Source organism: Heterocephalus glaber, unplaced genomic scaffold (genome assembly GCF_053883595.1).
Source record: "Heterocephalus glaber isolate CG9 unplaced genomic scaffold, H.glaber_assembly_v1.0 deba00001497, whole genome shotgun sequence".
Classification (NCBI taxonomy): Eukaryota; Metazoa; Chordata; class Mammalia; order Rodentia; family Bathyergidae; genus Heterocephalus; species Heterocephalus glaber.
The window spans coordinates 9,533,602-9,655,497 of record NW_028258320.1 but is presented as its reverse complement, the minus strand read 5'-3'; the positions used below and the strand labels follow the sequence as shown (position 1 = coordinate 9,655,497).

At 51.7% G+C, this 121,896-nt stretch overlaps 2 protein-coding genes and 2 long non-coding RNA genes across 8 annotated transcripts; 2 read left to right on the top strand and 2 right to left on the bottom strand.

The window, feature by feature from the left end:
* Nucleotides 1-14,946: 14,946 nt before the first annotated feature.
* LOC147825551 (uncharacterized) lies at nt 14,947-17,688 on the bottom strand. Its single transcript, XR_015440276.1, has 2 exons — nt 15,306-17,688; nt 14,947-15,232 (listed from the first exon to the last, which is right to left on the bottom strand). It is a non-coding gene; the product is annotated as an uncharacterized LOC147825551 (long non-coding RNA).
* A 25-nt stretch (nt 17,689-17,713) lies between these two features.
* Nucleotides 17,714-23,904, top strand: Ppif (peptidylprolyl isomerase F). Its single transcript, XM_004846389.2, has 6 exons — nt 17,714-17,985; nt 19,076-19,106; nt 19,586-19,674; nt 21,212-21,308; nt 21,801-21,876; nt 23,131-23,904. Exons 1-6 carry the CDS (start codon nt 17,794-17,796, stop codon nt 23,264-23,266), a joined length of 621 nt encoding a protein of 206 aa, XP_004846446.1. The 5' UTR covers nt 17,714-17,793; the 3' UTR covers nt 23,267-23,904.
* A 1,500-nt stretch (nt 23,905-25,404) lies between these two features.
* Nucleotides 25,405-78,941, bottom strand: Zcchc24 (zinc finger CCHC-type containing 24). Of its 4 annotated transcripts, none has more exons than XM_087184663.1 (4): nt 68,641-74,464; nt 67,661-67,861; nt 38,740-38,904; nt 25,405-25,582 (listed from the first exon to the last, which is right to left on the bottom strand). In XM_087184663.1, exons 1-4 carry the CDS (start codon nt 68,914-68,916, stop codon nt 25,571-25,573), a joined length of 654 nt encoding a protein of 217 aa, XP_087040789.1. In that variant the 5' UTR covers nt 68,917-74,464; the 3' UTR covers nt 25,405-25,570. The 4 variants fall into 4 exon arrangements, with proteins under 4 accessions (XP_087040789.1, XP_004846447.1, XP_087040788.1 ...); XM_004846390.4 differs by lacking the exons at nt 25,405-25,582; nt 68,641-74,464 and adding exons at nt 31,790-35,448; nt 78,559-78,941; XM_087184662.1 differs by lacking the exon at nt 25,405-25,582 and adding an exon at nt 31,790-35,448 and having other exon boundaries at nt 68,641-71,800.
* LOC147825550 (uncharacterized) lies at nt 77,555-86,636 on the top strand. 2 transcript variants are annotated; one of them, XR_015440275.1, is made up of 5 exons: nt 77,555-77,987; nt 80,034-80,227; nt 81,953-82,068; nt 83,656-83,847; nt 84,737-86,636. It is a non-coding gene; the product is annotated as an uncharacterized LOC147825550 (long non-coding RNA). The 2 variants fall into 2 exon arrangements; XR_015440274.1 differs by lacking the exon at nt 81,953-82,068 and having other exon boundaries at nt 77,559-77,987; nt 84,737-86,635.
* Nucleotides 86,637-121,896: the final 35,260 nt, after the last annotated feature.

The window sequence follows — 121,896 nt, the reverse complement described above, 5'->3', positions numbered from 1 at the left end:
GCTGTCATAACTGATGACGAAGAGGAGCCAGGTGTGTGGCAGACCTTGGAAGAAAGTGTCATCACATTAGCATTCATCACAGCCTGAGGAAGTGTCCCTGCAGGTCCCTGTCCCCTGGCTTCCTCACCACCTGCATACCTACTGCCAGACAAAGCCTGAGGATGACTTCATGCTCAGGTGTCAGTGACTTAACCTGAGAGGGCTGAGGTGGGGAGGAGGTCCAGAGGACTCTCTGCTGCTCCTTGAAAATCCTGCCACCTGCTGTCCCAGCCTGAGTGACGGAAACCCAGATGGTACCATGACTCCCAGGGCCAGCCTATGGCCAGGATCCCAGCTGGGCCTGGAATAGCTTCCTGGTGTGGGGACACCAATCCTCAGCATTCAGAGATGGCCTGGCCATAAAGAGCTGCACAGGGCAGAGAATTTGAGAAGCCAGCTTCCTGTCAGGGTCCTGCAGCTCTGCAGCCCCGTGCAGTCCAGCATTCTCTTCCCGGGGCCTCTGTGAGCACCCTGACCCCTGGTCTCCTCTCCCCAATCCCCCCTTGCTGAGCAGGGGAGGCAAGCAAGCAGATGAGACTGGAACTGCGAAAGGGCTCTATAAACTATAGAGGGTGCTGTGCATGGAGCCAAGCGCCATGCTTGCTCCGACACCCGAGAGAGCTGGGCAGGCTCCTTACCCCATGGAATCCCCAACCCACTGCTGAATTGTGCAAGACCAGAGGAATTAGAGTTGAACCAGAAGTGCATCAGAAGCTCCTGAAGGACATAGAGCAGACTGCAGGGCAGGGCCTGGAGCCCGAGGCTGCACGCTTACGCACCGGTCACCATCTGTTCATGTGAGGACACGTCAGCTCCTGAACGGACTTAGCCTGTTTGGTTGGCTGCTGTTTCCCCTATGCCTAAAATAGACCCTGGCCTGTGACTGGTATCTAATAATTGTACCTTGTCTGAATGAGTGGGTGAGTGAACAGAAAAGAGGGAAGAAGGGAAGATTGTCAGGTGTACCGGACCAGAGACGAGGCAGGACTGCAGGGAGGGGGAATGGATATGCCAGTGAGTGCCCAGAGGCATGGTGGTACAGAGCACATCAGGAAAAGCAGAATAACCCCTGTGTGTTGGGAAGACAGAGATAATGTTGGGAATCTGCCTTTATCCTGAGAATGCTGGTTGGAGGGACAATTAGATGTGGTAGGTTTGGTCTTTTTTTTGGAGGCATACCGAGGATCAAATTCAGGACCTTGCGCTTGCGAGGCAGATGGCAGAATCACTGAGCTAAATCCCTGGCCCGGATTTGGTCTTCTTGAAAACTCTTTTCAGACAATTCACAGACCACAGAGCTCACCCATTTAAAGTGTCTAGCCCAGTGGTTTTTAGTGCATTCATATTTGTAGAACATTTTCATTGCCCTGAAAAGAAATCCACATTCATTAGATATTATCCTCCAGCCTTGAGTTCCCCCAGTCCTCTACAATCACCAACCTGATTTCTGTCCCTACAGACTTGCTGGTTCTGGACATTTCATATAAGTGTAGTCACAAAACATGTGGTCTTTTATGACTGGCTTCTCTCACTGAGGATCATGTTTTCAAGGTTCATCCATGCCGTGGTGTGTGTCAGTACTTCATTCCTATTGCTGACTCATATTCCATTGTATGACGCATCACATTTTATTTGCCACTTGTCCCTTTGCCAGTTGGTGGACATTTGGGTTGTCTACATATGGTTTTTAAAAAATATCCTTTAAGGGTTGGGAGTATAGCTCAGTGGTAAGCATCTTATCTAGCATTCTTGAGGCCCTACACCACAAAAAAAGAGAAAGAAAGGAGGAAAGCAAAAAAAGGAGAAAGAAAGAAAAGGAATAAAATATACTCTGATGGGTCTGATAATAATGATGACCAAACCAAATGTAGGCACAGATGTGGAATGTATTAGTCACTGCGACATTAGTCCTGTCACTGGACAGAAATACTCAACATCTGAAACTTAAAGGAAGAGAGCTTTATTTTGGCTCATGGTTTTAGAGAGTTCAGTCTATGGTAGGCTGACTTCTAGGTAGAAATGACATGGTAGAAGTTCTGGCAGAAGAAAGCTCCTCACTTCATGGCAGACAGGAAGCAGAGAGAGAATGGATAAGCCAGGGACAAGAATACACTCTTTCAGGTCACACCCCGGGAACTCACCCCTTCCAACCACGCCCCACCTCCTAAGAAAAGATTCAGCATGAACTCACCAAGGGGTTGATTCACTGATGAATAAAGCACCTCCATGATCCAATCACCTTCTAAAAGCCCCATCTCTGAACACATGAGACTTTTGGGGTGACACTTTAGACCTAAACCCTAACATAGAGCAATCAGAACCTCCCAAATGACTGATGGGAGTTTATAATGGTACAACCACTTGGGAAAAGGTTGGCAGTTCCTTGTCAAGATAAACATCTATCTAATACACATCCCAGAAATTCAACTTACAGGTATTTACCAAAGAGAAGTAAATATTCTGTCCACACCAACTCTTATCTATAATAAGTCATAGGCTATGCATGGTGGTGCACGCCTGTAGTCCTAGCACTTGGGAGGCTGAGGCAGGAAGATTGTCATGAGTTCAAGGCCAGCCTGGACTACTTAGTGATACTCTCAATCAATCAATCAATCAATCACACAATAGAAGTCAGCAGCATCCTGATCAACCCACACTGGAGGCAGCCTGGTTGTCTACCAGTAGAATGGATAGACAAATAGAGGGAAATTCATAAAAAGGAGAGGCACACCATGAAAGTCATAGAAGACAGAAGGGCCAGAAGACGAGTGAAAGAAGCCAGACATAAAGGAATGTGTACTGTATAATCACCCTGAAATCTGTGTGCGTGCGAAACTCAGGACCTGTGATGCTCATCAATGTGGGCAGAAGTGGAAGTCACCACAGAGGTTGTTTTGGGTTCGAGCTGGACCATTGGAAAGGGGCTCAGGGGAGCTCCCTTAGCGATGGCAATGTCTGTGCCTTGACGAAGGTGTTGGCTGCATGGGGTGGAGATTTGTCAAAACCCTTCAAACTTGACCCTTAAGATCTGGGCACTGTCGGATGTCAGTTATTCTCAGATAAAGGAGGGACACTCTTTCTGCAGTCTCTAGGCTCAGGGCAGCAACCAGGACCCAGGGCAGGGGCTGCAGAGTGGGAGGATGCACAGATGGAGGGGTGCCAAGGGGTGCGGAGGGCAGCACAGGCTGCCTGACTAGCAGGAGAGGGAGGAGGAGGTGACGGTGGCTCATTGGTTCCTCCCTGGCACCTGGAATCACCCCTCAGCCCAGTCCTGCTGCATCTGTGAGCTTTCTGCCCCAGGTGGGCCAGGTCCTGGCTACCCACAGCCTGTCCCCTGTGCCAGCATCTTGTGACACTTCCCGACTCATGGGGAAGAAGCCCCGTGACTTCAGCACCATGAGGTAAGAGGACAAAGCCCTCAAGCTTTCCAGATGTGCTTGGTGCTGGGACAGGGCAGGGGCTGGGTAGCCCCTAGATCCATGGTGGTCTGTGGTGCCCAAGGAACCTCCAGACCTCCAGGAGACCCACCTTGCTTGCAGCTCCGCCTCCCACCTTCAGAGGCTGCGGGCAGCAGGACAGGGGAGTCGCTCCTGGCCTCCCTTTCCCTACCTGGAAACATAGCCTAGACCACAGTGGTGGGAAGCAGGAGGCGTGGTGACCTCAGGTCCAGGCCTAGTGAGTAGGGTGCCCAGCCAGCCCCTCTGCATGCCTCGGAAGTGAGTGTGTAGCCCGGGGCACTGCTGGCAAGAAAGTCCCAGGTGTGTCCCTGATACCATCTACGTGTCCCATGGACTCTCCTGACTTCCTTTCCTTGTGATCCGCCCCAACCCCTTCCTGGACAACACCCCACTCTTTCTCAAAGTTTCCTCTGGGATGTCTAAGGACTACGTGTCTTTGAAGGGCCAAGATGACCTCCCTCGGGCTCCGGCCTCATCCTTACTTCCATACCACACACCAAAATCTTCCAGAATAAAGGCCAGGTGTCTGTGCTTCTAGCTAGGCATGGTGACACCCACCTGTAATCCCAGCACTCGGGACACTGAGGCAGGAGGATGGCTGCAAGTTCAAGGCCAGCAGGGACTACGGTGAGACCCTGTCTCAACAAGAATTAAAAGTGTTTCTTGAGGTTTAACCTAAACATACAAGTGCATAGGTCACTAGTGCTAAACTGATGCACTTTACCCAGATCAAGGCGGGGGCATTCCCAGGACTCTAGAAAGTTCCCTGGTCTCTCTTTTAGATAGCCCCTTCCCCAGAGGAGCCACTGTTCTGACCTCCATCACCATAGATTAGCTGTTCCCCACCCTTGTACTTCCTACAGATGGAATCATACAGTTATACACACAGGCTGTTTTTCTTCTTGTCAGTGTCACACTGTGAGTATCACCCATACATGTACAGTCTCTGCAGGTTGCTTCTCTTCATGGCTGAATAGTATACCTTTGTATCCAGAACCACAACACATTTTACTGTTAATGGGCATTTGGGTTGTTTCCAGTTTGGAACTCTGGTGAACATTCATTAAAGCATTTGTGTGGACACAGTGCTCATTTCTCTTGGATGGATGCCTAGGACTGGAATATCTGGGTCATAGGTAGGTATATATTTAGCTTTACTAGATAACTGCTATACAGTTTTCCATAGTGATTGTGCTGATTTATGTTCCCACTGCAATGTAGAAAAGTTCCAGGTACACCAATGCTTTTTAACTTGGCTCTGCTAGAGGATACATAGTGGTACCTCAGTGGGGCTTTAATTTGCTTTCCCCTAGTGGTGAAAGATACTATCTGGCTTCTCATGCACTTGTGAGTCATGTGGATTGTGGTGCACGTGCACATGTGCACATATGAGTGTGTGTGTATGTGTGTGTGTGTGTGTGTGATGCTTACTCAAACTTTGACACCATTTGCCAACCTTTTCATATTGATTTATGGGATTGCTTTATACACATTAGATAATGAGCTTTGGTTAGTTGTATGTGATGGAAATATTTTTTCCCACTCTGTGGCTTTACTTGTCAATTTCATTTTTTAAATGATGTCTTGTTTGTTTTTTGTTTGTTTGTTTGAGATACGATCTCACTATGTATCCCAGGTTGGCATCAAACTCACAGTGATCTTCCTGCCTCAGCCCCCTTGGTATTGGGATTACAAGAGTGCCACCGTGCCTGGGTCACATGATGTCTATAGATGGACAGAAGTTACTAGAGTTATTAGTGGAAATTACCCATGTTTTCTCTTTAATTTTAATGGTTTGTGTGTCCTCGGTAAGAAATCTTTTAGAAACTGAGGTTCTGTGCTGGCCAGGGTCATGCCAGCTTCCATTCTCTCCCTCTGGTGTTAGAGTTGCTTATTCACCCAGCCTTTTCCAGGCAACATCTGTCCATCTATTTACCCACCCACTCAACCATTCAGCCCCCTCCTCTCCCACCATCCATATATCTTCCACTCATCCACCTATCCACCTATCCATACTTTCATCCACCCATCCATCTGTCCACCCAACCACCCACCCATCCACCCATCCATCCATCCACCCATCCATCCATCCATCCATCCATCCATCCATCCATCCATCCATGTGTCCACTACTCATTACCACCATGAGCTGAGTGATGACAGGAAGTCAGTCTGAGATGGAGGAGGAGTTAGAGCCCCAAGGAGCTTATGAAATGAAGGGGAAAATACAACATACACAAAATCCTCCACATATTTCTATCTATTCTCATGTTGTCCTCAAGTCTGTAGCTTTCATCACTCTCAGAAATGTTTATTATTTTCCCTGTTCGGTGACATTCTTTCCAATATCTGTAGCTAGGCTCATTCCCACAGGTCTGAGTTGCAAGTAGAAAAGAGAACTCTCATCTCCCTGATTTTAGATACCTGGCCTGTACTGATGTATCCTGAGGTGGTTGGCAGCGCTCCTTCCTGCCTTGAGAATGCGGTGGGCCCTGGCTCTTCGCTGCTGGGCCTCAGGTCCCACTGGATCCGGGGAGGGGCCAGAGAGCCTGCATCCCTCCTGGGGGGCCCCATCTGGCCACCAGCCAGCATCTTGGCAAATGTCCCCTGGATCTGTGTCCCTCACCCTGATCTCTTCCTAGGGACAGTGGCTCAAACCCACCAGAGAGCGGCCAGCCGTGTCCTCAGCCTGACCAGGCCCCGGCCACTGTGCTGATATCTCACAGCCCAGAGCCCTGGTAGGCCTGGCTGCCATCCTGCGGGGCAGCACCTGGCCTCGAAAGAACACTGGTCCTTTGTTGGAGGTGAGGGCTCCTGGGGACAGCCCTGGGGAAGGGCTGACAGAGCGGGCCAGGGTGGCGCCAGGCAGTCCTGGAACCTCAGCAAACAAGGCTCCCTCGGAGCAGCCAGTGGGCAGGGCAGCTGGGGCTCTGAGTAGCCATCCAGCAGGGCACCCAGTGGTGCTGGAGCTGGGGTCAGGGCCAGGGCCAGGGCGGGGCAGCCAGGCGCTAGCAGATCCCCCCACCCCTGCCTTCCTGCAGGGAGCCTAGCCCCTCTCACAGCCGCCCTGCACCTCTGGCCCGGAACCAGAGAGCCTGGGAGGAGCCCCTCTGCTCACCGTCCAGCTTCAGGGTGACAAAGTCCCTTGACCTGGAGCCAGCCCCAGCCCCAGGCAGCTCTGTGCTCCAACAATGGGCAGGCAGGTCCAGGCCAAAGTGCGCTCCCTTCTGTCCTTCCTCTGTCCTGGGCCCCACACTGAGCTTTCCCCTGCTGCCTTTCTGGCCCCCACAGCTGCCTTCAGAGGATGTTCCAATAACAGCAAGTCAAGTGGCTTCCCTGAAGTCACCAAAGGAAATGCAGGGGGACCCCATGGCCCAGCCCTTTCATGATCAGTGCAGCAGTGGAGAGGGGCATGGGGCAGAATCTGCCCCCACCCTTAGAAGGGGGAAATCCCACAGATTCTGTAGCTGGCTGTAGTGGTTCACACCTGTAATCCCAGCACTCAGGAGGCTGAGGCGGGAGGATCATTGAGTTCAAGGCCAGCCTGAACTACTTAGTGAGACCCTGTCTCAAGAAACCAAAAACAATAAATAAAAGAGGAAATTTGGATCAAGGATTGAAGCCCCGAACAGATGTTTCCCTCCAAGCCCCCTGAAGGGACCAGCCCTGCCCCTGTCTCCATGCCCTGTGGGACTGTGAGACCGTTCACATCTGCGGTCAGAGCCCCAGGCTGAGTAGTCCTTATGGCCATGACAGCAGCTCCAGCAAGCTACATCCAACTCCAAGAGAGGGAGCGGGAGGTCTTCCCAGACTTGGGGGGCTCTGGAGCATTGCTGGGGCCGCAGTCGATGCAGGGCAGCTTTCCACAGGGGCCCAGCAGCTTGGGGCACATGAGAATCACCCCGAGGGGGAAGATATTGGGGTAAACATTTTAACACAGAGCACCAGCACTGTTTGGAGAAGGAGGTGAGGTGTTTGGCTCCTCCAGGAACCAGATAAAGGTGAGATTCATGGGAGGGAATTGGTTAGAAGGAATCCAGATAAGGGAGGGAGATGGCTGGGGAGGAGGCTGGACAAAGATCAGAATGTGAGTGATAGAGGGAAGGGAAGATGGTGGGAAGGAAGCAAAGAAGAAAAGAGAGAGGAGGCATAGCCCGGAAGCTGGGAGAAATGGACCGGGGTGCTCTTGTCAGTATGTGTTGTATTACAGAAGAATTTCAAAATGAGCTGCACCACGTAAAACATGGATGTGACCATTCCCCTGAGAAAAGCCACAATCTAAAAGGACAACAACAAAACAAAGACAATAAAATATAATGACCATTGTTGGGCATGGTGGTGCATGCCTGTAATCGTGTCTGACCATAAAAGGGTTGGGGAGGCTGAAACAGGAGGATCACTGTGCATTCCAGGCCAGCCTGGATGACATAGTAAGACCTTGTCTCAAAAAATAAAATAAAATAAAGTGATCATGAAAGTTTCTGTCTCTATAAAGGCTTTGTTGTGTGTTGTATTTTCTTTTTAGTTTTGCTACTTTTAGGGTTTTTTCACTATGTTAAATCAGCAGTACTAGGTTTTAAAATTCACTATGTTACGCTTTTCATCTTTGAACATTTCCAATACCAAAGGGATAGATTGTACAGATCTTTACAAAGACCTAAGGCATTTTTTTGCAAATCTGCTGTGCAAAAGTACACTATCACAACATTGAGTTTGTATGTGTATGAAAAATGTTAAAACTACCTCAATAGACAGAGATGTCAGCATTTGAGGAATAAAACTTCTTGGGATCTCAGGTCTTTGTGCAACTGCTTATCTGGCAGAGAACCATCAAGGTTTTTGATGGATCTCATCAGAAGACTGAAGTTGTCATCTTGGTCTTTCAGATAAGCACCTGACGTTATTAAGCCTGGCATGCATAATCACCAACCAGAGTGACATATGCTGATAGATTTCACTTTCCGGTCTATTTCTTTTGATGATATGGCTTATTTCCTTGTAACTGTATACCCTTTTACATGTTTTGTTTTTATTAGTGTATGTTTGTGTTACATAATAGTTACATTTGTTTGGGGAATTGGTATAATATGCACATATACGTACATATATTACATGTAAAGTATATATACAATTTCTTGGAATAACCGTTATAGCCTTCAACTATTTCTCTTTTGGCTCTTTGCAGTTTATTGCATGAAGGAGTTACACTAGTCCGAGTGAAAGCGTACCCCAAATGGTTACATTGTACTAGCTGTGGGGTTTTTAAACTTGTGACAAGGGACAGAAGGGACAATTACTCGTTGCAAGGAAATCCTCACATAAGCTTCAATGAATCACAAGCACTTAATACCCATGAACCTCAGTGGATCATGCTTAGCCAGTCCAATCTCTACAGGAACTGGATATGTTCCTGTGCTGGTCATCCTGGAGCTGGATTACTTCTCCATATTCTGGATGCTCGATTACAGTGTATTTTTTGTATCATAATCATCAGCGACCCCTTGGACAGTGCTAAGGGTCTTCCTGCCATTTCTCTGTTGGATTCTTATGTGGGTATAACCCTCAGTGCTGGCAGAAAGCAGGTGATCACCCTTACTTGCATCAGCAAAGGGGCTGAAAGAGTGGAGGTTCTGGATATTGGACATACGATATGATTCCTTTTCCTCGGTGGAAATGACCTGCGGAAGGCGGTTGGGGGAGAAGGTAAGGGAGGGCATGGGGCATGGATTGCCGGGGGGCGGGGGGGGAGCAGGGACTCAAAGGGGAGGCAGCTGAGTCCTCAGCAGGGCCTCAGTGACTGGGGCCGATAGCCTTTGACTATTATTGCTATACTTGTGTTTACACTTGCAAAAATATGTTATTATTGCTTGTTATTATTGTATAAAGTAGCCTAGGAATTGCTGTCACTTTTTATGTTTCTCAAATGAATTCCCTTTAAAATGTAAAATAAATGTCTTTTAAAGAATTTCTTTTTTTTTGGTACTGGGGATTGAACTCAGGACCTCGTGCTTGCAAGGCAGGCAGCAGTACTACTGAGCTAAATCCCCAGACCTTTAAAAAAAATTTTTTAGGCCAGGTATAGGGTGCACTCCTGTAATCCCAGCACTTGGGAGGCTGAGGCAGGAGGATTGCCATAAGTTCAAAGCCAGCCTGGGCTACATAGTGAGTTCAAGGCCAGCCTGAACTACAGAGCAAGACCCTGTCTCAAAAGACAAAACAAAAGAATATTCAAAATTATTTTCTCCAGAGTTATATTTTGATCTTTTTGGAGTTTAGACTCTAGAGACGTTGATCTTTTGGGATTCCAACATTTGAGATTGTGTCTTTCAGGATTATAGCCCGAGCCTGGTTGGACAGCTCTTTGGGGAGCCCTGTACCCCAAACTGGCCATCAGAGGGATTGTGTGCCCTGTGTCCTTAGCATCCCTGCTACTCTCTATCCTTGGCAGGGAATTCGAGCCGGGACGTGAACTTCAGCGCCCAGCAGCCTGGGCTGCTTCCTGCAGGCCAAGATCTAAGCAGTGAGCTCACCTGGCTGCCACACGGGGTCTGTCACAGAGGGGGCCTTGGGCCACAGTGCAGAACCACAAATGGGCAAGCGGTGTGGCAGGGCACAGGGTAACAGTGCTGAACAGGCATCACTATGACTTCTGTCGAGTCCCTTCTTTTCCTCAGGGTGATCTGCCACTTATAGTTCCCATTTTGTGAACTTCCTGATGGTTTGTTTCCTCTATGTGTTTTCTATTGAGGTGTTAACAATTTTCTTATTGGTTTTCGTGCACCATTTCCTTTCCCAGCTCAGTGAGCTGGGGGAGGACCCTTCCCCCATCTTCCCTCCAACACTGCCTCCCAGTCCCTGGGGCTCCAGGAGTGCCAAGATGGTAGGGGTGTGGGCGGCTGCCAAGCTGTCCTTGGCGATCCCTCTGATGTCTACCAAGGTCCTCGTTTCCATCTGACCCCGTCCATTCACACAGTCCCTGTTGCCATTTCCCAGTCCAACAGTAAGGCCTCCAGGCGGTGAAGTCTGTGGGTCACTCTGCTCTCTTGGGCACCCAGGAAGTCTGTTCCTCGCTCTCTGTCCACACCATGGCTGTGACATTCCATGTGACATTTCTAAATCCACTGGGAAGGGGTCTCTGGGCTCTTCTCCCTTCCAAGGGTCTATTAAGAAACTGGCTCTGGGCCGGGGATTTAGCTCAGTGGTTTCGCCACCTGCTGTGCAAGCGCAAGGACCCGAGTTCGATCCCCCATACCAAAAAAAAAAAAAGAAACTGGCTCAGTTCTTGGATTCCTCAAGCCTGAGTCCCCCTCGCCCCCATAACCTGTCTAACTCACTTCCTTTCTCTCCGCTCCCTTCTGCCTCCAACCCTGAGAGACCTTAAGCGTAGAGCCTGGGTGGGAAGCCAGGTTGAGCAATCACACATCGTATCCAAATGAACCGGCTTCTGCGTTCTGGGATTTTTTGTTTTGTTGCATTGTGCTTGGTTTTGCTTTTTTTGAAACCTGGAAGCCAGGTCTGGACATTCTTATTGTTACTTCTGAAGCCTCCCTACCCAAAAACATGGGGGACAGGGCAGAGAGAAATAGAGAAACACAGGTTACCCTGCTCCAGTTGTGCCCATGGCACCTTGGAAAGGCAGATGTTTAAAAGACGTATGCCCACATTTTTCACATAGACCCACATTTTTCCTTACCTTTCCTGCCATTTGTGTCTATGCTTAGAACACCCAGACCATTTTGAAAGCCACAACCCCACACTAAGTGTTCTTTTCTGGCTTTTATAGTTCCATGTTGCATTGTTCTCCACTATATGCCAGTAAGGGACTTTGTCCTTGTCATTCGAAGTCACACCCCAACTTTCTGCTCCTCCAGGCAGCCTCAACTTCTCTGGAGGAGGACTGGATCACAGGGTCTCAGAACTGGAGGGAACCTCAATTGTCACCTGGACCCAGCACCCACCCTGGACAAGCATTCTTTGTGTGGAATCTTGGCGTGGTATTGTCTGCACACCGTGGGGAGCTTATTACTTCAGAGGCATGATGCAGTATGGCTGGTGGACAGAAAGCTTTCCTTCTTAATTCACCCAGACCGGGGACCTGCTGACCCTGTCAAGTCTAAGGAGCCCCACTGTGGGCTCTGTCTAGGGCAGCTGTCCTCCCTCCCGAGGTGGCCTCTGTCTACCCCACTCCTTCTCTAGTGAACACAGAAGTCAGAGCTGGGCCCCTCCCCTGGATTCATAGAATCCTGTCCCTGGGCTCCTTCTGAGTCTTAACCAGCTGTCCCTGGGAGGTCCCTGCTGAGGGAGCTGAGTGAGGTCCCTGCTGTGATCTGCTGGGTAGGAATGCGGCTTGGAAGTCCATCAACTGTCCAAGCCACTGCTCACCTGAAATCTGAGATATTTGTCACATAAATGAAAGCTGCTCTCAGCCTGACCTGCTGACCTTTCGTACTAAAATTCAACAGCAGTAGAGAGAGCGCTAGAGGGAGGAGCCAAATTCTGGGATTAGGCAGACAGCAGGGCCAAACGCTGGCTGCCAGCCACTTACCTAACACGAGGGAAAGCCTGTGCCACCCTGGCCTGCTAATGTTGTTTCTGCCAGCTTTGGAGGCTGAGATTATGAAGTGCAATTATACCTGCTCTCCAGGTCCCTGGAGGGATTAGGGAACAGGGTTGTAGGCGCTGGCCAGGTGCGCTTTCTTAAATTGCAGCAAAGCCTGGGTGTTCTTACTGTCAACAAGCACCCACAGTGGCAGCACTTACTTTATTTGGAAGAAAAGACAAACACCTGTGATCAATGATGGGTGATATTGATTAGAAGGTATGAATATTGACTAGAACGTATGCCTTATTGATTAGAGGGGGATTTAGTCTATCAGAGGAAGGAAAGGTCTCATTGTTAGTAAGCAGAGGTAAATAGGGTCAAGCCAGTAGATTCAAGAGAACTGCACAGGTCTACAGGCCAGAAAGAGAGAGGAGGCTGCCAGCTTGTGAGCTGTTTGCAACCCCAGGGGGAGGACTCGGAGCCTGGGCAGGTCCGTCCACAGTGTCTCAGGCCTGGCAAAGACTCTTTTGTTAAGATAACAAGGCATTGAGAAAAGCCACTGCAAACTAGTCCATAGCAAATAGAGATGGGGATGGGGCTTGGGAAGGAATCCCGTGGGTCCTGCTGGTTCCTCCTTTTCCTGTTGACTCTGGGCGGGAACTGTGTAAACAGCCAGGGTTGTGGGTTTATGTGCTGCTCTGCTGGGCTGCTGGAGGCCACCGCTGCAGGGCTGGAGCAAGGGCCAGCCAGTGGGGAGAGTGTGGGCTTCGGAGAGAGCCAGGCCTGGGTTTGTGCCCAGCTTGACCTCCTGGGACCCATCACACGGGGCTGAAGACCCTCCCTTGCAGAGTTCTCACCAGGACTAGACAGGATGACAGATCAACATGACTGCAAAAGGCTGCATGGTAATGTTGTCTGACACGATCCATCTCAGAGCAGCCACGGAGCCCACCAGCTCCTGCAGAAAAACATGCAGGCAAGACAAGGTTCGAAGAATTCCATGCTCCTCTTTATCCCAGTGTGGCCTCGGGCAAATCACCTACCCTCTCTGGGCTTCTACTTCTCTGCTTGTAAGACAGGAAAGCAATCTCCCTTCTGCAGGGTCCTCCTGAGGCTCAGGGGTGACATCTTAGTGTAGAGTCCTGGTGTGGCTGGGTGGGGCACTTTGCCCATCAGGCATCTATGGCCGCACAGCAAGCAAGTGAGCCAACTGCTGGTGATTTAAAACAACAAACGTGGATTATCTCGCAGTGGCTGCAGGTTGGGCGCTAGGCATGGGCCAGCTGGGTGCTACTGACTCAGGGCCTCTCGGGAGGTTGCAGTCCACCTGGGAGCTAGGGTGGCAGTCACCCGAGAGATCCACGCCCAAGATCCCTTGCGTAGCTGCAGGCAGACCTCGATTCCTCTTAGAGGACTTCGCATCAGCTGCCAGGGGTCCTTATGACATGGTAGCTGGTGATGCGCATGTGTGACAGAGACAGAGAGATGGACAGAGACACAGAGAACCTACGGCAGGAATCACAGTTTCTTTGTAACCTAATCTTGGAAGGACCTGTCCTTCACAGGGGGCTCTTTGGAAACCACGTGGAGATTGCTGCCTTGGTGGGGGTGGGAAAAAAGGAGGCTGACACCTTCCCTCTATGGAGCAGAAAGGGCCACCAGGACACTGGCTCTCTGCAGCTGTAAGCTGTACCACGTCTGCCCCTCTATCAGATGGGAACGCAGCCTTGCCTAGGCGGCCTTACAGGCTGTGTGTGAGCAACTGACCACATGGTGCCGTGTAACTTTTCAGATGAGGATGCCACCCAATGTCACATGCCAGTTGGTGTTACTGCATCATTAAGAGATCCTCGGGAGAGAACTAGTAAAAAGCCACCCCTAAAGCCCCATGGTTCAGACATGGTCGTACACACTTTGTAACCCCAGCACTCTGGGAAGCTGGGGCAGGATGATTGCAGCTTTGAGCTCAGCCTGGGCAACTTAGTGATTTAGTAAGACACTGCCTCAAAATAAAAATAAAAAGGGTGAGGAAGTAGCTCCATGTGAAGTCCCTGGGTTCAATCCCTAGTACTGCAAAAACAAGCAACAGACAGACACACCCCACAGGACCCCATCCATAGGGTGAATGACACTGAGTGAATGACAACACATTGTCAATCACTCAAAATCAGTTTTCTCTGAACCCTCAACCAGCCTGGGCAGGGGAGTGTGTATTCATCATTCACTCATTCATGCATGCATTCATTTGCTTGTTCATTCACTGAGCCCCAAGTATGTTCAAGCCCCTCATAAGCCCATTCTCCATAACATGAACAATTCTATTTTACTGACTCTTTGCCAATGAGGAAACTGAGGCTCAAAAAAACAAAAATGAACAAATGCCTCCCTGTGCTCAAACGGTTACTGATGACTCAGTCCAAAGGTCCCCTGCACAGCCAGGCTCCAGTGATCTCTGGGAAGGCGGTCACCCTGGCCTCAGTCACCCTAGTAGGCATTTGTCACCCTGCACTGTGACTACCTGTCCCCAGGTGCTCAGAAAACACCAGTGCTACGGTAGCCTTGTAGAGAGGCCCGTGACAAGGGTGCAGACGGGCTGGAGCATGGTCCTGTCCTGCCCTGCTATGTGACCTGGGTAACTCTCAGGCCCTCTCAGAGCTTCCAGCTTCAGTGCTCTCTCTCATCCACACAGTGGAAACCAGAAATTGTGAACTGAAGCCCAGAGGTCTCGTCTAGGCTCTGAATATGTTTATGGCTCATTCAGTGTTTAATTTTATTCTAAAATTAGTTTCCAGCATTTTTTTTGGAGACAGGGTCTCATTATATAGTTCAGGCTGGCCTTGAATTTACCGTAATCCTCCTGTACCACCACACCTATCTCTAGCATTTAAAAATTACCTCTTCATGAAATTTAAAGTTTTCAGCCTTTATTGAGAATGCGGAGACCTGTATGCTGGACCCACAGTCCCACCTACGACAACTGGCTGTTTCTCCAGCAGGGTGCCTCTCGCTCCTTCACTCCTGGTGTCTTCACCTGCTTATGTCACCTGCTCCATCCCACAGGTACTTGAGCTTGCAATTTCCTCAGTGCTTCTGAGCCTGCAGAGACTGACTGTTCTTTGGCTGAGGCCTAAAGGTGCTATGACAGGCTCCGGTGACAGCCACCATCAGCATCCTGGATGAGAAGCCACTTGGGCTGGTGGGGAGAAGGATGACGTGGTCTATGAATACCTGGGAGCCAGGTGAGTGCATCACCTGTGTGATCTCACCTGGGCCTGGCATCCTCAAGGGCTGGGCGTGGCTCAGCATGGCTCAGCATGGCTCAGCATGGCTCAGCTGGGGGCTCTCCCTCCTTTTGACATCGCTGGTGAGACCGTAGCCGAGCCTGGGGGAAGGTGGAATTTTCTCTAGCTCAGACAGGAGGCAATGATGATGTCTAATTTTTCCAAAGAAGACAGGAGGAGTAATAGGAAGGAAGAAAGGAAGCTGGGGGTGGGGGGATGGCACCACTGACGGCTCCCCTGTGCTATCCTACAGCATCAGACCCCAACCTGGCTTCAGGGCCCTGTGTAACTGGACTCCGCAGGGCCTGCTGCTCATGCTCTGTATCATAGACTTTCCTTGAGGTGCTCTGAGCCCTCCCAGGTAGACTGGCATTGGCTCATTCTCCACTGGAGCCACCTCTTCATATCTTTGTGCCTCTGTCCCTCAGACACAGTCAGTCTAAGTTGTCCCCCCACCCCACCCCCATCAAAACCATCTTCCCTGTCCCCAGGGGACCCAGCTCCACAGCCCTAGCTATCTCCTGTTTCTGTGGAGCTTTGCTGTCTGCCTGAGGCTTCTCTTTTGCCCTCTTCCAATTCCCATTCCTGATGACAGCAAGGAGAGCTTGACAGGCAGTAACCTTCACCTTGGAGCCAGACAGAGCTCCCGGGCTTGGTCCCATCTATTGATGAGCTCAGGGCTGGGGAGGGCAGTGAGGGCAGAAATGGCCACAGGATGGAGGCAGCTGTCCCTGGGGCAGGCTACTCACACAGCACTGGGGTGGAGAATATACTTGGGACCCCCAAGAGCAGGCTGGAGGGACAGGGTCCCACCGATCCCCTCAGTGCACTGAGGGGTGTGTGAGCAGGAGCCCAGAACTGGCTGCAGGGGGCTTTGGGATTTTAGGAAGCTTCCCAGCAAGGCCTATGGAGTGACTCCTCTCCTCTGCCCCCAAGCCTGCAGTGTGCACGGAGATCAGGGGTCTGGGAGAGGTGCTAAGGGCTCAGGAGGGCAGGGAGCAGGTGGGCTGCCCCAGTTAGGCCTGTGCACTTGGGGACACAGTCACAAGGAAAGAGGGGCCACTCCCCAGGGCAAAGGGACGGCCCATCCCATATTGGGACAGGGGGACCATTGATGGCTTCACAGGGTTATTCAACACTACTCTCAGCCTGCCTGGTGGGACCCTGGCAGGGTTTCCCTGAGTTCCTAGGCCCCTCCAGGACCAGGAATATAGAGAATGGGCTGTCAAACTTCTTATGGGACCAGGACACTGCTTTGACCTCATGCATTTGCCAGGGCAGGCCTCAGCTGCCCTACCTCTGGCCACGAGCTGATTCAGGGACTGGGGAAGATCAGTCCAGAGTGGGTCACAGCTCCAGCCCACCTCCTCCAAAGCTCAACCCTCAATCCCTCTTTGGCCCCTCAGGCTTGGAGCCCTTGCAGTGGAGACCCATGGCTCTCCGAACCCCAAACCCTCAGAAGTAAGTCTAGGCTCTGTCCGTCACGGGTGCTCATGGGCCCAGGATTTGAATCCCCTCACCTCTCTGGCTCATGTTATCCTCGGCACAAACTCAGATGGAAGGGGTAAGGATCAGCATGGTACCCTCTGATCTGGGAGGACTGGCACAGCCTGGCAATGGGTCCCAGGGTTCTCTAGGCTTGGCTAGTGCTGCTTTTCTCTGGGCTTCAGTCTTCCATCTGCAGGGTACAGGTCTGTTCCAGGGCAAGAATTGGGCCTGGCTAGGTTGGTGGGGACAAGGGCTCTCCTCTGTGGGGTGTGGAGGAGGAATGGGGCCTGGCAGGAGCACTGGCCCAGGCTGCATTTCCTGTCTTCCTGGGAGAGGGTTTCGGCTCTGAAAGCAACAAGGGACAGGCCCAGGCCAGGACAACAGCATGACCTCGTGGGCTGACTTGGGAGGTGTCGCTGCTTATCTGCCTCCTCCAGCACCTCTCCCTCTCTAATCCCACCTCTAGTCAGTCAGATTTCTCAAACCTTCAGTGCTAGCCTCTCCCTTGCTCTGCCTGTCTGCAGGTCTATGTGGGAAAGGGTGACAGGAGGTCTTACACACAGAGGGGGCATAAAAATAGAGTTTTGTTATGATATTTAAATGCAAACATATAGATACTAGTATTTTTAAGTTAACCACGTCTTAGCATTTTTTTTTTTGAAAAATCTATTGGGATCCCCTCAACAATGGAACTCTGCCCCTTTTGCATGATTGTGTCTAGCCCTCCTGGTCTATGGTACATTCGGAGGGCCTCACGCTCCTCAGCCCCGAGAGCCGGCTGTGTTGCCCATTGCAGCCGGCAGGGGTCGCCCGCGGACAGGCCTAGAGGGGGCGTGTCGGGGGCGTGTTGGAGGCGTGGCCGAGAGGTCTGCAGAGCCAATAAAAGTGGCGGCTTGGCGCTCGCGAGGATAGCTTCTAGCGCTCGACCCGGGCCTACCTGCCCCACTCTGCCTGCCAGCCCGTTTCGGTCGGACACGCGTCCGCGATGCTGGCGCTGCGCTGCGGGCCCCGCCTGCTCGGCTTGCTCTCCGGCGCCCGCTCCGTGCCGCTGCGCCTCTCTGCGGCCCGTGCCTGCAGCGGCGGCGACACTCGCGACCCGACCCCTTCCTCCGGGAACCCGCTCGTGTACCTGGACGTGGGCGCCGACGGGCAGCCGCTTGGCCGCGTGGTGCTGGAGGTGAGGCCGCTTCCCCGGCGGAGCCTGCGGGCGTGGGGCGGGACGATCCCGGGGCTGCCGAGAGGCCCGGCCCGGCGTGCTGCCTGGTGCGCGGGTGACCTTGGGCCTCCCGCTTCCGGGGCCTGGGCCTTAGTTTCCCCGTCTCTGAGAAGGGCCATCGGCTTGGACTTCCAGCCTCCCTGGGAATAGCCGGGGGGGGGGGGGGGCGGAGGCGAGGCGCGGTGATGGAGGAGGCTCAAGGTCATACCGCGGAGGGGGAGGGCCAGCTCAGGCGGCCGGCCGGGCTGGAGGGCTCCGAGGTCGGCGAGGTGGGTGCCGCGGTCCCCGGGGCCGGTGGCGTGGCCGTGCGTTCACGTGGCGCCCCTTGTGTAACGCGTCGCGTGGCCCGCCCCGCCCCGCCCCGCCGACTCCCACCTTAGGGTAATGAGTGTGGCAGGCCACTGCCTGGCCGTCGGGGCACCAGGTGGGCCGGGGAGGCCCTCGTGTCTGGTGGTGCCCCAAGCCCAGCCACCTTTCTGGGGCCCACGCTCAACATCAACCCCTATTTCTTTGGACCATTTTTAAAGCGAAGCGAGAAACGTTAATTGCCAAGGTAGTGGGGAAGCTCTAGTGTGTGTGGCGTTCAAGCCAGCCCCACTTAGAACCAAAGGGCCAGTTGCCCTGAGGGAGCCCTGGGTATTTCCTGTTGAGCCTGTCTCCGCCTCCAGTGGGAGGCGCCCTCCGCACCTTGTTTTGGTGTAAGAGTGAATCTTGAAGCTGAGCTGGAGGGGCTGCCGTGCGCGGGGCCCCCACCTCCCCTACCTCCACCCTCTTGCCCCTCTCTGGGCCTCAGTTTCCCTTCTGTGCGCTGAGGGGTGAGACTGGCTCTTCCTTGGTCTGGGATCTGAGCTGCCTCCTGCAGCCCGGGCTCAGGAAGCAGCTGCCCGAGTGATAGCGGGCTCAGGGGCTGTGCTGTGGGTTGATGGTGACAGGGCTGGCTGTGTGGCTCTTTCTCGGGCCTTGGGCCTCTGTGGACATCGGGTGGCCGGGAGGCTCCTTCCTGAGCCTGCCTCAGCACTCACTGTTCTTTGTTCCTCTTCCCTGCCCACAGCTGAAGGCGGATGTCGTCCCGAAGACAGCGGGTAAGGCAGCGCCGGGCCTTGAGTCTGGCCTGGATAGAAGGGAGTGGGCAGGCAGGTCGGGTGGGTGGGGAGGAGTGGGCTCCAGGGAGGCTTAGCTGCCGGGTGCTCTAGGGCAGCCTCTCTCTCTCTGGGCCTCACTGTTGGCTCTGCCCACCTCTCTGTAGCACTGGGAGCCTCAGAACCAGGGGAAGGCACATGCAGATTCCCAGGGACGGCTTCTCCTCCTCCTGCCCAGTGGGTGCGATGAGGACCCAGCTCCTGGGCTCCCTGCCCCACTGACCTGGCAGGCTCAGCCAGGAGTGTGTGCTCTTGTCACAGTGTTTGATCACTGGGGTCAGGGGAGAGAGATGACTCGTCCCAGTACCAGTTAGTCTGGCAGAGCAGATCCGGCGGATGGGCTGGGTCCTCCCCAACTCCCTCCCGGAGGGTATTGGGGTACAGGTCTGTTGCCTTCCTCTCTCTTCCCCCGCTCCCTGCAGAGAATTTCAGAGCGCTGTGTACTGGAGAGAAGGGCTTCGGCTACAAAGGTTCCACATTCCACAGGGTGATCCCGGCCTTCATGTGCCAGGTAACATGGCCCTCCATGACTCCGTCTCCCCTTCTGTGCATGGGGTGTTGATGGCCACTGCTTGGGGGCTGCTAGGAACATTAGTGAGCCTGCAGGTGCATGGGGCACAGGAAATACTAAACCAAGCTGCCAAGGTGGCCCCCTGGCTCGTGCTCACCCTGGGGGCTGCAGGTCATCCAGGCTGGGAGGGCCCTCTTCTGCCCTGGAAGTTAAGCAGCAGGCCTGGAGTGGGACAGCCCTGCCCAGCCGAAGAGGGGTTAACAGTGCCAAGGAGAGCCAGGGTTGGGGAATGGACTTGTGGTGGAGGGACCTTAAGGCTTTGAAGGACCAGCAGAGTCGCACAGTCTCTGTGGCCCCTGAGCCCTGGGCATGGGAGATAGAGGAGAAAGAGGAGGAGCAGGGAGACCAGGCCCAGCTGGCATGTACATAGGGCTGGGAGCAGCTTTTCCCAGCAGAGGGCATTGTTCTCTATTGTGTTTATTCTTTGCTCATGTGCCCACCTTAGTATTGCTGAGCCAGAGCTTTGGGGATGGGTGTGGGCAGCAAGAATTTCCCAGGGGTCTGGACCTCCGAAGTGCTCAGGGTTATCCTCTGTTTCAACAGACCCTCAAGGTCAAGGTGTAATGTCCTTGGGGCCAACAGAGCCTAGAGGACCTCTCTGAAGTCCTTTCTGCCCAGAATTCTCTCCCCTTCCCCGCACCCTGACTCCGTGGCTGCCGCCATGGTGTGTGGCAGTGAATGGGGACTGGGCCTGCTGACACTGCTGCCTGGATATGCACGGAAAGTGGCCAAGGCAGGGAGGGGCTTACGGGGCTGTGGCTGTGGGACAAGCCTGGCCAAGCCCTGTGGCCTTTTCTGCCGCAGACGTTCCCGGTGCCACCTGAGTCAGGAGCCGAGTCAGCTCTCTGTACTGGCTGGAGGTCCCTGGAGGCCACGTGCCTGGGGACACCTTATTGGTACCTGCTGATGCTTTGGCTGGTCTGGGGAGGTCATCTCTGTCGACTGAGGGTGCTGTCTCAGGAAAATCAGTGTGGCCGTGGCACAGCTGGTCACCGAAGTACTGCCAGGGCTGCCAGGACCTTGGGCGAGCTCTGAGGAAGGGTGCCAGCCCTGGTGGGCCCAGTCCTGGGTCTGACTGGGTTTGTGAGGGGGGGTTTGGGGACAGGGAGAGGGACCCAGCCTGAAGACCTGGTCAGGCTCAGGGATGGGCTCCTGGCCACCTCCTTGTTGCCTTCTAAGAGTTGGCGGTTGCAAGTCCTGGGTTACTAAGCATCATCTCAGAATGGCTTTTTGGTCCTTTCAGAGGTGTTTAAAAGCTTGCTCAGACAAGACGATATTGTTCAGGAAGCAGGATAGTTGTTATAGCAGAAAATATTAAACCTTTGCTTATTTGCCTTACTATCTCATGGATCCTTATTTCCTTCGGTGATTGTTGGCCCTGTGGCCTGAGGGACTTCAGGCAGGTGGCCCTGGGGTGGGCTGGGGCTGGTCCCATCAGCTGTGTGTGGCAACCACTCAGAAGTCATTCTGTACACAGGGGGGTGACTTCACCAACCACAACGGCACGGGGGGCAAGTCCATCTACGGGAGCCGCTTTCCGGATGAGAACTTCACGCTGAAGCACGAGGGGCCAGGTGAGTGGGAGCTGCGTCCCCCTCGAGTGTCCACACTGAGGCAGCCTGGAAGGCTCCAGGCCACACTGCTCTGTCTCTGTGATACACCTCGCTTCCTCCAGCATCTGGTCTGCTCTTGTTTCTGGCTTCCTAGGTTTCCCTAGTGCTTTCTCACCCCACTCAGTTTCAAAACAGCCATACCTTGGGGAGCCTGGTGGAGAGCCTTTAAACAGAACCCCATAGTGGTGTCACCTGTGAGATCCAAAGTGGAATGTGGAAAGCTGCACCACTGAGCACTTCTCTGAGCCCCTTTCTTGCCAGGCCACCTCACTGAGACCTGGCGACAGCAAAGCAGATGAGCCTGGGTGCCGGTTGGTGGCCCTGGTTCCTTTCTGGGCTCAGGATCTGCAGACTTGAATGTCCTGGGGTGCTTTGAGCTCTCCGCGTTTCTGGATGGCCTCCCAGATGACGCTCGTCCTGGGTAGTGTGACCCACTCTTGCTTGTTTCTGCAGGTGTCCTGTCCATGGCCAATGCAGGCCCCAACACCAACGGCTCCCAGTTCTTCATTTGCACCATAAGGGCGGGCTGGTGAGTGGCCCTCTCCAGGTGCTCCTGGGGTATGAGGGTGCCCTTGGAGCTGCAGCAGGGTTCATGCAGGTTTAAGGGAAGGCATGTGCGGTGGGGCTGTCTGCCGTCCCTTCTGGGACCGCGACCTTCGCCTGGGGTGTGTGTCTGGATGAGAGAGCGAAATGACTGTGAGCAAAGTTGGATTGTTCCTGTGACTCTGCCGTAGTTAGACTTCCTGTTTTGCTGTTGGCTGGAATTTGCACATGCATGCACACCCGCGGGTTCCTCTACCACAGACCTTCCCAGCACGGTGGCCTGAGGAGAAGCTGGTCTGCTTGGTTTGACCAGGGGTTTCCCAGCCTCTCTTCCCCCCATAGGACTTACCTTGGGAGATGCTGTGGTGGGCAGTTGGATGTCTCAGCGGGTAGGCTAAGCCTGCAGGTGGCTCCCAACCCCTGGCAACCCCTTCCTACAACCCATGGATTCTGGGACCGTCTTTTTCCCTGCCAAACTTTTCACTAAGGGATGTTTCTCTGCCCAGAGCCCCCTGGTGTCCTAGCCCTGGGACATCTGGGTTGAGGGGACAGCAGCTGGCAGGAGCTAAGGCTGCATAAAGCCCCTTTTACAGGATTCTAGGGAGCCGTGGGGAATGGGGTAGTTGCTAGCATCTCTACCTTCTGGGTGAGAAAGAGGGTTGCTAGTCCGGCAGGCCATCACTGACTCCTTCCTCTCTGTTCTTCCGTGGAGCCCTTCATGGGGCCTAGAGTTGTGCCTATGGTTGTCACCACTCTTGACTTCACTGGAGCTACTCCAAGTGCCTGTGCCATTCTCAGAGCCCTTGGCCTCAGGGCTGCTCAGGGCTGCCACATTGCATGCCTGCTGCTTTGGCACTGACTTCATAGTTCCTGACCCGTAAAGGGGTTCCAGTTGTGAGGACTTTGTGCTTTGTTCAGAGTAGATCAGTACCTGTCATCTTCCTGGGCAGAGCAAGAATAGCTCACTTCGCACACACAGGGTTACCAGGATGCAGGGCAAGTGGCCTAGGGCAAGGTCACTGGCACAAGAGTGCAGAATGTGTCCTGGAAGCTGGGAGCCCTCTAGGGCATAGTTGGAGAGCCCAGCAAGACTTTTAAACTTCAGACTTGATCCAGCTGCTCAGGGTGGGGTTCCATTCAGAAATGAAATTTTGGTAGATAGTTACATGACTGAGTGGTCAGCATGTTGGGTGACGTTGCACTCCCCTCAGGCCTGCTCACCGGTCCCCGCTCCTCACAGGTTGGACGGCAAGCATGTGGTGTTTGGCCACGTCAAAGAGGGCATGGATGTCGTGAGGATGATAGAATCTTTCGGCTCTAAGAGCGGGAGGACATCCAAGAAGATTGTCATCACAGACTGTGGCCAGTTGAGCTAACTGGCGGCCAGGGTGCTGGGACAGGAGCGCCTGTGGATTGACCCACCCAGGTCGCCACCAGGGACTCTCAGCCAAGGTGCCCCAAAGAGCTACCTGTGCTTGTCCCACTGCCCTGTGTGCTTGAGGAAGGCTACTCAGGGACACGCACCTCCTCCAGGGCCACCAGCCTTTTGACTCGGGACAGTCTATTGGGGCAAAAGGACTGTGATACCTGTTTACTGTTGTCTTCCTAATTGCAATAATTTAATTAACAAGATAGCCTAGAAATGAAGCTGGGATGTGACCTGGGTTGTGGCACAGGTCACAGAACCCCAGATCCTGGCTATTGTGTTACAACTCAGGACTTGTGAAGCTCCCAAGTTCTGAGGCCTCCGGTTACTGTGAGTCCCATTGGTTCGCTGCTATCAACTCTGAACCTGGAAACAAATCACCTGTGAGCTCCACCCACTCAGTGTGAATTCCTGTGTGGGAATGGAAGTGACCTGTAAGTGCCCCGGTTCTGGAGGAAAGTATTTCCTGTGGGCTTTACTTTTTCAATGTGTGTTGGATAAATCCAATCTACTGATGATGTATATAAAAGATTTCTGGAACATTTGTGTTCACCTTAAATGTGACAATAAATCCTATTTTGTATAAGACTGGTGCCTGTGGTTTTAGAAAGAAGTTCTCTAACTTAAATATTTAAAGCTTAAATTTTAGTAAGTTGTCATGTGTCTGGTGTGATGCAAAGGACTTGTTTTTTCTCCTGGTGTTGGGGATGGAACCTGCGCCTCAATAATGTTTGGCATATGCTCGACCACTTCTCCAAAGATGTACCGATGGCCAAAATGCACACGGGAAGAAAGTGGACAGCCTTAGCTATCAGGGAAATGGAAATCAAAGCCCAGTGAGATACCACTTCACACCCATTCTGAGGGTTCGTATCAAAAAGCCAAGTAGTAACAAGTGTTTTCAAGGATGAAGAGAAACTGAAACCTTCATACTCTGATGTTTGGAAAACAGCCTGATAGTTCATTAGATGGATTTAACACATGACTCAACAATTCCATTCATAGGTGTATACCTAAGAGAAAGGAAGACATAGGTCTACACAAAAACTTGCACATGAATGTCTATAGCACTGTTATTAACAGTCAAAAAGTAGAATCAACCTGTTTTAGCTTTTCCATTACTGGGATAAAATACCTGACAGCCACAACTTGAAAGAGGAAAGGTTTATTCTGGCTCACTCTTCAGGGGGTTCAGTCCATGGCTGGTGGCTCCTACAGAAAGAGCACGGTGGAAGGACCTGGTGAAGGACAGAGATTATCCTGTGGCAGGAAGCAGAGAGCGGAGCTGGGGACAAGAATATACCCATGTCACACCCCCAGTGGCTACCTCCAATCAGGCCCCACCTCCTAGCAGCGCATTCAGCCATGAACTCATCAATGGATGAAACCACTGGTGAGAACAACACGCCATGATCCAACCACCTACTAAAAGCTGCACTTCTGAACACCAGACTTTTGGGGGACATTCTAGATCTAAACCATACCACAACTCACAGGCCCATCAGTGGCCAAATGTACAAACACGATGTGATATATCCATACAGTGGAATTACTGGGCTCTAAAAAGGAAAGAAATACTGATGCTTGCTCCAACTTGGAAAAACTTTGGGAATTGTATGCTAAGTGAAAGAAGTCCGTCACAAAAGGCCACGCACTACATGGTTCTACTCATAGGAAATGTCCAGTGCAGGGAGGTCTGTAGAGATAGAAAGTAGATTTATGGATGCTCAAGGATGGAGGGGATAATTGATGGAGATGCCAGTGGGTGGTAACTAAAGTGCATGAACCTTCTTCATGGGACGATGCTAATGTTCTCAAGTTCACCTTTGGGGTAGTTAAGTATATCTGTGACCACACCAGCAACTATTTTAATGGGTGAATTGTATAGGATGTGAATTGGACCTCAAGAAGCCTGCTTCTAAGTGTGTAGTAGCAAAGTCTCACAATTCTTTGGGTGTATAAGCTGTCTCTTCCCCTTTCAGAGCAGCGATCCCAAGTGAGATCATCACAGTATTGTTGAACAGAGCAGCCTGTTCTCAGACACAGGAGGGCAGGCTAATTCCCCCAGTAAAGGAAGAGCCCAGTGACTTGAAAACACAAGTTGTTGGTTTTATTTGGAGCCAACGAAATGCCAGGATCCCCTTCTTTCTCATCAGTGCCCTTCTGTGTGAAAAACTCGATGAGACTGAGTCCACATGACCCTGTGATCCAGCAACCTGCACAATTAGGGTTTTGTTTCATTTTAAGTGGTAAATCAGCTCAGCACCTGCAAGAAATGAGATCCTTTTAGTGTTCACAGAAGCTTTCTGATTCTCAGATTTTAACTTACGCTGAGAATTCAAGAACACAAGTTTTCCATTTTTTTTGGTAAGCAATCAGGCACCTGCAGAATTCGCCCCTCACCACAGTCTTTATGGTCATCACCACTGTCACGATGGTCAAATGCTGTAGACACCTGGCCTCCCGAGGCTCATACTTCTCGTGCTGCAAAGCCACAGGTGACAATGTGACTAATGTGGATGTCACTGCATGCTGTGGATCACTAGCATACCATTTCCCATGGCAAGCAGTTCAGCTCTGCCTCCAAGTCCAGGGGGTGCCCAACAAATCTCCAGACACCATCCGTGGAGTTACCTCCTGGGGCCACTCTTGGTATCAATTGCAGACAGTTGAGATCCAAAGAGGAGACTTGAGACAACAGTGATTCAAACAGGGCACGTGTGGTACCTAAGGGAAAGAGGGGCTGGAGATGCCCTCCAGTGCCCCCTGCTGGTATGCTGGTGATAGGTTAGGTGGCAAGGGCGTGGGGTGTCAGGAACTGGTCACTGGAGGGAGGATTTACAGCTCAGGGACAGCAGAGCCTGGATGCCTGGGTCACTGAGCATTGCTTTCTTAGGCTCAGTGAAATGCTTAGGCCATTTGCATTTAATGTAATGTAAATGGGGTATAACTGAAATCAACGATCTTACTCTTTGTTTTCCCTCTTACTTGGCTTTCATTCTCTTCTTGGATTGAATTTTTTCTTCTAAATGATTTCATTTTTATCTCCACTATTGACTTCTAGATTTAGCTCTTCATTTGGAGTGGTTTCTTTCTTTCTTTTTTGGTACTGGGGATCTAACTTGGGACCTTGCGCTGTGAGACGGGTGCCAGAACCACTGAGCTAAATCCCCAGCCCTGGAGTGGTTTCTTTGGGACTGGATGTATAGTTGTTTAACTTATCATGAAACTGATTGCAAACAATATACCCATTTTACAGAGAGCCTAAGAATTGCGGGGTCAAATGACAACTTTATTTTTAACTTTTTTCTAAAGGAATTGCCAGACTTTTCCAAAAAAGCTCTACTATACATTTCTGCCAGCAATGTATGAGGGTTCTGACTTCTTTGAGTCCTCACCAACCTTCCTGTTATCCTTTTTGTTCTAGTCATCCTTGTAGGTGTGGGCTGTCACTGTGGTTTTATTTTTCATAGCCCCATTGGCTGCCAACGTTGAACACCTTCTCGTGAGCTTATCAGGCAGTTGTGTATCTTCTTCGAAGCAATGTCTGTTCAGATCCTTTGCTTTTTTAAAAATTGTTTTGTGGTTGAGCTGTCAGAGCTCTTTACGCAGTATAGATACAAATTCCTTATCTGATGCAGATGATCCTCAATTTATTATGGCTCGATATTTTAAAATTTTATAATGATATAATGGAAATATTCATTTGTTAGGATCTGTACTTTGAATCTTTTTTTTTTTTTTTCTTTGGTACTGGGGATCAAACTCGGGTCCTTGTGCTTGTGCAGCAGGCGGCAAAACCACTGAGCTAAATCCCCAGCCCTGTACTTTGAATCTTGATCTTTTTCTGGGCTAGCAGTGTGTGATGCAGTGCTCTCTTGCAGTGCTAAGCTGTGGCACCGAGCTACTCACTCAGCCAACCACACCATCTGGTAGGTGAACAGCCAGCCCTCCAGGGTACCAGGTTGCTCCACTATGATGTATAGGAGCTTGGACATTAAATGCATTTTTGGCTTTTAATATTTTCAATGTATAGTGGGGTTATTCAGCTGCAACTCCATCATAAATGAAGGAATATCAATTCACAGTTTATATATAGACATGTCTCACTTAAAGAAGAGATGTATTCTGAGAATTACATTAGGTGAGTATGTCCTTGTGTGAACATCATAGAGTAGTTACAAACTGAGAAGGCTACAACAGCGCAAGGCAATGTGATCCTATGGGACTGTGGAATATGTGGTCGGTCACTGACTGTGACTTTACCTTGCAGCGTGTGACTGTTCATATGTCCCAGGCTTCAGAGAGCCTTGTAAATTCTGACCCGTCCTAGCACCAGCCCAAAACTACAAGGGTGACCCCAGGCAGCCCAAAGGCTGTCAGCCCAACATGGATTTCATCCCACGTCTGTCTGGGAGATTGTCAGAGTGAAGACCTCTAGAGGTCAGGGCTCACCTAGGATGCGGGAGAAAGAAAAAAATAAAATCCCCTTTTAATCCCCCACTACAGTACCCGCTTGCCTGCCAGCAGGAAGTTGCAGTTCTCGATTCAGCCACCAGAGGGCAGATGGCAACCAGTTAATGGGAGCAAGAGGAAAGAGAGCTGGGGAATTCTGAGCCCGCAAGTTTGTCACGAGAGAGCAGGCCCCAGAGTTGGAAGTTGTCTCCACTTTGGAGCCCATCCAAGGTCAGATTCCCAGGGAGAAGAAGATCAGGCAATTATATGCTGGCCAAGCGTCCTTTGCCACAGCACAGCAGGGAAACCGAGGCAGAAGCCCGGTCAGAACTAAGCCTACAGAGTGTAGGTACTGGGAGAGGAGGGGATTGGCCTGGGAACCAAGGAGAGCCAACAGGTCCAGGCCTTTCCTGGGGCAAGGTGCGGACTCCAGCTGCGGGCCCCATAGGCTCCAGAGCTTGTGGCCGAGCAGAGGCGGAGGCAGGGCTTGAGAGCCGTGTCAGGGGCCCCATGGCCCAGCTGTCCCGTCACCTCCTGTCAACAACTTGGTTGTGCCTGTGTCCCATGCGTTGTGCTGCCTTGTCTAGTTTACTTTTTTTTTTCTGGTATCGTGCATCGAACTCAGGACCTTGCGCTTGTCAGGCAGGCGCACCACTGAGTTACATCCCCCCCTCTAGTGTACTGTTGACCATGGCCCTTGGGTAGGTAGGTGGGCATTGTCATTCCCGTTTACAAGGGGGGAAACTGAGGCTCAGAGAGGCCCGGTCCATCTGACTCGAGTCCTTGCCCAGGATGATGACAGGGAGGCAGAGATGGAGGTGACAATAGTGCCCGAGCCTCGGCTTTCGAGCAGGACTTGGACCCTACATGGCCCAGCTGGAGGTGGGATGTGGAGGGGCCGAGTGGGTGCTGCTTGGGTGCGGGGAAGGGCCCTCACCTCCTGCACCGATGTGGAGGATGCGCAGGTGCTGGGCCCAGAGCAGGAGGCAAGGAAGGGCACATCGTGGGACAGAAGCACAGGCACTGCGGGCTGGCTTGCTGGGGATGCAGTGGAGACCCGCAGAGCCGCCCTGCCCCACCCCCAGGGCGGCCAGAACTCTTCAGGGACAGACCTGGGGGGGGAGGCTGAGAGCCCCCTGGGGCTGCTGCTCAGCTGCAGGAAGTGGCAGGGTAGGGACCAGACCCCAGACTGCTGTCTCTTGGTGTGGGGAGCAGCCTTGGGAAGGTACAGGGAGGAAAGCTCTCTGAACCTCAGGTCCCCGCTTTGTGAAATGTGAGTCATAGGCTAGGAGGGGTGGTGCATGCCTGTGATCTCAGCACTCTGGGGAGGCTGAGGCAGGAGGAGCACAATGGTGACTCCAGCCTGGGCAATTTAGTGACTTAGAGAGAACTTGTCTCAAAACAAAACACGAAAAAAGGGCTGAAGATGGAGCTTCTAGTGAGAAGCCCTTAGTTTAATCCCTGGTACTGAAACAAAGGTGACTCATCATGGTCCCCGCGCACAGGTCATTGCAAGGTCAAACCACGATGTGCTGGAGCAGTGGATGGCTGTCACACCTCACATCTCCAACCGCTGTGCACTTCCTCGGCGAGACTCACTTGGAGCTCAGCTCCTGACCAGTCAGGAAACAGCACAGTGAAGACCTTGGTGTGGCCAGTCCAATGCTGGCTGGGTTAGTTGGTCTCGGCCCCTCTCCTCTCCTGCCCCCCATTCTGGGTCACTTGGAGACATATTTCCCCCAACCACTGGGTGGTCAGCCAGGATTTTGCTCGCTCTCAGGCAAGGGTTTAGGGCTGGACTCTCTCCTTCCCTAGGGTCCCCAGCTTGCAGGGAAGGAGGTGGGTGGGTTCACAGGAAGTGTGCTTCTTTCTGCTCCGGAGTCTCTTCCCTTTGAAAGTAGCATTGGCTAAGAGGGGGCCAGAAGAGGGCACCCTGGGCTCACGGCTGGGGGAACCTTTCTCCACAGGGACCTTCTGGCTGGGGTGGGCATCTTCATGGGATGGTCAGCTGCCCTTGCTGGGTGTGTGTGTGAATATGTGTGCATGTGGGTGTGACTGTGAGTATGGGAAGAGGTGAGTGTGCCAGCCGGGGAGTGAGCAGGGCCTTTCCTGCCTCCTGGGAATCGGCCCCAGGGTGGATGGTAGGGGAGGAGTTGGGGGCCCGAGGCCAGGCCAGGCTGTTCCTGGCTCTGGCCACAGCACTGTGAGAACAGCCAAAAAGGAGGCTGCCGAGGGAGCCCACCCCCAGCACCTGCCTCCCAAACACACTGGCAGAGGCAGGAATGACACAGGCCTAAGGCCCACTGGCCAGGCAGCATCTGGGAGGGCAGCAAGCACTCGATGCCTACCGGGGTCTTCCAGGCCATGGACGCTGGTCAGGATGTCGGGGCAGAGAGGCCTGGCCTGGCTCCCTTGCGCCCCCCAGCCCAGGGCCCCAGGCGTGGCTGCCTGGGAAATGCTGTTAGGTGGCCAATCGTTGGAGGCCGAGACAGGTTCTATAAATCTGTGTCTGCAGTGCCCTCATGGGTCAGAACCAGCGTGAAACCCAGAGGTGACGGTGCAACAGAGAACCCCACCCATCATCTTGGGGACAGGGCTCTATCCAGCCTCAGTTGCCCCATCTGCCCCGTTGGCATGCTGTCACCTGCTCTGGATCCTGCCAGGACAGGGAGTGAGACACAGGAGGCCAGAAAGGCAGGGTGGCCACCAGGGCCGCCTCCTGCCATGGGGAGCATCTGCCCAGGGCAGGGTGATGGCAAGAGAGAGGCCATCCCGGAGCCATGGGGACAACTGACTGTCCTCAGCTTACGCGTGAGGACCGTGTCACTCATTCTGAGAAGGGTGCCAGGCAGGGTGCTGGCCTGGTCCGCCTCCACTGTGTCGAGCTGACACCAGGGTGTCCCTTACAACCTCACAACCATCCTAGGTTGCTGCTGCCTCCCCACTGCCTTTCCACCTGCCTGGTCTTCTCACATCCAAGACCACCCAGCCTGGGGCTCCCTACTTCCCCCACCTTGGCAACCCTAGAATCTGCCTCAGTGGGAGGCTCAGCTTCCACCCCGAGCTGGGCTGGCTTCTCGGCTCCCCTGGTTCCCCTTCCTGTGCCCACTCCTGGGCCCCTCAGCAGCCAGCTGCCTCTGGAAGTCAGTATGAAATCCAACCGGAAATCCTTCCTGTCCAGCGGAATCATTGCTTTCCCCAGCTCTGGGAGATGTCGAAATGCAGGCTGTGCTGGCTGTGAGCTTGTTCTCTCAGAAAGCAAAACACGCAGATGATGCACATGGACACAGACCTCAGAGCCAGGGCGGAAAGTGGGGCGACAGCCTCAGGCTTGGTGGCAGCAGGACTCTGTCTTGTCTGGTGGTAGGAAGACCTGCCCAGGGGTCCTGAGTTTGAGGCCTGGCTCCCCTCTCCCCTGTGTGGCCTCTGCCTGAGCCGCAGACAATGGGTGGGGGAAGTCACAGCCCCTGGGTCACCTTGGGCGGTCCCAGTGTGAGCAGCATCACATGGCTGGACTATTTGAGCTGCACAGAACCCCACAGGGAGCTGGGCCTTGGAGAGGTGGGTGGGGGCCCCAACATCATGCAGCCAGGCGGAAGGTTTCCAGGGAGCCCTGCAAAGGACCTGCTGGGGTCCCTCAGAAGATCTGTCCTCGGTGTGATGCCTGGTGTCTGGGACTCAAATCCCAGGCTCAACCAAGAAGGCTGAGTACAAGTGGCTGCATGGGGTCCAGGGCTGCGTCTCCAAGGCAGATTCCCTGCTATATATGGTGCCCTGCACTCCGGGCTAGCGTGTGACCTAATCAGCCGGCAATCTCTCCTGGCTGGGGCCCGACTTGGGGAGAGCCTGACCCTAGAGGATGTCCACTTGGGGGCGGAGGGGCCAGGAGGAGCAGACCACTGAACGGAAGCAGAGCAAGGACTAGGTGATAAGATGGCCCACAGCCATCCACCCTGGCGCCTCTGCCTATGAGATGTCCACCCCGGTGCTCTATGTAAACAGGAAGCCCACGAGCCTCTGCGCATTGCAAAGTTCTTTTAATATAGCATGAAAAGGCTATATTTCCAAAGGCAAGGCGTATACAGTCTCCAGGAATAAGGCACACACTGGAATGCCATCCCGAGGGCTGCCCTGCGGGGAGCCAGGCGCTGTCTCCATGCACCCTCCCAGAGGGGCCCACGGGTTCTGTTTGTCTTTTAGCTGGACACACACACGGACATCACGGACACGACAGGGTCACCACACGGGGTGGAGGAGGTCCAGGAGCCAGAGCTGGTCATGAGAGCGATGATCCCAGCTGCCACCAACCCCAGGGGTCGGGGGAAGCACTGGGCCACCTCTCCAAAGGCCGGGACACCTCTCCCTTCGGCGTTAGTTGCTGCACTGGGCTACAATGTAATGAGGTCAGGTTAAACATGTGTTTAGAGTAGATTCAAGTCTATTAGATGCTCTGGGTGACCGATCCAAGTTCAAGAGCAGAACCTGGGGGTTCAGGTAGAAGAGTCTCAGGTGTCACGGGAGGCTGGCTCCCCTCTCTCCATGGGCGTGCTGGCTGGCCCAGGGGCTGGTTCATCTCATGCTTCCTCTTCTACTCATCCCCTCCCTGCCCTCCCCTACAAAATTAATAAAACCATAGTAACAAGGTAATAATAAGAAGGTGCAGGAAAACAGATTACAAGGCTGCGCTGGTTCTCCTCAGTGGAGGGTCACCGTTCCCTTTTTCGCTATGTATCTAATAATAGCTCCCCTTTAAAAAAGCAGTACTTTCCAAAATACACATATGTATAAATACAGGACAAGAGCACATTAATAAGTCTAAACACTGGAATAATATGCTGGCTACTTAATACTGATATTTTCATCCCAGGAAAACAATACAGAATAACAGCAACATGGCTTTAAAGATCTGCAAAGTTTTTTTCTCATCAGAATTATGTACCAACTTCATATAATATTCTATGTAGACAATATTTCCTTCTTAATGTAGTTCAGTTGCATACTTTTTACAGACCAAAGCATAGTAAAAAAACAAACTAAAAAAACAAACAAACAAACCTAGTAACAGGAAAAAAAAGTTCTCACCATAAATATTTTCTTGTAGTTCAACCAGAAGATTTGTAAAAACACTTCCAGAAATCTTTGATATTGTGTTGCCCTCCTAAAAGTTCTGAAGTTTGGAGAATGCTTCTCTTTTTGTTTTTGATTTTTAAAAAATCAATTCTACTTTTCTTTGATTTTTGTTCTTTAAAAAAAAAAAGGCCCTCAAATATATACAGACAGAAATCACTGTGAAGTTTTGGGGTGGGGGGAGGGGTGGACAGGGAGAAGCTACCAAATTCAGTGTTGTGAAAAAAAGTGGTAACCATGCAGAAATTTTAACATCTATGGATTTTTTCCCCTCAAAATACACACATAGTATTTTTGTTTTTTAAAAAAGGAGTTCTGTGTCAAGTATAACTCAAAATAAATACAAATTCACAAGTAGAGCTATCGAATACTTCATATGGGGTAAACACTGTGATCTCTCAACTAGCTGGCTACATCTGCTAACCACAGGCGATTGTCCCTTTTTGAACACGCTAATACCACACGCTCTTATCTCTGGGCCCCTGGGCCCTCTGAGCACTAAGCTCCCACGGCACACAGCCTGGACGGGGGTGTCTTCTGCTAATTACAGAGAGAGAATGCCTCAACAGTGCAACAGGGTCGCATGGAGTGGTTGCCTCGGGCCCACCCGCGAAGTGGCCACCTGCACGGATCTCTGGGCCATGTTGCCCGCTGAGGAGGTCACTTAGGGGTGCCGTCCTATTTCCTGTTGGCCCTGGCTTTCTGTGGTCTGCAGCCTGGGTTCTTTCTCCAGTGTGAGCTTCCCCCACCTTTGCAGCCCAGCTGCAGACCCCAGGCATCCTTGGGCCGAATGTCCCCATACTCTGCTTGTCCTCCAGGTGGACAAGTGCACTGTCTGCCACTGGGAGCATTCTCTTCAGAGGCCCAGCAGGATGACGCCATCTGCAGCTTCAATGCAGTGCTGGGCTGGGGAGTCTCCAGTGGCAGTGCCCAGTGTGGCTGGTGCCAGCATGCTAGGGGCATGCAAACACACCTGTTTTAAGCGCTCAGAGGGTGGGGCCCCTCAAATCTACCCTGCAGCCCCCCTGGCTGCAGGTCGCTCCATCTCTACTACCCATTCCCTGGACCCTTGGTGAGCACTTTACTGTAAATCCTCACTTGCACAAAGCATTTTCATTTGAAAACTAAAGGCGACCGGGCACCAACTAAAGGCAACGAGTATCCTCGAGCCGTGGTAAACACTGGATTTCAGGCCCATTTTGTGGTCTGATTTGTTTTTGTTTTGTTTTGTTTTCCCACAGAGGCAGAATGTTGGGGCAAAATCAAGCGACCCAATCCTGGCAGCTGGTTCTGTCCCTGCCCCGTGAGAAAAGAACAACGGAATTAGGGCTTCTCGCTGGGGAGAAAGGAGGGTGTGTGCTTCCTGCCAACCAGGACTGTGGTCTCCCTGGCCGTGTGACGTGCCACGAGGCCTCTCTGCTCCTCTGGGAGGTAGGAAGTCACTGTCCCCATCTCCATGCGACAGATTCCATGGCTTGTCTTCAGGTAGCCCTGTGAGGGGCTAGGTTGTGTGTCGGGGGGGTCCTTGTCCATTTTTTGGCAGGGGAAGGGGACAACAGATGAGGCAGCTGCAGGGGAGGACTCTTCCTCCCTCAGCCCTGCTTCCTAAGTGGCCATTCGGGGGCAGAGGGGTGGAGTAAGGGGTACCTGGGAGGAGTCACCCACATCTGGGGGGGCGGATACCCCCAAACAAAGGCGCTGTTCCAGGACAGGCACCCGGCCAGCCTGCTCCTAGAACATCAGCGCTCTCAGGGACTTCTGTTCTCTAGTGCCACTCTCTCACCTAGCTGATGGGGAAACTGAGGCTGAAGATGTGCCATCTTCTCCCCAGGTGGCACAGCGCGTCTCCAGCGGGCCAGGCCTGTGTCCTTTGAACTGGGGCTTGCGGCCCTGACGACCCCTCACGGGGATGGGACTGGAATGAGGCTGACAGGACTCAGCTACCAGGGGTGTGGAGGGTCATGGAGGTGCCCCCCAGAAGCCCCAGGACACATCTCGGAGCACTGCCCAGCACTCAGTGCTATCTTCTAACCTCTTCAGCCTGGGTCTAGGGTGGGCAGCTCCCAGGTTCAATGTGGTGACATCAGAGGGGGTCAGGATTTGGGACTTCCTGTGGGCAGGGGACAGAGGCCCACTCCCCACGCACTGTGGCTGCTCACTCAGGACTGAAAGACGAGCTCTCTGAGAGTGGCTTTGCACACAGGCAAATAGGGTGGTCTGGGCAGGGGGGGTCTGGCCGGCCTTGGGGACACAACCCCTGGGAGCCTTGGGATTCACAGTAATTTAGTGCACTTGTGACCAATGCAGGCTACTCAGCCCAGAGGGCCTCCCGGAGAGGGGGGCCTGGGGACAGCAGTGTGAGTAACACTGTCAGCAAACGCGAGGCCCGGGCCGTGCGGGCCCCTCAGCGGCTCGGGGAGGTGGCGGGCGCTGGCGTCACTGCACGCGGCGGCAATAGTAGCCCAGCACCTTGCACTTCTCACACAGGTGCTGCGGGTGCTCCTTGCTCTGGTCGGACACGTCCAGGCCGTCAGGCTTCTCCAGGGGTCTCTGCGGGAGGCCAGCACAGGGACAGACGCAGAAGCAAGGCCATGGGGAGTCCAGAGCAAGACAGAGGGACAAGTGGAGCACCGGGAGACAAAGAGGGAGAGATCCAGAGACAGGCAGACACACACAGAGAGCAGCAGAGACACAGAGAGACGCACAGAGGGCCAGAGGGCGAGAGAGTGGCACTGTAGTCACCGAGGCGCTGGGAGGGCGCCTGATGACTCGGCCTCCTGCTCCCACTCTGACCCGAGGCACAGGTTGTGGCCCTGGCGGGGAGCGGTCTTGTCCCGGCCCCCGGGCACACAGCTTTGGTCCCATGTCGCCCGAAGCTTACGGGAGTCAGGATGGCTCGGGACAGGGGCTCAGAGACTTCTGGATGAGGTCACTGAGTCCTGGGGCAGGGAGACCCCACCCACACCTGGTTCCCAGCACCTAGTGCTTCTTCCCCGGTGGCTTGTCACTCTCACCCGTGCTCAGGCAGCCTCAGATCTCCTGGCAGGTTCACCCGGGGACTCTCACAGCCCTTCCTTCGTGGGGTGAGTGAGCCCTGAGCTCCTTGGAGTTGGCAGCCAGGGTTCGGATCCTCCCCGCTCCCAGAGCCCGCTGTTTGTTCAGTGACTATGTGAGTGGAATGTCACTGCTTTCTAATAGGGAAACTGAGGCAGGCAGGAGTATATTTCTCATAGACTAGGAATGTCCTTGTCCCCTCTTCCCTTTCTGCCCATCTCAGAAGCCAGCAAACTCCCTGGAAATGCCATGGAGGTTTGAGGAGCACCCGAGCAGGCAGTGACCCCCTCCAGCCACAGCCCCACCTGGGGTCCTGCTCATAGAGGGTCCCCCGCACAGAGGTGGGGGACTCGGAGGAAGCTGGCCGAAGCCAGCTGGGAGCCATATGCCATGGTGAGGGCCGCAGTGGGACAGAGGGATCTCAGATTCCTGTGACATGGCCCAGGTGGTCAGGGAGGGCAGCTGAGGCAGGAGAATGGCAAGTTCGAGGCCAGCCTGGGCAATGTAGGGACTTAGTGAGACTTTTGAGACCCTGTCTCAAAGTAAAAACAATTTTAAAAGGCCTGGGGACTAGGTCAGTGTGAAGGCCCTGGGTTCCATCCCTACTATGGTAACAATCCTCCTGGGTTTCTTCTGATCCAACCCCTCTGTGGTGACAAGGGCTAGAAAGAGCAACACATACGGGAGCTCTGAGCGTTGCTCATGCTTGTTATCAATGGGATGGACACCGCAGGTACAGGTCCCTCTGAGCTGAAGCCAGGCGAGAAGGCCTCAGGAGGTGAGGCTCCCTGCTGTCCCTCACCGCCCCAGCTCGCTGTCCACGCTGTAAGGGCTTCTCCACCTGGAGCTGGACTCGGGGACCCTGCACCATCCTCCTGGAGACCCCCGCCACATGGGCCCTGGGGGCTCTCTGCTCGGCTCCCATAGGACCTCTGACCAGGGCAGCTCTGAAGGTCCCCTCCCCTGACCACCCCCACCCTGGCTCCTGGCCCTTGGTCAGCTGAGTAGTTCTCCTCCTTGGCTGTGACCTCTGTGTCCCAGGGCCTCTGTGTGGGCCCTGACCTGGCTGCCCAGCCCTGCTCAGCCTGCTGCCTGTGAGGAGCTGTGGGGAGCAGTCATGTGAGGGAAAACACGGGCAGCTGGGACTGATCAGTGAGGGCCACCCCCACCCCCTGCAGGGAGGCCAGGCTGAGCAGCGTTTTCTTCTCAGGGGAGGTGGGGCGGGGAGAGGGGAGCCACAGCTGGAGCCTGACAGGAAACAGATGTGGCAGAGGTGGAGTGTGCGGAAGAGCAGGGTTCTCAGGGGAGGCTGCTGCCCAGGTCAGAGCTGGAGAAACCAACCAACCCCTCTCCGCATGGGGGACCTGAAGGCTGGGGCTGACAGAGCTGGCGGGATGAGCTGCTCATGCCCCGTCCCTGCCCCCCGGGCCTCAGTCTCCCCCATGCACACAGTAGCTGCTCAGCAAACATCAGCTGAACAATCGAGAGAGGCAAGAGGGAGCCAAGCGCTCTTGAAAGATCCTTCCAGATTGGGCTCCTGGGCTCCTGGACGCTCGGATCTTGTGGATGGAGGGGGGCTGGAGTAGCCAAGCGGGCAGCCCTGGGGTGATCAGGCAGGATGGGGACTATGGGGGGTGACCCTAGGGATGGCAGTGCAGGGCAGTGACAGGCCTGGCAAGGCGGAAGGGACGCTGGATGCTAGGCCACTGTAGGGAGCTGGATCCTGCTGGCCTTGGGTGCTGAGCGGGCCCTGCCTCTCTGCCTAGGTCACTGGGGGGTTGAGAGCCGCACAACTGAGCCCCAGACCTGCGGTGCAGACTCAAGCAGTGGCCACGAATCTGAGGCCCTGCAGATACCAAGCCATTCCCAGCACCCCAGCCAGCCCCGCTTCCTGCTCCCAGGCCCCCGTCTGGCCCCTTCCGGTCCTTGTTACCCTGCAGCCCAAACCTGGTCCCTCTTCACAAACCCCAGCTTCTCCACTGACCTTGGGGGGACCACTCACACCCTGTGCCTCAGTCTCCTCCTCTGTGAAATGGAGAAACAAAAAGGCCCAACCTCACAGGGTGTCAGGGAGGGCAAACAGGTGGCTGAGCCGGGACACACACAGCAGCCCACTTGGGCTCAGGGCCGGGCACCCAACTCAGCTGACTATTTCCAAATAATCAGAAGTGCCGCCTCCCACTTGGGGACCCCCACACTAACGCAGAGCCCCACGAGCAGGGTAACTGTCTTAAGCTGAAGCCAGAGCCCGTGCTCTCCTGCTCCCACCAGTGCCCGTTGCCCAGGCTCTGGTGACCGTCCTGTTTCTCCGTAGGATGGCCATCCCACTGTGACAGGTCACACCCTCCAAGCGGCTTTCTCTGCCATCTGCCAGCAGGTCCTCTCCAGGTGAACGGGATCGGCCTCGCACCGCCCCGAATGGAGAGCCCCAGTCCGACCTACAGCAGCTGGAGGCCCCCAAGTCCCTGTGGGTGACTCTGTGGGTCACCACCGCCACCCCTCCCTTTGTTTTAAAATACACCTGAGGTCTCTGCTCACGCCATCCTGGTGCCAGTGCCCTTTCCCTCTTACCTGTCCTCAGGAAATGGGCTCTCCCTCCCCCGATCCCATTTCGGATGAGGCAGGGGAAGAAATGACCCAACTGGGGAGAGCTCATCTCACCTTAATTGTATGAAGGAGTGAAATGAGGCCCAATAAGAGAAGGCTTTCCGCAGAGAACGCCCTACCACTGCCGCCCCGCCCCGCCCCATTCCGCCCGGCCCCGCCCCCGAGCCGCCCGGGGCTCACCTGCTTGTGCGGGTACACGTTGATGTGGCACTTGATGCACTCCTGCCCCATGTTGGCCCAGGAGTTCCCGCTCATCCATTTTCTCTTGCACTTGGGACACTTGTACTCGCCAAAGCAGCGCTTTTTGCCCTGGTACGGTGTCAGACCCTCGCCTTTGGGGCGTGCCTGGAGGACAGCAAGCAGACACGGTGGGTTGGGGTCCAGGCGGCCCACATGATGTCCCCATGGGGTACTCATTTGTGCGTGGATCTTTTGACCCAACCTAGAGAGTGCCAAGGTCACCTCCAGGACTCCCTCCTGGGAACCCCAACACGCCCCCCCCACAGAACAAGGAGGTGGGGGACATCTTGAGGGAGGGAGGTACCCAGTGATGCAGGTGTCACAAAGGGTAGCTGATGGTCACAGGACCTGCACACAGCGGGACAGTGCAGGCACAGACACTGGTGTGCGGTGAACACGAGTCACTTCTCACCTCCCTCCCAGCCCCAGCCCCCCCACTTTCGGGGACCCCGACTTCTCTGCTTGCACCCCAAAGGCCAGGCAGGCTCTGCATTCACACTGGACAGGGCCTGTGTGGCTACACTCATGCCCCTCATGTGGGTGCAAACATCGCACCTCTGGCTCCTGGCTTCCGGTCTTTGTCTCCCCGTCAGCATAACACACAGGGTGGGTGGCCGTGCACAGGATTGGATTTCGAGCAGGTTTGGGGGGCGCGTTTACCAGGCAGCATTTCAGAAAGTGTAGGTCGCTTTCCTTTCTTCCGTGGTTATGAACAAGGCCACCACGACTGGCTGATCCGTGCACACGTTTGAGTATATCTGCAGGATCCTTTTGTAGCAGTGAAACTGCTGCACCCAGGGCATGTGCACTCTTCAGTTGGAAAGATCACACCTCCATCCTGCGCATGCACACCAATTTCATATCCCATCACCTCCCTCACAGAACTTTAGTCACAGTAACAGCCTTAACTACAGGTTTGCTTTCCATGATTTCGTCTGCCTCAGTTTGTTTTCAGTTATCACTGGTCAACTGTATGTCAAATGGAAAATTCTACAAATGAACAATGCAAGTTTTGAATTGCACAACAGGTCTGAGCACATAATGAAGTCTCCATGGGTGGCACGGGACTCACCCTTTGTCCAGGGCATCTGTGCTGTTGAGGCTGCTGCCCCTTAGTGTGGCAGTGCTGGGTTCAAGAAGCCCTAGCACTTGGGAGGCTGAGGCAGGAAGATCGCTGTAAGTTTGAGGCCAGCCAGAGCTACATAGTGAGATTGTCTTAAAAAACCAAACATAAATAAATAGGTGAAATGCTTGCTAGTTTTGCTGTTGCAACTCAAATTGCAAAAATTATGCAATTTGCAATAAAATAAGTGCATTAAGAAATTAGTTAAGACAGAAAAGGCATTAAATCACAGCATCTGGTACTATCCATGGTTTCAGACATTCATTGAGGGGCCTGGAATGTATCTCCTTCAATAAGGGAAGACTGTGGTATCACCAAGCTAAAAGGTAGAAAATCCCAGAGTAGCTTTGACTTGTGTGTCTTTTATTATGAGAAAGAGGGAATTTCCCCATTATTTAAGAATCATTTGTGTTTCCTTTGTGAACTCTTTGTTCATCTTCTCTGTGGGTTTTCTTTTCCTGATGGGGGCTTGATATTTTTTCTTATTGATTTGTAACTACACTTTCTATATTAAAGAAGCTTGTTCTATCTTGGAGTGTTTTAAAACCAGCTTTATTGAGATATGATTTGCATATCCCACACTTAACCCGTTTGAAGTGGGCGGTACACAGAGTTGCACACATATCACCGCAATCTAATGTGAGAACACTGCATCACCCCCTAAAAGTAGACCCGTGGTCACTAACAGTTTTCAGTGTACCTCCACATTCTCACAGCACCTGGCCCTAGCCAGCCAGTAATCTATTTTCTATCTCTATAGATTTATGTATTTTAGAAACTTCATGAGTGGAGACATATAGTACATGTTTTTTGTGTCTGGCTCCTTTTACCTAATGTAATACTTTCAAGATTCTTTCATGCTGGAGTGTGTGTCAGGAGCGCATTTCATTTGTTGGGGAGGGGCACTGGAGACAGGATCTCACTGTATATTCCAGGCTGGCTTTGAACTCACTATGGAGCCCAGGCTAGCCTCGAACTCACAGGGATCTCCCAAGTGCAGGGATTACAGATGTGTGCCACCACCAGTGTCCCCTTCTCTGGGTCACCACTGTCCTCAGTGGCTCAGTGTTTCACATGTGCCATCTCATCTTCTATGGTGGTGATGTCCATTATCCTTGCAGGGTAAGTTGCCCAGGATACCAGAGGTAGGCGTTGGACCCAAAATCTGTGCTCTTTTTTCCCCCAGTGGTGGAGATTGAACCCAGAACTTCACACGTGCTAGGCAGAGGCTCGGCCAATGAGCCACACCCTGGCCCTGCAGAGCACATGCTTTGACCACCATGTACTGCTCTGTGAGTGGGCAATTACCCAGGGAAGCTGCTATGACAAGATCATCTCATAACCAGGGCTTCTCAGGCTTCACTGCCTGCAGTTTCCCTGGGGCTTGTATCAAATTCAGATTCTGATGCCAGGGATCTAAGGTGAGCTTTTCCAGCAAGCAATCAGGTGTTGCTACTGGCCTGGCTCCACGCTGAATTGTCATAGCACGGAGCCTATTTCTATGTGACATCGCCTATTCTCAAGTATTAAAGTAGCTGACCCCAACTTTTAAAGCACTGCAGTGTGTATACAAATGCACTTAGCCGCTTCCTTTGTAATAGCCAAAAATCAGGAACAACCTGTGTCCAGCATCCTAGAGATGGAGAGATAAAACATGGCATAGCCATGCAATGGAATATTATTTGGCATCAAAATGCGATGAGGGCTAGGCATGGTGGCACATGCTTGTTATCCCAGTATTCGGGAGGCTGAGGCAGGAGGGTCATTATGAGTTTGAGGCCAGCCTTGGCTGTGTAATGAGTTTAAGGGCATCCTGGACTATGTAGTGAGACCCTGTTTCAAATGCCAAAATATCTGTCTCAAAAAAAGTAAAAATAAATACTTTTTTAAAAAGGTGACACAGAAGTATTTGTATCATTATAATTGTTTCCTTACATAGTGCAACAATGGTATATAAAATTTAATTTCTTCTTTTGGTAACCTTTCTCTCTCTCTCTTTCCTTCCTTCCTTCCTTCTTCTACCTCTTGGTGACAGCCTGCTAGAATTCCTGGAAGAATACTAAATAAGGTGACCCTTGTGCCGCGGGTATAGATCCAGGCTTGGAAAGAGAGCAGTGCCACCTAACGTCTTGGGATCCTTGATGGACGTCCTGGCAGAGCAGCATGGGGAGAAGGTCCTGTCCCTCTCCCCGAAGGTCTGAGATGCCTGTGACAGTGACAGGAAGGGACACTCAGTACAGTCAGGACCTGGCCTAGTCAGTGTGGGCAGAGGGTCATCCTGTGTTCCTGTGGGTTCCCCTGAGCCCTGTGCTGTGCCATCTCCCCAGGGGCCTGGCACCCGGCTCCTGGCAGCCTTCCTCCTGTCACCATCCTGTAGCACAGGGGCCCTTCTAAGGGTGTTCAGCATCCATTTTACCCCATCAAAGGTGATGAGGGAGCAGGCAGGGGCTGTGCCCACAGTGGGCCCTGTCCCCAGGCAAGCTGCTCCAGGACCTGGCTCCCTGCCTCACACAGCAGGGGCAAAGGGCGGGGGTCAGGGTATCAGAGGGAGGGGTCAAGTCATCCGTGCAAAACGTGCGGACCAGGCAGGGTTAGACACAGGTCTCAGGGTCTAGGAAGCCTCTGCTTCAGTAACGAGTGGGAAAGAAACATAGCCAGGGAATGGGGTGCAGAGGGGACAGTGGGGGAGAAGCAGGAAGATAGAAGGGGTGAGACAGGGACTGGGGCCCTCCTGGGGGTGAGACACTGGGGGTGGCCATTCCCACAGCCGCCCAGCCAGGCCCTGGGCAGCCCCGCACTGACACCCTGTCACAGGGAACCGGGCTCAGATCCGGGGCTCCAGGGCCAGGTGCCCGAGTCACAAAGCCACTCTGCCTGTAACCACATGGGGGGACTCAGGAAGTCACTCAATGTCTCTGCATCCAGGGGCTGGAGGATGACCAGGAGCTGCCTCCCTGGCTGTCGGGAGGATATGGCGCTGCCCGTCCAGCAAGGGATTTGCTCAGAGACCATGCTGCACAGGGGAGGGATGAAGGCCCTGGAGGTGACAAGGAAGCCAGGGCTGTGACCTACAGGCACCAGCTGGAAGAGGAAGGTCCCAGAAATGGGAGCAAGGCTGGGTTAGGTGGGGTCTCTAGCCATGGATTGGGGGAGAGGGTATAGCAAGCCAGAGCAGGAGCAGTGTGAGGCATCCTTGTCTTCTAGATTCTCATGGAAGGACCAGGAAAGGTGAAGGGAGGCTGCTGAAGCTTGGAGACAGGGCAAGAGGAAAGAAAATGGGTATTTGTGTAGCACCACCCATGTGCTGGGCTTTATGCCCAGGGCTCCCTGATTGCCAGGTTCCCATCCAATGCTTCCCAGAACCCTACAGGGCAGGAAAATCATTCAGCAGCTGGTGAAACTGAGGCCCAGGAGAGGGTGGGACTTGTCCAAGAGCATCCACATGTGTGGGGCGGGAAAGGCTGAGCAGGCTCCTCTCCAAGGCCACCCTTGCTGCCACTTCCATCTGCCACCCCCCAGTGTGTCCCCTCCATGACGCTCTGGCCTGTTCGAGGGAAAGGAGGGCTCCCAGCTGCAGGAACTGCAGGAGAAAATCCCTAGGGCCTCCTGCCCTACCCACCCCAGCGTCAGAGGGGACAGGGCCTGCGGGGCAGGCTAGGGAGGCCGTGGAAGGAGGGGACTGCAGGCAGTGAGAAGCCACTTCCCGGAAGGCTCTGTCATTGGGCCCAGTGTTGATTATGCTCATCCACGAGGGCAGGGCTGCAGAGAGAGGGCATTTTCACAGAACAAAGGCATCCCTGCCCCCCATCCCTCCTCCCAGAAAGGCAGGGCCTCTCTTCATAAACACCAGCACAAAGCACAGTCGCTGCGGACAGCTCAGAGGGGCCAGCACCAGCCCTGAGGGACGCCAGGCCCCAGCAGGCTGGCTGACCCAGGCCCCTGCCACATAGGCCCCTGGGGAATCCCATCTGCCGGAGCCCAGATGCAGCTCACTGGGGCTCAGAAACCACCTTTGGTGGCACAGATGGGGCTCTGGGGGCCAGGGAAGCGAGAGCGCCTACTGGAGGACGCACAGTAGGTCAGAGAAGAGCTGGCCTAGGGGTAGGGAATAGAAGGGTCCTCTGACCTCTCAGTCAGGGCTACAGTCACTGCAGGAGGGCGGCCCAGGAAGTGGGAGGCTGCGGCTGGTGGGGTGGGAAGTAGGCCTGGAGCCAAGGAGTTGAAAAGCCCAAAGCTGGGTGGGAACAGGGAGGAGCCACCAGGCAGCTTGGGAGGAGGCAGAAGATGCTGACGCTGTCTAGATCCTTCTGTGTTTTCTTCTCATCTGTTCACGAGATCTCTTGAGGGTGGCTCAAAGGGGGTGAGCGCCCCATCACTGGAGGCAGGCAAGCAGAGGCTGGGTAAACACCAATCGCCAATTATGCTGAGCGTACTTTTTTCTGGGTCAGGCAGTTGGGCCTGGTACCTCTGCGGGCACTTCTGACTCTGTAGTCCTGTAGCTGCGGAAGACTACCTAGGGAGGTGTGCAGGCGGGCACCGCGGGGGTGGGCGCTGGACAGATACACTTCACTGTTTCTGCAGGGCGGCTGGGCCCTAAGCCTTCAAATGTTAAAAAATGTCCTCTCCTTCCCCCACGCAATCCATTCCTAGGCTACTGTCAGAGAGGGGACCAGGGCGCTGTCCGGCGCCCACACAGCGCAGCCGTTCAGGACAATGAATGAAGACCTGGCACGGGTTCCGCATTCCATCGTGCACAAAGCCTCCCTCCCTAAATCGCGTTACACCCGTTGGATGGGTGACAAGAACGCCATTAAAGCAGTTGTGATGACTGTTTTGTTAGGAGTTTGGGAAAACGCTTGGAGAGAAAGCCGGGAAGCGCTGGACGGCTGCCCGTGAAAAGGAAAAATGCACAAGGAAACAGCCGGAAGCTGCGAGGTTCCTGGCCTGCAGCCCCTCCTCCTGCCCACCAGGGGGCGCCCGGTGCTTTCCCTAGGTGAGAGCCGCAGGGCTCCTCCAAGGGAGGCGCTCCACCCGGTGCAGAGATGGGCAGGAAAACATGAGGGAACAGGCCTGGGCCCAGGGATATGGCCCCACCTCTGACCTCTGACCTCGGACCCCGCCCAACACTCGGTATTCATTCCGTCCACTAATATTTGCTGTGTACGGACTCTGAACCGAGCCTGGTTCCAGGAATGTGAAAATACATAAGGCACACGAGGAAAGCCCTGCCTTCATGCGGCTTACAGTCTGGGGCCTCCTAAAGAGGTCGGCCCTGGGACCCTTTCCCCAGCCATGGCCCTTACTGGCGCCACACCCAGCCTCAAGCTCTGAAGACTCACGAGCTCAGGCAGAGCCCATCGGGCCTCCTAGGTGACAGGCACTAGCCAGTCATGACGTGTGGAATGATCTCTCACCCTCAGAATCAGCTCTTCGCCCCCGTGAAGGATGAGGAAACTGAGGCTTGGAACTGGGGCAGTGGGATGCCTGCCCGATATCACAGAATTAGGCAGCAGTGGACCAGATCCGAAGCCAAGCCTGTCGAGGGCCAGGACCAAAGCCTCTCTTTCCTGTTCATGCTCCGTGCGGTCGCCTCGGGACCCTCCCAAGACCCGACACTCATGAGTCCACACAGCACATGCACAGCCTGGACATGTGGAGGCTGAGGCAGCTGCAGGCTGCAAGGAGGCAGAGGAAGCGGCGGAGCAGAGGGACAGGTGGGCCTGGCCTCGTGGCCTGCAGGATGCCGGGAGGGAGGAAGGACGCCACCATGAGAGGTCGCCCTGGGCTTCCTCCAGGCCTCAAGGCCTCCTTGTCTGCGGCAGCATGTTCCCTCCTCACACAGCCCCCTCCTCTGTCGGGGTTCCTGCCACAGCCCGGCCTCCTGGGCACCCTCCCACCCTGTTCCCAGCGAAGCCACCGCAAAAATGCCATCCTGATTCCACAACACTAGGGTTTGTCAAAGTGCAGGGAACAATGGACGCTTTCACAGTGACAGGAAAAGGCCTCAGGAAAACCCTGGGAAGGGGGCACTGCTGGGGGGTGGAGAGGAGGGAAGGGGCTGAGATAGACAGAGGAGAGGGGAGGCCTGGGAGGGGTGGGTGGGGTGCACAGAGCCAAGCAGGAATCAGACAGAGCAGAAGGGACAGCAAGTGACAAGGAAGGGCGATGGAGATGGCGGCAAGCCACCCAAGACGGGAAGAGGAAACCGACATGGGAAGGAATGGAGCCCTACTGGGACCACAAAGCCCCTCCAGGACCCAGGGGCCCAGAGACCCCTGCACGCACTCCTCCAGGCACTGTGCCCATCATGTGACCAAACCCCTCTCTCCAGACCCCACCCACCCGCTGCCGCCATCCGAAGCAATCTCAGGCAGAGAGTTTTGGAAAGGGAAGACTTAATCACATGTGCAGCCCCTCCCGGGTTATCTGTTTCCTGCTTCTGGCTTTTCTCCACCAGCCAACCGCAGGATCAGGGCTAAGGACTGAGGATGGGGAGGGTTAGAGGGGCCAGTCCAAAGGGGTGGAAAACATCCGAACCACAGGCATTGCAAAAGACAAGGGCTTTCCTCCCCTCACGTGACTGCAGCAGCCGGGACAGCTGGTGACTGCCCAGGGGTGGATGTCACATCTGCACGCAGCCACCCCTGGGGCTTGCTGTTCTCCCGAACAAGCTCGAGTCCCCAGCATCCCTGCTGTGTGCTCTTCGAGCCCTTTCTCCTGACTGTACCCTCTCTCTTGCTACAGCTACCCTAGTGCAGCCAGGCAGAGCACCCCCATCCCAAGTACTCAAAAGGCTGCTTCCGACTCAGGGTCCCATGCCTGCAGGACTGAGATAAAGCACAAGCTGTGGGACCCCTTTCCCTTGTGGTCCCAGCTGACCCTCTACCCTTAGCTGTTGTTCAACTCTTCTACAAAGCTCACACTCAAATAAAACCAAAGTCACTTCCCGCAAGTGCCAGGCCACACCTATGCTTTTGCTTTTCTAGTTCCTTCCCTATGCCTCTATTTTCCACCAGTGAATGTCCTTGTGTCCTTTAAGGGCAAGCCCAACGGGACCTTTCCAGGGTCCTCACTCTGCGCTCTGAGTCCCAGGCTGGCCTACTAGCTGAGACCTTCCTGCCACCTCTCTGAAGACTGAGCCCCTAAACTCCCAGGGGACAGTGTGGTCCAAGCTGCTTATTTGGCTCTGGGTCCTGCCCTGCCCTGCCCTGATCTGGCTTCCAGCAGCAAAACTCAGTAATTCAGCTGGAATTTAAAGAAGCTGCACAAACCGCCATGTTATTTCCCATCAGCCTCTGCATGGGTGGCCATGTTTGACCCTTGATCTGTCTGGCTTCTCTCAAGGCCCAGGCCCAGGCTGGGAGTCAGAAGCCAGGACAGGTGAGGTGTGAGGCTAAGAGAGACGGATGACAGAAAGGAGGTGACATCGCTGGGGCTGAGGTAGGGGTCTCTCTGCCTCCAGGACGCCCCTCCTGGGTAGCACTGACCACTCTGGCCACAGCACCTTCTCTATAGTCCCCTGCCCCGGCTCTGCATGATGCGCTCCCCAGCGAGGCCTGGGTGGGTGGGTCCCAGCATTGCCCGGGCAACGGAGGTCCCATACAGGTCCTTGCAGTGAAGGCAGTGGGTTCAGAGGTGGAAAGGCCTCGGCCTGCAGTGAGGCTTTGGGTGTGAGGGCCGGGGCCTCCGGAGGAGGGGACAGATGGGGAGCTCAGCTCAAAATAGCTATGGGGGAAGGGTGCGAGGGACGGCCAAGTGCCAGAGCAGAGGTCTGGCCTGCCCTGGCCACCGAAACGCTCAAGTCAGCAGTTTGGGCAGCTCCAGCAGGAGCCTGGGGCTGGGGCTCCTGCGGCTGCCTGGCAGAGGCTGCAGGCCCGACATAAATCACCTCCTCTCTGGGCCTCCATCTCCTCCTCTAGTCGGTGGGAGGTGAGAGAGAACCAAGTGTCCCACTTTTGAGAATCTGTGCACAGTGCAGAGTCCACCCCATACCCAGGCTGGGCACCTTGTACCTGGGCTTGGAGCTGACTTCACTGGGACTCTGTTTCCAGACAAGGAAACGGAGGCCCAGAGAGGTCAGGTTACCTGGGCAAGGTCACAAAGTGATGTGTGGAGGCCTTGAACTCTGGTCCTCTGGCTGGCCTGACATTCCCTCTCTTCTGCACGAGCTCACTGAGGTCCAGGAGGCCGTGGACTGGCCCTAGGTCACCTGTGGCAACTGGGATCATGCAGAGCAGGGGTTAGGAGCCCCAGCACTTTCTAGCGCAGAGCACAGGCTGCAGGCAGCCAGATGTGCAGCACCCACCTCTCTGTGATCCCCCCCACCAGCAAAGCACTGCTCTTCCCCTCGCCCTTGTCCTGCCCTTCTCCTCGGAGCCCCAAATAACAATAACCCTGCAGATGTCCTGAGGAGGACTCTCTGGGGTGGAGGGTGGCTGGCTGGGGGGCTCATTTTCACAACCATGTTTGCACACCCAGTCCACGGCCCAGCACATCCTGTCTCTCAGTGATCCAGTGCCCAAGCTTGGACTCCACAGTGTGGGCTGCTTTAGGCTCCCACTCTCCGACCTCAGAATCCAAATCTCTAAGGAATCCCTGGAGGAAGCTGCTCTGCAGGTCTGGGGACCCATCACCCCACATGACACCATGACCATGGAAGTGGGAGTGCTGGTCAGATACTATCTCCTCCACAACATCCCCATGTGCCCATTTGACAGCCCAGGAAACAGGCACAGAGGAGGTAAGCGAATGGCTCAAGCCACATAGGAAGTAGGGAATGGAGCCCAGGGCTCCTCAGCACACTGGCTGCAGCCTGGGGAGAGTGGTAGCCCCGGTTGGGGTGCGTGGCTCAGCTCCTAACAGCAGCCTTGGTGGAGGGGCTGGGAAGGGCCAGCAGAGCCCAGACCTGAGTCCTTGGCATCTGGAAGCCATCAGAGGCGACAATGATCACAGAGCAAGTCCAGCTGCTGGGGGCTAGGCTGTCTGTGCAGGAAGCAGAGGAGCTCAGGCCTGCAGGCCTCTCCTGCCACCACCTCCTCACGGGTGTTTGCCTTGGCAAAGGCATGCGCAGCTCCCAGCGAGCCCAGCTGCTGGGAAAAGTCAGCTCCTAGCTGCACACACGGGGGCTGCTGGCCAGGTGGGTTCCCAGAAGCATGGACAGGAGCCAGGGGACCCTGGCTTAGCTCCTGGGCCTCAGTTTCTGTGCAAGGAGCTCAGGGCTCCCTCTGGACTGGCTGTGTCTGACGTGTCTGCCCAGCCTGATATCGGGCCCGCACTGTCCTCTGCAGGACGAGCCATGGAGAGAGGCCCTGTGTGCGTGTGCCTGGCCTGGCCTGGGGCCCTCCATTCCCCCTCAGCAGATAGGTATCAGGTTCCACCACACTTGCACCCAGACCTAGCAGGGGGCAGCTAACCACACAGGTGTCGCCTGGTGCCATGAACTTAAAGCCAGTGGGAAAGAGCACAGAGCAAGGGTCTCAGTCAAGCAGCTGAGGGGGCTGTGAGGGGTGAAGGAATGGGGTGCTAGGGCAGGGCTAGTGGGATTTTCCTGGGGGCACAGGCAGGGTCTGTCTAGGGCAATCTGAACTGTTCCCTGGGCAGGAGGTCACATAGCTGAAAGGTGAGTGTTTTACACCCTAAAGTGTGCTCTGGGACGGGCCAGGTCCTCTGCCGCCTGGTGCTGTTTCCTAGGGCTGGGGTGGAGCAGGACAGGTGACCCCTTCCCCTGGGCATCCGGTTTAGTTAAGGACTCTGCAGCTGCCTCCCGACTTGGTGGGCAACATGGGCCACTGAGGTGACATCGGCCTCGCCATGGCGTGGGGTCAGGGTGGAGGGCACGTGGTTTGTGCTGCTCTCTTTGGAGTCGCAACCCTTTCAGAACAAATGTCCACCAGGAGGCAGCGCCCAGACTGCAGAAGCAGGCGCTGCATAGCCCTGCGGGGACCTGGGCACTGTCCCTCCTCTGGGTCTGTCAGGACGCTCCCTCCTGCTGTGCTGGTGCCACACAGGTGCCAGGGAAGCACACCTCTGGCTGCAGGTCTCTTCTGGGAAGCCCTCCCGGCAGCCCCGCAGCCCTGCACGTGTGTGTGTGTGTGTGTGTGTGTGTGTGTGTGTGTGACTGTCTGTCTGTCTGTCTCTGTCACTGCTCCCAGCCCCTCCCCAGGCACACAGGCCACGTGGGACGCAACTCTGCCTCCTGAGCTCTGCAACGTCTGGAGGAGGCAAAGGCACAGTGACCACTGGGACTTTGCCCCCCGCCTGGGATAAGAAGCCAGAGGGACCAGAGAGCCAGGAAGGGTAGGGAGGCATGGGGGCCTGCACTGCGGCCTGCCACTTCCTGGGCACACATGCTGGCTGATGTCCCCGGACCTCAGTGTGGCTATTGTCCCCAATAGTCCAGCGAGCAGGCTCAATGGGGCCTCTGTCTCTCTCTGAGCACACCAGCCTGGCTCAGTGGCATCCCACCCAGGCAGCTGGGAGGCGAGGGCTGATACTTCCTGTCCCCACTGCAAGTGTTCAGAGGTGCAGAAGGGGGGCTCTCAAGACAAGCGCCCATCTGTCTTCCCCAGAGAAGAGCTGCGCAGCTGGGGGAGGAGGCAGGAGAAGCGATATGGTGGGGGCCATTCTCAACCCTACATGTCAGCTCCTCCTGGCCGGCGTGAGCTGGAGCTGTCAGAAAAGCTCCTCCTTGCCTTGCCTGACCTCAGGGCCTTTGCACATGCCGTTCCCTCTTCCCTTGGATCACCACTCCATTGCTCCCTGTTCTGTGTGTCTATAGTCTGGTTGCCACATCCTGTTTGAACACGACCCATGCCATGCCATAGCCATGTGGGTCTATTTCTTTACTATCTGTCACCCCATGAGACCACAAGCTGCATTCTTTCCTTGTACTTTTCATTCATTACTGAAGGTTCCCTGTGGCAAGGGCAGGACTGCTTGATGAATGATCGATGGAAGTAACACACCTAAGCACTGATTTATATATTGAGACATGAGATCAGGAAGAATAGAGCCCTGTGTTTTGGGAGCTGGGGAGGAGGTGCACAGGAGGAGCAGGAAGAGTCAGGCAAAGTTGCAGTGGTGAGGGTGCTGTGCAGATGGAGCAGCTGCAGGTGCAAAGGCCCAGTGGTAGGAAGCATGGGGGAGGGATGAAGGCTAAGACACCTGGATTTCAGCCCAGGAATGATGGTGAGTGAGGGGAGGGATAAGATTGTGAATGGTGAGGCCTGCCTGAAGTTTTGAGGGCTCTGGCCGCCATCTGGAGAACAGGAGGCGAGGATACCAGTGCAGGGCGGCTGTCACACGGTGGGGAGGGGCAGTGGTGGTCTGGTCTGGGGTCTGCAGAGGGAGCAAAGCGAGGGACCCAGAGATGGGCAGGAGGTGGTGACAGGCCTTGGATGGCCTTGAGAGCGGCAGTGTGAGGCCTGGCCACTCTGGGGGTTGGCTGCACGGCCCTCTCTGCCAAGAGAGTCCTGGCTCTGTGGGGTAGGCTGAGGGGAGGGCTGGGCGGGGTCAGGGGTCTGAGACTCTGCCTGGCGAGAAATGGCCGGGCCATGTGCAGAAGGCCCTGAGATAGGTCCAGGGCCTCCCCACTGTCCACGCTGCCTGGCAGGGCCCCAAGGAGTCTTCTGAGCCGAGGAAGGGGACTGGGTGGGAGTGGGGTTGAGTCCACAGCAGAAGAAAGCTCAGCAGGGAGAGGGTGGAGCCCCAGCGCCAGGAAGGGCAGCCAGGCTGTCTGTGTCCAGGGCAGAGTGGGTGCACAGCTTCCAGGCATCACCCCACAGGGTTCACTTCACCCCGCGGGGCCTGCATTCCACAAGCCTGGGCACGGCGCTGGACCTGGCTGGGCACACAGGGTTACACACATCAGTCAGTTGTGACATGTAGTGTGCCTCTCCCGTGCACACCTGAGGGCAGTGGTGGCGAATCTATGGCATGTGCGCTGCAGCAGGCTGTTGGTATCACTGAAAGCTCTAAAAGGTTTGCCATCCCTGCTAGGGTGGCCAGCCAGCACTGCGCCAAGCAGCTGACAGGAAGCAAGTGGCTAATAGCAGAACTGTGGCTCCTTAAACTAATGCCAGGAGCAAAGGGAGGTGGCTGGAGGAGCCTAGCCTGGCTAGTGCATATCAGGCGGACGGTGGCATGTGTGGCCCACGAGTGTGCTTGGCTGTGCAGAGCCTCCTACTCTGAGCGTATCTCCACCAGCCCCCATTAGCCACGGGCAGCTATGGATTTCTAAAAATGACAAAAAGAGCTACCTGGAAAATTGGAATAATCATACTGCTAGAGGTAAACATGATCACTCCATGCCTTCTGGACAACATCCTGGTTCCCTGGCATGTGCTATTTGAGGCCCTGTGGAGAGGTGGTCATCGTCTCCTGTGAGGCCTGCGTCCTCTCTCTTCTCCAGCAAGGTAAAGTGAAACAGAGCTCTGGCTGCTGGCCCTGCAGACCTGGGTTCAAATCCTGCCTCTACCAGTTACTGGCAGCAAGAGCTTGGGGATGTTTTTGGATCTCCCCGAGCCTTAGTTTCCTAGGTTCAAGTGCAGAGAGCAGTATCTATCTGTCAGGTGGAAAGTTGAGAGGAATTAAGCTCATGAGTGCAAAGTGCTTGGCTTGGGGTTGAAATTCAGGAAAGAGGAGCTGTCACCACCCTTACCACCATCATTATTACCAACATCACCATCACTGTCACCACTATCATTACACCATCAACACCACCATCTTCACCAGCACCACCAGCACCCTTATATGTGCCTAAAATCTCAGCTGTCCAAGGCCTTTAGACTCTTCCTCCTTTGCCCCACCACCAACCTTTGAAAACCCAAGAAAGACTCTGAAATGCAGAATTTCATCCTCTGAGTCATTGTGAAGCCACCTAGCCTCTCAGAAGGGCTCTGTGCTGAGAGCAGTAACCTGGAAGGGTGGCGGCGGTCAGCTGTGTCCCCTCCTACCATGCCAGGTTTGCCCAGGTGGGGCCCCATTTATTCCTCATAGTAACACTGTGAGTTACCATCCAGCGGCCCCTGGCAGGGACAGGCCCAGAGAGGTGCAGGGACTTTCTGAAGGTCACACAGTGAGCGAGGGCCAGGCCCACACCTGACTCTGCCCAGCTGACCCATCTCCCAGCCTCTGAGTGTGGTGTGCACTGACACACGGTGGGCACAGCTCTGGGAGTGAAAGAGAAGACTCTGTGGGCTGGGCCTGGTGAAATGACTGTAAATGTGTCATTCTGAGTCACGGGGCTGTTCCCTGCCACATCAGAGGGACCTGAAGGTCTTCTTGGTCCTATAGAAGGCCGATGTTCTGTGCAGAAAGCCGTGCCTGTGAAGGACTGGCTGGGAAGGACCCGGAGGGAGATAGGATGGGGCTTGGGCCCCAGCTCCAGCTGCTGCACTTCCCGCAGCACCATCCCTCAGGCCCTTCGTACTGGAGCTGGAGCAAGACAGGAGCTCCACGGGTCTCTGCTGTCTGCACCCCACACACCCCCAGAGAGGCCCAGCAGGTCGGGAGGGTGGGGCACGTGTCCGAGGCCACACAATCACCACCTTGTCCTGGGGAGACAAAGGCCAGGCCCTGGGCCCTGGCAGCCAACCACCCAGATGGAATGACAGATTGCGGAGCTGCTGAATTTAGAATTTTACAAAATGTTAGCATCGCAAGAGCTGAGATTCATGAAATCTCTAGAATTCAGAACAACAGTGTGTCCCAATCATCAACGGGAAAATCTTCTTTTCAGAGGGCAGTGCTCTCAGCACATGGGACATGGCACCTGGAGGAAGGCTCAGAATCACGTCCTCTGCACGTGGACCAGTTGTGGAACCTGACTCCCAGAAGCACATCACCAGAGCCACCAAGTGCCACTGTCGTCCCGTGTTGGAAGCCTGGCTTCCCTGAATAATGCAACTTTGTGATCGCAGACTCTAACAATCTGGGATGGAACACCAGGCGGTGTCCGAGTGGGACGTTCCCTTCCGGGTCTCCGTGGACCCTGTCATCTCGACTTCCCAGGACTTCGACAGCACAGCCCCCTCCCCACCTGCCCCAGTGCCATACTTCAGACCTGGCTGGCCTTCTTCAGAATCAGCTGGGAGCTATAATAATAAGAAGAAGAAGAATGCTCATGGCTAGGCCTATCCTGGATCTACTGCATCAAAATTCCCAGCACCCACCAAAATAAACAAACCAAAACATCCAAGATGGCACTAATGGGAAGCCCCAGCTGAAGATCACTGATCTGGTCAGATAGGGAAATAGAAACAGCAAGTAACTGGCCCGAGGACACTCAGCGGTATCCCCGGCCCCTACACCCAAGCTCAAGGCCTTTAGGATTCTACTCGTTTCCTCCTCCTGCACCCCTATGGCTCCAGAGTTGTACCCAACTTGCTGCAGCTGTCTCAGAGGTCTCCAGCTCTAAGGGTGCTCCTAGTGGTCTGAGGTACCCAGCAGGCGAGGACAGAGCGGGACACACAGAGCCACCAGGCTCCCAAAGCCTCCCCGACCTGTGCACTCAAAACCCAGCAGGCTGCTCCGGGGGAGGCCTGCAGAGGTCCTTCCCCAGCCTCCAGGAGCTGGCCAATAAAGAATCCAGGGCTCCTCCGTCACCAACTTGCTGTGCGGCCTTGCACGAGGTACTTGGCCTCTCGAGGTCACAATGGTTGCAAGGCGGAGGACCCTGGAATCCCTTCCCACTCTGCTCCTGACCTCACCCAGGCTGCAATTTAAGGGGACAGAAGCCCTTGGGTCCTTTGCTGCCTGTTCCCACTCAATTAGGAAGTCACTTCAAAGCATTCGGCTGCACTTGGACCATTGGCCTGATCAGAGGAAACCCGGGTCCTCTGCACCCAGGCTGAGGGTGGCCCCTTGTCTCTGCCCTGTCCCGAGTCTGGCCACCTTGCTAACTCTGCTGGGAACTGTGCTTGGGACAACTGTGGGTTGTGTCACCAGGGCTGTCCCATTTCAACCCTATTCTGCCACCCTCTCGGCTCCAGACAGCTGTTCTCCCCCAAGATGGGGATTTCCAGCCAGGAATCCGCACCAGCCATGGAAGGCCAGAGGCAGCCTCCGGGGTGGGGAAGGGGGGCCAGGGGACTGTACAGCAGTGTCTCTCAAATGTTAAGGTGGCCTGAGTGAGCGGGGAGCCCACAGGGACATAGACTCGGATCCTGCAGGCCCAGGTGTCTCCCTCCCACCTAGCCCCTGCATTTCTGACAAGCTCCAGGGCTGCTCCTGGCCTGCTCTGCCTCACTGTGGCCTGGCCAGTGTATCAGTGAGGGGACCAGGAGCCAGCAAGGCCACAAGGCCAGGCTCCTGTAGACCTGGCCTGGCTGGGGAGGACTCTCCGAGGGAGGTAGGGGTCTGAAACAGGACTGCGGGGAGAGAATCAGAGAAAAGCACTGCAGGCTCGGGGGCTCAAAGGCTGGGGAACCCCCAAGCATGTGCATGTAGGAAAGTGTACTCGGCATGATCAAAATATACGGCCCATGTTTTTTTATTTTGGTACCGGAGATTGAACTCGGGACCATGTGCTTTCGAAGCAGGCGGTGGCACCACTGAGCTAAATCCCTGGCCCTGGCCCATGTTTAAATGTTCAAAAAAATTGATTACAGAAAAAGACACATTGCCATGAATCCCCTTCAAAATCCTGCCCCATGCTTCAAACACACATTTATCCCATCGTCCTCGACTCTTTCTGAAGCAGTTCTGAAAGTCTTCTTTCTTGAGTGTCTTTCTGAGGTGTGATCAAAAGGATAGTGAATGCTGCTGCCAACTGCCATCCAACAGAAAGGCAGACTTGTAAATACATGACTGTGTCCTCATCCACCTTATTTACCAGATCTGGCACCATGAGACTTCTAACTCCTCCCCAGAGCAAAATGATCATCAAAGGTGAACGTTTTTAATTGATTCAGGATATCGAGCAGCCGTGATAGTGTGACTGAAGACCCACAAGAAAGAGGGCCCCCAGAACTGATTCAGAAAGTGGCGAGGAGGATGGGATAAATGTGTTTGAAGCAAAGGGGTAGCATTTGGGAGATCTGTGGCAATGTGTCTTTTACTGTAAACAATTCCTTCCATGGGCCCTGCAGAGCCAGCTCCTCCCCAAGTGACTCTGAGAAGAAAATGAGCCATGTGACTGGTGCAGGCCAGGACAGCTGGAGACTCACAGAGGAGGACTTCATGAGCGTGTGAGGCCTCCCAGCATTCAGACAACAGGAGAAATCAGAGAGGGCTGCCTGGAGGAAGTGACACTGGATAGCTATTCAGACCAAGGGTGCTGCCACGGCTTGGGTAGCATTTGAGTGTCCACGGATCCATGTGTTGACAGTTGAGCCCCAAGGGTAGAGCTATCGGGAGGTGGTGGAACTTTACTGGGAGGTCCTTAGGGAGGGCACTGGGGTGTGCTCCGAAATGGAACAAGACGGTTCTCACAAGAGGAAGACTCAAGCCTGGCCTCTGGCTCCTTCCCTTCCTCCCTCTCCTTCCGTGTGGGATGTGGCCCTCACTCGAGCCTGCCTGTGCCCTTTGAACTTTGATGTCCAGCTTACTTTTGGAATGCACCTCTTTGTATAGCCAGGGTGTTAGAATACCAGAGGACGGCGGTGGCGAGGCGACAGACACGCGTGCGGCTGCCCTGGGCTGGCGTGTTCTCTTCCAGAGGCCTTGTGAGCCAGTCAGGACCTGCCGCGTCCTGGCCCCTGTGCTCGGCCTACTCCCTGTCCCTCAACAGAGGACCAGGAAGGTGAATGCCTGCTGACACTCAGGGCTCTGGGCCTCCACGTCACCCTGTGCGCCTCCTGAAAGGAGAACTGAGGATGCGAAACTGGCCCCCGAGGCTCCTTCCGGCCACCCAGATGCAGGAAGGATGTAGACGTGGCCGCCCTGAGCCCTATGTGCTGCGCACCCCTTGCCTCCACAGCTGTGCTTGCTGGCTAGAGCCAGGCAGGGCGAGCACAGGGCAAGTCCAGGGATCTGCTGGGGCCAGAGGGAAGCTGATGGCACACAGGTGGCCTTGGGCACCTTCCAGCCACACCCCTTGCCCTCCTCCTGGAGCAGAGTCCAGGGCAGAGAAGACCCAGAATCATCAGAGCTGTCCCCCTGCCCCATCCAGAGCCCTGACAGAGCACAGCCTGGTCACCAGGCCTCCCTGCGGGTCCCAGAGGTAGTTCCTTCCGGGAAGGAGGCTTGAAGCCCCTCAGTGGCTCCCAGCCCTAAAGCATTCAGACCTCTAGGTCTTTCTAGGTCAGTTCCAGGCAGATGAGTGGGACACATTAGTAACGGAGTCCTAGCAGCCCATGCTTAGTGTGTGTGGTGTCAGGTGTGCTGACCAGCATGTCAGAGGGAATAGCTCTTGAGCTTCCCAGTGTCCCACCAGGTAGGGTTTTTTTAATCATCATTTTCCAGAGGAGGAAACTGAGGCCTAGGAAGATAGGATCCTTTCTCCAAACCACACAGCTGGTAAGAGGCAGTGCTGGGGGTTGCACATGGGCGGCAGGCTTTAGAGCTGGGCTTGGAGCCACTGCACTTTGATCAGAGAGCCTTGGGAGCGGAGAGATGGGGGCTGAGGTCATGGCCTTGGGCTCTGGCACTATGTCACCACCTGCCAGGCAGGAGTCATTGCCCCCTGCATTGCCCCCCCACCAGCTCCCAGTCCAGCTGACGTTCTCCGAGTGCTCACGACATTCCAGGTCCTGTGCCAAGTGCCAGAATACCACAGCCCAGGGCCTGCGGCTGGACAGCCTGGGTTCCAGAGGAGTCCCCTGTGCTGTCACCTGCAGCCAGTTCCCTCATGGGCCACTGGCCTGGGCCCAGGCTTCCCTCCGTGGCAACACCAGGGATGCTGCTGGCCGCCTTCCTCCCTTCTCCCTCCTCCACTCTTCCTTCTTTCTTTTTCTCCTTCTTTCTTTCCCTTCCTTCCTCCCTCTGTAGATTTTTAAATAACATGTCCTAGCCCAGGTGCTAGAAAAGGTCGTTTCCCCACCAAGGCATTGATGGGTCTTATCTGTTTCTATTACTATAATAAAACATTGGAAGCTGGGTACTTTTAAAGAGAAGAGGTTCTTTAGCCCATGGTTTTGAAGGCTGAAAGTTCAGACAGCATGTCTCTAGTCCTGGAGACAGCTTCCTAATGATGACACCATGGTGGGAGCCCACAGCATGATGTCCCATGGTGAGACAGGAAGCCAACACAAGGGAGGAAGCCAGGCTTGCTCTATGTAGCAGTCTTTGTCTGAGAACTAACAGGATCCCAGGAAAACTGCCCAACCCCCTCCAAGGATGGAGCCCCAATGACCTAACCACCTCCCACTAGGCCCCGCCCCTTAAAGGTCCCACTACCTCTCACATTGCCACCCTGGGAACCAAGCTTTCAACACATGAACCCTCAGGGGACACGCTCCAACCACACCCAAGCCATAGCAGGTCTGTACTAACCAAAGGTTCTAAACCTTTCTACCCTGAGAACCTTTCTTCTCTGTACCTGGCTAGGAAGGTGCAGGTCCCCGAGGTTCTGCAGGGGAAATTCCACATACGTTTCAGTCCTGCTCTATCCCTTCTCTGGCTCCAGACACTCTGAACCCGGAGGACACTCAGTGCTGCTGTGAGATCAAGAGTGGAGTGCAGAGTTGGAAGCCCCAGGTGACCCCAGGGCATGGGCTGGTCAGCCTGGTGGCCACCTTTGGACACCCCAAGCCCTCAGGGATCAGTTTGACCCAAGCCAGGGTGAGGAGCATGTCTGGTCCCAAGGGTGCTGAGACTGGGTGGCCAGGGGAAGGGGCCTGGACCAGCTTTCTCTTCCCCCATCTCCTTGTACCTTCCCCAGCAGGACCCTGAAACTATTCCCAGCCTGCCTTTAAGGCTTCAGCTGTTTTAGGACTCGATTCTCTCCTGGCTCTATTTTTCTTTTTCTTTTGCAATCTCCAAGAAACCTGAGCTGCCAGATGGGTGGGGGAGATGATTATGTTCTGTCTGACATCTGGGTTGCATTAGCAGCCGGGGCGGCTGGCTCAGGAATGGTGCTCCCCTGGCTCTAGCCCTCCCCGACCTCTCCCATGCCCGGCTTTGCAAGACACCAAGGCACAGGTAACTACAACCCTTGGGCCTCCTCCAGAGAGTAACTGCTGCTCCCCAAGGAGGTCTCGAGTGTGGTGGAGGCTGAGGCTTGGAGAATTTCTCTCCAAACTCTCGGGTCAGTGCTTGAGAGGTAGCTGCCAGGCTGGGTGTGGCTGGGCAGGGTAGAAGGAGGTGCAGGGAAAGGACACTGGGCCCCTCACAGCCCATCCCACTCCATCCTACCCCCAGTTCCATCCCTACAGAGGTGCTGTGTGTAGCGTTAACCCCCACATGCAGGTGGCCCAGAGAGGCTAAGCAACTTCACCAAGGTTGCACGGAAGAGCAGCATGCAGAACTCAAACTTGAACTCTGATCTTTGCAGTATTAATTTGGAAGCTGTTTCCTTTGACCTCACCAAGATGCCCCTTTACCAGCATCAGAGTCTGTATGAGTGACGTGTGTGGACCCTGCCTGAACTTTAGCGGAAAGGCAGCAGTCAGAGTTTTCCCCGACATCAGAGCACTACATGTGGCCGCCTGATGGAAAGAAGCCCCAGCCCTCATCAGAGCTGTGCAGTGACTTTCATGTCCTTGGATACTTTTGCCTTTGTAGGCTTCCTCCATAAAGAATTGTTTATATTTTCTGGTTGTACCAGTATAAAGACAAATGTCCAGGGCAGAGTCACAATTATATATTCATCTCCTCCTCCTCTTCTTCCTCCTCTTCTTCCTTCTCCTCCTCCTTCTCCTTCTCCTCCTCCTCTTCCTCCTCCTCTTCCTCCTCCTCCTCCTTCTTTTTTGAGATAGGGTCTCACTATGTAGTTCAGGTAGGCCTTGAACTCACCGAGATCTCCTGCCTCAGCTTCCTAAGTGCTGGGATTACAGCCACACATCACCACACCCAGTTCTTCTGGTCTTAAAAAAGTGAAAATGGAAACACTTCTGTGGACCCCTAAAAGTATCATGGGGCTTGGACAGTGTCTTCACTGTTTATCATGGAGAGAGAAGTCAACCTCGCGGGTCATCAGGTCATCAAAGGACTCTTTTATACCCTTCATCCCATCTGATACTTCCTTATTTTGTTCTTGACTTGTGCTTGCAGTCTGACCTCACCAACCAGAGCATAAACTTCTCTCTGTCGTGGCGTTGGTTCCCCAATGCCTCAGCCCCACCCTCTGCTCACCCTCCCTCGGGTCTGTCTGTCACCCAATCTTCTGTCCACACTCAGGCTGGTTTCTGCAGCAGCCTAGCGGCCTCTAATCCAAGCCAGTTCCCTAATACCTTGGATGGCTTCTCCCTGCCCTCTCCACAGAGTCTGCATTTGGGCACCTGCTCCTGCCATGCCCCCTACCCTACCCAGAGTGCAGCCCTGGCCAACAGGGCTCTGGGGCACAGCCAAGGGAAGTTGTCCCCACTGGGCCATCTTCTTCCCCTTGAAGGCCTCCGATACCCCAGGAGGAGCCAGGCCCTTCTGGCAAACCCAGAATGGACAACACTGCTTCTTCGTGAATCTGCAGGACAGGGGAGGGCCTCAATGAGCACAGACAGGCCCGGGTGCAGTGGGCTCAGGTCCTCTGGTCCTGTGCTGTCAGTTTGCAAAGCTGCACAAGATGTCAGGTGACCCAGCAAGTGGCCAGCAGATGTCAGCTGTTCCTCTCCTGCAGCCAATGGGCTCTGCTGCCACCAGAGCTGGCCTACCTGCACCCTGGGCCTGCTGACTTCCCCAGGGCAGCAGGTACCCTGAGGCTGGGCCCATGGTGTGGTTAGACAAGGCAGTTACGGCTTCTATGGTCCCCATCCCTTTGTATTTCTAGCAGCTCATCTTTTTAAAGAAACAAACTTTCTAGAGATCATAGTAGAGACTATTATGGATGCTAAGGGAGATGGCAGGATGTCTTTGAAAAAGCTCAAGTTCCGGAATGAGTAGGAAGGATTTGAGCTGCAATTCCAGCTTTGAGAGTCACCCACTATGTGACCGTGGGCAAGTCACTTTCACGTCTCTGGGCCTTGGTTTTATCCAATGGCAACTGGAGATCACCGCAGTATCTTGCTGAAAGAGTTGTTGAGTGACCTACATGAACTAAGATGTGCTCATTTAGTAATAACACGCTAAGCTTGGTGTTACACTCAATTTTTGTGGGAGCTGTGGTATGTCTGTCACCCTTGGGCTCCATGGCTGGTGTGCTGTGTGGGGACTGCATGGCTATGGGTCAAGAAGCAAGTGGCAAACCCTCCTGGCTGCTATGCCTTCTTGAGCCGGCACTGGTATCAGCTGGAGGTAGACCCTGCCTGACCCAGCAGCCCTCATGGGGAACTTTCCTTCAGCAACATTCAGAATTGGCCTTCAGCACCTTTTTCCTCTATTTAGGGGCTTCTCATTTTTCTGCAGTGCCCAGTGCCACTACACTGCACAAGGGACATATGAGAGTCCCATCAGTCTAATGAGCAGAACTCTGACTGTCTGTCCACTTCTTAAGGTTGGGAAAGAATCAATGCCCAGACTGCCAGCCTCTGGCTCCTGTGCCACGACCAGGACTGGGTAGGCAATGTTTAAGCTGCACCATCCCCAGACTCTGGGCTCGTGGGCAGCCTCAGAATGGGGCAGGAGCATTCCATCCTGGTTATGATGACTGAGGGCTTTAAAAACATTTAGAGCATTAAACAATTATTCCACAGGAGAGAAGATAAAGGAGCAGGAAGAATATTTGAAAGACAATGGCTGAAAACCTCCTAATTCTGATTTTTTTAAAAAAACTTAATCAATACATTCAAGCAGCTCTGCAGATTCCAAGTAGGATAAACACACAGACACCCACAAACAGACACAGCACAGTAAAGTGGCCAGAAGTCAAAGCCAGGAGAGAACAAAGCAGATAGGAGGAACATTTCTATAGATCATGCTGGTAAGTGAAATGGACAAGTCCTACGGCAACCAATAAGGAAGTCACAAAAAAATCATTAATGAAATTAAAATATTACACTACAAAATGGGTGAAAAAGAAAATAGTAAGAGAAATAGAGGAATGAAAATGATGAGTAATTAAAAAAAATAGGTGTAAATCCAACTATACCAATAATAGCACTAAATGTGAATGGATTAAAGAATTCAACCTAAAGGCAGAGAATTTCAGATCTGACGAAAAAAGAACAAGATCTAACTATATGCTGTTTCTAGGAGACACACTTTAGATTCAAGTAAAAGTAAGAGGATGAGGCTGAATGTATGTTAGTGGTAGAACACTTGTGTAGCATGTACAAGGCCTTGCGTTCAGTTCCCAACACACACACACACACACACACACACACACACGCACACACATGCAAATACACACACAGATGGGAAAAGATCTATCACATAAACAGTAACCATTAGAAAGCTGGATATACTACTACCAAACGAAATAGACTTTAAAAAAAAATGTTCCTGGCCTGGGATTTAGCTCAGGGGTTTCACTTCCTGCCTCGCAAGTGCAAGGACCTGAGTTCGATCCCCAGTACCAAAAAAATAAAATGTTCCTGGCAGCTAGGCATACCTGTAATCCCAGCATTTGGGAAGGTGAGGCAAGAAACATCATTTCGAGTTTGAAGCCAGCCTGGGCTACATAGTGAGTTCAAGACCAAACAGAATTACATAGCAATACCTTGTCTTAAAACAAAAACAAAAATGTTCCTGAAGGTGATAAAAAGGGTATTTTATTTTATTTGGTACCGGAAATTGAACTCAGGTCCTTGTGCTTGCTAGGCAAGTGGTGGAACCGCTGACCTAAATCCCCAGCCCCTAAAAAGGGTATTTTATAATGATAAGAGAATCACTCTCTCAGAAAGATAAAGCAATTATAAACATAGGTGCACCTAATAACAGAACCCCGAAATACATGAAACAAAAACTTGACAAAATTGAAGAAAAATAGGTAATTCTACAGTGATGAAGACCTCACTATCCCAAATAAAATAATGGCTAGAAACACCAGTAAGAATGCCAACAAGGCAAAGAGGACAAACAGCACTGTCAATGAACAGACTTAGTAGAGATCTGTAGAACTCCACCCACCACCGGCAGGGCACATGGGACAGACTCCAGGACTGCCACGTGTTGAACTCTGAAGTAAACCACAGCAAGTTCAGAAGGGATGAAAAAATGGAAGTATGTTCTTCGACCACAACGCAATAAAGTTAGAGATCATTAAACTATATTTGGAAAACACAGAAATATGCTGATATTAAACAACACACTCCTAAATGACCAGTGGGTCAGAGAGGAAATCACAAGAAAGATAAATAAAAACCCATGATAAATGAAAATAAAGCTACAACATACTAAACTTCATGGGTAAATCTTGGAGGGAAATTCATCGCTGTAAAAATCTACAGTAAAAAGGGATGGATGAAGCTCAACAGCAGAGTACCACCTAGCAGGCATGAGGCCCTAGACACCACACACACACAAATATATATATATATATGTATATATATATGTATATATATATATATGTATATACATATATATGTGTATATATATATATGTGTATATATATATATATGTGATGGTTTTACAACATTGTGAATATACTTAGTACCAATGAATTGTATTCTTTTTTTTTTTTGGTAACAGGGATTGAACTCAGAACCTTGTGCTTGTGAGGCAGGCAGAGGAACCACTGAGCTAAATCCCCAGCCCTGTATTCTTAAAACTAGTTAAAATAATGAATCCTATATTTTACCACAATTGAAAAAAAATCCAAATTTTTTTTAAAAGGGTAGGCTGTAAAGTGAGTAACACAGTCTTCCAACTCAAGGAACAAGGAAAAGAACAAACTAAACCTAAAGCAAGCTCAAAGAGATAAATAACAAGGATCAGAATGGAAGATTGAAAGCAAAGATTTAAGGCTGAATAATATTCCATTGTTTAGAGAGACCACGTTTGTTTGTTTATCATCCACTAGTGGTTAAGTAGGTTGCTTCCACCTTTGTGCTATTGTGGATAATGCTGCTTTGACTCTGGATTCATACATCTCTCTTCAAAATGAAAGGAAATTCTCACCCATGTTACAGCATGGATGAACCATGAGGACATGCTAAATGAAACAAACCAGCTGCAAAAGGGCAGATACTGTATGACCCTATGAGGTCCCTAGAGCAGTCAGATTCACAAGAAGAGAAAGTAAAATGGTGGACATCAAGGGTGTGGGAGGGGGGAGGGGGAATTACTAATTAACTAATTAGTTAATTCAAAGGGTTCAGAGTTCAGTTCTATAAGACAAAAAGAGTTCTGTGGATGCTAGTGATGGGTGCAAAACAATAGAAATGCACTTAAATCCACTGAACTGTACAATTAAAAATGGTCAAGATGGTAGTTTTTATGTTATGTGGATTCTGCCACAATTGTTAAAGAAAAGAGATTAGCGTAGAAAATAATTAAATAGAGAATAGAAAAACAACAGAAAAAATCAGCTCAATCAAAAAAAGTTGGTTCTTTGAAAAGTTCAACAAGATTGGCAACCTTTAGCTAGATTTGTCCAAGAAAAAGAAAGAAGTGAAGACTCAAATTACAAGAGTCAGAAATGAAAGAGGGGGATATTATTACTGACCTTACAGAAATAAATGGATTATAAGAGAATACTAGGAACAATTATATGCTGATAAATTAGATAAATTAGGTGAAACAGACAAATCCCTAGAAATACATGAACTATAGTAACTGACTCAAGGAGTAAGAGACAATCAGACTAGATCTAGAACAAGAAGAGATTGAATTAGTCCTCAAAAATCTACCCACAAGCAATGTCCTTAGAGATGAATTCCACCAAACATCTAAAGAGTAATTAATAATAATTCTTCACAATCTCTTCCAGAAAATAGAAGATGATCGAACATTTTCCAGGTTATGGAAACTGACACACACTACAAGAATTCTCAAACATTATGCTAACTGTTACCCTATGATTCCAATTTTAAGAAATGTAAGCCAGGTGTGGTGGCACATGCCTGTGATCCCAGCACTCAGGAGGCTGAGGCAGGAGGAGTGCTGTGAGTTCCAGGCCAGCCTGAACTACATAGTGAGACCTTGTCTGAAACAAACAAACAAACAAACAAACAAAACAAAACAATTTTATGAAATGTCTAGGACAGGAAAATCTATATAGAAAGAAAATAGGTGAGTGGTTGCCAGGAGATGGCAGTCAGGAGGTGATACTAAAATGTATAAAGCCCTGGAGTGGTATTGTACACCTCCCAGTACTCAGGAGGCTGAGGCAGGAGGATCACTGTGAGTTCAAAGCCAGCCTAGGCTACACAGTGAATTCAAAGACAGCCTGAACCACATAGTGAGACCCTGTCTCAATACTAACTAACTGCATTAAGTTCTTTTCTGATTGATAAAAAAGGTTTTATAACTGATTGTGGTGAAGGCTGAAGAACTCGGGGAAATGCTAAAAACCATTGGGTTGTACATTTTAAATAGGTAAATTATTTAATGAGTGACTTGTGTCTTGCTAAAGTGGTTAGCACAAAAAGAATGTTCTATTTTTATACATTATATACACTGAACTCTTCAATAATATTTATTCGTGGCACACGTTTCCTTCCATGGTTTCCACAAGCCTTATAAACCCGTTCCTTCCATTAGAAAGACTTGTGCTGAGCACCTGCTGGGTGCTGTCACACAGCGAGGAATGCAGGGATTGATCTAGTGCCACGCCTGCCCCCACAGCTGTGGCCAGGTGAGGCAGGAACAGCATCTAATTAAATTACAGCCTGCCGAATACCTTGTACCTCTCAGCATGGGTATACTCTTCACCGTGGCCCAAAGGAGCAAAGAGTAATACAAGTTAGCATGTACTGAACACTGTGTGTCTGACACTGTGCTGACCTCTATCCTCCTACCACTCCTGATGAGGGCAGTGTGATCCCAGGGCCTTCAGGAGTTCCAGACAAAATGAGGTTTGAAATGGGACCAAGAGAAGGCCTCAACCAGCTCAGGAAAGAAACTGAGGCTGCACAGACTGAGGGGCTCTTGGCTTGGAGTGGCAAAGTACACTGAGGTCCCAAGTCCAGAGTTCTCACCCACATTCTGGCTGGCCCCTCAACACCTCTTGGAGACTCAATTTGTTCAGCTGTGTGATGGGACCACTGTTGCTATTTCTGCCATCAGGTTAAGGGATAATGATTTGTGTAAAGGAAAAACCAAGGTGCTGGGAAGTGAGACTCTGAGCCCCAGCATGTAGAAGACCACTGGCCACCTGGATTAAAGGCCTCGCTCCATGATCCTGCATGAGTTCCTGCCTTGCTCCCTGCACCTGTGTCCTCTTGCAAGGTGAGGCACTCAGGGTGGCTGTGAGCCACGCAGGAGTGCAGTCAGGAGTGCACATCTCCTCCTCAGTGAGGCTGAGTCCAGCCCTGCCCACAGCCCAGGCCACACTGAGGAGGATGGAGAGTGTGGTTATGAATGGCAGTGCCCATGAGCTAAGCCGGGCGGGGCTCAGTGGGGAGGACGCAGGGGGCTGCTGATGGGCAGGCCACACGCAGAGCCTTACGAACCACCCAGGTCCTCAGCTGCCTTTGCCCTGTCTTAGAGACTCTTGCGGTGGGGTGGAGGCCCAGTCTTGGCAGTGTCCCTATGCCAAGGGCCTCTCGTGTACTGTATTTGTGGAGGGGCACACAGGGCCCCAGCAGCTGTGGCTCTCAAGGACAACGACCAGTGGGTCAGCTACCCTAGGCAGGGTGGAGGTAGAGGACAAACACGTCACCTGCGGGCCTCACTACCGTGCAGGTGGGGGCCTCAGATTCTGCATTCTTCACAAATTCCCAGGTCACACATTGAGCAGGAGGACCTAAGTCTGGCACAGGCATTTCTGAGGAGCCATAAGCACATCTTGGCCTCCCAGGGCCCTGGATGCAGCCCCACCCAACACAACCCTGGCTTCCAACATCTGGAGGGTGACACTCCATTGGTTTTCAGTTTCCAGGATTCCTTTGCCATTACATGTATAAAATAAAACTAGTACCACATTATAAAAAATCGGAAAATATGAAAATTGTAAGAAAAAATCACTGATAATCTCATACTCGAATTTAAAAGATAGTTGGCTAATTTCCTCTCCCAGGATCCCAAAGACACATCTATGGAGGAGCTGGGGGTCAGCCTGGGAGTGGGGTCTGCTTGGTCACAGCAAAGCATTCAGTGTGGGTGCTGGTCCTGATCCACGCTCCATCTCCTGGCCTCTTCCTGCCCAAGAGAGATGCCCAGCCCCTCAGCCCGAGACCTTCACCTACACCTCTTGAAGGGCATGAAGTGGGGACAGGACCCCCTTCCCTCCTCTCTACAGGCAGAGGGGGGCAGAGGTGGGGTCTGGGGGGGGTGCACATCTGGATTCCTGGCACGGTGCCCGCATTCCTTCCTTGTGAGTGTGAGCAGCTGGGGCCTCCAGAGAGCTGGAGGAGGCTGCTGGCCCCGGCGCCCCGCCGTAATGGGGCCCACCCTGCAGGAGAGCTGCCGGGGACCTGCAGGCCCAGAGCCGCATTGGAGGGCCCCAGTCTGGATCCAGAATCCCTCACTCAGATTGCCATCCCACCAGCCCGAGCTTAAGGTGGGCTCTGTCCCAACCACAGAGGGGACAAAAGGTGGAGGCCACAGTGCCTGCCCACCCACAGGCCAGTATCCATCAGAGGTCCTGGGGGTCAGCCACCTTACCTGGGGACAGTCCTTGATGTAGTGGCCCTTGTTGAAGCACAGGTGGCACAGGTAATTGGGTGGGGGCCGCTTGCTGGGCTTGCGGGCCTCGGAGCTGAGGGTCAGGTCAGAGAAGTGCTCAGTGAGGGAGCTCAAGCCGTCAGCGATGTTGTTGAGGGAGCCATAGGGTGAGGCGCTCTTGTACACGCTGCTGCTCAGCGCCTGTGGGGGCAGAGGCACATTGGCAGCGGTGGCCAGGAGATCTCCTCTGTCCCATCCCCACATAGAAACTCACACGGCGTCCTCAGCTGCCTAAAAGCTCTGGCCTCCAGGAGCTGGAGTTCAAATCCAACCCTAGCCCCAGTGTGAGTGCTTGGGTGGCCAGTTAGTCACACTGGGCCTCAGTGGCCCTGTCTGTGTCACAGGAAATGTGACAGCGGCCTTGGAGAGTTTCTGTCCATGCCTGACATCCAGGACCCCTTCAGTCCATGGTGACCATGACAGTGCTTGTGGTTATTACTACTCTCAGTTCTTTATGCGCTGCCATGAGGTAAGAAGGTAAAGAAGGCTGCCTGTCAGATTTGGGGCTTTGCCACTACCTGGTGGAGGGACATTAGGCAAACCATTGCTGACTCAGTTTCCCCTGAAACTATGGCTTGCGGCATAGTTTCTATTTTACAGAAAGGAAGTCTGAAGCCCTCTGCTTGGTCTCCTGCACTCAGGAGCCCAGTCCGGCCCCGGCCATTCTTTGGGAGGCAGAAGAGGGAAGTGGCCCACCTCTCCCACCTCCCGATGACAGGAACCAGACAGCCCGCCAAGCGTCAAGGCAGACGTGGCCCAGGCCCCCTCCTGGTGTACACAGCCTCTATTTATAGGTGTCGCGGGCTCCAGGCGGCCTGGCATGCCAGAGCCCAGTGAAGGTGGAGCTTGCGGTGAGGCCGGTAAGGAATGGCCTTGGGTTCCTTTCCTAGGGCAAGGCTGAGGCCAGAAAAGGGACCAACCCGGGCATGGAGCTTGGCATCCCCTGGCAACAATGCAGGTGGCCAAGAACTCCAGGAGTGAGCTGTGGACCTGCGGACCTTGGCCTGACAGGGAGGCGAGGATGAGTTTCTGGGAGTCTTCAGGCTGATGGGGCACAGGGCTGCTGGCAGGAAGGCCGCAAAGCTGGGGAAAACAGAGACTCCAAGTGGGGACAATGTAGGAAGGGGAGGGAGGACGCTGGGAACTGTGCCCAGGGTTTGGAACACACCCTGTCCTCCCCTGGCCACTCCCCACATGTGCCTCCTTGCTGTCTCTGTCTTTAAGGGTGGGCCACTCCCCTTCTAGAGTACCAAGCCCTCCTCATCAGGGGAGATGGGAGCTCATCAGGACACTGCTGTGTCATCCTGGGCCAGGCCTTTCTCCCTCTGGGCCTCTGTTCCCATTCATGCACTTTTGGATGCCAGGCTGGAATGTGGAAGGAAAGACAGACACCGCATCCATGGGGGCTCAGGGAGCAGCCGGCTGCAGGGCAGTGCCTGTGCAATGGAAGCACACAGGTCCTGGCAGCTGTCACTGCTCTGCCACTGCCTGCTTCCACCATGAAGCCCGGGAGTATGGAAGATTGGGGTGACTCCTCAGCTCTCCGATGAACCCAAGATGGAGTGCCCCCCAGCAGGCAGAGGCCCCCATCCCTGGAGGTACTGTGTGAGCCCACAGAGACCAACCTGTCAGGGCAGGGAGGGTGCTGTGGGCATCAGGTCAGGTGACCATGGTGCCCTGGCTCCGGGACTTCACACACATGCAGACAGCAGTTCTCACCACTGCCCTGTGAGTCACGGTCCTCAGGCTACAGATTAAACAAGTGTGTCGGAGCTCCTACTGAATGACCCGGGAAACTTGTAACCAAAACAGTTTTCTGGGCCCCACCCTAGACAGACTCAGCACCACTCAGGACCAAAGGTCTCAAATCTGCAACTTTAAGGCATACAGTTTGGTGCGAATAAGTGCATTCTTACCGTGCAACCATTTCACCACTGTCCAGAACTTTCCATCTTCCAAACTGAAACTGCCCCATTAGACACGGGCTCCTTGCCCTCCCCTGCCCCAGCCTGAATGTGCTCTTCCCAGGCTCCTGGGCAGTTGGGTACCAACAGCCAGGCCCACCGGCCAGGTCTCTCTGAGAGAGGCCTTTGGCAAAGACTGTCCCCAGCCCAGGAGGCCCCCCACCCCAGAGCAGCCAGAGCGGGGCAGCAGGGCCGAGCTCCAAACGTGACTCACCCTCACAGCTGGGAAATGCAATTTCACAAATAACAACCTTCTTACTCCCCCTGCCCCACCTTTTCCTTTTTCTTTCTTTTTTTCTGGATATGATTTAAGTAAGTCTGCAAGAATCAGGGCTGCCTTGGCAGCAAATTGTCAAGAGGAAGGGGAAGTTTGGTGGATGCCTAAAAGTGCACTAATTACACCCTGAAAATTCCTCTCCCCCAACTTGTGGCCGCGCTCCCCTGCCCACGACAGCCCCTCGGGCACCCGGGGCAGCTAGAGGCCTCCACGAAGGCGGCCTCTCTCCGGTGGCTCAACAACACCCATCCCTGTCTCCCCAGAGTCACAGCTTTGTCCCTCCACACACAGCCTCCCTGACCTCAGTGTCCTCCAGCCTGGCTCCAGTGGCTGCTGTCCCCAGCCCCAATTCAAGACAAGCAGAACCTCAGAACTAAGGAACAGAGAGAAAACAGCCAACCTGACCTCAGTTCTGTGTTACAGACAGAGAAACTGAGGCCTAGAGAGGTACAGGTTCACAGGCCCAGTCTGGACTAGGAGCCAGGAGGCCCCTTGCTTGGCCAGGAAGGGCGGGCGGGGCGACAAGCTGTTTCCTCTCCAAAGCCCTGTTTGAGCTCGGGCCATGGAGGTGAAAGGTGAGTCCTGGCTGTTTTCATGGCCTGCGGGCACTGGACAGAGTTCAGGACACAGGGCTGGGTGCTGGCCTCCTGGGTTTCCCATCTGCAAAACACACAATGGGGTGGCAAGGGAGGGCACACCTGACTATCTGCAGCCTTGCCATCCTTAGGCACAGGTGTCCAGGTCTGGAGAGAGGCCCCCACGCCTGGCACATGGAGGGTGCCCATCTTCCCTCTGCACTGGGGGCCAGACAGGCACAGAGCCCCTCACTCCATCAGTCAGCCCCTAACTTGGCCACAGGGGGCTTCCCTCAGTGTCGTCACCAATGACTCTGGTTTTCTCCCCGGGCTTCACGCACTGCCCCTTCCCAGAATGCCCTTCTCTGTGACCATGCAAATTCCCTAGAAGCCGGTTCCAGGCCTGGCTTTAGCTCCAGTGCTGCAGTCTTGGAGCCATCCTTCCCGACTCAGCCTCAGGCTCCCAGGAACAGTGTGAAGAGCACAGATCCATAGGGTCCTGGCCTCCTCCTGGGATCTCCTCATCCCTGACCCCCGAGCCCCAACCCCTGCCCCGGTGGGAGACAAAAGACCATCACAAAGCAGTGCCTGTGCCAGTCTGCTGGTGCTAAGGGGTGGCTCCAGTCCCCTGCAGTGTGGCAACTCCTTGCTTCTCCCACAAGGCTGGGTGGCCCTGGAGGCACCAACCATTCTGTGGGCTCCTGTTGCCCTGGGACCCAGACTGGTTTTGCTCCTTACACTTGTTCTTGTCCCAGGCCGGGAAGGGCCTGGACGCCCATGGGACAGGGAAGGGCTGGGGCCTCAGGCTTCCTACGGACGGATGGGCTGCTCTGGTGGGTGGAGGCATCTGGGCCACATCTCCTTCCTCCTGGGTCAGTGACCCCGGCAGCCAGCCGTAAGTATGGGATCTTCATCCCATGTCAAGAGGACAAAGTGTCACACTCCTGCCCAAGGCTGGAACTTCTGCAAGGGTCTGCTGGGGGGAATCAGCCAAGGTGACACTAGAGCGGTGACTGTACACCTATCACCCTCTGGACTACATCTTTTCCCTGACTTAGCTCCCTCTGCCTGGCAAGAACACAATCTAGATGAGTACCGCTGGCTTCATTTGACAGAGCTGGAAAAGGAGGCTCAGAGGAGCTGAGTCACTTGCCCCAGGTAACACAGCCAGTGTGTGTTGTGCTGCGACATTTCAGCCTCCACACAGCTTCCAAGGCTTGGCCTCCTCTGCAGGAAGTGGAGCCAGAGGAAAGTGCCAGGTGTGGCACCATGTGCTAAGCCCCTGGGCTCTGACGAGATGAGGCACCAGCTTTTCTAGGCTGTGCAAAGGGTTCAGGCCCCAGCCACGGTGGCTCTGCTATGGGATATGGAATTCAGGGATGGATCCCCCCAGGCACACCTGCTGAGGGGCCTGCTCCTTCCCAGGGCATTCAGAGGGCACCACTGGCCAGGGAGGGTGGGCAGAGCTCGGGGCAAACCCTGGAGGGAGCAGAGATGTGTATAAGAGATCAGGAACAGCAGCGGAGAGGGGGCATCTGCTGAGAGCAACGCAGCTGTGGGCAAGGCCACGGAGAGTGCAGTGTCGGTGCCCAGCCAGGCAGGTGCCAACGCTGAGTCCTGCACCCCGGCTCCTCTGATCCTGGTCCCCAGCTCTGTGACTACCTCTGCCAGCTGCACAACTGCTTCCCTACCCCAAAGCCTCCACACCCCCCACTCCTGAACCCGACACACACAGACGGCACGCCTGCACCCACACCGCCCTGTCTGCGACAAGAAGCCACTGGCTCACGAATGACTCAGACCTCTCCCAGGAGGGTCTGTCTTCTGTCCCCAGGGCCTGTCTGGTGTCCAGCACACAGGCATCCCGTACCCACACACAGAAGCGGCTGTGGGTGCACTCAGGCTGAAAAGGTAACAGGATGGACACAGCAGGTAGTGGCCCATGGGACACCAGCCCCACCTTGACGAGAAGCTCCCCGGCCACACTCAGCTGGCCTCTGCTCAGATCTCCAGGGTCTTTCGCTGACTGGGACCAAGCCCAGTGCTGGGCTGGCCATGATGGGGTGGCGACCCTTCACCAGGAGACACCAGAGGCACACGTAGCTCACAGCCCCCTGCACAATAAAAAGTGCTCAGTAGAAAGCCTGACCTAAGCCAGCCATGGTGGTGTAGCCTGTAATTCCAGCACTCAGGAGGCTGAGGCGGGAGGATTGTCATAAGTTCTAGGCCAGTCTAAACTATGTAGCAAGACCCTGTCTCAAAAAAAAAAAAGTCTGATCTAATGAACATACCTAAGTTCCTTCTGATGCAGCAAGTGGGCAGAGAGAAATGGGGAAAGGACCCGGGGTAGGGGCACAGGCAGTGACACCAGAACAAAGCAGGGACGACCGAGGGGGGACCTTCCCCTGGCCCACCCAGGTCACCACTCACCTGACAGGTGCTCATTTTCACAGCTCTCTGGCCTCCCTGCAGCTGGCACATAAGCACCAGGGACCTGCTCCTCTCTTCTCTACAGCATATTTGCCAAATGCAAGCAGGAATAATTTGGGGTCCCAGGACTGGAAAGGGCCCTAATACTTAGCCAGTCTGGGGTGCCACTGAGGCCAGGCCTGGATCTGGGATCCACTGTCTCATGAGGTGTCCATGACCCTGCTGAAATCACAAGCAAACCTTGAGCCTGTGTGTGCACTCATGCTTGTGCTCTGAGCACTGTGCCCATCACAGGAAGTCAGGCTGTCTTCAGATGCTTGGAGGTCCAACACCACACAAGGTGAGGACCATCAGCATGCTAAGTCTCCACAGCGACATCAAGAGGGATGGGGCTCCACTGTCTCCAAGTTGGTCATTCCAACCAACAAACATGTCTTCCTTGAGACAAATCAGGAAGCTAAGAGGCTAAGGAGTGGATTCGCATGCTCACAGGTCTGGAGATGGAAGCGTGCAGAGGTTTCACGTCATCCCTCTGTTCACCACCTTTCCTTCCATCCCTCTAGTACACTAGCTGAGCACCTAGCATGCCCAGGCACTGACTGAACATCAGCTGCCAGGTCTGCTTAGTGGAAAAAAGACACAGGGTCCCAGGAGCTAGAGGGAGCACTGTGCCCCGTGGCAGCCAGGTAAAGCCTCTCAGAGGAGGGGCGTCTGCTGGCATCACGAAGTTCACTGGAGTCTGTCTGTTGGATGAGGGCCGGAGTGGCACTATAGGGAGAAGCAATGGCAAAGTGCACAAGTGTGGATGCGTGGGACAGCTTGGGAGATCAGTGTCACCGGAGGAGGACCAAGTGACAGATTCCCCACCGCATCCACTCCCACACAGGACAACTCAGGGATCCTGGGTCCTAGGCTGAAGTCCTGGTTCTGCCACTCTCCCTAAATGTGTTATCTTCCTCTTGAAGAGCCTCAGTTTCCCCATTTGGACAACAAGGCTACTACCCATAAGGTGTAATATGGGGTTCAAAACAATAAAGAGCTCAGCATGCTTCTCTGCTTCTTCAAAACCAGGCTGGCCCAAGCAGGAATGTGGTAGCAAATCCAGTGCTGTGACCAGTGCCCAGCTCTCCTCATGGGGTTTGGGGTCTGGGACAAACTGTCAGGGGCCCTGCAGTTTGACAGGAGGCTTCTGGGTCCTACCTGCCCTGCACTGGGGCCCAGAGGAAAACCTCGGTAAGACCTGACCTGGGGACCAGTTGCTGGACAGGCCACAGGGACGCTTCCTGGCTGGCCCAGAGATAAGTTTTAGATCTTGTTGTGCCACTGACCAGCGAGTGATGAGCCAGGCCTCTGTTTTACTTTCTGTAAAATAGGAGCTACGAGGAAAGCGATGCCAAGAGCAAGCCAGCACCAGGAGTCTGTTCACTGGGCACCTTCTCCATGGGCCGAGCTTGCCTCTGCTGCTGCAGCGCCTGGCTCTCGGCCACTACCGATTACTAATCAGCAACACCACCCCCCTCCCCTCCCCTCCCACCTGACTCAGAGGGTCCCCAAGGCAGGGTCTCCCTCTGAGCCCATGGCCGCCCAGGCTGCCGACTGTGATGGAGAGAGGGAGGGCCAGGTCACCTTGGTCAGCTCCATCCTTAACCGAGTCACCACCGTTCAGCCTCCCAGGGGGCCTGGGGCATCTTCTCCTGCTGCTGGCCAAGCTGGAAAGGCCATTCCTCCTGGGCCCTGGGGCTGCTCCTCCCTGTCCCATGCAGATCACAACTCTAGACCCTGGAGGTCACTTGCAGCCCCGCCAGGCACACACCTGTCCTCGGGGAGAAGATGGCTTTGTCCCACACACCCACACTGGCAGTCCTCTGGCTCATTTCCACTGTCTTCGGGCACAGGTGACAGGCAAACTGCAGGACACTGTCCAGTTGGGACCTTTGAAAGCAGGACCCACGCTTTCTCCTCTAAGGATTCTAATGGCCGCACATGCAGGACACCCCAGGAGGTGACTGTCAAGCCTCATGACATCCCGGCCGCTGTTCCCAAATCTCTAGTGGCGGGGCCATTCAGCAAAGAGGAGGGGTCTGCAGTGCTGCTGGAGATCACGCACTGACCCAGGTGGGCACTCAGAGAACAGCTCCCTAAATGTGGAGGTTGGCCACAGGGGTGGCACTGTCTCTAGGAGCACTGCTGGGCCTGAGGAACCCTGGCAGGTGTCCGGAGCAAAAAATACTCTCTGGCTTAACAGGTATGAGAAATCTGGGGCTGAAGACCAGTGGACATGTTCTGTTCTGCAGAACTTCTCAGAGCCGTCAGTGTGCCACCTGGCATTGTCTGAAGACAAGGAAAAGATGGTTTCCCAAAGTGTTTGACCCTGAAGCCCTTCCCCAACAGCCACAAAGTAGGGGTCCCTTGACAGTAGGGCCAAGCCTTCCAGCTACCTCTGTCCAGGAGGAAAAGGGAAAGCAGATGGCTGCCCCACCCAATGCTGCACGTGGTGGCACAAGCCTGTGAACCCAGCACTTGGGAAGCTGAGATAGGAAGATCCCTGGGAATTTTCGGCCAGCCTGGGCTACATAGTGAGACCGAAGGAGCTCACCTAAACCGGCTGTAATTCCCCCGAGGGGATGGGGGGGAGGTCAGAGCATCCCCTCCCCTCAGGGGTTAATGCATAACTGCTTTTCCAGAGGTGGAATCCCACAGTCCCTAAGCTGCAGCAAATTTCAATTCTAAACAGAGCTTGGCGGGAAGACCCCCTCACAGCCCACCTCCTGCTCCTCCTAAGATCCGCCTTCCTTGGGCACCTGGGGGGAGGGTGCTGAGGCAAGGGCCCCAAGAATTTCCAACAGATCAGTTTTTCCGAAAGTGGGGTTCACAGGGTCTTTTAAGAAATTCCACCAGGTGCCGGCCCGTGTTACCCCCTGCTGTCTGCCCCTGCCCTTGCATGTGAGGGCCGCCATCTCCCTCTCTGCTCAGAACCCTTGGCTTATCTTCAGCCTCTGCGGCCGAGGTTTCTGGGGCACAATGGGCTTCTGTGCCCCCATGTCCTCGCCTCCCCCCAGTGCCAGCTGCATTCATGGTGTTTTGCTATTGTGGTGGGAGCAGCCTGGGGGTAGGGCAGGAGGGGGTGGGCTCTTGGCACAGGGGCTGGCACAGGCGGCCGTGGTCAACGGTCAGCATGCAAGTCACATCCGCAGGTGCTGCCACTGGTCTGCCGGGCCTCGCACAGAATGGCAAAGCTCCTGGGCCCCGGGTCCCTTTGTAGAGTCCCCTCCAGCCACATGGGACTGGCTGCCTCTCCGACCAGACCCCTGGTGGCACTGAGGTGGGGGGATTTCTTCTTGCCTTCTCAGCCAGTTGCTATTTTGGAGCCATATCAGGTCACCAGCTAAGCCCTGAATGCAGGAGAGGCCTGTCCCCAAGAGACAGCTGGGGATCTGAGCTGGTGTAAGGGGGGGGGCGGGGAGCCTGAGGCCCAGACAGCCTTCCGGAAGTCAGTAGCCAGCCCTCTAGCCCTGTAAGCAGAAGAGAAGCCCCTTGTGTCCCCCACCCACCCACCCAGCACAGCCTGTAAGCAGCCACATCCCCTCTTGTTAGGAGAGGTCTCCAACCAGGACAGAGCACCCTGGGGGGTGGAAGGGGCCAGACTGAACACATGGGGAAACTGAGGCCCAGGAAGAGACATGGAGTTCCCTGAAGTCAAACCGTGAGAGACCCTGGCTGTAGATAACCCTTACCCACTCCTTCCACACTGTGCCCCTTTACGGGGAAACTGAGGCATGCAGCAACCAAGTGACAGGAGGCAGATCTGAACCATAGCTAGGATCCTAGAGGCCAGAAATTTCCAAGAAGAGACACAGCATCCTGCTTGCACAGGGAGCTCCTCATAGCCCCAAATGCCAGGATTTCACAGCAGAGATCCACATGTGGACAACAAGACAACCACAGGGTGAGGCTGGTAGGGGCTGGTTAGGGACCCCACTTGACCTGCGGGTCCTAGTGACGTTCTCCCTGGGGTGCAGCGATCCAGTCCCCCAGCCTCCCAACACCCACATCACAGCACCCCATCCGGTCACTCACATTCACACATACTGCCTTGCCGGGCTACGGTCTGGGGCCTTCACTGGCCTGTGGCTGCCAAGCCCCAGGGGCCCACACGGTGCTCGACAAATGTTTAGTAAAGAATAAACAACTGGGGAGACAGACGAAGGCACTGAAGACACAGTCCACGAACCATTATCCAAAGCCCCAGTCACCTGAAGCCAGGTCCCCAAAGAGGCGGCACAGCCTTTTACAAGAAAGAAAGATCTCTGGTCAAGAACCATGCCTCATGCGGAGAGGGTGCTTTACAGTTTACAAAGAGCTTTGGCATACAGATGCTTTTGCCTGGCACTGAAGGGAACCTTTCCAGACCCATGTCCCTCCACCATGCCAGCTTCCCCACTTCTGCCACCCACATGGGTCAATAAGGCTGCTGGAGGTGTGGGCCTTGGGCCAGCGTTTTATATGTCCACGAATCCTCCAGTAAATAAGGATGAGTTGAGCACACTGATGAGTCCAGAAAGGGCGACCTGTGGCCTCCAGTGAACACCCCCAGCCCACTCTTGGTACATAGGCTGTCTCCCCCTGCCTATCAGCACCCTGGCTCTCCAGGTCTACAAGGAAAGTGAGTGACCCATGTGTGTTTGCACCTCAGCAGAGAAAGCCACACAAAGGAAGTCACTGAAAACCAGGGTGTCTGCAATTCCCAAATGGGGCTGGAACAGGTGGGGTGCAGGAAGAGGGGGGTCTCGGGCAAGGCAAAAAGGAGTCGCACCTGGAAGGGCTGGGAGAAGCCCCTCCCAGGGGCTGAGAGGTCAGGGCCCTCTGAGTATTTATCTCGTTGGGAAAGAGACACTGCCCCGCAGACTTTGTAACTGAATCCACCAAGCCGGCCAGCTTGGCGACAGGGGCGGCCCAGGTTTCCGAAGAAGGACTGGGCAGCTGGAAGGGCTCCCCCTACCTCGTCCTCCCTCCAGAGAGCTGTAAGGATTTCCCTTTCATTTCCTTCCAGGCTGGGAAGGCAGGGGTAGTGCAGTCTGTGGGTCAAGCCCTCAAAAACCACTTCCTATGTAGCTGGGGGAGAGCAAGCAGCTGGACGGCCAATCTGGGGCTCAGGGTGTGGGACCAGCAGGGGCAGTCCTCTGGGCCAGCCCCGGCTCTCCAGGGGGCCCTGTGGGCCGGGAACCGCGAAAGTCGGCGGAGAAAGACTTCAGGCCCTTCTGGAGTACTTGGGAGCAGAATGTGCTCTCTGGGTCCCAGCCGGCGGTGGCCAGGAGGTGGACAGCGTTGGGCGAGGGAAGGATAGCTGGAAGGGGCTCCCCGCCCCGGCCGCACCCCTGCTGTCGGGAGGGAATCCGGAGACACCCCCGCCTCCCAGCCTCCCAGCAGGGATCCCGGCCCGGCCCGGAGAGTGGGCGGGCGTAAGGGCCCTGCCCGGGCCTGAGCAGTGCCCAGCCTGGAGGTGACAGGCTCCGGGGGGCGCCCTGGGCACTCCGGGCGCTGGGTCTGGCTGAGCGAGCCGGGGCGCGGGGCGGGCGCGCGCGGGGCACCCACCTCTCCGCGCTGAAGCTGCAGGAAGCTGTTGAGATAGCTGGAGTGCAGAGGCGAGCCCAGCTGCTCCGGGCGGCCCTTGCCGAAGGCCAGCTCCGGGGGCGCGGCGCCGGCGGTCGGCTCGGGCCGGAAGGCATCGAAGGCGCTGGCCTGGTGCGTGTCCTGCAGCGACAGGTAGACCCAGTTGAGTAGCTGGGCCGGCTGGTACACCGAGGCGGCGCTCGTGTCGATGGCCGACAGCAGGCTCATTTTGCCGCGGCCGCGCCGGCCCCTCCCCGGCCGCCCGCTCGCGCCCCCCTCCCGGCGGAGGGGCGGGCACCGGGGAGCCTGTGCCCACTGCCAGCCGCCCGAGCCCCGACGGCGGTCGCCTCGCGCCCTGCGACCCGCGCGCTGCCCGCAGCCGCCGCCGCCGCCGCCTCCCCCCCGACTGCAGCCCTGGCGCGCGCGGGCGGAGGAAGGAGGCAGCGAAAGTTGGGCAGGAAACTTTGGGCCCCGCCCCTTTCCCCGCCCCCCTTTCCCCCTCCCCTCCCTGCGATCCGCTATCTGCCTCAGTGCTGACCCCTCCGGCGGCCGCTCCCAGGGTGGGGTTCGCAGAGGAGGCCCCGCCCTCGCCCCCTCAAGGCCCCGTCCTCGCCCTCCATTGGCTGTCTCGTTGAATATGCAATCTCGGGGGCGGGGCGATGGCGAAAAGGAGGCCGATGGATACACTGTATACGCCCCTGGGCGTTCCCTCCAGCTCCGCCAGACCCCGCCTGGCCGGCAGGGCAGCTCCCGGGGACGGGGGAGCTAAGCACTGCCCCGGCCTAATCAATTTCGCCCCTACGTCGGCTCCGGTCCATCTCGTTCTTTTTTTTCCAACTCCTTTCCAGTTATTTTACCCACCCCCCACCCCAGCTCTGTCGCCTGTATCCCTCTTCTTGCTGTTGTTTCTGTGACCGTCCCTCAGTCTCTGTCTCCTCTTCTGTCTCCGTCTGGTCGGCTGCTTCCCTCTCCTCCCTCACCCCTCTCACACACACCGTTCTCCTTCCCTCCTCTGCTATCGCCCGTCAGACCCTCCCCTCGCACTTAATTCCTTCCATCTGTAGAATCACTTCGCGGGCCGGCTGCGCCGAGGGGGACCGGGTTCCTGCCCCGGGAAGAACTCTCCCCCTCTCCGTCCTCCTCCGCGTCTCCTTTCTCTTATTTCTCCTCTGGGCCCGCCTCACTCCTCGCCCCTCCTCACTCCTCGCCCGAGCCTCCAGCCTGCTTCGGTCCTTGGCGAGTCGCCAGGACCCCAGCGCAGGCCAGGGGATCCCGGGGACCAAGATCGGTCTGGAAAGAACCCCGCCCTCGCAGGATACCCCCGAGGCCCCAGGACCTTCACCCCTTCAGCCACGGGCTGGTATTCGGGACCCAGTGTCAAGGCCCAGCTCACCGTGTCCGTGAAGTGGAGGAACTGACCTCCCGGCGAGAACCCGCTTCACCTCTCCCACTTCCAGCCCATCCCTAGTCGAGCTCTGGAGCCATCCCGCCCGGTGTTCCAGTGCCAGCCCGGCCATCATTCTGACTCGGATGTTTGTGAGGTTACCAGCGTGGGATTGTAGACACATTCCAAAATGGTCAGCTCTCTGCCAAACCAGCCCCTCTGAGAGGATTTCTCCTACTACCTGTACTGGGAGCCTTAGTACATCCGGTAAGCTAAGATCAAGGCACCCTTCAGCAGTGACCAAGTATTGCCCTTTGCTGCCAACCACGAGCCCCCATTGTCTCGAATCTCCATTTTGTCAAAGACTTTGACAACCAATGTGTGATTATTAAGATCTATACCAAATGTTAACACTTATACCAATCATATCACAATGTTTTTATTCATCAAAGGCACATCTATACAGTGCCCTTTAGCATTTTAAGCAGTGTCAAGCCTATTTGCTTAAAAAGTAGGCACCTGTTGTTGGGAATAAATATGATGACCCTCCCCACTCTTAGAAATGTGCAAGGTCGTCTTGGAACTCTGCTACTCTTCAAGTTTCCAAAGGAAAGGGTGGTTCCAAAGGTAGGGTTTGGAACCACCAACGTAGATCTTCCCTAGACTTTATAGAAAGAAAACTGCTCTTCAGGGAGGCAGTGTCTTCCAATTGCACAGCAAGTAGTTCGGGAGCCCAATGCACAGTGTTAGGCACCCAGCTGCACCCAGAGCTCTCTGTCTCAGCCCCCATTCATGCTTTGGATGAAGACAGCACGGCTGTGTAGAGTGCTGAATGTTTTGCCTACTGTAAGTCCAAATTCCTTTAGGGGTCAGGCAAGTGTAAGGCAATAAATGGGTATGGTCCCACTGACCCATGAGAAGTGAAATACTCCTGCCATGTTTTCAGCTTGAGACCGAGCCTGACATCGGTGTGGACACCTTCCCTTGTTATACCCGGTGACCACACTGCTGGCCTCTACTGCCTTTCCTCCTCTCTTCATCATTCCTAGGCACAGCCTGATGGGTGACTGGGAAAGATTTGCTGGGTTGAGGATTGGATAAAGAGATAGATGTGTGGATATGAAGGCTGATTGGCTTCTTCAATTTTGTGATTTTCCCTCTCCCCTTGCCCATAGCACACCTGCTCAACACATGGGTTCTCTACCCAGTAAGTGATCAATAAATGTGAGCCATTTACAGGCAGTTTGCCTGGATAGCAGCTGGCTGACCTGAGGTCAGACTAGCAGCTGGCTGCTCCAGAATCCCCTGAGACAGCATGTCCCATGGGAAGGGGTAGAGGATGTGAGTGAGCAGATGGGTATCAGAGGCCTCATACCAGGCCAGAAGACTGGGCCAGGGCCAAAAATGTGCCTCCTTGCCCCCATCATGTATGCACCAAGAAGCCTTACATTGGGAATGCTTGAGATCCTAAGCCAAGCCCCCGACTTACAGGGGAAAAGGCACCATGGCCCCAGTGACAGGAAAGGGATTGCCAGGGTCACCCCGTGAGCCTGATAGCTAAGCCACCAGTCCTAACCACACCCCAGCTCTCCCTTCATTGGTCCCAGTCTGGTCAGGTTCCCAGTGGTAGCTCTGTCCCCACAGGTTGACCTCAGAACTGAATATAGGTGGGAACTCTTGAGGGGGGCTCCTTCTTCCTTGTCTAGTGACTTCGTGCACCCTATGGTCACCAGAATGGGACAATGGAGAGGAGACAGGGTTTGGAGAATGGATAGATACCTGGGTGAGTGACCTTGGACAGGTCTCTGCCCTGTCTGTAACCTGTGGAGTTAACAAATGAGAGTGTCTATCCCATCCCTGCCCATTTCTCCAGGGACTAGTGGGTCCAATGAGCATGTAAACAGGACCCTGATTTGCTAGCTGTCAGCCGTCGGGCAGTAGGGAAGGGGGTATTGATCACTTCAATAATAACCATATCTGGTTTATCTGCAGAGGTGGGGGAAGAGGCAGCGGGGAAATGCCAGCCCCTAAAGTCTTCTGGGCAACCGTCCGTGGTGTTTTGGGGAGTTTCAGACTCATAGCTTTGTGTTCAGAGGAGCAGGGCAAAGGTGAGAACCAAGAGGAAGTGGGGGTTTCTTTGTGAGAAAATCAGTTTTCGATTTGGGCCCAAAAGACCAACAGAGATGAGCAGGGACAGAAGATGTGGGTTCACAATCCTGTGCAAATTGACTCTGTTGATTTCTCTGGAAAACACCTTTGGTGATGGATGACGTGAAGGGACCTCCAGGCTTCTGAACTGAGCTGCACAGCCCGGTATCAGGAGCAGAGCAGAGGACTCCCTGGCCAAGCTGTGATTTGCCTCTCCTGTCCTGGGCCAGGGCCCAGGCCTGGGTGCCTTTGTAGGGTGTTGACACAGGAGGTGTCAGTTTACAGCAGAGGGCAAAATGGCGAATCTTCTCCTTGCCTGTGCCATGTCCCATCCCCCACGGGGGACAGAGGCCGAAGGCAGACCTTCTTCCCAGACCTGACCCCAGCTTCCACCTCAACACAGCGTCCACAGCACCATGTCCAGCAGCTGCAGCTGACAAGTGACAATTGGTTGTCATCTCAGCCTGCTTTCTGTCCACCCTCCCAGAATCCACAGGGTGATTGTGCAGAGTCACAAAAAATGCACCCCACCTGAAGTGGGCTGAATCTTGGTTAGAAGGCAGATCTGCACCCGCACAGGCCTCATCTCATGGGTGCAGGGCCCTCGTTGCTAGGGGACCCAGCCTGGGAAACACCAGCCAGATTTTGCCCCCTTGACCCCAGATGTCCTGCAGTACACAGATGGTAAAACCATAAGGGCTGTCTGACCCCTCTGGTCCTGCCCGCAGGCTCTTGCTCAGCCTTTGAGAGCTGAAAAGGTGGGTAGATCCCCCAACCCCGAGCTTAGTCTGCCACTAGAAGCAGATTCCAAACTGGGATGTCCCTGGGCCTTTGGAGATTGCATGACACTGGCCAGCTGAGTCTCTCTCCCTGGATCATTTCCTCAGGAATCAAATCTCCCTGCTGTTTTGGGGAGGACTGGGCACTCCTGGGCCCCTGGTGGGTGGAGTCCCAGCTGCTTTCCAGCTGCAGGATTGGGGGCAGCCCGGATGCCAGGGCCTGGGGTGTTTACAGGGCTTGGCAAGCTGGCAGAGCCCCTGGGCCTCTGGTTCCTAGAGGAGTCACTCTCAGAAAAGTGGGGGACCAGTCTGGGCCCTTCCTCACACCATAGCCATGGGCAGCAGACACGTTCCTCCCCTGCTTCCAATTCATATTGCTAAAGAAGAAAAAGAAGACAAGGAGGGGGAAGAGAAGGAAGAAGAAAAGGAGGAAGAAAAGGAAAAGAAAGGAGAAGAAAAAGGAGAAGGAAAAGGAGAAAGAGGAGGAGGAGGAGGAGGAGGAGGAGGAGGGAAGCCACATATTATTTCCTCAGTGGCCTTCCAGCTTGTGGAGGGACCCCAGGGTTCCAACAGTACCTGGTCACTCCAGAAGATACCTGGTCACGCAGGGCCATTGATTAAACTCAATCATGTCTTCCTGTGGAGGACAGCTGTGGGGAATAGTTGTGGGATCTGTCTGTATGTCAGCTTGTAGAACATCTGTTGGGAGCTGGGGATTAAAATAGTGCCCTGAAGCTGAATGAGCAAAGCTCTCTACATTATTTTCAGACAAGAACACATCAAAGAACGGAAGGGAAGCTGGCTGATGGAGACGTTACCTCTCTGGTTGCCCAGTGGGCTTCCTTCCTATTTAGAATCTTTCCATGCAGCCCATGGGATGTGGTCCAAACACCCACTGGACATGGTATTCAAGGCCTCTCGCACATATGACTCCTGCTCACCTTTCTACTTGAATTGGAGGTATAGTCTGTCCCCCAGCCCTCCAGGCCTTTGCACATGCCATCTTCTCCTAGGAAGAACTTCCGCTTCCTGCAACCTCCTCACCCCGCAAGACTCCTCGAAAAACTGCCTTTCTCCATCTCTTGGGATCACAATCCCACCCCGTGCTCACTCACACCCAGTAGACAGTCTCCCTTTCATCCTTGACTCTGGGGCGTTCCCATGGTGCTGCAGCACCAGCCAAGGGCTCAGTCCTCCCTTCCCCCGATTCCCACCCAGCACAGTGGGCGCCTCTGCTTTGGCTGTGCTGGACCCGAACGGGCTCTCTGTTTACTTAAGGAGCTGAGGAATAAACGCAGCAGGCCTTGTGGTCTGGAGTCTCAGAGACAGGGGCTGTCAGATCTGTTCTGGAACAACTCAGAGGTGGGGGTCACTGGAGAAATGCAGTGGGCTCAGGCAGGGACGAGCAGCGTGCACCGAGCATCAGTGTCCTTGGTGTGGTTCAGATGTGTCCCCAAGGCGCATGTGTGGGAAATGGAGCCCCCAGTGCAACCAGGGTGAGAGGTGGCACCATGGGGTGGGGGTGACGGAGCTGGAGTGTAGCTCAGCAGCATAGCACTTGCTTCCCATGGGCAAGGCCCTGGGGTCCCTCCAGGGGACCTGGTCACAAGAGCTCTGCCTCGTGAGCAGACTAATGTCATTTCAAAAGGAGTGAAGCCAGTTCAGCTCCCTCTTAACCCTCTCATCTTCTGCCAATCCCCAAGCTCCGCCTTGACCAAGGACTTCCCAGCCTCCAGAACCACAATGAAATACATTTCTGTTCTTTACCAATTGTCCAGTCTGTGGCTTCCTCTTTATTATTATTATTTTTGTGATTATTTATTTTTTGTTTGTTTTTTATGTATTCCAGGTTGACCTTGAATTCACTATGTAGCCCAGGTTCACCTCAAACTCTCAATAATCCTCCTGTCTCAGCCTTCTGAGTTCTGGGATTACAGACGTGCACCACCACGGCCAGCCCAGTCTGTGGCTTTCTGTTATATCAGCATAAAGAAAGACAATCCTCGGGCCGGAGATTTAGCTCAGTGGTTTCGCTGCCTGCTGTGCAAGCACAAAGACCTGAGTTCAATCCCTGGTACCAAAAAAAAAAAATTAGATTTTATGGGCTGGGGATTTAGCTCAGTGGTTCCACCGCCTGCCTTGCAAGCCCAAGGACCTGAGTTCAATCCCCGGTACCAAAAAAATATATATATATAGAAAGACAATCCTCTTGTGCAGCCCAGTCTGGTGGCCCTCTGAGTGTCAACCATGCTGCCTCCTCCACTCTCCACCCAGCTCCCTGCAAGACCCCAGTCCCTAAGGCTCCCACCACCACCCCCTGGCACCATTGTTTCCTCCATCCTGAGCTCTGTCCCAGCCCGAGTGGCTGCACAATTGGATAAACATGTAGTTTGCTGAGTGTGGTCCAGGCTCATGCCTGTTGTTCTTTGGTGGTAATAAATTAAGAATGCCTCCTTTCACTTTTGAAAGTGGACAATAAATTAAATGATGTCTGATCACCACCCTACTCCCCTAGTTCCTTGACAAAAGTGACCCCTTTGGCCTGATGTCCCACTTGCCTGGGAGGCTCCCAATGCCACTCACCTGCTGTCTGCCTTCTCCAGACTGGCCTGGGCTGGAAGGGATGCTGGGGACCCTCGCACCACCGTGCAGGCTGGGACCACCACATGCTTGGTTTCCAGCTTTAGCTGCCCTAAACAGAGGTCAGAAAGTCTTCCACTCTCTTCATCCTTCCAGGAGTTATTTCAAACCTTTCCCCCATTTTTTCCTCTCACAACCTTCTATCCCACCCTTTTTCTATCCATCTGGGCAGGTGACCTCGCCTTTCATGTCTGAGTAGAAGCTATTGGATGGATGGTCCCTCGAATCCTGCCACAAACCTTTCTTACTTACCTGTATTGGCATGCATTTTGGGGTTCCTCCTCTGGGGCTCAGGAACCTTACCTTCTTTTTGCAACCATCCTTCCCTCCTGCCTCCCCACTAGCCACTTAGTATCATCCTTTCTCTACACAAATACATCCTGCTTTCTCTGGCTACTCTATCACCTCACGCCAGACTGGCACAGACTTTCTATATTCACTATTCCCCATCTCAGCCACTCACTCATCCCAAATCCTCTGCCCCTGGCTCCTACTCCCATCACTACATGGAAAATGCTTTTCAGAGCCTGAATTGCCCTCTGTGATGTTAAATTTTCCAGTTCTCTGCTGTAACCCAAAAAGCAGCCCCAACCTGATCAGTATTTAACACTTTTGCAGATATGGCTTGTGTTTAGATGTCCTCCCCAAAGCCTTATGCAGTCTTAGGTGGGGCTTTTTCAGACATGGTTGAATCTAGAGTGTCTGATTGATTCATGGTGCCATTTTAGGCCCAAGGGCACCAGGATTAAGGGTGTAAGTGCTACCTCCCCTAAGTACTCTGAGTAAGATAAAAGGGGCAGAAAGATGCTGGCAGGTCTCTTGTTGCATTGTTATTGTCTCTCTGCCATCAACTGTTGCCCCTCTGCCACCCTGCCTTGGAGCCCGCTGATTATGGACTGAAACCTCTATGAACTGTAAGTCAAATAAACCTTTCCACCTTTAACTTTGGGTGTCAGGTATTTTGTCCTAGCAATGAGAAAAGTAACTAAGACAGCTGCTCACCCTTTGACACCCATAACCACTTTGCTCTCTGGCCCTTTGGCCACCAGGAGGCAATTTCCTATACAGGCTCTGCTCTGCTCAGCCCCAATGTCTGGTTTACCAGGATGTTGAACCCTCCCAGTGGAACCTCATCCTCTCTCATTGTCTCAGTGACCTCTATTGATTTTTCAAAAATACCTTGTATGTGGGCTGGGGATTTAGCTCAGTGGTTTTGCTGCCTGCTGGGCAAGCGCAAGGACCCGAGTTCGATCCCCGGTACCAAAAAAACCCAAAACATCTTGTATAATAAATTACCACAAATGTGTCGGCATTCATTGACTCGTGACCACATGAGTCTGCCTCTGTGATGACATTTGGCACTTTCTGAAGCAGTTCTGCAAATCCTCTTTCATGAATGTCTTCAGTTGTGCTGTTGTGGCTACCTCTGGCCACCTCAATGTCCTGATTTCATTCAAAACCTTCACCTTTCCTGGTCATTGTATGAATTAGGGTTCACTAGAGGAACGAGTTTAATATAAAAATATATACTTACAATGTATAACTTACTAAGTAGGCTTACAGTGACTGCCTGCAAGATCAGGGGTAGAAGAATGCAAAATGGTCATCTGCATGCTGGAGAGTTGGAGGATCCAGTCGAAGGTTGAAGGCCTGGAGCTCACTGCAGAATCTGGTGTGAGTCTGTATTGGAAAGCCAAAGAGTCTGCATTAGAAGGTTAAAGAGTCTGCGCTGGAAACCTGAAGGGACTGGAGACAAATGTCCAAAAGGCTATGGCGAAGACTGGAGCTCCTCCCAAGAAGCAAAATGAAAATCATCATTCCCTTTTCATTCCATCTAGGCTACAAGCCTATTGGTTGGTACCATCCACATGGAGGGTGGATCTTCCCTCCTCAGTTTATGGCCTATGTGTCAATCATCTATAGACACACCCAAAACTGTGCTCCACTAATCCACTAGGTCTTCCTTAGTCCATCCAAGTTGATATATCACATTTAACTATTACAATTCACTCCATGTCAACTTGACATCCAGACATATTTAATTGCCAAATACAACAGCAAGTTCATAATTATGCCTAACATGATTCAACTATCTTGTATACAAATGGAAATGCACTAATTCACTCCCGAGAATAGAAGGTAAAGTTTTTCTTTGGGTGATGTTTACTCTTCTCCTAACATTTCATAATTTAAGTAAGACCAATTTTGGTACCAGAGAAATGGGGTGTGGTTCAGAAGCCTTTGGAGCTGGTTCATGGGAGGAATTTGGAAAGGTCTGGAGATGCTGGCTGGAGAAGTAGCCCTACAGTGCTGTAAGCCAAGTTTAATGGGAGATTCTGTTCAGCACCCAGAAGACTAGAATGCTGATAAAAAAGCAGATAGTTAAGATCAGGCTCAGAAGTTTCTGTAGGGAAAAAGCACTCCATTGGCAATTGAACTCCAGGCCATGTGTATTATTCTCTGACAGAAAATTTGACTACATTTTGCTCATTGTCCCGAGACTTTGCAGGAGGCTAAGATTAAGGGTAGTGGACTAATTAATCTGGCAAGGGAAATTTCAAGGAAGCCTAATGTTCAAGTTGTGGCATAGGTACTATTGGGGAGCTCTAGCCAACTTTATACTCAAAATCAAAAGTGAATGACACAGCTGAATGATTTAAACATTTTTGAGTTTGGCCAGAAAAGAAGCTCTACTAAAGTTGGGGCCTGCAAAGTTGGAGCAGAGGAGAGCTTGGTTAATGAAAAGATTAGCATTAAAAAGAACCCAAGTACTTTGGATCAAGACAATAGGAAAGATGGCTTGAGGACATTATAGAAATGAGCAAAGTCCTATCCTTTGAAGGCTCAAAATTGCAAAAGTGAAAGACTTTGCTTTGAGAAGACAGCCCCAGGGCATTGTGCTCCAGAAGGTCCACCTCAGGAACTTGTTCCCAGGGATTTGGTTCACTCTATCATCCCAGATGGCTACTGAAACCTGAGCCATTATGTCACAATAACTTGGAAGCCAGAGGCTAGTCATATAGTCATACCAAATACTAAGGGAATATGGGTCATATAGATTTTTATTCCAGGCTTTGTGAGGCCACATAGCAACAAAGATTCTTAAACTAATAAGGAAAGAGAGATGGATGTTGAGATAGATAATTCCCATCTCTATCATTAAAGGTTTCTGAGTTCAGAATCTGTGTTCTTGACTTCTATCTTGTGTTGTCTCTCTTATTGGAGTTTTATATGGCCTTAGATATATTTAAACTCCATTCTTCCTCCTCTCCACCCTACCCTTCCTCACTTCCTCTGTTCTCCACTGACTGAATGGGCTGTGATCTACTTAACTGACTTCAAAATGGCCTCTGCCATCTGACTGCTCAATGCCACAGGATCCAGTTTCAGCAATTGAACACTGGATACTGCTGGCCAGTCCCACTCAGGATATCCCCAACCCCATGAGTACAGCTGGAGACTGTGCACTTGCCAGCCCCCAGGCCCAGCCTTCCTGCCATCTACCTCCTGATTTACACCCCTGGTTAATCAGTTCTGAGACGTGGCTGCTGGGAGGAAGCATTGAAAACAGAGTGAAGGACCAGGGAGAAAGGATCTCATCCCAGTTTCCAGCCCCACAGCAGTGTACACCTCTTTGGCTGAGGTGGCCTGGGAAGGGGAGCCTCACCAGGTGCCTACAACCCAACTCAGCTCTGAGAGGTAGAGGATCCTTGGGGATCTCTGAAAATCACTGTTTTCTGAAAGCTTTGGCATGATATACATAGGACTATGACAACAGAAGAGATTGGTTTGTGCTTGTCCAAGATCTTGTCATTTCAGCCTGGGACCTGAGATGTTGTCTGTGTCATGTGCGGTTGCATGTGTGCATACATGTTTATGTGGTTTAATTTTCATGGAATTTCAGGGTGGAGTGGAAAGATATGACCTGAAGGGATGGGCAGGGCCAGGGCCAAGAATCAGGAAGTTCAAAGGCTTCAAAGTGGAGCTGTGTTCAAGGGACACAGAGTGGGACCCAGCAGACCAAGTGGAGAGTAGGAGGTGATGAAGGTTAGGGAGGAAATGGGGACACATGTAGAGCTTTGGCGGGTACCCTGAAGATTGTGGCTTGTATTGGGAGTGAGATGGAGAAACACGCAGCAAGTGGAAGGACAGGAGCCCAACCTACATGGAAAGCAGATGAGGGCAGAAGTATGGTGCTAGAAGAAGCCACTATGGGAATACAGGTAAGAGATGGTGGTAGCTGAGAACAGCTGGATAGCTGGCAAGGTAGTCAGAAATGACTGGATTTTGGCTATGTTCTAGGAGTCAAATGGACAAGATTTCGTGACCAATGCCTGTGGAACATCAGAGATAACACCAAGGATTTTTTTGTCCCATCCCTTTGAAGGCTAGTGTTGCCCTCACTGAGATGGGCAAGTTGAGCTGCAGGACAGACGAGGAGCAGGGCTAGAGAACTGGCTCATTGGAGATACTTGTCAGACTTCCTAAGAGAGATCCCAAGTGGCTAGCAAAATACACAGGCTCAAGAGAGGTCTAGGTAGAGCTGGGAATCACCAACACCACTCAGGTCTGGAGCTGTGTCCCTCAAAGGCTGTATGTTGAAAGTTTGGGTCCCAGTTTATGTGCTACTGGGGGTGGTGGATCCTGTAGGAGGTGTGGCCTAATGAGAGGTAGTTAGGTCATTGGAACATGTCCTTGAAGGGGATTGTGGGGACCCAAACCTTTCCTCTGTCTTTTCATTTTCTGGCCTCTATGAGATGAGCAGCTTTGCTGCACCACACACCCTCTGCCATTGTGTGCTGCCTCTCCACAGGCCCACAGGCAGTGAAGCCAAGAGAGTGAGCCAGAATGAATCTCTTCTCCTTGTAAGTTGGTTTATCTCAGGCATTTTGTCACAGCGGGAAGCTGACTGACACACTCATATGAACAGTATTTAAATCCATGGGACAAGATGGGGCCTCTTGTGAAGTAAGAACAGCCAGCCCTCTATACCTGCAGATGCACATCCATGAATTCAACCAACCACAGGCAGAAATATTTAGGGAATTAAAATCCAGCATCTATCCTGAATGTGTACAGACTCTTTGTAAGAGTGATTTACACAGCATTTAGACTGCACTGGGCATGATAATTAACCTAGGGATGATTTAAAGTATATAGGAGGCACCCAGCATAGTGGCATATGCTTGCAATCCCAGAACTCAGGAGGCTGGGCTGTGGCAGGAGTTCCACATCATGAGTTCGAGGCCTGCCTGGGCTCTATGGTGAGTTAAAGGCCAGCCTGAACTACATATCGAGACCCTGTCTCAAAAAAAAAAAAAGTTTATGGGAGGATGTGTAGATTATATGCAAATATTATGCCACTTACATAAGGGACTTGAACATCTGTGAATTTTCATATCCACTGGGGTCCTGGAATCAATCCCCCAAGGATCTTCAGAGGGGCTGGGGATTTAGCTCAGTGGCACTGCTGCCTGCCTTGTAAGCGCAAGACCTTGAGTTCAATCCCCGGTTCCAAAAAAAAAAGTGCTCGCTTTGGCAGCACATATACCAAGGATCCCCAGGGACAGCTATATAGGTAGAAAATGGGGACCCAGGAAACTCCAATAGCAGAGACTGAGAAGCTTCTGAGGACTCCGCGGGAGACCAGGTGAAGGATGTACCCTAGAGAGTAAAAGGAGGGCCTTTCTAGAGGGAAGGTCCACTGTGCCTAGGAACTGACTCTTGGATTTAGGGTCATGGAGGTCACTGGGGACCTTGAAGAAGGCACTGTTGGGGAAGAGAGTGAGCCCAAAGCCTGACTTGATCCTCCCACAAGAGAGACTAGGGAAGCTTGGCAGAGGGAGTGTGTGATCATGAAGTGGCTAGGGACATCCTAGAGACCTTCGCTGTGCATGAGCTCTAGGACTGAGAGAGAAGAAAGGAACAGGGCGGTGGGTGTCAAAGAGTCTGTGGACTGGCTGGATATGGAGAACTTCGAAGAGCAGAGCTCTGTGATGACAACCACATTTCCAACTTGGGCCACTGAATGGATGATGAGGTCTAAGCAAGTTTGCATGCAGAGATGAGTTCAGCATGGGGGACTGAGCTAGGGTTCCTGGAGACTCCAGGTGAGTGTGTCTGGGGCTGGCCAGGTAGTCCAGGCTTCAGGAGGGGGGGGGGGGAGGGAGGGAGGGAGAGGGAGGGAGGGAGAGAGGGAGAGAGAGAGGGATAGGGAGAGAGAGGGAGAGAGGGAGAGAGGGAGAGAGGGAGAGAGGGAGAGAGGGAGAGAGAGACAGGCTCCCAGGTGCTGAGGTCCTTAGGGATGACAGAAGAGATAAAATATGATCAGGAAGGGCTGGGGATTTAGCTCAGTGGTTCTTCCACCTGCCTTGCAAGCACAAGGTCCCGAGTTCAATCCCTGATACCAAAAAAAAAAAAAAAAAAAAAAAAAAGATCAGGATAGGAAGTTGGAGCTAGTGACAAGAGTATTTTCCATTCCTCAAGGCCATTCTATGAGTTACGCACTGCATTAGACCCTCACGAATATGATGGTTAATTTTGGGTGCCAACTTTTGCTTGGGCTAAGGGGTGCTAGTCACCATTGCTGCATATGTCTGTGAGGGAGTCCCCGCAAGAGATCCACTTCTGAATCTGGAGCGTGAGTAAAGAAGGTACTTGGGCCCCCTAGAAGATGGTTTGCTCTCTCCTCTAGCTGGGACACCATCCTCCTCTCCCCTTGGGCTCAGAGCTCCAGGTGCTTAGACCTTTGGACTCTAGGGCAGTGACCTACAGGTTCTCAGGCCCTCAGGCTCAGACTAAGAGTGATACCATCAGCTTGATTGGGCCTCCAGCTTATAGATGGCACATCGTGGGGCTTCTCAGCTCTGTAATCAGATGAGCCAATTCCCATAATAAATCCCCTCTCATCTTTGTCTGCCTGTCTGTCTATCTATCTTTATATCATCTACCTATTGGTATCTAATGGGCTCTGTTTCTCTGGAGAGCCCTAAGACATCTACCTTGCCTCCTTCCCTAACCCAGTCACCCTGAGTATTAGGTTTCCTGTTGCTGGGACAAAACACTTGGTACCTGCAACTTAAGGGTGGTGAAGTTTATTATTTTGCTCATGGTTTCAGAGAGCTCACTTCACAGTTGTCTGGTTCCAAGGCACAAATGGCATGGTGGAAGGGCAAGGATGAGAAAAACTGCTCAACTCATGTTAGCCAGGAAGCAGAGAGAGAGAGGAAGAAGAAGGGGGAGGAGGAGGAAGAGGAGGGAAAAGGAGAAGAAAGGAGAGGAGAGGAGAAGTAGAGGGAATGAGGAAGAGGAAGAGAGCAGCTAGGGGCAGCAGCATGGCCGTCTAGGTCGTGCCCCCTGTGGCCCACCTCTTCTGATCAGCCCCCACCTCTGAACAGTACATGAATTACTGAAATCATCAATCAACTAATCCACTGATAAGCATAGCATGCCTGGGATCTGAACACATGAGTCTTTGGGGCGACATTTTAGATCTAAACAGCTCCCTGCTTTCTGCTGCCTGGCCTGGGCTGCTCCTCTGAGCCTCGCTGTCAGTGCCAGGGACTTGCGCCCACACAGGCCCTAATCCTTTTCTCCCTTGGACTGGGAGAGGCTCTGTCGACTTCTAGCCCCATCACTTCTAGTCCCAGCACAAAGCACTGCACCAGGCTTGGTGGGAAGCCAAGCTCAGTGGACATTCTGCTGCTGGTGGTCTTGCTCCAACTAGGGAAGCCGCTCTGACCCTGTCCATTGTGTACCAGAGTCTTCTTTGTGTTGGGGTCCTTTCTGGCAAAGTCCTCTTCAGAACCTGTCAAAAGGAAATGGATTTATTCTGCAGTATGAGGTTGGACCCAAGGGAGAACTTACTGATCCTTAGGTCACTGTCATGATCCTCACTGAAAGCTTTAAGTAATTGCACAACACAGGCTTTGTTTTTCAGTACTGGTCACTGGCCCCAGGGACATGTGTTATCTAAGACTCAGTCAAGATGCAAGTAGTAGAAATGGCATTTGCAAACATCAGGCAGAGTCTGGAACTTACCAGACGGAAAGAATCTGAACCGAGGGGAAGAAGATGTATATCTTGGCTGTAACACCTACAGCCTGGCAACAGTAGAGCAGCAAACAAACAGGGCTCCACAAAAACGAAAATCTTTTGTGCTTCAAACCACACCATCAAGCATGTAAAAGAGCAACAGAATGAAAGAAACTATTTGGAAATCATCTATCTTATATGGGACCTATATCCATAATATAAAAAGAACTATTATAGCTCATCAATAAAGACACAAATAACTCAATTTTTTTAAATGGGTGAAGGATCTGAATAGACATGTCTCCCAAGAATGTATACAGATGACCAACAGGCATGAAAAACCTTAACATCATTAGTCCCAGGTAGATGCAAATCAAAACCATACTGAGCTACAATTTCACACCCACTAAGACTGGGGAGGATGTGGAGAAATTGGATCCCTCTAATACTGCTGTTGGAAATGTAAAATGGTGTAGCTGCTATAGACCATGTCTTGGTGGCTCCTCAAAGAGTTAAATGCAGAATTACTATATGACCAGCCATTCCACTCCCAGGTATATACCCCAGAGAATTGAAAAGGAGTACTTAAACAAGTAGTTGTACACAAATGCTTTTAGCAGCACTAGATAAGAGCAGAAACAACCTAAATGTCCATCACCTGATGAATGGGTGCATAGAATGTGGTTTTTTTGCAGCCATAAAAAGGAATAGAGTACTGATACATGGTAGAACATCGATAAGCTTCTAAAATGAAACGATAAATGAAGAAATCACTGTGTAGTTCAGGCTGGCCTTGAACTCACTGTGATCTTCCTGACTCAGCCTCTCTAGCCCTGGAATTACAACGTGTGAGCCACCACACCTGGTTCAGAAAAGATAATTTTTGTAGGACCCATTTATATGAATGTGCAGAATATGCGAATCCATTGGCTCAGAAAGCAGTTTATTATAAGCTGAGGGCTGGGGAGGGCTGCGGGAGAATGGGAAGTGCTTGCTACCTGATGTTTGGTTTGTGATCAGATGTCCCCCCAAAGCCTCATGTGGACGAGGTGGGACTTTCTTTTGCAGAGGTAATTGAATTTGGAATGTGTGATGCCAGGGTTAAGGGCATGTGATTACTAAACCATTGTATGTATGTGATTAGTTTGGCACCACCCTAATCCCGGTCATCTGCATAAGATAAAAGGGGCAGAAAGATGCTGTTAAATTCTCGTTACCTTTGCTACCTTGTGCACCATGTTGTTTCTGCTCTGTCATGCCTGTTTGTCATCCCTGCCTTGGAGTCAGCCGAGTATGGACTGAGACCTCTACAAACTAAGCCAAAATAAACCCCTTCCCCTCCAACTTTGAGTGTCGGGTATTTTGTCTTAGCAACTAGAGAAAAGTAACTAACACACCACTATGGGGTTTCTTTTGGGGGTAATGAAAGTGTTCTGGAATTTGATAGTGGTGTTGGTTACACAACTCTGTGACTATATATAGAAACGTTCAATTGTACACTTTAGAAGGATGAATTTTCTCTGTGTGAATATATCTCAATTTTAAAAAGAAGACTTCTGTCAAACACTGAAGTCCTAGTAGGGTGCCACTGTCCAGCGCCCCCTATGGGTGGTTTTGGAGTCTCCATCTTTAGCTGCACTAAACCTGTAAGCAGGGAGATGGTGCAGTCAACGAAGCCTGAATGGAAGGGAAGGTTTACCAGCTGCAGTGCCTGAGGAGAGGTGGGGCAAGACTCACCAGGAAGGCAAGTCAGCCCCTCTCCAAGCCCACTGTGATCTCCCCTCTGACCTCCACATCTCTAGGCTCTGCCATTCCTCTGCTATACAGACCCCTTCTGCCTGACCCCCACAATCTTCTTACCCTACAAGGTCAGCACTGGCACATATCTGACCTTGGCTCTGTGTTCCAGTTCTAGGAGATGCTGGATCTGTCTGACTTCTGGATTAATTCTACCTGGTCAAATGTCCACTCCAGATGCAAGCAGGGGGACCTTAGCAGAGGCTGGGCTGTTCCTCCTGCATCCTAAGGATGGTTTGATCACCAGGATGAGGGCCAGGGAGGGTCAGAAAATAGCTAGATAGGAATTCATATATGTCAGTCTCTTGCCTCTGTGTCCTCTCTGCGGGGTCACTTTTCTCCTTACCTGCAAACCGAAGACTCTGGGAAACCTCTGTTTAATCTAGCTGAGGACAAGAGGTCAAGAGAGACCCAGGGGACAGATGACAATTCAGCAAGGAACCCCTTCCGTGGACACATAAACTGATGGGGACAGTTCTCAAGCAGAAGGCAGGAAGAAAAAACTAATCATCTATAAAAGTTGGGGAGTAGCTGGGTGTGGAGGGAGCCATGGCAGGAGGATCACAAGTTTCAGCTCAGCCTGGGGTAACTTAGTGACTTTGCAAGACCCTGCCTCAAAATATAAAAAAAGGGTTGGGGATGTAGCTCAATGTGAAGTCCCTAGGTTTAATTCCAAGTACCAAGTTCAAAAAAGGTGGGAAGAGGGTCTTGGGAGGGGGGAGGGCCCCTAGCTTTGTGAGGGGTTCTTGGAGCAAGGAAGCATTTCAAGAGTGGTTCCCTGATAGGGGAGTTCCATCACTTTTGAGGTTGCTAGAGCATGGGTTTGGGGACCATTTCAGCAGATTCTGACCATCAAGGGGACATCGATACTTTCACATTGCCAGTACATCCCCAAAGATGAGTTCCTTTCCTTGTTTTCCAGATAGGAGAAACTGAGGCTCCAAAATCCAGGAGAGCAGATTTGCTGGAAGATGCACTCTTCAGCTGGGCCTTCTTCCATGACCCTGTACTGCCTTGCTCTTTGCAGACCTTTTAGGTGGTGGTGGTCAGGGTTGACTGGTGAGCTTCCGGGCTGGATGTGTGGCCAGCTTGGAGCAGCCTGTGCCACAGGGCTTGTGGCTGTCCCCAGGCACTCAGAGCTCCTGGAGCAGGTGAGGGGTGGGAGGCAGCAGAGTGTGTATGCGAGGGAGGTCCCATCCTCCTAACACATGTCCACGAGGGACCTGGAGCTCCTCCCTGTAATGGGGGCCATGTGTTTCTAGCAGTCATCTGTGGTTGCCCTGGAGACTGGCCAGTGCTTCCAAGGAAGAAACTCTTCTGATGTGCCACCAACCCCTAAATTCCTGCCCACACCTCCTCAGAGTCCCTCTGCAGATGGTGAGGCCCCCTGTATCCCTGTTTTGGAGGCAACAGGCCTGGGGTGGTCAGTTGGTTCTAGAGAAGTCTGAAGGCAACAGAATCCCTGAAAGTCTCGGATTCTGGGCACATGAAAGAGATGGATCCTGGATTCCCCAGAGGATAGGCTGGGCCCAGTGCAAGAGATGTGCAGGACAGAATGTTCCAACCCACAACCCACGTGGATATGTGGTGCATATAGAAGTCTCTAGAACAGACGTGAGTTACTCTAAGGGCTGTGGTTCTCCATCATTGGCTGTGTACAAGCTGAGACTGAATGTTACCTTTGAGGGCACGTGAGGAGGGGACTGCAGCAACACAAAGAGATGAAGCTATGAGACCTCCAGAACTCTGGCCCAGACTGAAGTCCCAGGTTTCCGGGCTCCTTCTCCCCTCCCAAGCTTTATTTTCATCACACTGTGGCCTTTAGGTAAGACTTCAGGGGTGACGTTCCCTTTTGCTCTCCTAAGACCACTGCCACTTTCCTGACATCGCAGGACAGCTGCTATCCAGCTCTGTGGCCCCTGCTGCACTGCTAAGAGTGTGTGGGCCCTGGTGGCCCCATCTCCTGCCACCATGGTGGGCTGAGTGTTTGGTTGGACACAGGGTTGAGTTCAGGTACAGGTAGACCTGACAGGGCAAACCAGAGCGAAGCTGACTATTTTGATTTTTTTTTCTTTTATCCCACAGGCTTTCTCTGGCTACTGGAGCCCTCTCTGCCTGCTCCTGACACATGCCAGAAGCTCAAGTGCTACATGGTGAGATAATTCCATCACATGGGACTACATTGTTCCCCATAAGTCCTCAGTGAAACTGAGCTATAGTTTCCAGAGGTAATTTCCCACAGAACTCTATATGGGTTATTTCCTTCCCTATTTAACTTTTTCATTTTCTCACTAGTCTTCTTGGAATCACTTCCCATATCTCCTACTCTTCCATATGTCCTTGTTTCAAGATCTGGAGGTATTGCACTAAAGGCACTGGACTGCTGTGTCGGGTGTCCTGAGGCCACTGTAGGAACTCAACATAAGATAAGACCAGGGTCTCTAGGGCATTGCTGAGCCACAAGACCTCCTTCCTTGAAGTCTTCCCTACTGTAGACATTTTGCTTATACAGGTAACAAGTACCCATTCTAGTTTAACCCAGTATGAGTTGGGTTTTCTGTCACTTGTAATGATGTAATGCACAACACAGAAAGCTTCAAGCATGGCTCCCATGGTCTGAATAAGTCCCCTAAAGTTCATGTTGGACATACAATTGTGTTGGGAGGTGGGCCCTGTGGGACCTATTGAGGTCATGGGGTCTCTGTCCTCAGGAAGAGATTAATGCTGTGACCATGGGAGTGGGCTTGATACAAAAGCAAGTTCCCCTTCTCCCCTCTCTCAGTCACTCTTTTGCCCAAGTGATGTCTTTGGCCTTGCTAGGACACAGCAAAAAAGCCCTTGCCAAATGTGGCCCCTCAGTCTTGGGTATCCAGCCATAAACCTCTATTGTTCATACACTGTCTGGCCAGGGTGTTCTGTTATAGCAGCACAAAAGGGACTAAGATGGTGGCTTTTCAGGTTGTGGTGGGGGACAGAGCCTGTGTGACAAGGAGGCAGGGGGACAGCCTGCCGTGGGGGACACAGGTGGAGGGACACTGCTGAATTGCAGCTCTGCCCCTCATGTGAAATGGCATGGACCTCTCTCTATCTCTCGAGTGACTTGGATGCTGCCAGGCTTTCAGGCTTAGAGTGAAGGTTGAAAAACTAATATTTGAAAAGTAGCATATAGCCAGTGCTCAAAACTTAGTAGCTATTATTGATCATAGAAGAAAAAGAAGGAGGAGAAAGGAGGGGCCAGAGAAGGGTGAGGAGGGTTTAATCTGTGTCCTGGAAGATTCTAGACCACAGAAGTTTCAGCTCTGGAGAGGGGAGCGGTGAGGGGGCAGGTGGGCCGCAGGTGGGGCTGTTCTGGGAAGGAGGGGGTGTGAACAAAGCCCGGGAAGTGGTCTGAGGCCTTGTCCCTGATCAACTCATTTACTCTTCCTAAGAACTCTCTAAGGCATCTAATGCTAGTATCGTCACTTCCTACTTTATAGAGAAGGGAACCGAGGCAGAAAGGGTTAAGTTGCTTGGACAATACCTCATAGCCATTCTGTGGCAGAGTCTGATTAGAACCCGGGCCATCTGGCTACAAATCCACACTCTTAATATCTATGTTTTACTGACTCTTCGAAGCCCGAGATAAACTTAATGCTGCAGATGTTGGGCGGCTTTGGTTCCAGGCCGAGGCATTTGGGCTATCCCGTAAGCAAGGAAAGTTTACTGGCACTGGCCTGGGGACAGTGTGAACATTGCACAAACCCCAAGTAATTGGTTAAATAGCTATGGAGTCATCCCAGGAAGCAGATTTTCATCCCATCCTTCCCATGAGAAAAAAAACCTTCAGTGGATTTTCCAAAGAGGAAACTAGAGAGCTGGGAGGCTCTTGACCTCAGTAGGAGATGAGCTGGTGATGTAGGAGGGAGAGTGAAGGTTAAAGTAAACCCTAAGAAAAACATGCGAGGGGCTGAGAGACCCCAGGCTGTGCTGATGGGGTGATGGGTGACTGGGAGTCACCCTTCCTGGAAGCTGGCAGATTTGTGCTCACCTAAAGGAGATTTTGGGTTGGAAGGACCATGAGGCTCTCTGAGAATGAGCCCCAGGAGGAGAGACGGATTCTTCCAGTCTCAAGCCAAATTCTTGCTCCCAACCAAAGACCTAAACAATGATAGCGAAGATATTTAAAGGCTACCAAATAAACACATAGCGGTTCTCGGAAATTAGACAAGTTGTATAAGTGGACTGGAAATGTTGAGGTTCCCTTAAGAAACCCGAGTCTGAGTGTGGTAGGAAGAGGGGACAGTGGTATGGGACACACATGGCCTTGTCACCTGTGGTCCATCAAGCGCGAACAGTCTTCACCAGCCCACTCCGAGGAAGGGGACTGTGGCTGGAGGTGTCACCTAGGGACCCTCAGGATACAGGTTGGAGGTGAGGGCACTGAGTAGATGACATGGCCCAGGGGAAGGCATCCCAGATAGAGGTGAAGGAGATAAGAGCCGAGGGCAAAGGCTACTGGGGAGCAGGGGCAGCGAGGTCAGTCATTTCAGTGACAGATCATTTAGTTACTAGCTTTAACTCTGCCTAGACTTTACACCTCTGTCACTTCTGCCAGGTTTGTGGCAAGACAAAGGTGGATGAGCTAGGCGGAGACCAAAACAATCTTTGTCTCAATTATGTTTGTCTGAGGGCTTCTTGTGTTTGTGTCCCGTTCCCTCCCCAGTTGTATCTTTTCCCCAGGCAGAGCCTTGTGCAGACAGGACCAGCAGCTCAGAGCTGGGAGCCAATCTCCCTCCGTAGGATGGATCTATAGTGCCGTGAGGGCTGGGCCCAAGCCCTGATGGGCTGGGGACTGGGAGAGGGATGTGGAGGCATGGGGTCTTCTCCTATGCCTGAGTCACAACAGCTGTGACTTTACCAGTGCTGGCTCTAGTCCTACCCACCAGCTAAAGTTTGGATGTGTTTGCACCCCAGGATTATGTCCTGGTGCTGTGGTGGTGGGAGGTGATCAGGTCATGGGGTGTTGTCCTGGCAGGGGATGATGCTGGACTCTGGGGAGCACCCCCATTCTTAACTCCTTCTACAGGTGGCTAGCCTTTCCATCCTCCTGCCATGTTTTGACCCAGCCAAGGGGGCACTCTCTGGAAGCTGAACATATGGGCCTGCCCAATCTTGAACTTTCAGCCTCCCAAACGGGGAGGTAAGTAAGCCTCTTTTCTTTATAAAATTCCCAGCCACAGGCATCTTGTTACATCAACAGAAAATGGACTAACCAGTCCCCCTTCCCCAGGGAGCTTAAATCTGAGCCTCTGAGAACGGAAAGGGGGTTACTTCTGATCGAGATTGGTAGGTTCAACACTGACATTAAGCACTACCCCAGCCCCACTAAAATGACAGTGTGAAGGACAAGAAAATATACAAAATCCACAAAAATAATGAGACTCGGGGAGAGGATTATGCAACATCATTTTCCAGGCAGGAAAGCTGGTGGCTTCGTGAGCAGAGGGAGCTGAATCACATACAGGCACATGGAAAGACAGGAAGCAAGATGACTTCTGTTGTGGGCCCCCCACCCCTAATGCTGAGGAACCAGCAGCATCTCTCCACTGGAAATGCACAGGAAGGAAGTGCCCAAAAAGAAAATGGAGGGCCAGGGATTTAGCTCAGTGGATTCACAGCCTGCCTTGCAAGTGCAAGGTCCTGAGTTTGATCCCTGGTACCGAAAAAAGAAGAAGAAGGGGAAGGAGAAGGAGGAGGAGGAGGAGGAGGAGGAGGAGGAAGAGGGGGAAAGGACTGTCCAAGTCTGTTTAATTCCCAACTAATTTGAAAACTTCTACCATCACAAATGCCTACACACAAATGTGTATATAGCTTTGTTCATTGTTACTCCAAACTGGAAGTCCCCAAGATGGTTTCCAACAGATGAATGGATAAACAAACTGTAATACATCCTTGTATGGTTGAATAGTATTCAACTAGGGGGAGAAGCTAGAATTGTCCATTTGCTAATGGATTAGAATGGAAGACAAAGTGTGAACTTATGTTCACCATGACATATGCACCATGTAGATAGTCACAGTTAGAAATGTTTATAGAGGGCCGGGGATTTAACTCAGTGGTACAGCCACCTGCCTCACAAGCACAAGGTTCTGAGTTTGATCCCCAGTATCAAAAAAAAAAAAAAAAAGAAAGAATGAAATGTTTATAGATATGTTCGTGTTCATGGGTATACACACATATTTTCCTCACCCTGTAAGCTAAGCAGGCCTCAAAGCAATGACTCTTCTAGCACTCGGATCTTAGAAGAGGAACCTGAGCTCCTTGGAAAACTGGCTGGTTCTAGAACTTGGGCTGGAAGTAGGCAAGATAAGCCTGGGGTATCTTGTAGTGCCACAAAGTAAAGAAGTGTTCAATTAAGCACACACACATGCACACACACTGCACATATGTGACGGGTGTGTGTCACAGGACACAGGAAACAACTATTAGAGCTCCCAATGGCCAAAGCTGGGACAATGTGAGCAATGAAATAAAGTTGTGCTGCAAAGTAGAAAATAAAAATCTGTTAGTGCATGCTGACATAATGATGATTAAATAAATAAACAGGAAGAACAGTCAAATTTCCTATTAGGAGAATCCACATAATTCACGTAGATACTCTGCTTCCAACAGGTGGAATACAACTCCCCAGTCTTTAAACATGGGCTGTGCACTGTGACTTCCTTCCAGCAAGGCCAGAAGGGAAGGGGTTGGTGTTGGTGGTGAGAAGTAACTCGATAGTGCGGAAACCTGACAGACTCTGCCCTTGAGCAAAGTCAACAGCATTGCATTAGCTGTGCTGATAGTGTGTGGCCTTGACACCAGGTCACCAGACTGCCCTGTAGCCTGTGGTCTTTCTCCCTACAACACGCAATCCCGGTCTAACTGGAAGAAACACGTTCAGGAAATCCCAATTGGAAGATAGTCTGTAAAATACCTGGCCAGTCCTTGAAACTTGTCGAGGTCATCACAAACAAGGAAAGTCTGAGAAACTGTCAGTTAAGAGGGGCCTAAAGAGATATGATGACTAAGTAGAAAATTTATTTTTAAAAAAATCAGTGGAAACAATAAACGCTAGGTACTGTGAACTAGAACCCAGAATGTCCTAAAGAATTTACTCAATAAAATTTATAGAAACAGCTTCTAACAGATATGTTTTATCCAAATACCTCCATTATAAAAGCAGATTAAAGACCTAGGCATGGTGTTATAAGCCTGTAATCCCAGAAATCAAAAGGCTGAGGCAGGAGGATTACCATGAGTTTGAGCTCTCCCTGGGCTACACAGTGGATTGAAGCCAGCCTGAGCTATATAGCAACACTGTCTCAAAAACTAAAATAAAAAACAAACAAACAAACAAAAGAACAGATTGAGGGTTAAAAAAAAATTGGATATTTGGATAAACAGATGACCAGAAAGTATAAATTTTAGTAAAATCTTATTTTAGGGTACCATAAAAATAATTACATATTTTTATTAAAAGACAGTTATTTTTATTAAAAGACAGTTATTAGAAATCAGTGTAATATACATACAGTGTCACTGCTTCTGATTTTAGACCACAAATAACATGAAAAGACCTTAGATAATTCTTGTTTGGTTTTTTTTTGTGGTACCAGGGATCGAACTTGGGACCTTGCGCTTGCAAGGTAGATGCCGGAACCACTGAGCTAAATCCCTGGCCCAATTCTTGTATCCTATTTAAACACTAGTGGAAAATGAAGCTTTCCCTTTGGAATAAATTTAATATATCATGCCAAGAGCAGACCAGTTGGATCTCCAGACCCTCCCCTCACTACATAATTGAGGAATGGTCACTCACCTCAGCAGAAGCGTGAGGGTCCACACCCTAGGAGACAGAATAGTGGCAGCCAGACAGGAAGAGACTGTACCAATAAATAAGGAGCATTAAAAATAGGAACCATGTGGAAGTTTACTTATTGGTACATCCACGATGGACAACAGGATGGATGTTCCTCAAAAAATTAAAATTAGAACTCTTATGTGATCCAGCTGTCTCAGGAGGTTGTGTTCCCAAAGGAAATGAAATCTGTGTATCAGAGATATGTTCACTGTGGCATTATTTACAGTAGCCAAGGCATGGATGAACCTAAGTGTCTATCAGTGGGTAAAGAACTATACAGTAGAATACCATAGACCTTAAAAAAGGGAAGGAAGTCCTATCTTTGGTGACATGGATGAAACTGGAGGACTTTGTGTTAAGTAAAATAAAGCCAGGCACAGAAGACAAATAGTCCATGATCGTCCTAATGTACAGAGTCTAAAAAAGTCAAACTCAGCACATTATACACATACACGAAAATATCACACTGCACCAGATGAACATGTACCATTATCATGGGTCAATTTAAAAGAAGTGGAACTCAGAAAAGCAGAGAGTAGAAGGTGGTTACTAGGGCCAGTGGAGGTGGGGGTGGGGAGATGGAGGAGATTTGGGCCAAAGGATATAACATTTCTGTTAGATGGGAGCCATGAGTTCAAAAAGTCTGTTGGACATTGCAGTGACTAGAGTTAGGAACAATGAACCACATACTTGAGAACTGCTAAGAAATTAGATATTAGATGTTCTTACCACAAGAACAAGTCTATGAAGCAGGGTGTGGTGGTGCACACCTATAATCCGAGCACTCAGGAGGCTGAGGCAGGAGGATCACTGTGAGTTTGAGGCCAGCCTGGGCTGCATAGTGAGTTCAAGGCCAGCCTGGATTACATAGCAAGACCCTGTCTCAAGTAAAACAAAATAAAACAAGACATTAAGAAATGGGCCAAACAAGTGAACAGATCCCTCCTCAAAGAAGATATGCAGTGGTCTCCCCTTACCATCGGCCCTAGTGCTGTCCAGTTTCAGTTACCTGGAGTCAACCATGGTCTACACCCTTTAAATGAGAAATCCCAGAAAAAAATAATTCATTAATTTTAAATAACTTTTATTACAATATATTTTTACAATTTTTTTACAAATTTTTTTATTATTAGTTATTTTTCTAATCTCTTACTGTGTTTAAGTTGTAAATTAAAATTTTCTGTTTTATGCATAGATGTCCCCCTCAAAGCCTCAAGGACTCATAGGTGGAGCTTTTAGGAGGAGATTGCCTTGTGGGGGCATGATACTCATCAGTGGATTATTCCAAGTGGGTTTATAGCTAAATGTGGTGTTGGGAGGTGAGACCTGGATAGAGGAAATGGGTGTGGCTGGGAAGGGTCTGTCTCCCTCTTCCTCCCTTGATCTCTCTCTGCTCCTGCTGCCCTGCCATGAGCTACTTCTCTGCCCTGCCCCTCTGCCATGCTGCCTTGCCTTGGAGCCAGACAACTATGGACTGAAACCTCTACACACTGTGAACCAAAATAAATCTTTCCTCCTTTAAATTGTGGGTGTTGGGTTATGGTGTGCAAGAAGAAAGTAGCTAAGATGGTGCCCATCTATAGGATTTGGTGCTATCGGCAGTTTCAGGCATCTGCAGAAATGCTTGGAATGTAGGCTTCCCAGGGAAGGAGGGATTATTGTGTAGGTGGCAAACAAACAAATAAAAAGGTGCCCAACATCATGTATTATTAGGGAACCACAAGGTAAGATATCAATAGAATGCCACCATGTTCCTATTGCAATGGCTGAAACGCAGGGCTTGGTGGCACCAAATGCTGTGCAGACACAGACCAGCAGGGGCTGCTCATCTACAGCTTGTAGGAACGGATGCTTTGGAACTCAATGGTCTGGTGGCTCTTGGCAAAGCTCAACAGAAGCTTCCCATGTGACCCAGCAACTGTGCTATCTGATAGCTCCCCAAATGAATTAAAAACTTGCACACAGTTGTTCATAGCCACTTTATTCATAATTGCTCCAAACTGGAAGCAGCCAAGATATGCTTCAACAGGTGACTGGATAAACAAACTGTGGTATATCCATACACTGGAATACTATTCAGGAATGAAAATAAACTCATTATCAGACTATGAAAATGCATGGAGGACCCTTAAATGCACATTACTTGGTGAAAGAAACCAGTGTAAAGAGGCTTAATGATTTTAACTATATGACATTCTGGAAAAGGCAAAGTGACAGGGAACCTAAAACAATCAACTGCTTGCAGTTTGGGTTTGGAGGAGGGAAGAGTTGAAGAGATAGGACAGGGTACAGGGGGCGGCTAAAGTATTCTGCATTGAGTTCAAAGTGTTTAAGACATGGCATACATTTGTCAAAACACATGGAATCCACAGTACAAAGAGTGAGACCTAATATGAACTACATATTTTAGTTAGTAACAATATATCAATGTTAGCTCATCTGTTGGAACAAATGTACCACATTAATGAAAAATGGTAAGAATGGGGGAAACCAGCAAGATACGGTGGCTCATGCCTATAATCCCAGCATTCTCGGAGGCTGAGGTAGGAGGAGCAAAAGTTCAAGCTTAGCCTGGGCAAGTCAATGATGAAGTGAGAATCTGTCTCAAATTAAAAAATAAAGTAAGGACTGAGTTCAAAGGCCCTGAGTTCAGTCTTTACTACTCTGACATTAATAATAATAAAATTAATATTAATCATAATAATTAGGGGAAAGCATGTGTGGGGGAAGAGGCTCTAGATGATTTCTCTCTTTGTAATTCCTGTTAAATTTTTCTGTGAACTTGAAACTGCTCTACAATTAAGGACTGCTGATTTCACAAACAGGAATATATAATATTTAAAAAGAAAAGAAATTCATTAGAAAGGAAAATGGACTTGAGGAATTCTCTGAGAAAGAAGGAGGAAACATAAAGATATAGAAATCATGAGGGAAAAGACAGGAGAATGAGGACCAATTCAGGATCCAACATCTGACTAACAGGAGCACCTGGAACCAGAGAGCAGAGATAAAGTTGGGGAGGAAACTCATCAAAAACAGATTTGAGTCATGTACATTCCTAGAAGTACAGGGCATGGATTTCTAGATCAAGAAATCTCTGTGAGAGAACTGCACTGTGGGTGAAAACAGCTCCTTATCAATAAGACAATGTGATGAAGCATCAGGACACCAGGACAAAAGACAAGGTTCTTAAAGATTCCAGAGACACAACCAGGTGAACAGAGAACCAGCCATCAGCACGGCACAGCTCACACAAACTAGGAGGAAATACGGGGGTGACTTCAAAGTTTTCAGGGGAAATTACATTCAAACTGGAATTTTGTGTCCAGCTAAACTATCACTTGAGTATAAAGGCAAAAGAAAAACATTTTCGCATATTTGCTTCTCATGCTCCCTTTTCTAGGATGCTACTACAGAATGTGTCCCACCAAAAATGAGACGTAAACCAAAAAAGAAAGAGACTTGTGATTCAGGAAACAGGAGACTAACAAGAGGGATAGGGATGAAATGTAAAATCCATCCCTGTGGCCAACTGTGTGGTGAACCCCAGGGATGGCCAGCCAAAGAGGAGCCTGTCAAATCAGAGGGGCCCAAAGGCCACTCCCCAGGGGCAGTATGAGGGGCTGGACTCCTGGGCAGGAGACTTACACAACAGAACCAGTGTTTTGGAAGATAAAAGTGCACCAAACCTTTAAAGGAAACCAATTGAACAAAATGGTAATTATTAATTCCAGAAGGGAAAATGCTGTTCAGAGGAGAAAAAAACAACTATGGCTCACCCGTCTCAGCTGTGGAGAGCATTTACATAATTGTGATAGTTGTGAATCCCAGGGGTGGCTCTCATCAAAATTACAACACCATCATTGTGGGAGGGGCTGGGCAGCACAGGAAGTGTGTGTGGAGAGAGAGAGAGAGAGAGGGAGGGAGACAGAGACAGAAAGACGGAGAGAGAGAGAGGGATGACCGTGGAAGAAATCAGCCCCTTGTTTCCCATGATGAAAAGTCAATTGGAAAGGTTAAAGATGGAAAATTTAAAAAAATCAATCCAAGCAAGTTATTTTGAAATACAGAAATAAATAACCCAAAATAATTGTTTCTAAAAGAATTGAGAGTGGTTGCTTCTGGGAAAAAAGAGAAATAACTGTCCCTGGATCATTGTGATAAAAATCAAAACATAAATAGAGATTAAAAAAAAAGAGCAAGAGGATACAAAGCTCACACATAGAATGAGCACCCACTAGGATCACCTCCTCAGGCTTTGTCTCATTTAATCTCCCCTCCAACACACACACAAAGCATGTGTCACTATCCCTGTGATTCAGGTGAGAAAAGAGGCCCAGAGACACTGAGCACCTGCCTGGAGACACACAGCGGCTTGGGGAGAGAGACTTGTTCGACCATCCATCCCCCGCTCCCTCCCCTGTGAGCAGCTGCTGCCAGCACTTTATTTTTCTTCTGAGTTAGGGCAGGAGGAAGGTCCGGTCTCTTTCCCAAAGCCCTCCTCCAGCCCCGCTGACTTGGGACATAGCTGTCAGTGATTTAATTCAATCCAGATGGAAAGCTTGCTTGGCTCTTAAATCTGCCTTTGGGAGTGCTGGGATTTGCAGATAAGTTTTGGGATGAAGAGGAGGACAAGGAAGAGGGAGGGCTACTGGGCACACAGGCTGAGGGGAGTCCCTGGGGCTGGTCAGGACCTGACGGACAGCCTTCTCCACAGCTACCTGGCCTGGGGCCAGGGCTTGGGACCTCGGGCCACCACCCAGAGCTTGAGTCAGGGACCCAGGTACCTACCCAGTTCCAGTGTCACACACACTCTGAGTGCCCAGCGGCAGGCGTGTGGGTGGGAGCCGGCGCAGTGTGGAGTCAGACACAGCTCTGCCTGGAGGGGTCAGGGATGGAAAGATGGACAAGCAACGGTCACAGACAAACATTACAGTGGAGGCAGGGACAGGGAAGCGAGGGCCATGGCCAAAGAGGAGCTGACATCAGGCCAGGTTGTGAAAAACGCCAGGGAGAGAGGCAGGCAGGGACTTGCTGTGGAGGACATAGCAGGTGCAGAGGCCTCAGGGCCTGGTGAACGGCGATGCACAGGGCCGGAAGGGCAGGACCCTGAGGGCTGATGGGCTGGGTACCTTTAGACCCCTGTGACCTCGCGAGAGACACTCCTTTCCCTGCACCTCAGTCTCTTTATCTTTTTAATGGGAAAGTCATTTGTGAAATTTTAAATACAACCTGAAAGTAATAAATTACATCCTGTTTTTTTTTTAAACCAAGAACTGTTACCTACATGTCCATGGTGAAGAACAAGTTTCTCTGTCCAACCCTCCCTATCCTTGATTCCTTTGCCCTAGGCAACTTCTCTTCCCCAGTATTTTTATTTTGTTGATTAGCTTCCGACACTCTAAATAAAAAGGTTTATGGCTCCTTTTCTTTCTTTTTCAGTGGGGTGGGAATTGAGACAGGGTCTCGCTGTGTAGTTCAGGCTGGTTTGAACTCACTGTGTAGCCCAGGCTGGCCTCAAACTCATGGCGATCCTCCAGCCTCAGTCTCCTGAGTGCTGGGATTACAGGGGTGTGCCACCATGCCTGGCTTTCCATTTCTTGATCTACTAACTTTAAGTGATGAAAAATGAGAGTTTAGTTCACACAAATTCCTTTCTTTCTTTTCTTTTCCTCTTTCGTGATCAATTGGTCTAATCTATCATCTATTTACCAGTTACAGTCAAATATTTCAACAATGTGTTTATATTTCTAATTTTTAAAAAACATTAATCCTATTCTGTATCTCAATAAACCTATACAAGGATTAGGGTATTAACTTCTCCACTTTTTCTTATGTTCCCCCATGTTAATCGAGTATTCCATTTGCTATACATGTACTTTTGTATTTTTAATTGAGCATTCATTTGGTTATATATTTATTTTTGTATTTTGAAGATAATTACATTCCTTTCTTTAATCATCACAAAGCATCTATGCTTTTCCTCAGGTTTTTTTTTTTTTTTTTCTGGTACCAGGGATTGAACTCAGGACCTTGTGCTTGTGAGGCAGGCGATGGCACCACTGAGCTAAATCCCTGGCCCCAAGAGGATTCGTAGAGTTTTTATCTATAACATGGCTCTTTTTATTATTTATTTTAGGGTTTTTTTGGTACCCGGGATCGAACTAAGGACCTTGCACTTTTGAGGCAGGCGGCAGAACCACTGAGCTAAATCCCTGGCCCTCCTCAGATTGTTTTGAGAAATTGAAAGAACTAGGTGTGGTGGTGCATACCTGTAATTCCAGCACTGGGGATGCTGAGGCAGGAGGATTGCCTGGAGTTCAAGGCCAGTCTGAATTACAGAGTGAGAAAAAAAAAAAAAAGACAGGCTTGTAGCCTGGATGGAATGTAAAGGGACAGAAAGGCAGGCTCACTGCTTGCTGCCTCCTGCCTACCCTGCCATGGACTGTTTCTCTTCTGCCATGCCACTCTGCCTTGGAGCCAGCTGACTATAGACTGAAACCTTTACAGACTGTGAGCTGAAATAAACCTTTCGTCCTTTAACTTGTGGGTATCAAGTATTTTGTCCCAGCAATGAAAAAGTAACTAAGACACTAGGTAAATATTATTTACTATATAATCAGAAGTATGCTAGAATTAAATTGTCTTTACTGTTTTTCTTGTAGGTTATGCTTGTCTTTCTTTTTTCTTGTATTTCTTGTTTTATTCATCCTTTAATTCTTCCAGAGTCTTACAAATAATATAAAATCTGTAGAATTTCTACATTGTGAGTGCCACAAAAGCAGGCACTTCTGACTTTTGTTCACAATCTACTGTCTTAAGCCTGAAATTAGAATATTCTTTATTTTTCAAGACTGCTTTGAAACTCAACTGTACCAAAATAACCTATTAAATGTCAAGTACTATAAACATAAAATTATTTTTACTTAATTTCTTCATTTTTATTTAAATATAGTAATCCTTTTCACCTCCTTCCAGACTAATGATGGGCCAACCTTTGTATCCAGTGACAAGAAGCTTGTTTTATGTATCCAGGCATTTCTGATTCTTTAACATGTCTTTCATCTCTTAACCTTAAATTTACCTCTCTTTAACTTCACCCTACTAGGTCTAGCTCTTCTTTCTGGAGTCTCAGAGGGTCAGACAGTTCCCTGCTTCCTGGACCACTCAGTTGTTCAGAAATATGGAAGTCACATGCGGGGACTCATCCTCTGCAGAGGGCATTTCCAGATCTTTGTCCCATTCTGTCATCCCATTCATGTAGGCTCCCACCCTTAATCACTCCGATCCTGCTGCTCCAGGGTAGTGCTAACTGCCCACAGACCGTGGGCCCTGCAGCCAACCGAGGAGACTGTCAGTACAGCCTGGGATCTTACTGCTTCTTGGATTTTCTTATATGCTCAATCCTTGGACTGGCAGGAGGATGGAGGATAAAAGACAATGGCAAGAGAACCTCTCTTTCATTTAAAATGTCAGTTCTTCGTATTCCACTAAGTGTGTGCTAGAAGCCTGGAGGTGACCCACTGTCTCGGTACTGCAGGGTGACACCATTCTCAGCATGGATGTGTGCTCAGAGCAGGATCACGGATCTGCTTGGTTCCTAGATCCTGGCATAAAGTTTCCACCTGTTCACATACAAAAATTTAAAAAAATATATTAAGGGCAATATAGGGAGCTTCCTATAAAGTTCAATTTCTTTATTTAGATTTTTGGTTGTTTTTTTTTGGTACCGGGGATCGAACTCGGGTCCTTGCACTTGCGCAGCAGGTGGCAAAACCACTGAGCTAAATCCCCGGCCCTATTTATTTAGATTTTTAAAAATTCTGCAAGTCTGTTCCTTTCGCATGTTTTGATATTAAAAGTATTGATATTAAAATTTTAATTCAGATTATTTTTTAAATGATAGATGATTCTCATTCAGAGGCCCCAAGAATCCCACTCTGGGGAAATGGAAGTGGATATCCAATAATATTTCAATGAGGTCCTTGGCAAACTAAGAAGCTGGGAACCTTGGTGGGCATTTCTCATGGGCAGGGGATGTGGTTTGCTCGCAGGCTTAGTCCTTTTCCTTGTGTTCTAACTGAATGCCATACATAGGCTGGTAATTTATGAAGAGTAGCATTATTTGGCCCATGGTTCTGGAGGTTGGGAAGTCCCAGAGCGAGGTGCCAGGATCTGGATGGTCTTCAGGGTGCATCATGACACGAGGAGGGCGTGGCATGCAACACAGCAAGCATACTTGCTTGGGTCTCTTTTCCCCTTCTTATAAAGCCACTAACGCCCTCACGGGGAGCCCCACCTCTCCCAGCAGTGGAGCATCACGGGGCAGTGTCACACTCGATGAGTCCCTTGCAGGCCCCTAGGGGCGCAGTTTGAGAAAGAGTGCGGATGAGACCCCAGCAAGGACCAGCGCCTGGACCACAGCCTCGGGTGGACCACGCTTGGAGGGGCGCAGGGCTGCCCCCGCGGGCCAGGAGGGCAGCGAATCGACTGGTCCCTCGTCCTCCCCCTAGCGCCCAAGGTCGGTACTGCAGGAAGGCTTAGCCTCTGACCTCAGATGCCCTCCTGACTTGTGTCCACCTGGCCCCCTCCTCCTGTGTCTCCAACGTAGTCCCTGTCCTGCTTGTGGGAAGGGCGGGGCATGGACAGCTTCACCACAGATGGCAGGTGTAAGTCTTAGGTCAGCGACCAGGGAGCAAAGAGCAGCAGCAACAGAACTGGATGGGGAAGGGGGCATCTCCCGTTCGACAAGACCATAAATTAGATAAATGGAGACCTCAGAAAGGTTCCAAGTACGTGGCATGGTGCAAAATGGACAGAAATCAGGCCCGCGGTTGTCGGGAGATCTGCGGATGAGCAGGAGAAGGAGCTGCTGTGCAGTGGGGCTGGAGGAGAGGGGAACACTGGGGAGCAGGCGGGTTACAGGAAGCACCCCTCCTTGGTGGACCTGGGAGGGGAGTGGGGAGCAAGCCTGCTCCACAGCACACAGAGGCCTCCAGCCCTGCCCTGCTGCTGACAGGCGTCTTAGGGATTAGGGAAGAGGGGGTGGCATCTTGGGCAAGAATGGGAACAGCAAAGACAGCTGACTTGACTGGGGCTTGTCCTGTGCCAGGACCGTGTGCTGGGGCTGTATACATGGTGCCTTGTGTCATCCTCAGGACAACCAGATATGTCTACCAGTGTCCTCCACATTATGGAGGAGCCTGGAGCTCAGAGATGTTAGGGACTCTGCAAGTAGTAACACAGCTATGAAGAGCCAATAGCTGGGTAAGTTGTACTCCCACACAGCACGGGGAGAGAGAGAGAGAGAGAGAGAGAGAGAGAGGAGAGTCAGGGCGACAGAGAGCAGGATTTCTGCTGCACACCCACACCCATCTGGCCTCAGCCTAATGCTTCTCTTATGGCACTCACAGTCTCCCTGGGAAGGTGATGTTTAAATCAACTTGCAAATACATTTGAACACGTCCCAATGATCCCTTGGCCTTGAGGCTGTCATGACTGCTGTCCACCACATGTTCCAGCTGCTCCTGGGCACTGGGTGGGAGTATGCATCCTGCCTTCCTGAAGTTGGATACTGGCATGTGCTGCATTTGAGACAGGTGCCCCCAAAGGCCTGGGTGTTCATAGCCTGTGTGTCATTGGGAGGTGTGGGACCTAGTTGGAAGTCTTCGGGTCATAAGGCGGCATGCCCTTGAGGGGCATCATGGGACCCTGGCTCTCCTTGCTCTGTTTCCCAGCTGCCATAGGGTGAGCAGCTTCCTGCCATCACATATTGGGCCATCCTAGGTCCAAAGGCAACAGGGCCAACTGACCTTGGCTGAGATCTCAAACACTGTGAGCCAAAGTAAGCCTTCCATCCTTCCACAGTGATCATTTCAGGTGTTTTGTCATATGATGGGAACTAACACCCTATGTGACTTCCTTTGGCCAAGGAAATGTGAGCAGAAGCTTCACAAGTCAATGTGTAGTTTGCCTCTTTCCCATACACTGCTGCAGAGTTTGGGGAGCCTATGTCTGGATAGAGTGGACTTGAGGCATAAGGAAGAGCAGAGCCTCCTGTTGAACTGTGCTGAACACATAATATGAGGAAGGAATAAACCTTGGCTGTGTGAGCCATCGAGACCCAGGGATTGTTTGTTATAGCAGCAAAACCTCGAATATCCTGCCTCAATCTTGTCCCACAGAATGAGTCAGTCTCCTGAGGGCCAGCAACAATGGGCCTCTTTAAAGTCTTCTCTAAGTCAGGGTCCCAATTTTTTTCCAGCTGATTCTCCAATTTGTTGATTTCTTCCTTGATCTTTTCTTCTAGACTCATGGCACTGTGAGAATTTAACATGATCATCCAGAAGCAATTTGCAAAGCTTGCTGTTTTTTTCTCCTTCTCAGTGTCCTCAGGCCAGGAGCAGCACAAAGCCTGCAGCAAGTAAACAAAGCTAACCTACCCCTGGCTCCTGTACTGACCTGCCTGGTTCTAATTCTTTGGACTCCAGGAACAGCAGGGGCTCAAGGTTCAGAGCTAGACTGACCCAGTCCTGCACAATTATCATAACACTACTCCTAAATTCCTGGGTCCCTAGCAAGTTCTCTAACCTCTCTGAGCCTGGTTACTCAAATGAAGGTGGAAGTAATAACATAAACTTTAAGAGTTAAGAGTCTGGTGGAACACCCAGCATCACCCAGGTGCCTAGTGGACCTGCATAGATGTCTTTCCCTTCCTTTCCTCCCCACTTCAGCCCACACATCCTGGGAAAGGGCAGGCATTTGTGGAATGAGGCCCCAGACTAGGTCCCAATCTCTGAATCTAAGGCCAGTCCAGACCTCTTCCAAGCCCAGCTCTAAGACACAGCTGTCTGCTCCCCCTTCCTCATTCCAGGTGGGGGCTGCCCCATGGGGCTGGAACACAGGGAAGTGGACTCCAGGCTGCAGATGTTCGGAGCTCAGGGAAGGCTGCTGAGCTAATCCCAGGGCTAATGGTGAGGCCAAGCCAGAGCTCAGAAGTGGGCTTCCTCTTCTGCCCGAGGCAGCCCGTGGCTCAGCTCGAATTTCCCAAGCCCCCAGGTCAGGAACAGCTGCGTGGCTTCCCCTCCCTGCCTCCGTTTTCCCTCCTCTCCTCTCTGACATGAGCCTAGAGACAGTGGAGGAGGGCAGGCCAGGGATCTGGATGGAATCCAGGAAACTCCAGCCACTAGGTCCAGGTCTCTCTGAAGCCTCGGGGAGCTCAGACACCTGGGGTTTCTTGGGCCTTTCAACTCACAGACATGTTTCCTGCTGCTTTTCATTTGGCCCAAACCCTCCAGCCCAGCTTTGATGTTTGGATTTGTGTCCACCCCTTGGCTGGCCGGGTACCTCTACCCAGGGTGGTGGGGCGAGACCAGGCTTGGGGCGGGGGTCTCTTGGCTGAAGCAGGACCCCTACCCAAGCCTTCTCAGCTTCCTTCTGCTCCCAGGTTCCTGAATGTCCCTTTCATCTGCCTCCCAGGGCACTGGCCTCTGGCCACCTTCTCCTTGTCCGTATCACTGTGTCCCTATCCTGGGCAGGAGTGTGTGTGTGTGTGTGTGTGTGTGTGTGTGTGTGTGTGTGTATGAATGCTCCCTACCACTTTCTGAATGCTTGTTACATGGAAAGTTTGTTTGGTTTTATCCTGAAATTTCTTTTTTTTCTCTTTAACAAGTCAGGAAATGGAGAGCCACAGAGGGTAAGAAACTTGACTTGTTCATAGAAATAGGACATAGTAAAGCCAGGCTTGGAACTCAGCTGGGATGAGTTTGAGACCTCACCCTGTGACCTGGACAAGACCTGACCAGTCACCACCCAGGAGCAGGCAGGATGGTATATATTTCACCCACCTGGGTCTTGAGTACTATGTGAGCCCTGGGCTTAGCCCAAGGGCAAGAATGGTGACTCAGCTGGTACAGGGGACACCCTTTTGCTCTAGTTCCCCTTGGTTTCAAACACACGAACCCATACAACAGGACTTTATGTCTGGCTTCTTTCACTTGGCATAATGCTTTCAAGTTTCATTTATATTGTAGCATGGGTCCTTCCTTCCTTCCTTCCTTCCTTCCTTCCTTCCTTCCTTCCTTCCTTCCTTCTTTCCTTCCCTTCTTCCCTTGGCAGGATAACATGCCACTGTAGGTACAGACAGCACTTTGTTTATCCATTCACCTGTTCCATTGGTTCCACTGTGAAGTCAAAGTCTTTGGAAGCCTAAGGGGAGTCCCACTATCATCACTCATCATTCCCATTCCAGAGTCCTCCTCACCATAAAGTGTCTTGGGACACCCAGCCTTCCCTTCAATGGCCACCGTGTGGCTTACTAGAGTGCTTGCTGGGCAGTGGGCCCTGAAGAACACTGCTGAGCTACTTTGGCCTTCGTTCAGACCACATGGCCCAGGGTAGAGGGAGAAGAGGATGGGAAGGGAGGGGAGAGTGAAAGGGTGAGAACGAGGTTCCCTCAGAAGCTTCTGGCTGGTGTCTGAAGTGTGCATGAAGCCTAGTTGGGCTCAGGTCTCACATCTGAGTGCCATCCAGTGGACCGGGCTTGGCTTGTCCAGGTGGGGAAATTGAGTCCCAGGGAGCAGCAGTGGCTTGTCCAGTTGAGCCAGGGGTCACACCCTGGTATTAGGGTCCCCACTTGGGTTCCCACTGGCTTCCTGACATCAGTACAGGCCTGGTGTGGGTTTGGAGGGGCTGTCCTGCCTTCCTAGTGGGACTGTGCCCCATTCCACAGGAAGCTGACCACCTTGTTGGCTCCTTCCACCCGAGAGCCAGTGTAGATCTGGAGTCCTGGGTGCTGGCCGTGCCCTCTTCTGCGGTCCCACCTCCCTCTCCTCACCTCTGCAGGCGTGGCTAACATGAGACTGTCACTGTGACAGGCGTTACAGGTTGTAAAGTCCTAAACTGAGGGAAGACAACCCATCTTCTGGATTCTTGTGTCCTGGCAGGCATGGCCCAGCCATCTCCTTCTCCTGGAAGAGGATTACTCTGTCTTGAGGTACAGGGCTGGGGGCAGGGTGGAGGGAGGTGTTTACTTTGAACCCCTCCGGGCCTGGCTTCGATCCCCTTGTGCCTGAACACACTTGGGTCAATCCCAGCTCCCACTGGCACTCAGCCCAGGCCTGCACCTGACTGCAGTAATCTGCCCTGGCCTTGCCAGACTCAGACTAAATTAAGTCCATCCCTGGTCAGCAGCTCGGTCCCCATAAACCAAACACCCTCCCTCCTGTCCCCCTCTGCCTGCAGCTGTGCCTTCCCATCAAGCTGAAGTGTGAAACTGACAGGACCTCTCCTGCTTGGCCACCAGAGGCTGTCCTCCGGGCCTGCTATCCCAGAAGTGAGAAGAGGACGGAAATCCGTCTGAGCCCGTGGGGAGCATACCAAGGTTTCACCAAAAGACAGAAAGCAAAAAGATGCTGTTCTTGACAACAAAGGGCTTAAAATGAAAACCGCAAGCAAGTGGATGATTAAAGACACTATGCTAAGTGTTAGCTAGCCTTTCTGTCCACGTTTTTGAATATCCTTCTATATAATTCATTTCCTGGAGTATTTTAGGGTGAGATAGTACTTTAATTTTCCTGGGATAAGCATAAGCAGAACAAGCAATATGTCAAAAACCAAAGACGCATTATTAGTTTTGGGAGTCTATCATCTACGTGCCCAAAACCGCCTCAGCAGATATTTGTATTCATGAATTCAGCCAGGAAACATGCGTAAGCACTGTGTAAGTTAAGACAGAGTTAGTTCCTGTAACAAAAATTCCCCAGACGACAAGGGTGTAAGAGTAGAAGTTTATTTCTGTCATATGAAGCATAGGGAGGCAAGTGAGGGCTGATAAATGTCTTTACCATGTCAGGAGCTCAGGTTCTAAGTTTTTGCCCCAGCATCCTCAGGTGTGTTTTCTATCTAGTAGCTCAAGATGGCTGTGTTAATTCCTCCCTTCACATCTGCCTTCCAGCCAGTTATGAAAAGGGAAAGAGGATGCCTTTTATTTCATTTTGTTTTTTTGAGACAGGGTCTTGCTATATAGTGCAGGCTGGCCTTGAACTTACTATGTAGCCCAGTCTGGCTTCAAATTCATGGTAGTCTTCTTGCCTCAGCCTCCTGAGTGCGGGGTTGGAGGTGTGTGATACCATGCCTGGCTCCCAGCTTTACTGGGAGATAATTTATATGCTATTTAAATGTACGATTAAGTGGGTTTTTTTGTTTTGTTTACTTTTTTGAGACACGGTCTCACTGTTTAGTCCAGGCTGGTGTTGAACTAACTATGTGGTCCAGGCTGGTCTTGAACTCACAGCAATCCTCCTGCCTCAGCCTCCCAAGTGTTTGGATTACAGGTATGTGCCACCACGCCCAACTCGCAATTGAATGTTTTTAATGTATTTAGAGTTATGCAATCATCACCACAATTTTAAGATTTTTTTGTTGCCCCCAAAGAAACCCTATACCCATTTACAATTATTCCCCATTTCCATTGAATCCCCTTCTGCCGTAGGTAGCCACTTGTGGTGGATTAACTAATGGTTAACTTGGGACGCCCAGCTGAACTGAATCAGCACGGTTCTGGGCATGGAAGACCCACCTGAGGATTGTTGCCAATGGCATAAAAGGAGGACTAGAGGGGAAGATCCAGGGCTGTTGGTTTTCTAGGAGAAGCTTGCTGCAGCTGGTTTTTCTGATGTGAACTTGGCTGTTCTCATTGGAGGAGGAGCTCGGGGCCTCCCTGTTGCTGGGGATAGCTGCTGTTCTCATCGGGGAGCTCTGATCTTTCCCTTCAGGAGCACTTCCTGGCTCCAGTGCAGATCCCTCAGCCTGGTGGCACAGATCCTTCAGCCCACTGGCCCACTCTCTAGCTTCCACCACTGGCCTTTGGGCCTTCCCGGTGCAGATCCTCCATATGGACGAGCATGAGACACTGCCGAGGGCTCTGGGCCTCTGGCTGGACTTGTGTGGGACACTGCCATGGGATCCAGACCCTCAACTGGATTTGTTGGGTCTCTAGTGTGTGGACAGATCTCTTGCACTCCTCTGCATTTGACTTTTGGGTAATATTATAAAATAATCCTGTAAATTGTGTCCTGTATTAAATCTATTCCATTCCCCTGCAAACCCTGACTACAGCACCACTAATTTACTTTCTATATCTGTATCTATATCTGTATTTATTTCATTCATATCAATGAAATGCAATATATGGTCTTCAGTGAATGTCTTCATCCACTTAGCATAAGTCTTTAAAGTTCATCCATATTGTAACATGGTGTTACAGCTTATATCTAGATGTCCCCCCAAAGCCCCATGTGCTCATAGGGAGGCTTTTTGGAAGGACTGGATCATGAGTGTGTGATTCTGAATCTGTTCATTGATTGGTTTAGCATGGTTCTAGGTGTGGATGAAGGAATTAATGGAGAGGGATGACCCACCCTGGGTGTGGCTGGCACCAACCAATAGGCCTGCAGCCTACATGGAATAAAGAGGGGTAGAAGGGAGTCACACTGCTTCTTGCCTGTCATGCCCCTCTACCATACTGCCCTGCTTTAGAGTCAGCTGACTACATACTAAAACCTCTACTTGTGAGCCAAAATAAAGCTCTCTTTTTTTAACTTGTGGGTGTTGGGTATTTTTTCTTAGCAGTGAGAAAGGTAAGACACATGTTTCAGTTCATTCATGTTCATTGCCAAATAACATTCCATTGCATGGATGAATCACATTTTATTTATCAGTTAATGGACATTTGTGTTGTTGACCCTTTGGGGGCATATGAATAACAATACTATAAATGGCTGTGCACAGTTTTTGTGTGGATATGTTTTCATTTCTTTTGGGTTGGTACTTATAAATTGAATGGATGAGTCAAATTGTAGTTCCATGTTTAACACATTGAGGACACACCAAATTGATTCTTAGAGCAGCTATACCATTTTACACTTTCATCAGCAATTTAGGAGGCTTCCAGTTTCTCTACATCCTGGTAGTGAAGTGGTATCAATGTCAAGTATATCTCATTGTAGTTTTGAACTGCATTTCCTTAGTGGCTAGTGATGTTGCATATCTTTTCATGTGGACAAATCAACTCAGATCCTTTGCCCATTTTAAAATTGGATTATTTGTGTTTTTATTGTTTAGTTGTAAGTGTTCTTTACATACTGTGGATGCAAGTTCTTTATATTATTTTAAAACATTTTCTATTCTATGAGTTGTTATTTCACATTCTTAATGGCATCTTTTGAGACAGAAAAGTCTTTAATTTTATTAAATCCAACTTTTTAATTTTTCTTTTGTTAATTGTGACTTTGGTGTCACATCTAAAAAGGCTTTGCCAAATCCAAACCCACAAATATTAACTCCTATATTTTCTTCTATGAGTTTCATGGTTTTAGCTTTTGCACTTTTTTTTTGAAAGACTCACATTGCTTTATTTTATTTATTTATTTTTGCTACCCCTTACAGTTTTTTTCTTTTTTGAAAAAATAAACCAAAATTTCATTATCAAATGATAAGAGAATAACAATAGTTATTATACTGTGTATCATTATCTTCAAAGTGGTTACTCACAGTATAAAACATAAGCCAAAAAGATTCTTGCAAAGAAACAGGTAACAACAGAAATCTTTCTTTTCTACGAACCAATATAAGCTAGTAGTACAAATGAGTCCAATTAGTGTGGATGTTGAAATGTTTGTAAAACAATGGAATTTGTAACTTGGAAATATTTAAACTTCTCCTTATTTCCTAATTACCTCTCTTCTACTTTGTTCTTTGTGTTTCTCATATCAGAGAAACCATGGAATATTTGAGCTTGTGTGTCTGACTTATTTCACTTCAAATTATGTTCTCAAGTTGCATCCATTTACCTACAAATGCCTCAAGATTATCTTCTTTATGGCAGTGTAATTCTCCATTATATATAAATATCACATTTTCCTGATGCATTCATCTGTTTGATGGACATATGTGCTATTTCCAAGATACAGCTACTATAAATTGTGGTTCTATAAACATAGGTATTGCTGTAATATGATGATTTAACTCTTGTGGAAAATATCTAGAAAGGGGAAAGCTGGGTCAAGCTCTTGCACTTGCATCTAAGATCTATTGTGGTTTAGTTCCTTGATATGGGGTGAGGAAGGAATCCCAGACTTCATTCTTTGCTTGTGGCTAACTAGCTTTACCAACACCATTTGTTATAAGGGAACTCTTTTCCCATTGAATTTTCTTGGCACCCTTGTAAAAATCTAATTGACCATAACTATAAGGGTTTATTTCTGGAATCTCAGTTCAGCGCCATTGACTCTGACGTCTGTCCTTATGTCAGTGCCATATTGTCTTGACTACTGTCATGTTCTGGAAAGTTTTGAAATTGGGACATGTGAATCCTTTCGTGTTCTTCTTCCTTTTCAAGATGGTCTTGGCTATGCTGGTTTCCTTGAATTTCCATAGGAATTTTAGGATATACTTTCCCCAAAAGGGGTGGCTGAGAATTTTTTGCACTGAATGTGCAGATCGTGTGGAGCATGGCCATCTTAACATTACTTAGTCTTCCAGGCTGCACACATAGGATGTCTCTTCCCTCATTAAACTTACCCCTAAGTATTCTAGTCTCTCTGGTGCTATTGTAAATGGAACTTTTGTAAAGTTTGGTTTTGGATTGTTAATTGCTGGTTTACAGAACACCTTTCTTTTAAGGGCATGAAAAAGAGACTATAAATACAGGGACAGAAAAAGCCCAGCCCAGGTAACTTAGTCCCCCAAAATACAAAAGGCCTGGGATTTAGCTGTGTGTCACGGGGAGGGCCTCAGCTATCCTAGAACACAGCCATGGCCTCCTCCTCAGTGAACTTCCAACAGCATCCCGTTGAGGAAGAACTCATTTTATTCACAGATAAGTAACGATCAAAGAGGACTAAGTGTCTATAAAAAGTAAGAAAATGTAGCAGGGTACAGAGGTGGATGCCTGTAATCCTAGCACTCTGGGAAGCTAAGCAGGAAGATTACAAGTTTAAACCCAGCCCAGGCGACTTAGAAACTTAGCAATACCCTGTCTCAAAATAGAAAATAGAAAAGGGGCTGGGGATGTAGCTCAGTACAAAGGTTCTTGGTTCAGCCCCAAGTACCATCAATCAATCGATAAGAAAGAGGAAAATGTCAGAATATTTGGCAAATAAATGATAGAAAGGTAGAAAAATCTCACCACACAGCAATTGAAAATTGTGTTCAACTACATCACTATATTTATATATGTGATAAAGCAAATGACTTCTATTACATAAAAATTCTAAACCAGACACTTAAGAGCTTAGATAAGACAGGATGAAACAGCAGAGATAAGACATAAGCTGCCAGAGATCTTGAGAAGAGAAACATTCCAGAAATGAATGGTACCCTGGGAAAGACACAAAAATAGACCCTGGAAAACACAAAAACAGATGAAGGATTTTTTCTTATCAAATATTAAGAGATATATGTTTGGAGTAAACAAGTTAAAAGATTAGAGAGAAAAGTATGGTAGACAGATGAGAGATGTCCGACACAGGGAAAATCAGTATAACCCAACACGTAATACAAATTAAAGGAATTTAAAGGAAAATTAAAGATGTAACTTAAAGCTTCAGGGACATGGCAGATTGAACCTATAGCACTTTCTGCTCTGTCCCTAAATC

Bases quoted from the DNA above. Each gene is read 5' to 3' on its own strand.
- Ppif (XM_004846389.2), top strand. From the start codon at position 17,794: ATGCTGGCGCTGCGCTGCGGGCCCCGCCTGCTCGGCTTGCTCTCCGGC. The intron at 19,107-19,585 runs GTAAGGCAGCGC...CGCTCCCTGCAG, and splicing joins TGTCGTCCCGAAGACAGCGG to AGAATTTCAGAGCGCTGTGT. The intron at 21,309-21,800 runs GTGAGTGGGAGC...TTGTTTCTGCAG, and splicing joins GCTGAAGCACGAGGGGCCAG to GTGTCCTGTCCATGGCCAAT.
- Zcchc24 (XM_087184662.1), bottom strand. From the start codon at position 68,916: ATGTGGGGAGTGGCCAGGGGAGGACAGGGTGTGTTCCAAACCCTGGGC. The intron at 38,905-67,660 runs GTAAGGTGGCTG...GCTGTCCTCCAG, and splicing joins ACATCAAGGACTGTCCCCAG to GCACGCCCCAAAGGCGAGGG. The intron at 35,449-38,739 runs GTGAGCCCCGGG...GGCCTCCCGCAG, and splicing joins ACGTGTACCCGCACAAGCAG to AGACCCCTGGAGAAGCCTGA.